General features: G+C 42.6%; 2 protein-coding genes across 4 annotated transcripts in view; one reads left to right on the top strand and one right to left on the bottom strand.

The window, feature by feature from the left end:
• Positions 1-18,085, top strand: part of LOC126356585 (vesicular acetylcholine transporter-like) — an 886,345-nt gene extending 868,260 nt beyond the window's left edge. Inside the window, exons 11-12 of one of the 3 annotated variants that reach the window (XM_050007384.1) lie at positions 10,984-11,184; positions 12,736-18,085. In XM_050007384.1, the coding sequence (XP_049863341.1) occupies positions 10,984-11,184; positions 12,736-12,939 (405 nt within the window). In that variant the 3' untranslated portion in view covers positions 12,940-18,085. The remainder of the gene's footprint in view (positions 1-10,983; positions 11,185-12,735) is intronic. The other 2 variants (XM_050007386.1, XM_050007383.1) reach the window with 2 other exon arrangements.
• A 19,307-nt stretch (positions 18,086-37,392) lies between these two features.
• Positions 37,393-133,448, bottom strand: LOC126361719 (cytochrome P450 4g1-like). Its single transcript, XM_050007817.1, has 7 exons — positions 133,234-133,448; positions 110,919-111,120; positions 99,262-99,489; positions 95,628-95,918; positions 86,785-86,988; positions 37,532-37,800; positions 37,393-37,474 (listed from the first exon to the last, which is right to left on the bottom strand). Exons 1-7 carry the CDS (start codon positions 133,446-133,448, stop codon positions 37,393-37,395), a joined length of 1,491 nt encoding a protein of 496 aa, XP_049863774.1.
• Positions 133,449-144,179: the final 10,731 nt, after the last annotated feature.

Genomic DNA, 144,179 nt, shown 5'->3' with positions numbered 1-144,179 from the left:
TATTCAGTTTTCTCTTCCTCTGCCTTTCTACTTGAGTTGGCTATTCATCCTCAGTGGTCTCAGATGGGAATGCTTCATCTTTTACTCGGACTGACAATCAGTGTATAATATGCCCATGACAGCAATATTACATTATATTTTAACTTGATCTTTATGATGAAAGCAAACACAATATCCATTTACTTCTGTATCATATCCAACCAGAAAACCTTTTTCAGCTTTGGAATCAGATTTATGCTATCCCATTATATATATATATATATATATATATATATATATATATATATATATATATATATATATATATATATATGTGTGTCAGCCTTGGAATCAGATTTCTGATATCCCTTGTGTGTGTGTGTGTGTGTGTGTGTGTGTCAGCCTTGGAATCAGATTTCTGATATCCCTTGTGTGTGTGTGTGTGTGTGTGTGTGTGTGTGAGCCTTGGAATCAGATTTCTGATATCCCTTGTGTGTGTGTGTGTGTGTGTGTGTGTGTGTGTGTGTGTGTGTAAATGATCTCTCCAAATATCATGAGTTTGGCCACATCACAGTTCAATCCAGTCCATAATTTGTTAGGTGATTTTCCATAAATACTACTTGTGCCTGTCAGTACAAAATATAAGTTGTTTGTTTGTGGAACTTTTCTTACAGTCGCTACCTAAGTTCCATTCTCACATTCAGCTGGACCATTCTGTTGGGGTTGGAGGCTACTGATTTTTGATGTATTATCTCTTGAGTCTGCATTATTTTACATACCTCATGTTACATGCATTTCACACTTATGTTTTAAGAACCACAAACCACTAACTGAATTAACTTGCATGTGGACACACAAATCATTGTAAATCAGTTGACCTCTCTTTGTTGACTCTCAATTACTTTTGCAAAGGGGCAACTTATGTATTTTTCCCACAACGCAATCCTCACCTAAGCTTTTATCTTCCTCCTTATATTGAATTTATCTGTCTTTCATGAAATTTTACACATGGTGACAGATTTTGTGTACAAGTCTTTTGCATCAGATTTTAAGACCTACCATAGTAGCCATATTTGCCTGAATAATGTCATTTTCACTCAATTAACTCTTTAACTTCATTCTATAAACTTTCCTTCATACATTTCCTCCTTTGAAGGGTCTAAAAATTGTCTTGTAAGATTTAAATTTTGTTGCCTTGTCAAGAACAACTCCAATTGAAATGAATCCATGGCACACATAAAATATTTGATGAATATTTCTCACTCCATCTTTTTCCTTCACCTTTTTCTTGTGATGGAATGAAGCTATCATTATCAACACAAAATGGGACTTTTCTCTGAATCAGACTGTAATTTGTTAACAACTTAATTGCCAGCACACATGCGTTCAGTAGCATCAGAACTTAAAAACTATGCATTTCAGCCACATGCTTGCTTGCTACGGATGAAAAAATTTCCCTTATAAGGACAACCCCTCTCAATTTATCTTGATTTTTATATTTATCGTTGGACACATAGTTTCTGCCTCCCCTTTATCTACCAGGACGTCTAGGTATTTTTCTTCCATCAACAATCTTGATTTAGTATTTGTTGGTCAGGATGTGTTGATTCCCACACACTCATAAAGTGGCAATACCTCACTGGTAAAGTCATTAACAGTTTTGTAATCATCACAGAGCTAGAAATAAAGATGATTATTATTGAAATTATGTTAGCAAATTTCTGCATAGAAAATAATTGAAGATCAGAATGATGCAGTATACATGTTCTCATTACATTCTGGTTTAACTGTTTGGCCTTTGACAGTATCCCAGATTCCCATAGCACTTAAAGTTTTATGTATATGTACTCTCCATATCGGTCAATTTTTGATGCCTCTGAGAGCTCTGCACTTCTTGTACTGTCACTTTCCATCACTTTTAACATCTTGTTTTGTTGTAGTTTTAAAGTGTGTGAAATTACTGAGACACGGATGAGGATAGCTGGTTGAATTACAAAATACACATCATCACTGTGAAGAAATATATCCCAAATAAACACACTCATACACTATAAAGAATGGCACTATCACCACATTACAGGATCTACAGAGACATGTTTCAGCATGAACTATACAGATGCCCCGAAGAGCACACACAGAAAAGAGAAATATAGGCTAGAAATCACTTCATTTTCTGAGTACACTGGAAATGATGCTGAATGCAAATGATTCCCACTGCATTAACTAGACAGAATTATAATACTTCCCCTTGGGGATTATCACAAGAGAAGAACTTAATAGTTTCACACTATTAAATTCAAGTAGTAAACATAAAAACACAAATTAGATAAAACTTAACTTGCAAGTACTCTAACAGGAAACAATACATATTTTAATCCTAACATGTCTCTGAATTTTTCAGTTTCAATACTAATGAGACCTTTAGTTAAAATGTATGCCACATTTTCATAAGCTCGAGAAAACCTACTAGAATAGTCTGTTTGTCTTTATTATAGTACACCATGAAATATTTGGTTCCTTTGGATTATACACTTTTCTCTCAATGACACCTGTGTTATCAGCATTTACCTGCAGGGACAGTCTGACAAATTAAGGACACTTCATCTTGTGTGGAAAATCTTCTAACCATTCCATGTCTCTTCATATCTCAAACATGGCAATGTATTCAGCTTCTACTGTGGAGGTCACTACAATAGATTGAGTTTTTACTCTTCCAGCTAAGTAAAATTCTGCACCCTATTACAGATTTACTATCAGTTGGGTCATTTACCCAGTCAGCAGTATCAGAATAATTGGCTCTGAAACATAAACTCAAATCTTTAGTTTGATATAAGTAGCAAAATACTTTTTTTACTATGGTCCTGTAAAACACACAATGTTTAGAACTGAATTGACCCAGTCTTCCCACAATGATGGAAATATTAGGCTATGTACGTGTACATGTATATGAAGTAAACAGCCCCCTCCTTTTGGTATAATTTTTTGGACAAATGTCATTTCATTCTCATCTTCAATGAAATTATTGTTATTATATATTGCAGCTATACTGTAGCAGTCATGCATTTTAAATTCTCTTTGTGTCTGCTGAATGTAGTTAGTTTAGTTTAATTTCACCTGCCCTTTAGACTGTTCAATCTCAAGTCTTAGAATAAATGACACATCATCCATTTCTTTAATGTTCATGTGAGACTTCAAAATGCTATTCAACCTTATAATCCTCTCTTCCTCTCTTACTACAACTATGTAATCAACATGAATCCCAGTTGTCAAACTATTAGAGAAGAATACACAAGGACCTTTTTCACACTATTTCAAACCTAGCTTTATCATCACAGATCAGAAAAATTGTAGCAATCCATACCTGTCTGGTGAAGCCTATATGAACTCTTAATTCAATAAATACACCTTATTCCTCAAACCAAACAATTCTGGTTGCTCCTTGAAAAAATGAGGGCACTTATGGGGCTATTCAGGTAAGCAGTTTCTATACCAATGAGTTTGGTTTTCCATTGCATTAGAGCTGCTATTGGTATCAGAATCATCAAGCTACTTTGTCTCCTCATTGAGCTGTGTCTTTTCTGATAATCTACTCCAAATATTTGGCCATAACCCTAAACTCCTAACTTTGCTTTAAATTTAGTGGTATCGTCTTTCTTTCACTTTGTTTTAAATACCCAATTCTTCCAACAACATTATCAGCTTTTAATCTGCCAACAAGTTTCCATGTATTGTAATGTTTCACGCTACTTACCTTCAACTCTGCAGCCTTATACAACTCGTCCCTGTGAACTGATTCTAAAGCCTCTTTCACGTATTATGGATCAGACAGATTTGCTTGACACAAGGTAGCTAAAAAACATGCAAACAGGCATGAAGCACAATGTTTTAGTTTTGACAAACGTGAAGACCTTCGTAACCCTACTACCACTTTCTAACACCATATTGCACTCCTCACACAAACCACTATTTTCACTGTTGATAACTACACCATTTCTGTATTGCAAGTATCTTATTCTCTGACCTTGGATTTCCCCCCATCTCCTCGAACAGCTGTAGGTTCAACTGATTCATCTGCAACTGATTTGGCATTTCTTGGTGGTGAGTTGTCACCATTTGTTGATAGATCTGGGACCCTCAACTGCACTGCACTGACGCCATCTCCTGTCACCTCCTGGCTGTGTGGATCAGCTGTTGTCATCTGTTTCATGTTTACTCCTTCCGGAACACACAGTTCCTTGTTTACTGTAGCCTTCTGTGGGAATTCTCTCTCACCAGGATTGATATCTCTTCTCAAAAGGATTTTTCTATACAAGGCTCCACAGACAATATCCTTTTGATCCTGTTCCCACTCGAAGATAAACACATTCTTCTGTTCATTCACTGAGTTTGACTGGTGTCAATATGCCTGTCCATGATTTGTAGCCAAACACTTTGAGCATTTTCAAATCTTCTTTAAGGATACAGGGTATGCATAAATGGTGGAAATATGGAAACTTTTTATGACTTTATTAAATTCTATAGTCTTTCCTGATTACATTGATATATACATTATAGGGTTTCAAATGAAAAATGTATGCCACCACACCCCCTTTATCTCTGTTACAATTTCGAAAATAGCAGTCAACTTTCTGTTTCCGGCAATTATATGTATGATACATTGTATATGTTGGTAACATTTCAGGTTTATAGTATCTGTGAATGATTATCTTTGCTAGTATTTACTCTTGTTTCACTGAAGCACTTTGTTCACTTGTTACTGATTGATTTTTGCCCAAGTGTTACATATATTTGTGAAAGTACATATCATTTAGTGTTCAAAAATACAAACTATGCCATCCATCAAGAAATTCAATAAAAGAAAATTCTGTGGTAACCATTTCACAAACAAAGCAAGCCATAATGTTGAAAGTAACCTATGTATCAGTTATTCATGGAAGAAAGTCCCACATGGCTCACTTCCTGGTGATTCAAATTTTTGATGATGTGGGCGTCTTATCTTCTTTGATAAAGGAAGTGGCGAAATGTAAACAATGTGATGGTGCAGGCTGTCTGGAAATAACTGAACAACAAAGTAGCAGGAAGGGTTTACCGTCAAAATTAGTTGTTCTGTGTAGATCCTGCAATAAATCTACTTCAAAATTGACTTGAAACATTGTACATAATTCATATGACGTGGATTTGAAGTTAGTGTATGCAATTCATGCAACAGGAAAAGTTTTGGGGGTTGTTGGACCTTTCTCCTCCTCCCAGTATGTTCAGCAAGTACATAAAAATACTTTTAGGTGCCTTGACAGTTGCGTCTAAAGATCTATGAAAAATGCAGTAGAAGAAACTGTAAATATTAGTGGAACCAGGGACAATGCTGCTGCACTTGATGGGACATGGAAACATGGAGGACATTGTTCCTTGAATGGTGTTGTAAGTGCTACTTCTCTGAAGAATGGAAAAGTTGCTGATGTTGAGTGCTTATCTAATTACTGCCACACCTGCCATGGTAACACTGAAGGACATATTGAACATCAATGTTCAAAGAATTATGGTGGTTACTGTGGAGGTATAAAATATTTCAGAAGTCGGTGCCCATTTGTAACTTTAGATATATAAAGTACCTAGGCAATGGAGACTTTATGGCTGTCAATAAAATTAATAAGTTCAATGTTTATTGTGATACCTTGGTAACAAAATTGGAGTGTTGTGGTCATGTTCAAAAGAGGATGGGTGCTAGTTTCAGGAAGCTACAAAGAGAAATGAAAGGAAAGTTGCTATCTGATGAAAAATCTCTGTCTGACTGAGGCAGATTGACAGAAATTGAAATAGACCTTCTTCAGAGTTATTATGGACTGGCTATTACATGAACTGCACCTCTGAATGATGTTGCAGCAATGAGAAAACCTGTATGGGCCACCTACTTTCATAAGTTGAACACAGATGACCACTCTGTTCATGGACTTTGTCCTATAGGAGCAGATTCTTGGTGTGGTTACCAAAACACAAAACAAAGTGATCAAATATGTCATCATAAGCATTCTCTCTCTGAACCTCTTATGAATGAAATAAAACCAATTTTCAGAGGCCTGAGTGACCTTGTTTTGCTTAGTAAATGTTTCTGTCAAACTAAATACATTAAAGTTGTTGTACTACATGTAGTGATATGTTTCAATTATGGAGTGATAAGAAGGTTGGAAATCCTGAGAAATTTAGCATAAAATGTGGCTCTAATATGAAAAATTAGTTACTTGATTGTGACAGACAATGGGTGCATGAAGCTAAAAAATTCATTCTTCAAGTTACCAAAGAAGAGGGAAATGATACAAGTAATGCCAAGAGGAAGCATGAAGATGAAGAAATTTTGCAGAATGAAGACTATGCTTCAGAAATGTTCTGAGGCACAGTTTAATTTGACTCATATCTTCATTTACTATCTCCCACAGGTTGTATTTTTCAAAATTCAGGTACAAATATTTTCTAAAGTTTATAAAGCATTGCTCTATTTTTTTTCTGTAAGTTGCAATAGTCCATACTTATATAGTAGACCTAAGCTTTATTGCAGAATCAACTAAATTATAGAAAAAACAACATTTTTATTAGGAAAAAAATTATACAAATTAAAATGTAAGATATGATTTTTTTATCCTTGTAATATACATAATGGGTGAAATTAAAAAGGTCTAGTACCTCAGCCATCATGTCATGCATATCTGGTAAAAATTTTGTTTCCTTCAAATCTATAACATTGGATTAAATGGTACCTGAACGTGAGGGGAAAAACTGCATCAATTTCTTTGTAATTTTTTTAATAATCCTAAGCAGGTTCAAATATATTCAAAATACTTCTAATTTCTTTATAAAGTGTGCTGCATTACCTGATATCAACAGATAACTTGTAAAACATATTAATTATAAACAGTGCCTGAAAGAAATAGGTGTTGATTTTTACATAACATTGAGCCATAAAAGTACCCTGTATCCTTAAGAAGTTCTTTCTGCTTCCAGGCTTCATATGGGATTTTTCCACCAAGGGATTTTGTTGGGAATCTGTTTCATATGTAGCAGGCCAACATCTGGGCTTCCCCCCAAAAGTTGTTGGCCAAATCACCTTGGAATAGTAAAAACCTCACAATAGATATAAGCGTTTATTTCAGGAACTTCAATTTTCTGTTGGATGGAGTAGAGTAAACTGTGCTTTTCAAATGTAATATGTTCTCTTCCTTGAACAACTCTTCAAATTTTCTGTTGTTGTACTCAGTCCCACTGTAAACTTTGCTGCTCCCTCCCTGTCTCACACTCCACATGTGTTTTAAACTCCATGAAAGACTCAAATACATCACTCCTCTGCTTTAGCACTTTCACTGTTGAATAACTTCTGTGGTCATCCAGATAAGTAGCATAATAATGTGCTCCTCTGAAGGTCAATCCAGTGTAGCCTCCACCACTGTACATCAGTTCTAGAAAATTTTCAGTAGTAGCTTGTCTTGGTTTGAAAGGCTGTCTTTTCATTTTTCCTTGCATATACGTTTTATTTTTCTTTCTATTTCATAGTTCCATATACTGTGGGAAAAGCCTCACTGTGCCACAATACTTCTGTCCATCTGGCTGTTGCTTCATTTTTCAGCTTTTGATGTGTTTTGTCACTGTGGGGCATCATTATATTGCTATTCACTTTGTAATATTTCCAGTGTACTAACTATAAATCACTGCTTGATGATGCTCCTCTCAACACTTCCTTCTCCCAACAGACACAATAAAATTGCTGTTGTTGAACCTATTGCACGTTCCTTTCTTGTCCATTATAACAGAGCAGAAATTACCACCCAGTTCTTTCACCAGAAACACTTCTGTTAATTGCTCTTGCTTGCTTCACTGATCTATAGGCAGTCAGTAATTTTGTTATGGAGTCATCGATAGTCATATTATCCTTCTTTCTTGACATTTACTAGCTGTCTCATTTTGGATATGGTCTTACACAGTCCACTGTTCCATTGTATTTACTTGAGCTTCTCTCATGGCTCCTTTGCTAAACTGAGAGTACCAGTCATCTGTTGGTAGTGGTCTTCAACAAGGATTAGAATGATGGACAAGTCCCTCTCATTTTTCTTGTTTTCTTCATACCCTGTTCATCATAACGTATTACAAAGCTGGGTTCTGAGGCATTCTGTGCCTCACAATGCTGTATCAGAGAATGAACATGGAATGACAACATGAAATAGTCATTGCTGCATAGGTGTTCAATTTTCACAGATGGTTCTATCATTCTGAATTGTTTTCTTCTTCATTGGCTGTTGTAGAATGTCAGATATGTTTTCTGCAGCAGAATTTGCACTGATATGAAACTTCCTGGCAGATTGAAACTGTGTGCTGGACCGAGCTCAGATGAAAGGCAAAGATTACAAGTTCAAGTCTCGGTCTGATACACAGTTTGAATCTGACAAGAAGTTTCATGTCAGATATGTTGTCTTCAAAACTGTAGGTGTTCTGGCCTGAGATGCTGGAGACGGTGGTTGTGTGTGCATGAGGTGTGCTTGCTTGTGTCTGTGAATGGTGTGTGTCTCTCTTTTACTGATGAAGGCTGTGGCTAAAAGCTTTATGCCGGTGTCTTTTAATTGTGCCTGTCTGCAACATGATGTGTCTTCTTTACGGTAAGTAGCAATCTATCTTTTCCTACATTTTTAATACTCCTGCCTGTAGTTTCCATTGTTAGAGTTTAAAGTTTGCTACAGTAAAAAACAGATCAACAGAGAAAGATATTTTCTGTCCAACAAATGAAATTCTTGAGTCAATAAATAACAAAATGTCACTTATTGGAATTTTCTGGCACTTTTCAATGACCTTTGACACTGTAGACAGCATACTCTTGGGGAAAGCCAGTTTTTATGGTTTGAATGGTAACACCAGGAAGTGGATTGAATCTTATCTAAAGAACAGAAAGGTGAAGGTGATATTTGATGGTACTGATGGCTGTCCTGTTTCATCCTGCTGGGCACATTAAAATGTGGAGTGCAACAAGACTCCATTTTGGGACCTTTGCTGTTCTTATCTTCAGCAATAATTTCCCAATCATACAAACATTAAGAGCAAATTTACTGATTTTGCTGATGACACTACTATTCTTCATGAAAGCCAAACAACCAGTGAACTAGAAAATAATTTAATGCTGTATTTGTATATATCTTACACTGGTTTAAGTTGAACATATCAACTCTAAATATTGAAAAAATCCAGTATATGCAATTTTATGCTCTCAACAGAGAATGAAGTATTCCACTTGAACTGTTATTACCAAAATATGTCACTTTCTGAGGATTCTGGGTATCTTTATCGATGGAAAGTTATGTACATTGGTCCAGGCATGTTCTACAACTTCAAAACAGTTTCAGTGCAGCAATTTATTCCTTATGTTTAATTACCTCTGTTGTAGATATCAGTGCTGTCAAAGCTGATTACTTTGACTATTTTCACTCTATTTTGTCATACGCTATAATTTTTTTGGATAATCAACCTATAGCCAAACAAATTCTTATTGCACAAAAGATATCAATTAGATACATGAGTGACATTCACCCAAGATATTCCTAGAGAAACCTGTTCCATAAGCTCCAAATATTAATGATCACTTCTCAATACATCTTTTCTCTGATGATCTTTTTCTGTAATAAACATTCTCCCTTTACACCTAATAGTACATACTTTGACCACTATACAAGGTCTAAAATGATTTACATAGGGATCTAAAACATCTAAGTCTTAGAAAGAATGGTGGTCGCTATTCTGCCACAAAATTTTTCAATTCTCTTCCATCACATTTTAGAGTCCACATTAATGCCCCACTGCATTTAAATCTAAATTAATAAAATATCTTATGGATAAGTCATTTTACTCTGTTGTTGAGTATATGAAGATTAACCAGTGATTACTTTTGTAAACAAGTATTCTCATTTGAAATAATGTTTTGAGACTTTCAATATCTAATGTGCTAACCATTATTTGCATTCCTGGTATATGATGGTCAATGTATAAATATACTTTTCTTTTGTACTTTAACATATCTCAGTGATGTGCATTATGTTACTGTAAACTTATTCTATCTATATCATAATGTAAACCTGCCTCATTCAAAACCCTTGTGACTCATCACAAAATGGACCTAAGGAATCTGAAGTAAACAAACTGTGTTGCTTTTTAATAGTTCAGTATCATTCCTATTGAAAAGAAACATTTCTACTCACACACAATTTCTAGTCACATTCACCAGACTTGAGCACTCACCTGCAACAGGTGCCATTCAATCTGCTTCACTATGTGGAATCATATAGCTTCCACCTCCTAAGTTGTCCACTTCATTAATACCACATGTCACAAGCAGAAAATGACAAAGTAAATTTGACAGAGCCATGGAAATATATCTCTGATTCATAAGCCAATGCTAAATTTTTGTTTTTATTATGAATTCCTCAGTATCACACAGAATATGTTTAAGTGGATTTTTGAAATTATCAACAATGAGATAAGAATACAACAGCTGGTGAAAGGAACTTTAAGGATCTTTTGTTCAAATGTGGTAGCTGTAAAATCAGTGCAAGTTTACTGCATCTGAAATGTTCCAACTAACGAAATGTTAAACACTTAATATCTTTGCAATTGTAGTCACAAATCAATGAAAAGCAAAAATTTAGCAAAGGCTGATTCTAGAGCAATCATATCTGTATAAAGAAACTAAAAGAAATTATTGAATGGGAAATGCTGTGCATACAGTAATGTAATTAAATATGAGTTGACTGCCATTTCATAAGCACAACTACATTTTATAACAATGAGATACTGCCATACTTTGGGTTTAGGAGTGACTAGATCTCAGGTGATTTACATTTACCTGTAATCATATTGCAATAGCAATATTAAAAATTTACAAGTAGACTTTTCATCAATTTTAGTCACAAAATGCATGTATTATAAATCTGTTCTAAACCTACATACATTTTTCATATCAAATGCTTATTTTCATTGCAGGAAAAAAAGAAGCTTGAGCTGTTTGATGCTGCAATCAAAAAGCAAACGGAGATAATGGTTGATAACATTTTAGGTCAGGGTATTGATATCCATTTGCTTGGTCTCAGAGAAATGGCTAAAGAGCTTGGGGAACCATTGCCAGAGATTTTCTCTGATGAGTCCTACAAAATAGCCAATCATTTCTCACTGTCTACTAGTCAGGTGAGTATACACTCAAGAAACTGTATTTTACATAACTTGTATTGATGAATTACTGTATTGGCAATGGATTTTAAAATGAGTGTTGTAGACCCCAACCTCAATTTTTCTCTCAGATGGAATATACCATTCCTTTACAAACTATTTTACTTCTTTGTTCATCCATTTTCTTGCTTTATTTGTGAATGGGACCTTCCAGTTTCACAAATTAGTGCAAATGTGGGTTTTTTTTTATATCTTGACTGATATACAGTACTGTAACAGTCATTTAATTTTGCAACCAAATTCATACCATCAGTCATTCACATTCTATTGACTTTATCATGGAGGACAACTCCAGGGATGAGAGACAAGTTAAAATGTAAACCTCCATAGAAAAATGAGTGTTAGAAATTTTCTGTGAATTATACTAAAAAATAAATATAATGCATTTTGTATAGTCTAGTGATGATTGTAAATCCTATAAATGGACAGAATACAGGTAGCAGGAAAGCTTAAACTTTAAAAAATCTAATTCCAATTGCTGTCATTACTTACAATGCTGAAAGAAATGTCTAATTCATGAAATTTAATGATTACATAATTTATAGAAATACTGGTAAATGCACATGTTTTTAGTTTTCTTTTAAATTTATATGGAGCGCTAATTACTACATGCACCTTGTTGTAGTCTTTTATGCCAGTAGACACAGTTCTACTCTGGTAATGGAAAAGTCTGCATGGAAATTATTATTTTTGTTATTATTATTATTTGTTTTGTATTGTAACTGTAATAAACATAGCTCATCTGAAACTAGTTTTCATTATTGGCTACAAATACCATTATTCCTCAAGCTGGCATGCCTGTGTATTGAGTGTGCCATCCACAAATCTCCTATAATTCCATTGTTGTTTTTCAACTATGACCACATACCTATTCCTTCATTATTGCTTCAGCTAACACAGTGATAAGTTGTGCTGCAATATGTCTGTCCAAGTGAGCAGCAGTAACATAAAATAAACAGTGAGCTAGGTGAGAAAAAATTTATGATCCGTGATTGAAAATGACTCAGATTCCAAGCTAGTGGCACAAATGAAGCAGTTGTGTACAAGATATTTAGCAATCAAATAAATTGTTGGCTGGGATCTGTTGCAACTGCATGATCTAAAGCTTTGAGTGTGTCATTACTGTGGGGGAAATACTTGTACATGGCAAGAGAGTGATATAACAAAACTTTTTTCTATTAGTGTTTAATGAAAGAGAGATTTAGCTCATATAATATAATTAATTTATCAGTGATATAACTCATGTAATATAAGTTTACTTTAATTGTTGTTTAATTAAACTTAGGTTATACTGTGATTTTGTTACAGTAAGGTAATCCCATAGTTTACAAACAGTACAGACTCCAGTGCATTGACCGTTTTTTCACCTAATAATTTTAGAAAATAACCGAGTCTAATGACACATATTTACAACCAAGAAAGCAATACTATTAATTTTAAAGTTACTTTTCAAGAACAACGCATTTTAATTATTGTATTTGATCAACTGTTTCTATTTCCATTATTTAGGTTGCAACAGCAACTGACAGCTTCATGGGTTATGGACCAGTTGTTCCTGATGGGTATGGTGCATCATATAACCCAAGATCAGATACTATCACTTTCTGCCTTTCAGCATTTCACTCATGCCAGACTACAAGTACATGGAAGTTCGCTCACAGTCTTGAAGAGAGTCTTAACAGAATGCAACAACTGGTTGGTAACAGACAATAGAATCAACATTTGTTGTTTACAAAGAATAAATTCTGTTGAAGCTAATATTAAGCTAGTAAGGATGCTATTAGAAACTCACTCAGTATTACTGGAACCAAATACCTCTTCATTTCTCTTACTACTATGATCACACTGCAACACGTTTCCTCATAGTAAATACTGAAATACTCTCTAAAAATTGAAATTATGCAATATTTTCCTGCTAGGAATATGCATCAATAAGAATAAATATGCAGTAGATTCCGAAAACAATATGAAAGTTTCTGTGTATGCCTCCACAAATTACAATAAATGACTTGTTTATTTTATCATTGGCAATCAAAAAAGAAGGTAAATTTACTATTCTTCTTTCAGGAGTTTATCAGATGCATAACAGCAAATTGGTTTTACAATGTTACTGTAATCACTATGCACAACATAATACGTAGCTAAGAGGAGTACCAGCATATACAGCTCCAGCAGATATTTAGAGATCTTCTGTACAATACTAATAGATGGCACTTATTTCATTAATTAGATTTCTTTGCATTTTCTCTCTACACCAGTCTTCAGTTGTTCTGGCCACTGTAGTTATCTGGTTACAGCATATTCAGTTCAGTCATTGATAAATTATAAGTCTAAAACTTAAAGAACATCATTTCCACAGTGCTGTTAGTTTAAAACAGTACAGTACTAAGCAGTAGTAGCTAATTTCAAGCATGTGATCATTATCAAGTGCAAATGTCATCCTCATTTGCATACTCATCAATGGACATGACCTTGGAATAGGTATCTCCCACCTAAACACACACACACACACACACACACACACACACACACACAGTAATTGTTGATTAAATATTCATTGCCACACAGCATAGAATAAACTGCTGGTACTCTTTCATTATTATAGTATTTTCTAATTTATAAGATGTCATTTCTTTCCCAAGTACCAGGTTTCTGGGACAAAGTCCAACAATGTGAACTTCTAGCAATATTGCCTGTGCTTGCTGAAAAATTATTTATCCACAATAGTTTTCTTTGCATGACAGAGGTACATTGTCAGAAGCAGTGCTGCGAATATTTTAAAAAAATTAGTTTCAACAAGTACACAATATTGCTGTTATTAATACACCTCTGCTATTGTATACCAACTGATTGTTGCCAATAATGATTAAATTACAGTGTTCCTCTCTTAAGCAAATTTAATTATTATTTACACACTGCAGTTTTCATCGTAGTATTAAGAAAGATGAGTTACTACTACATTTTACATTCTCGGTGCTACACGTCCAACATTTGCAAAGTTTTCTATGATATGACAACAGTTTGTCTGGAAAAATAAATATGTCTATTTTAACACACCTTTCCCATGATCATTAGTGAACCAGTAGCTGTGAAACAGTTCTCTTAGTTGGAAGCTGTCAGTTTAGACAATGTTAATCTAAAATTTAACACTTTCCAGTGGCAAGAAAATGTTACCAGACTCAAATATAAAATGTAAACACAAAATTGAAAGTAATAAACAGTCATTGTACTTTGTTCATTTAGACTCAATCTGTTATGCCATGAGAAGGCAAATGGTGAATTCCTCACCTTCAGTTTTTGCTGTCATCTCAAACTTTCTAACTAATCTGCTGACTAAAATGATAGCTCATCAATTGGCACTGTCAGTGTTGATATAGGTAGTATTATGTAAAATGGTTGTGCAGTAACTATTTTTGAGAACAATGGTTTTTAGAGTGCCTTTACTTTCTTCAACTATAGATTTCTTCAATTGTGCCATGCTGGTGATCACTACGCACATTAACATATTCTCAAACATATCATTAAATATATTATGCTTAAAACTGATGTTAGAAATTTCATTTTATAGAAAATTTAGAAGGTAAAATTTGTACCCTATTGACTTACCAGATTCATTGGCTGCAAATCAATGTGATGTAGTATGTGACATAGACACCTATGAATGCTGTTATGAGTAGCAACTGTTAATTGTGAATTAATTGATATTTATTTAGTTTATAGTGATCTTTAATACTGTTGTTCTTTAACAAAAATTTATTCTGTTTTAAAAAATTAAAAATTTTATTCATAGTTAGCCATGGATGTGAAATAGCTTTTATTCTACACTGTTAAATATGTGTATGCCATATAAGACCACAATTAATCATTATTAAATGTATAACACATTAGTACAAGTAAGAGATAGTGAGTGAGTAGCAATGTAATGAGGCTACAGCATGTCAAACAGCTGTTGACAACTATCCTACTCTGTTTTTATGCTAAGTCCTACACATAATTTCCTGTTACAGTAGTGTATAGTGGAGAAGTGCCAAATTGCAGCAAAAAGCATTTACTTTTTCTGGACACCAGTTGTTACCCAAATCTAAAACATCAAATAGGAAAATGTTCCTATCCTGCGATTTAGTCATGATGTTTTTGGCTAAGCTCAGTATAACATTTTACAAACATGTCTAAAATACTTGAAACTGCTTTTAATGAAAGTACCAAACACATATACTGATACTTATGAGGAAATAAGAGTTCATAATAGCCATTTTTGAGACTTGCTATGTTTACCAAGCATACCTTTCTCCTTCATATTATAAGGACTCTCCAAGAATACACCTATTTTAGTTTATGTGCCTTGACTAAATAATTCTAACATATAAGCTTCAATATACTAAACACTACATTTTCAAAATTACACAGGACAGACAAATGTCAGACTTGAAATTGCAACAAAGATAAGAGAAGTATTAAAATGTCAACATCAAGCTTCTTTGGCGAAAAAGGGAACAGTTAACAAACTTGAATTATTTTAAGAATTGTAATAAATTTTGGAAGGTGGGTGAGGTGCACATGAGGAATTAAACAATAGTCATTAAAACAGTAACTCAGATTCTCCCAGCAGATCTCAATGGTAATTTGATACTTCCCTGTTACTTTCATATATATGCATAGTTTATGCTTTTAATAAAATGAAATTTTAAAAGTAGTTGACTGCTTTTTGTCATATTTCTATACATTTTTCACTCATCCCTTTTTTTTCTTTTATTCCCAATGAACCCTTATAACAGCAAAGAATTTTTTCATTATCATCTCTTATCTCAGCTATCACCAATTTTCGTGTTGCAAAAAGAGCATAATCTTATAATATTTCTTAAGCATGTTTACATAGTTTGTTTATTTCAAACCTTAGCAGTTCAAGTTTTCACGTGCACCTAACTTCTGAACCCAATGTTTAGCATTGCTATGAACTTTCCTTTATTTCTCACATAAATCTTATAAACTGAAATGCTGCCAATTCTTTTAAAAAAATATTTTCATGCACTACCCTGAGTTGGAATAAAAATAAAGGGATCAATAATAATACTGTACATAAAATAAGTACTGTGACTGATACTAGATAGCTGTACCTATTGTGTTTACTATGTGCAAGAAGTTTCATACAGACACATCTGTGAAACTTTGTTACATTATATGCTTATGAAAGAATTAACAGTACAATACAACATATTACAAACTGCCAGTTATATTTGTTTCACCATAGTCATAGTATTTTGGGAACTACAGCAGAATAACAAGGTGTTTAAAGTAAGCACACTAGTTATGTCAGCAAGTCCGGTGTGAGCAATAAAGTATAACAACAATTGTCAGACAGAATCATAACACATTTTTGGCAACAAATGGTTCCTATTTACTAAAAATGAATGATATCACTACATTTTCTTAATTCTTACTTCTGAAACAATACTTTACAAAGTTATTGTTTTATACTGCAGATGAATATTAACTGCTATTGAGGGTGGACCCCTTTGCATCTTTTACTCATGACTGTGATTACTCAAAGACTTTTCTTAAAGTGAAATGGTTGCTCCTTGTTGTGGCAACTCTGATTTAAATTCAGTTTAGTGCCTCTCAAAACCCCACACTTTTTAGAGACTTAAATCTTACATATGTCTTTCAGATCACTTACTTGTTATAACCTGACAGGGAGGTTAATTCATTTCTTAACCATTAGTGTGCATGAGAAATAGTATGCAGTGCAACAATAAGAAAATTTTACTAGTAGTATTTAGTTCTTGTTCAAATAAACTGTTCAATTTACCTAATGACTTTCACCATTATAAGGATCCAGGATAGCAACAATATTTGCTTTCACATTAAAAATGTAATTAGAAAATATTCATCATGTGACCACTCCTCAATATCTCTCCTTAAATGAATGAAATGAATAATGGTAGTGTCAAACCAACAGTGCAAGAAATGTTTTCTTATTTTCAGATTTTTCTAGTGTTTGTTGTCTAACAAAAGAGAAATCCAAGCTCACTCTAACATTCTGATGTTCATACCACCCCTTTAACTTTACAAGAACTGTAGTGTGAGCTAATGCTATGCACAGTTCATACATCTCTGACAGTTATAACAACTTATTCTCTGTATACAGCAAATACCTTCCATGAAAATCAATTGTAATCTGTAGGGTCATCTCTGTTTGGGCCTACTGCTGTTATGTAAGCTGCACCTTGCACCTTGTCGTGTTTGCTCAAAATTATGTTTAAGAGTTTGCAGAAGAATGGTCTGTCATGTTGTTATTCTTTATTTCTCACACTCATATACCTCTCTTTGTTTGTTCGTTCTTGTTTCTGTTAGTATTAATTGGAATTTAGTTCTTTGAACATTACCATGACTGTGTTTAAAATAATATCATTAACAAGATGTCAGTGTTATATATTGTCTGTTTCCTTTTCATTATTGTTTGAAGCCCAAGCCCTAATTATTTGGTGATATATAGTATAAAATATGAGAGAATCATAGTGATCTTCACAACAGTCAAACTTTTGACTTGAGATTGATACAGAAAGGAACTGTTCACTGTCTTAACTTTTTCTAAAGAGCAGGTCTCTTCCTGTTAATATAGTCATATTGAATGTTATGTGCATTGTTGCTGAAAATATCAAACATCCTGTGTAGTATATCTTCAAATATGTATTTTACAAAATGAAAAAAGCATATATTATATGTTTTTCTTAATGTATATTAATATTGCTGTTATCAATATTATTTAGAAGTTTTATGATTATGTTTCAAATTTGTGTTCCATGTTTGTAACACTCTGTGTTAATAAAAAAGATATACTATTAAAAAATATTTCTGTGAACGTTCTGGTGATGCAATGGGGAGGTAGATCTTCCACTTACAGAGAATATTGTCAGACAAATGAGACCATTTCCAAGAATGATAAAATTTGCAAGAAATGTAAATACTGACCATTCTCAAAGCATATCCTTCAGGTTTTAAAAATACACCTACCTCAGATGGCAGAAGGAACTCATCATTTATGAAGCTATAATTCTACATAAAGTCATTTTCAATTAATCATTCATTTGTTCATTATGTTCCATGGATCCCAGCAAGAAAGGGAACCTTCAGGGATGTGGAATGACCCAATGTCTATATTAACAAAAAGCAAGAAACAACAGAAGTTTATTCCCTATGAACAATGTGTAGCAACAATAAACTATTGGTACATTTCTTAATGGCATTCATACTTACACCATGTAAATTTAATTGAGTAAATTAGGAAGAAATTTGCTAGTATGATAATAGCAGCTGCCATCTTATTTTTACTATAGCGCTGCTGTGTATCTGCTGTTAGTAGCTCAATAGTTACTTAAAATGGTAGTTTCCAAAGACAATATTTTCTTACATATGTAAATACTAAGTTCTACTTGCAGTACATTACTATCTGCTAGTGCACAACAGTTATAATCAAGGTGATAGCTGTAACTTTTAATCTTTCTCCAATTCAGCAACAGCAATATTATATAGTACCTTCAATTTAGAAATGTAAAATGTGATCATTGACAATTCTAGTGTGCAGAAATAAAGAGCATTGTATTTCATTGTATAGGTGAACTGAATGTACTAAATCCATTCCAGGAAGTACCAATCTAGAACAAACACATAAACAGAGTACACAGCCCATTGGAGAAATGTCAGAGAAATGATACTGGTTTGAGTGGGTATACACACATCAGATTATGAAAACAAGAGCAGATAATAGCTGCCTACAATAATATTCCAATAAACAAAAATAACTAATTATGTATGCTTGAAAAACAGACAGTTGCAATAATGCCAATATGAATAATGGGAAATTTACTCAAAAAATATTGAAATATAGAGATGAATATTGATCTTGATAATGTCTCAAATTAAATTACTACATACTGAGAAAAAATTTCATCCTACATCATATGCAAATGACTTGCAGAACCTTTTATTGAGCAAATCAAATGACAAAATGAAAGCTAACATTGTGGAAGAACAGTCCAGTATCACATTCTTTGAAGTAAATGATGTCAACAAATTGTTACAGAATTAAAAATGAAGAAATATTGTTGAAAGTTATGAGATGATATCGGATTCTTCGACTCCAAAATGAGGAACTAAAGGTTATGAACTCCCTACCCTTAATTAAAAGAATCTAAAATGAGGCAAGTTAGTTAGGTTTTTCACATGTGCTATGAAGCAGAAAGGACTAACGTGATACTAGGCAGGAAAAAAGTAATGCAGTTTAAAGCATAAACACCGTATGGAAAAATAAGCACAGCAGCTGAAAATAAAAATGACATGAGCATGTGGCATCGTTGGCTGGGAGGCACCATTCAGAGAAGTTCGGCCTCCTTGTGTAAGTCTCATTTCACTCAATGCCACATTGGGTGACTTGCACACTGGTATTGAGGATGAAATGATGATAAGGACAACACAACACCTAGTCCACAAGTGGAGAAAATCTCCAACCCGAACGGGAATCAAGCCCGGGCCTGCTGCATGGGAGCCAAGAATGTAACCAATCAGCTAAGTAGGAGGACAAAGACAGAAGTAACTTGGAATCTAATAAATACCATGTTTAAAAACTAATAATAATAAAAAAAGTTAATTAAATGTGACATAAGCAACCATGAAAAAAAGTCTGTGACAAAAAAACTACTACACCAATCCATTTATTATTCAAGTTACTGTTCCTCCTCCATATATCAGAATAATGCAGTCTAATAAGTTATAGTTGGTTCTTCACTTACATTTTTTCCCTGTGCAAATATATGCATCACTCAACTGAGCTTGCAATCTCTGAATCAGGAACACTCCCCAGAATACTTTCAAATCATTCACCTGCAGGCTCATTTGCATCATTCCAAACAGTGCAGTGTCATCTGGTGCGGATCCAGTGGTTGGCTTGTGGGAAGTCAAAGGCCCACATGATTAGTGTACCCTCTTGCCCTAACCCGGTAATATCACAATTTACTATAGAAAGAACTAAGTCATATACTGTGCTGTGTGCAGGAACCAAATACATTACTCCTTGTATAACAAAAGTGAGCATTATGATTGCATTAACTCTGTTTTTTAATATCTCTGTTGTGGAATGTAGTGTTACTGTCTGATAAAGATGAAGGGAACATATAATTGTGAATATTACATATTACAACTTGATAGGAAGAATAAAAGTTGTATTCAAGGAAGAAACAAATAAGTGCTCATTTCTGATAAATAATCAGATGAGACTTAAATGTAAATATTACTCTTTCTACTCATTCTAATTACTATAGATAGCTTCAGCTCCACTATATTGATAGGGGTTGGAGAGGTCCTGGGGAGATTAGCGAATGAACCTGCAAACAGAAACGACAACTTTCAACAGACTCAAGACCATGCAACAAGAAATCTACCATAGCTCTTTACCACATGACCAAACATACATAAGGCAAGTTTAGTTTCAACTGACGTTACAATACACCATTTCAAAACCAAGACTACATGCTAATCTTGTCTATAAAGCCATAAAATACAGTAAAAATAACAATATGCCCCACAAATGTTACTTGCAGCCACCGACATTTTTTATTAACATGCCACTGATATGTACAGTTTTAATAACAACAATACAATATTGTATAAATACTTCAATACAATAGCACCAACTTTTTATATCAGCAAATACGTTGCTTTAGTATTACATTGATAATTGATATGCACATTAAAATTTGATTTGATTTTATTTTTATTGATCCTAAAAAGCTTGCTACACACAGGTATATGAGAAAAACATGTGTCAAGCGATCAAATTAAGAACTACAATAAAAACAGATTCTTACAACTTTGATAATGTCATAACATATACAATATGCAACTGAAGTGTACACTTTCCATCATCAAATATCTGACTTAGTACTATGACTGTGAACACAGGTCTGAAAACTACAGCTGTGTGAGAGTGTAAATAAGGGAAATGCTGTTTCTTTCCCCTCAAGTTTCTGTCACTTTTTTCTCTTAGTGAATACTTTTTCCCTTTCTGTCTTACATTATTCAATGTCTCATAGTTTGTCTGTTCTGAGAGTGCATGTCTTCGTTAATGTCTTCACCTATACTCTGAAAAACCACCATAAAGTACATGGCAGAGGGGACATCCCATTGTACCAGTTATTAGTTTTTCTTCCAGTTATATTTACATATGGAGTGTGGGATGGTTTTTTAAATGCCTCTGTGCATGTTCCTAATTGTCTTTTCCTTGTGATCCCTATATGAGATACCTAGAGGGTTGCAGTATATTCCTAGAGTCATCATTTAAAGCTGGTTCTTGAAACTTTGTATGTAGGCTTTCTCAGGACAGTTCATGTCTATCTTTAAGAGTCTGCCAATTCAATTTTTTCAGCATCCCTGTGACACTGTCCCATGGGTCAAAAAAGTCCCACACACTTGAGCAATATTCTAGAATGAGCCACATGAGTGATTTGTAAGCAACCTCCTTTCTCAACTGATTGCCTTTCCCAATATTCCACCAATGAACTAAAGCTACCATCTGCTTTATCCACGACTGAGCCTATGTGGTTGTCCCATCTCATACACCTATAAAGTGCTAAATACACGTTTTTGTACAAGTTTACAGATACCAATTGTGACTCATTGATATTACACTCATAGGACAATACACTCCTGGAAATGGAAAAAAGAACACATTGACCACCATACTTGCTCCGGACACTGCGAGAGGGCTGAAACAAGCAATGATCACACGCACAGCACAGCGGACACACCAGGAACCGCGGTGTTGGCCGTCGAATGGAGCTAGCTGTGCAGCATTTGTGCACCGCCGCCGTCAGTGTCAGCCAGTTTGCCGTGGCATACAGAGCTCCATCGCAGTCTTTAACACTGGTAGCATGCCGCGACAGCGTGGACATGAACCGTATGTGCAGCTGACGGACTTTGAGCGAGTGCGTATAGTGGGCATGCGGGAGGCCGGGTGGACGTACCGCCGAATTGCTCAACACGTGGGGCGTGAGGTCTCCACAGTACATCGATGTTGTCGCCAGTGGTCGGTGGAAGGTGCACGTGCCCGTCGACCTGGGACCGGACTGCAACGACGCACGGATGCAAGCCAAGACCGTAGGATCCTACGCAGTGCCGTAGGTGACCGCACCGCCACTTCCCAGCAAATTAGGGACACTGTTGCTCCTGGGGTATCGTCGAGGACCATTCGCAACCGTCTCCATGAAGCTGGGCTACGGTCCCGCACACCGTTAGGCCGTCTTCCGCTCTCGCCCCAACATCTCGCAGCCCGCCTCCAGTGGTGTCGCGACAGGCGTGAATGGAGGGACGAATGGAGACGTGTCGTCTTCAGCGATGAGAGTCGCTTCTGCCTTGGTGCCAATGATGGTCGTATGCGTGTTTGGCGCCGTGCAGGTGAGCGCCACAATCAGGACTGCATACGACCGAGGCACACAGGGCCAACACCTGGCATCATGGTGTGGGGAGCGATCTCCTACACTGGCCGTACACCTCTGGTGATCGTCGAGGGGACACTGAATAGTACACGGTACATCCAAACCGTCATCGAACCCATCGTTCTATCATTCCTAGACCGGCAAGGGAACTTGCTGTTCCAACAGGACAATGCACGTCCGCATGTATCCAGTGCCACCCAACGTGCTCTAGAAGGTGTAAGTCAACTACCCTGGCCAGCAAGATCTCCGGATCTGTCCCCCTTTGAGCATGTTTGGGACTGGATGAAGCGTTGTCTCACGCGGTCTGCACGTCCAGCACGAACGCTGGTCCAACTGAGGCGCCAGTTGGAAATGGCATGGCATGCCGTTCCACAGAACTACATCCAGCATCTCTACGATCGTCTCCATGGGAGAATAGCAGCTTGCATTGCTGCGAAAGGTAGATATACACTGTACTAGTGCCGACATTGTGCATGCTCTGTTGCCTGTGTCTATGTGCCTGTGGTTCTGTCAGTGTGATCATGTGATGTATTTGACCCCAGGAATGTGTCAATAAAGTTTCCCCTTCCTGGGACAATGAATTCACTGTGTTCTTATTTCAATTTCCAGGAGTGTAGGTCTTTTTTGTGAAGTGAACAGTTTTACAATTCTGAACATTGAAAGCAAACTGCCAATCTGTACACCGCTTCAAATTCTTATCAAGATCTGGCTGAATATTTATGCAGCTTCTTTCAGACAGTACTTCATTATGGATCACTGCACCATGTGCAAAAAGTCTGAAACTACTATTAAAATTGCTGCAAGATCGTTAACATACAACATGAGTAGCAAGGATACCAACACACTTCCCTGGGACACACCTCCAGTTACTTCTACATCTGATAATGAATCTCCATCTGCGTCCTCCCAGCCAAAACATCCTCAATCCAGTCACAAATTTCACCATATATCCCATAAGATCATATTTTTGACTATAAGGATACATGTGGTACTGAGTTAAATGTTTTCCAGAAATCGAGAAACAACGCATCTGCCTGACTGCCTTGATCCAATGCTTTCATTAAGTCATGTGAGGGACAGGATGTTGCACACTATTAAATTCTGTAGCAGACTGACACTCAGGCATGAACCTTAAACATGGCAATGAATTCTTTTTAAATTACAAGCTATGTTTAACATAGCGTTCTTTGCAGTTGGTTGTGTGAGGGGCTGCCCACTTGAACAGGCTTACAACATGACAAGACTTACGAACCATGTCTGTTTGTTGTTCCTAGCAGATATGGTTATCCTGACAATGTTACCTGTCACATTATAACCCTATCCAAATGGGCAGCTCCTCGCACGGCAAACTGTAAGGTATCTCGTGTTAAATGTAGCCTATAATTTATAAAACTTATCGCTATTTCTGAGATTTATGTCCATCATCCTTCTATAGAATTTAATATTATGCTACATCCTGTTTCGTCCATTACACAGTGATCTTCATGTTTCTGTAGTGCTAATAAACACACTGAAAATCACTGTACTGCTACCGATGATTAAAATGTTTTATTTTACAATGATCTCCATTAAGAGTTATGGGAATTCAGTTTTATGTTACAGGTGCCCTTTGCTAATAATAACAGCACATCTCTCTGAAGAATATGTTCTTTAACGTAGGTAAAATGTTAAGAAGCTTTTACTGAAATCAGATACTGTAGTTTGTCGACAGAAGACCTATTCAGTGCATGTTACCGTTCTCATTTAACACAGATAAATTGCTGGCTTCGTCACAAAAATATTTTCTGTTCCTTTTGTTCTACAGAAATTCTTTTACCTTTCCCTAAGTAACTATTGCTGTTGCTGTGGTTGCATGAAGACCCCCAATACCGTTTGCAACTAATACCGTACTTTCGCATGAAAATTAACGATTCCATGTTACGGTACACTCAAATATTGCGTGCCAAAAGCACGTTGATTGGCACTTGATGTCGACAAAGGAATGCACACTCGATTCTCTGAGTCTGTTGAAAAGTCTTGTTGCCTTGCCATGTTGAAATGCGTGTCTCTATTCCGAATCCCGCCAGCTGCGAAGTGAAGGGCGTAATACGGCTTCCTCTTTTAAAGGAAATGGTGCCGTTCCAGATTTTTAACGATTTCAAAGTATTTACGACGGTTGTCTGATGAATGAGTACAACGAGCACCAGTGGTGAAGAATTTAAAGTTAGTAGAACGAATTTTTATGATGAACAAAGGAGTTGGCGTCCTCAAATGTTGACTGATTAGATGATGAAGAAGATCCAAGGACAAACAGGTCAGTGTGCACTTCCCACTCAGAGCACGGATCGACATAACGTCAACAGAGTCTCATCTTCACTGGAAACTGTCGAACAATTGTACACGAATAATTCCTCGATTGTATTGTAGATGGGACAAAACTTGGGTGGTTCATTACATCCATGAAGCGAAAAAACAATGAACGTAGTTGCGCAGTGACATATTCTCATTCTTTGTTTAATTATTGGCGTTGTATTCGTGAAATATTGCAAAGATTGCATATGAACTTTATTATTTTTCCTGCGAGTATTTTCCCAGAGGAGAGACCGAATATATGAAAACGTGTTAGACTGTTTCTTAAGTCCTCTTTTCTTCATCGCTCGTTATTTTCATTCTGAGAGGACGCATCTCCTTCACGTATACTACCATGTGATCCCCAAGTTTGACGCTAAGGTATCTCCTTCACTTATCCTACTATGTGATCCCTAAGTTTGACGCTAAGTTGTTAATCACATTTCTTCTATTCCTCAACAATTTCGCCTTTCCTTGATTTAACGTGGAAGAACAAAGAAAAAGCCTACATTGTGGATAAATAAGTGTGTTCAAAGACGAAAAACATTTTTAACGACGAGTATTTCAGCAGCGAAAAAGTCGTCTCTTTTAAAGAAGAATTATAGTTTTTCATGTCATTTAGTACTTACAAAGAAAGGATAAGGTATATACTGCTTTCTTAATATCATTTGATGTGTTTGTGTGTTCTTTTGTATATTTTCTTGCGAAAATAAATGTTGTTTTCAAATATTTGGATTACACTTTTTGTATTCTTTCAGCTCTCAGAAGTGTGGAGAATTTACCTCATGACCTTTAAGCGAGTATCAGTACATATAGCTAGGTGAATTTTACGCCAGTGGCGCTGAAGTAGATTTTCCAAGCCGCGTCACGACTAGCATTCCCCCACCATTGAACTGCACTATTTGACTGCACCCCGGTGGTTGTTTATCTAAATACCAGCATTATGCCCTAGTTTCCGTGGAATAATTCCTGCTTTGATCTTTTCGATTTCAGTGTGCTTTCTTTTTCTCCGAGCATCAAGTAAAAAGTGATCCGTAGGTATAATTTGGTAGTTTCTGAAGCTATACGAAGAGCGACATGATTTTGCTGTGTGATTACTATATGAGCACATGTGTGTGTGTGTGTGTGTGTGTGATATCCCACAATCTGCAGATATTTTTGAATCAATAGAAACATATAATGAATATGGAAGCAAAAAAAAAAAAAAAAAAAAAACGAGTCGTATAAAGTTCGTGATTTGAGAGACGAAGTGTTGTTCGTATGGAGCCTTTTTGCTGTTATTTATTGTACGTATTTATTGGCCTCTAGCTGGCGAGAGATTTTGCCAATTACCTTGTCATTTTATATTTTTATAAATTGCATAGACATTTTGTATGTTTACAGCGCAGTTTCGCTATGTCTCACTCCATCTTAGTTACACATTATCACTCCAAATACCAAACATATATCAAACATATCAAATAAGAAAGAGGAAATTAATAACAATAATAAGAACTTGTACAACAGTCTTACGCTTAAGATGTTCATAATTCACAATCGAATTTCATTCTCAGTAACTATGAGGGTTCATCGCTGGAGATAAATAAGTAATAGGGTTTTGTAGAAATAACTGTGCACATACAACCAGTTCTTCTTCAGACGTCAGTCGACAGGTATCCATCTGCTGAGTCAAGTAATGTGCTTGCTGTGGCTCTGTATATACGCATCTCGAAATTTAGAGACGAATGTCGGTCTATTGGAAACATCTCACGACGTGGACATAGATTTGTGCCCGTGGGGCAAGGTTCGTGACACTTGATGGTAGGGGATTTCCCACTTCAGTGGCTGCCTTATGTGCACTGATCTGCTGACTGGGATACTGTAGCGGAAATATGCGAGCAAGAAGTGTTTTAGTTCTCCCAGTACTCAAGGACTATGATCACAACGCGGAGAAGCTAAAACTCCGATTCTGCAGAGATGTGCTGGATAATACCGATGTCCATTCCGTACTCTCGTTATTGATGTCACTCCGAATAAAATGTTCTTTCAGGGATGAATGGTGAATCCTTACCAAGTTTTTCCTTCTCACCATCGGATACGTTTCCCAGAATCAGTTCCTTTTATCAAATGCCTCACTCTGTGTAAGGTAGATGTACAAAGAAAATACTCGACTGCGATATTACTCTTTCCTAACTGATCATCTACTTCATTGTCTGTTATCCCAGACTGCCCATTGTCTTTTCTATTGTTCGACACATTGATAGATTCATGCCAGTAGATCGAAGAGAAAATAGTTCGTTTTCGAATTCCAGTGCTGAAGTTAAAGTATTTCAAAGGCGATATGCGAGTCTGTTATTATCAGACTATCATTAATGCTGCGCAATGCGTGTGTTAGTGCATCTCGTGCTGCTGAAAGATGATCGTTTAAGTGTGTAAGTTGGTCCGGTTTCCGTAGAGGCTAGAAGAATACGAATCCTTTTCCATCAATCGATTCAGATCCGCCAGTGCATATAGGTATCGCTGTCACAAACTCTGTCATAATTCGTTGAATGATATTTAGTTTCTGTATAGCAGAATTGCAGAAGGGCCTTGCCTCATACATAAAAGCAGTCGAAAAAAAGAGAGATGGAAAAAGGTAATTAAATTGTTCAGTATTTCAAATGTAATCTCCATAACTATTAACACATTTATCCCGTCGTGAGACAAGAGGAAAAATGTTTGCGGTTCCCTAAGGAACCACGATTTTACCCAGACGTGCACCTCTTCATAGAAAGCATGCCGATGGCCGCGGATGTATTTCTTCAGGGCCCCAAATATGTGGAAATCGCAGCGGGAAAGATCCAGACTGTATGGAAGATGTCCCAGCGAAACTTCTGCAGTGTACTCGAAACAACACTGGAAACTTTTGGGTGGGTCCTATTCGTGGCCGTCGATTTACCTAGGACGAAGAGGCGCTCGCCTGGGTACAATCATGATTCCGTTGGCAAATTCCAAGATTTTTCCATGAAGGCGGTGGTCTTGTCTCACAGTGGAATAACCGTGTTAACAGTTATGGCGACTACTTTTGAAATAACGAACAATTACTTACTTTTATTTCCATTGCACTACACACACCCTTATACTACATATGATTTATAACAGAGGGTTTCATACTCAACTTTGAACAGCGGAGGTATCATATTGTCCAGTATGAGCGGAATGGCGTATTGTTGATGACTATATCTGGCGACTGATACAAGTACTTCTTTGTCCCGCTTTATAGCCCCGGATACTGTGAAACAGCAACTGGCGAAATATAAAATTCTGAGTTAATAGATGTCTACGAATTTTCAACTGCATTTCTTCAACTACATCTACATATATACTCCGCTAGCCACCAAGCGGTTTGTGGCGGAGGGCACAATTCGCGCCAAAGTCATAATCCCCCCCCCCCCCCTCTTCTGTTCCACTCGCGGGTCGCGCGTGGGAAAAACGACTGCCTGAACGCCTCAGTACGAGCTCTTATTTCCCTTATCTTTGAATGATGACCATTGGGCGATTTGAAAGTTGGTGGTAATCATATATGCTCTACATCCTCGGTGAAGATTGGATTTCGGAATTTAGTGAGCAGCCCCTTCTGTTTAGCACCTCGTCTATCTGCAAGTGTTTCCCACTTCGAACTCTCTAAGGGATTTGTAACGCTCTCGCGATGGCTAAATGTACCAGTCACGAATCTTGCCGCTCTTCTTTGGACCTTCCCAATCTCTTGAATCAGACCCAACTGGTAAGGGTCCTATACAGACGAACAATACTGTAAGACTGGACGAACTAACGTATTGTAAGCTAGCACATTCATCAGGGTGGAATTCATAGCACCCAAACAAATTTTCGTAGCTCATCACTGCACGGTGTCAATTTGTTTGAGGATACACTTTGGAGCATTAAAATGCTACCATAATCCTCTGCCGAAGGAATCTAGCCGCAGTACAGAAGAACACCACTACGTCTGCTCCCAACTATGTTCGAGCTGTCTACGCAAACACCTAGTTATTTTGCTGATCTTCTGATACGAGTGAGATATGGTCCTAGAGGAAGTGAGAGTGTTTTATTGTTACACTGACTTCTTACACAGCCCCAGGCTGTGGCTAAGCCATGTCTCCACAATATCCTTTCTTTCAGGAGTGCTAGTTCTGCTAGGTTCGCAGGACAGCTTCTGTAAAGTTTGGAATGTAGGAGACGAGATACTGACAGAAGTAAGGCTGTGAGACCGGGCGTGAGTCGTGCTTCGGTAGCTCAGATGGTAGAGCACTTGCCCGCGAAAGACAAAGGTCCCGAGTTCGAGTCTCGGTCGGGCACACAGTTTTAATCTGCCAGGAAGTTTCAAATATATAGGTGTTCGTTCTTTCCGGGCGCTATACGAAATTAGAATAATAGAGAATTGTGAAGGTCGTTCGATGAACCCTCTGCCAGACACTTAAATGTGATTTGTAGAGTGTATATTTAGATGTAGGTGAAGATATACATAAATGACAAGATGGTGCGGTATATTGTACAGATGGTTGATGCAGTTGGCGAAAGAATGCCGTCAACCTGAGTTCGTTCATCAGCAAACCTACAATATATCGTTAATATTCGCGCTGTGCCATTAAGTGTGGGGTCCTGGATGAAAGTTAGCCCGTGGCTCCACTGCAGGTTATCAAGTTACATCAACTCGCAGAAGTTGCTTCAGAAAGTTACTGGATACAGTTTCTTGTATTTTGCTACAAGTACTTGCGAACTTTCCAGTTGCTGGAACTTATTACAGACTTTAAGTAGTTCTGTGTATTGAATATCGATACGAAGATGCCAGTGTTTAAAAGACAAATGGGCAAACAAAATGTACCACTGGAACAACCAAGGAATGCGAAATTAATTTACAGATCACTCTGTTTGATCGTAAGGGTAAGTAGAATGGCCGGACAGACGTCTTTGAATTTTAGATGATTTTTTGGTGTTGTCATAAACATAAACGTCTTACATTTGAAAGAAAAGTATTAAATAAAATCGAAGGAGTATGAAAACAACCATTCTATCTATGCCAAACACCAGATAAAACATGGACGTGAACATCCAGCATGGAACAAGGCATGAAATTTATTAGAGCGAACAATCACAAAAAAAACCACAGCCATTACGAGAAAACGTTCACATACAAAATGCCCTTGCAATGAAAAAGAAATTACAATAATTAATGATCAAATAAATATAAGCAAAAACTTTTTGATCATGTTAGCCACAAAAATTATAACAAACAGAAAGCTGAAACATAACCAGATCGTACAATCACTGAATCTTCCCCTTCCGCTTTTTTCTCGTTCTCTCTCTCTCTCTCTCTCTCTCTCTCTCTCTCTCTCACACACACACACACACACACACACACACACACGCACACACACACACACACACAAAGAAATATTCACTTACAAAAAAAAGACGAGAGAGAAACACATAGCGACAGCTGGCAATGGCAACACTACATTCTGTAAACACACACATATTAAACACACAATGAAAAGTGCAAGGGATGTGTTATAACAAAGCCGGAAATCAACCAACTGAAGCATGGGGACCGAATGAACACATCTCCAGCACCACACATGTGGACGAACAACACTGGAAATCGTAAGTAACGCCAAACGATAATTTAACATCACCATATTTCAGCTACAATAGTTGTTTTTAATCTGAAAAACAAGAGGAAAACATGAGAAAATGTGACATATTCTAACTACTTCATCATACATTTATTATATGTATAATAAGAAACATGCATTACAGGCCACTGAAGATGCTTTACAAAAAAAGAAGCGAGAAGCGTTTGGAAAAGAAATAACTGCTATTTAATTAGTTGCATGGACGGAACGCGACTCCATGAAAATCGAAGAGTGATTAAAAGGTCACGTTTTTGTCGTATACATTGTCGCATTTTTGCATCTACTTTTCGAAACTAGTATACGAAATTCTTAAAAAGTTTTTAATGTGAGCGTAGTTCCCTCTTTTATTTCATTCAGTTCAATAGTGTTTCTTGAGAAGATAAATATGTACGCTCCTGTATCGATTTCTTCAACGAAACATTTCTATTTTTCTTAATTTTTGTTTATCGTAACGATTTTCTTCAGTGATAATAATGCAACAAAAGTGGTGGCTGCTCTGTTTTTAACCACGACACTGTAAACTTTCGATTGCCTATCTCACGGCGCAGTTCCAGTGTGAAGGCTTCTGCAAACATTTGCTGGAAGTTCCTGTATTAACTTGCCGAAGTGACAAGCAGAAGTAAACTTGCGCAAGTTTTTCTCCTAATGTAAACATCTCGGTAAGTGCTTGCAGAAGTTACTTGTGTAAGTTAGTTGCTAGCGGAAACACGCCTTTAGTTTCGCTTGTGGCACTGCGTCATCACCACGAGTCGTCAGTTGACACAAGAAAGCCGCTTGTGTAGGGCTTGAGGCTTCGCACCCCACCACTGAAGTTCAGTCCAGAGGATGGAAGGTAGGTTTCAGCCAGGAGCCACATTCGTTCGTCTATGGCCAGATTGTCCATATGATCATATGACGACCGATGAAGCTAAGCCACTGCAGACGAGTAACATCCGATACACGAGCGGCAACAGTCAGATGCGTGGCAGTTGAATTGAGAATTTGCCTGATGAGGCCGTTCTCAGTAACCAATGCAAAATCCCTTCAGTAGGTGTCTTTTGAAGGCTCGACGATTAATAGAGAATGCACTTAGAAAAATGAATACTATGTACTGACTTGGCAGAAAATGCTAAGAAATTTTGGTCTTATGTCAAAGCCGTAGATGGATCAAAACAAAATGTCCAGATACTCTGTGACCAAAATGGTACTGAAACAGAAGATAACAAACTAAAGGCCGAAATACTAAATGTCTTTCTCGAAAGCTGTTTCCCAGAGGAAGACTGCACTGTAGTTCTTTCTCTAGATTGTCGCACAGATGACCAAATGGTAGATATCGAAATAGATTACAGAGGGATAGAGAAATAATTAAAATCGCTCAAAAGAGGAAAGGATGGGATACCAGTTCGATTTTGCACAGAGTACGTGAAGGAACTTACCCATTCGCGCAGCGGTGTGCCGTAGGTCTCTAGAAGAGCGTAGCGTTCCAAATGATCGGAAAAGGGCACAGGTCATCCCCGTTTTCAACAAGGGACCTCTAACAGATGTGCAGAACTATAGACCTATATCTCTATCGTCTATCAGTTGTAGAATTTTGGAACACGTATTATTTTCGAGTATAATGACTTTTCTGGAGACTAGAAATCTACTTTGTAGGAATCAGCATGGGTTTCGAAAAAGACGGTCATGTGAAACCCGGCTCGCGCTATTCGTCCACGAGACTCAGAGGGCCATAGACACGGGTTCCCAGGTAGATGCCGTGTTTCTTGACTTCCGCAAGGCGTTCGATACAGTTCCCCACAGTCGTTTAATGAACAAAGTAAGAGCATATGGACTATCAGACCAATTATGTGATTGGATTGAAGAGTTCCTAGATAACAGAACGCAGCATGTCATTCTCAATGGGGAGAAGTCTTCCGAAGTAAGAGTGATTTCAGGTGTGCCGCAGGGGAGTGTCGTAGGACCGTTGCTATTCACATTACACATAAATGACCTTGTGGATGACATCGGAAGTTCACTGAGGCTTTTTGCGGATGATGCTGTGGTATATCGAGAGGTTGTAACAATGTAAAATTGTACTGAAATGCAGGAGGATCTGCAGCGAATTGACGCATGTAGCAAGGAATGGCAATTGAATCTCAATATATACAAGTGTAATGTGCTGCGAATACATAGAAAAAAGATACCTTATCATTTAGCTACAATATAGCAGGTCATAAACTGGAAGCAGTTAATTCCATAAATTATCTGGGAGTACGCTTTAGGAGTGATTTAATATGGAATGATCATATAAAGTTGATCGTCGGTAAAGCAGATGCAAGACTGAGATTCATTGGAAGAATCCTAAGGAAATGCAATCCGAAAACAAAGGAAGTAGGTTACAGTACACTTGTTCGCTCACTGCTTGAATACTGCTCAGCAGTGTGGGATCCGTAACAGATATGGCTGATAGAAGAGATAGAGAAGATCCAACGGAGAGCAGCGCGCTTCGTTACAGGATCATTTAGTAATCGCGAAAGCGTTACGGAGATGACAGATAAACTCCAGTGGAAGACTCTGCAGGAGAGACGCTCAGTAGCTCGGTACGGGCTTTCGTCGAAGTTTCGAGAACATACCTTCACCGAGGAGTCAAGCAGCATATTTCTCCCTCCTACGCATATCTCGCGAAGAGACCATGAGGATAAAATCATAGAGATTAGAGCCCACACAGAGGCATACCGACAGTCCTTTCCACGAACAATACGAGACTGTAATAGAAGGGAGAACCGATAAAGGTACGCAAGGTACTCTCCGCCAGACACCGTCAGGTGGCTTGCGGAGTATGAATGTAGATGTAGATACTAAATGGAGATTGCTGCAAAAAGGTGCTGAATCTGACAAGCCTGATGATTTTGACATTAGACTGAAACGTATGTGCTTGTTAAACAATGTCGTAATTGACAAGGAGGGGAAAGAACCAGCAGCTCCATTCACTTGTCAGCAGACACAATCGACAAAAAGATATTCTTCTGCGGCGAAAGCTGCAGTGCAGCGTGTTCCAGCCGAGAAAAATTTATGGCGTTCTTCCGCTCGCGTGAAGTGCACGAATGTAAGCGCTTTTGAGTACTTTAGAGAATACATAAGGTGAACTTATAGTTTAAGGTGTTCTGAATTGTGATTTTAAATAGAGATTCTACAATTTTTGAAAGTATTTTTGAATCTATCTTTAATGTACAAAAAGAGCAGAGAATTCAATAGAATACTAGAAAAAGTAAAAATATGTGTTTTTTCGAAGACCTGCATTTTTCACTCATCATGCCACACTAAGATGACCTGATACACGTCAAGATAAGACTGTCGAGCGTCTTTAAGTTCTTCTCAATTTTGTTTTTAAATACTTCGCGCGAAAAAATATTTTGGCAATGCATTTTTTTGGTGTTCGACAGAGAATTATCTGCTCAATTACCAGTATGTTTAAATTTTTAGACTGATGCAGTGTGTCCTTTTAAGGTCATTAAAACGGAGTGTCACTTAGACACAGAACAGCATTTCCGACACCTTCTGCTTTTTGCTTTTAATCGAGGTGTCAAAGCTACAAAAGCTGCCCGAGAGATTTGTGGAGCCTTACGACAGCTCATGAATGGTTTAATCAATTGAAAGACGGCAGTTTTGCTTTGAAAAACATGTATGATCTCCCACGAATTGCTTAGTCTGAACAAAAACTTGAATGCGGAAATTCGCGTCCAAAAAATGGAATGACTCGATAACGCCAACCAACAAAAACGACCTGATCTGCGGGCGACGGCTTTTTTTCTGCAACACAACGGCGTCACTTCGCCAAGGAAGCGATTCTAACCCTGGGCTGGGAAGTGCTGCCACATCCTCCGTATTCTCCCGACTTGAAGCCCGCGGAATTCCATCTGCTCCGATTCCTGTCGAATGTATTGCTTGCTGTTTCGCTCGATAATGACGTGGAACTGAAGTATTCACTGGAAGATTTCTTCGAGTGAAAACGAGGTGATTTTTACCGTCGAGGCACTAAACAGATTGTTCGATGTTGGTAATAATAATGAGCGTATGGCATTGGTGGCCTGGAGACCCCTCGCGGGGCAGTTCAGCCGCCGCTCCACAAGTTCTTTAACGCCACTACGGCGACTTGCGAGTGAATGAGGATGAAATGATGATGAAAGACACACAACACCCAGTCATCTCGAGGCAGATCCCACAGGGAATCGAACCCGGGACCCCGAGCGCAGGAAGCGAGAACGCTACCGCAAGACCACCAGCCGCGGACGTTCGATGCTGGTAAGAAGTTGTAAACAACAACGGAGAATACACCATTGATAGATTTGTTGTTATTTTTTCATTTATTTATGCAAATACTTGAACTTCAAAAACAAAAACCACCAGTACTTATGGGCCAAACTAATACACTGTACGACGTGGGACACACGTACAGTAACTCTGACCACACAGTGTCACGTCTTTTGCTACATTATATTGGCGATTTAGCTTAGCTTCCATACTCATGTCCGCAGTTTTCAACCACAGTTTCCTTTGTAAGTCGCGGTAGTAATATCTATTTCTTGCATGTTCCACACTGACCTGTCCTCATCCACAAGGTTAATAAGTTTCCCTACGTCCACAGTTCGTAATTAAGTGCGCCCAGACGCAAGCAACAACAGGCACTCGCTTGCAACGGCTACGTCCGACTAATCGCATTCCATTGGGATCCGTCCGTCAGACGGCCGCATACAGCCGTACACAGCCGTCTCGGTCGTGTGCAATGGACGCTTTTTTTCTTTCTTCTTTATTGTTATTTTAACACTTTATACAAAGGTAGGCCGGCAGCAACAATACTACGCTGCTCTTCGGCCACAGATAATACATTTATTACAAGTGGAGACATCTAAAAACGAAACAACACGGTGGATAGACAACAGTAGACACACAAATTTAAAAATACATGAAGTCGTTCACAAGTGCAACGTCCAAAGAAAAGCGTTCAGCACTCGGGCACTAACAGAGACGACAGAAACAGCACACGTGAACGAAGGAGCACAAATGACGAAACACGAAATCACTAACACGATAGCACACACAAAACAGTGGCGACAATCTCCGGCGCGCGAATGTTCACTTTACGTGTAAGAGTCTGTGGACATGCCAAAAGGTGAAAAGGTGTGGGAGGAGGGAGAGGGGAGTGGGTGTAGATGCCAGTGGCAGAGGAGATGGGAGGGGGAGGAAAGAAGGTAGGGGGTACGGGAAGCCTGGGGAGGAGGGGGGAGGAAGGGAGGGGGGAGAGAAGGAAGAGAGGGTGCCCTAAGGAAAAAAACACGGGGCGCGGAACGGAAGCTTCCAAGTTGGTAGGAGGGGTAGATGGAGGGGATGATGGCATCATCAGGGAGGGGGAGTCGGTGGAAGCCACCTTGGGCGAGGGTATGGAGAGTGGAGAGATGGAGAGCAGGTGGGACGTGGGAATACAGGTGCGGCAGAGGACGGGGGTGGGAAAGGATGGGAGAGACAAGCGAGTGAGGGGGATCAAGTTTACGGCAGGCGTAGAGGATCCGTATCCATTCGAGGAAGAGAAGCAGGTGCGGGAATGGAATAAGGTCATATAGGATCCGCATGTGGGAGGGGAGATGAATGCAATACGCGAGGCGGAGCACATGGCGTTCTAGGATTTGAAGGGATTTGTAAAAGGTTGGAGGGGCGGAGATCCATGAAGGGTGGGTGTAGTAGAGGATAGGGCAGATGAGGGATTTATGGGTGTGGAGGATGGTGGAGGGGTCGAGACCCCACGTGTGGCCAGAATGGAACTCGAGGAGACGGAGGCAGGTGCCTGCCTCGACTTGGATTGACCGCAGATGGGGGTCCAGGAGAGGCGACAGTCAGGGGTGACACCAAGGTACTTGAGGGTGGGGGGTGAGGGTGATAGAACGGGCATAAATTGTGATATAAAAGTCGAGGAGACGGAAGGAAGGGGTGGTTTTGCCTATAATGATCGCCTGGGTCTTGGAAGAATTGGCCTTGAGCAACCACTGGTCAAGATGGGATTGGAGAAGGTGTTGGGAGCGGTGCAGGGTGGGAGCGAGGGCAAGGAAGGCAGTGTCATCGACGTACTGGAGAAGGTGGACGAGAGGTGGAGGCGGTGGCATTTCCGCCGTATACAGAAGGTAGAGAAGAGCGGAGAGGACGGAACCTTGGGGCACACTGGCGGAGGTGTAGAAGGTGTAAGAATCTGTGTTATGGATGGTGACATAGGAAGGACGTTGGGAAAGAAAGGACCCGATCAGACGGAAGTAGTGGATAGGAAGGGCGATGGTTTGGAGCTTGAAGAGGAGACCGGAATGCTATACACGGTCGTAAGCACGCTCAAGGTCGAGGGAGAGGAAGGTGGCGGATTGCCGGGAGTTGAGCTGTTCGGAGAGGAGATGAGTGAGGTGAAGGAGAAGGTCGTCGGCAGAGAAAGACGGTCGAAAGCCACACTGGGTAGCAGGAAGGAGGTGGTGCTGGCGGAGATGCTGATGGATGCGTCGGATAAGGACGGATTTCGGGACCTTGCTGAAGAGCGAGGTAAGGCTGATGGGACAGTAGGAGGAGACAGGGGATGGCGATTTGTCGGGTTGCAACTGACGCGTGCCAGGGCCGCTATATATCTCGGGATTTTGTCGGCTGTGTGCGGTCGTGGTCGCTCAGCCTCACTCTCGGCAGATCCGAGCCTCGAGCACAGGAGGGGGAGTCACTCAGGTCCTGGGCAAGAATCTGAGGCGCACGGCGTACAGCGGGCGCTGCACTACCGAGACGGAGATGCGCTCCAGTTCCAGCCTGGAGGATACCGGCAGCACCTGGAAGCGCCGCAGCAGCGTGGCGAGCAGCGCAGACATCAGCAGCAGCGCGTAGCGGCCCCCGGGGCAGTTGCGGCGGCCCGCGCCGAATGGCACGTAGCTGTAAGGATGGCGCTCGGCGGCGAGGAAGCGGTCCGGGTCGAAGTGGTGCGGCCGCGGAAAGTGGCGGGCGAGCCGGTGCGTCAGGTAGGGCACCACCACCACAGAGCTGCCGCGGGGCGCCAGCAGACGGCCGCCCGACAGCCGCACCTCCTCGTCCAGCGCCCGCGGCAGCGCAAAGATCACCGGGAACAGGCGCATCGTCTCCTGCGAGCACACACACAGACTCTCAGTCTCGCACAGTGACTCTACCTGTGTAGGGGACAGTGAAATATCTAGGGGTAACCTTGGATGAGAAGCTAACTTGGACCCCTCACATTAAGAGTATCTGCTCCAAGGTAAAAAGCATTTTAGTGAGTGTGATTACGTAGGCTTTCCCGGCGTAATAAGTCTTGAAAATCTCTTCGGATTTGCTGCCGGATTCTAAAATCAGCTTGACTCAATATTTCGGTGATTCAATGGTTGCCATCTTCAGGAAAATGCTGCTTCTGCTGATGAGTCCCGCTGAGAACTGACGCCAGGTTGTAAATCGACGTCCTATATAGGCCACCGTTCAGTACACGGCGCACGCGCCGCCTATCACGATTTCTGCCTTCCAAAAAAGGGAGGTGGCGCCGCCCTTAGTGAAACACTGCTGGCAACGATATATCGAAATCAAGGCCGCACCGAAGAAGTTCAGTTTTGATGCGAAATAATACAGAATTCTACGTCTTGCTAAAAGAAACCCATTGTCTCTGTTGATTAAATTATCAAACAACCTAATTTCAATCGCCTCATTATAGACACTGTTCCCAAAACCGGAAATGTTGACAACTACAACAGTTTCATCAAATTTCATACTGTGTCCCTCATTTAGGCAGTGTTCTGAAGAGGAACATAGATCTGTGGCCTTTCTTCCTTATGCTGGAGGCTTATCGTTTAAGATTGGACAAATTTTAAGGGATTTTAACATTACGAGTGTGTTCCGTCCACTTTCTAAGATTAGGGCTCTGCTCGGCTCTGTGAAAGATGATTCGGGGCTTAGGAAACCCGATGTGTACAAAATTCCGTGTCAATGTGGGAAAGCTTACATTGGCTGTTCGATTCGCAAAATGCATGAAAGATGTGTGGAACATCGCCGTCATACGAGGCTACAACAGCCGGAAAAATCGACGGTAGCAGAACTCTGCCTAAATGAGGGACACAGTATGAAATTTGATGAAACTGTGGTAGTTGCCAACATTTCCGGTTTTTGGAACAGCATGTAAAGAAGCAAATCAAATTAGGTTGGTTGATAATTTAATCAACAGAGACAATGGGTTTCCTCTTAGCAAGACGTGGAATCCTGTATTATCTCGCATCAAAACTGAACGTTCTTCGGTGCGGCCTTGATTGCGATACATCGTTGACAGCAGTGTTTCACTAAGGGCGGCTCCACCTCCCTGTCTTGGAAGGCAGAATCCGTGATGGGCGCCTCATGCGCCGTGTACTGAACGGTGGCCTATATAGGATGTCGATTTGCAACCTGGCGTCAGTTCTCAGCGGGACTCATCAGCAGAAGCAGCATTTTCCTGAAGATGGCGACCAGTTAGATCGCCGAAATATCGAGTGAAGTTGATTTTAGGATCCGGCAGCAAACCAGAAGAGACTTTCAAGACTTTAGTGAGTACTAGGAGGGCTTGTGGCAAAAACTGGGGCCTAAGCCCCAGGGGTATGCACTGGATATACACCACAGTGGTTAGACCTGGGATTTCCTATGGGGCCGTAGCGTGGTGGAAGAAGGTAGAACAGCGGGTTGCTGCTAAAGAGCTTGCTAAGGTGCAGAGATTGGCCTGCTTAGCCATAACTGGCGCAATTAGCAACACACCAACCGCTGGAATGGAAGTCATGCAGGATACACCTCCACTTCACCTTTGGATTAAGATGGAGGCAGCATCTGGAGCATACAGACGTAAAACTGGCCAAAACTGGGTCTCATTTGGATATCCGTAATCACACACTAACATAGTAAGTCAGGTAATACAGATATGGTTGTGGAAATGCCCGTTGACTATATAATAACTCCGAACTGCTTCGACAAGCCTTACAACACAATAATTGGATGTAAGGAGCAGTGGGAGAAAACAGTTCGACACCGAACAAGGGACATCGTTTGGTTCACCAATGGGTCGAAAACAGATCAAGGCGTTGGGGCAGGGTTGTACGGGGTTCAGCCAAGACTGGAGAGCAGTATCTCTCTAGGGAAACTGGCCTCTGTATTCCAAGCCGAAATTACTGCAATCAGGGCACGTATGGGGGAGAATAGTAGTAGGTGCTACAATTACCGTAGCATCTACATCTATTCAGACAGCCAGGCAGCACTGAAATCATTGGCAGCTCCTGCAACAAGATCTAAGATTGTTACAGATTGCCACAGGGCTCTGGTGGAACTAGGTGGAAGCAATAGGGTGTACCTAGTGTGGGTCCCTGGTTATTCAGGTATCTGTGGCAATGAACAAGATAGATTGGCTAGCATGGGGGTAACAACTCCATTTATTGGACCGGAACCTGTCTTGACAATCACCAAGGCTATGATCAAATTAGAACTACGGAACTGGCTTAGGAAACAGCACATAGGATATTAGACTAAGGTCCATAAACAAAAACATGGTAAGGCAATGATGCCCAAGCCATGTTTTAAAAGAAGCTCTGTAATCCTGAGATTGAACAGGAAAGAGATCAAACTCATGACTGGACTGATGGCCAGCCATGCGTGCGGTTCTAGGCGCTGCAGTCTGGAGCCGAGCGACCGCTACGGTCGCAGGTTCGAATCTTGCCTCGGGCAAGGATGTGTGTGATGTCCTTAGGTTAGTTGGGTTTAATTAGTTCTAAGTTATAGGCGACGGATGACCTCAGAAGTTAAGTCGCAGAGTGCTCATAGCCATTTGAACCATTTTTGAACCGTCCATGGGAATTTCAATAAACACCTACACACAATGGGTATAACGGAAGAGGACCCTAAATGTAGAATCTGTGATGAGGATGAAGAAACTGCATCACATCTAATCTTTGAATGCATGGCATTGGCGAGTAAAAGATACAAAATCTTCGGGACAACTAGACCTGAAGAAATTGTGTGTAACAATAAACTGATAAAGGGACTTCTTGCACTATTTAAGGGGACTGGTTGGCTTTACTAGATATACAGGGAGCGATACCGCACAATAAACCTAGTTTCGGTGCGGGCAGTGGCGGATTAGACCTAAGGTCTTTTAGCTCCCCTGTTAGAATCAAATCAATCAAAATACACAGTGGCGGTGCGTTCAAAATTTTCCCATTCTGGTTCAATGTGATGGCCTACAGCCGTTTGACTTATAGGTGTAGTAATCTTAACTAAACTGAATTTATTACTTACACAGGGTGAGTCACAAACTATTGCCACCTACAATAACTCCGAAAGTTAGTAGCTGAAACGTTTGTGGGACAAATGTTGCAAGGGACAACGAGGGCCATAATATGACGGTCGTTTTTTGTTGCTACGTGGGGTCGGGTCAGAGATATGAAGGTGAACTTTGTTTTTTAGATGGGATGCTATAGTTTGGTACATATTGTCTGATAGCAGCTATCGAGAAGACTCAAATGGTTCAAATGGCTCTAGGCACTATGGGACTTAACTTCTGAGGTCATCAGTCCCCTAGAACTTAGAACTACTTAAACCGAGCTAATCTAAGGACATCACACACATCCATGCCCGAGGCAGGATTCGAACCTGCGAACGTAGCGGTCGCGCAATTCCGGACTGTAGCGCCTAGAACCGCTCAGTCTGCCCGGCTGGCCGAGAAGAATCCAATGATGTATTACAGTCAGGTCTTTGAAGGTCAACAAAGGTCAAAAAGGTGGCATGAACGTCCATGTACAGAAAGTGTCCGAAGGGATGACAAATTGGTATCAATGCAGCCCTGCAATCTTCTTATCGCGTATTAAGTAGTATTCTTTATCACTGGAGCACTTCTCGAAGCACACGCTCCGACAATTCTCTCTAGTATATCGAGAAAATAGTAAATATTCGCCGAATACAGCGTATCCATCTAACGTGCCACTGACATGTAAACACCATTCGACGGTTTATCGTCGAATCAAGCGAATGTGGAAGATGAATTCTTTCGAAGAACAAGTCGATATGCTTCTCATTTACGGAGAATGCCATCGAAATTCAGTGAGAGCTAGAGAGTTATACCCTGAAAGATATCCTCAACGTACTCACCCTACACGTTGTACATTTAAATATGTGTATGGTAAATTGAGAACAACTGGATCTTTAACGCGCTGGGAACATATCCGGCAAAGGAAAGTTAGTAACGAACAAATGTAAATTGGTACTCTTGCCACCGTGGTTGGAGATCCGTGTGTTAGTTCGTGTCAGATCACAAGGGAATCTGGCATCAGACAGAGTAGTGTTGTTCGTGTTCTGCATCGCCAGAAATATCATTCTTACCGTATCAGTCTTCACCAAGTATTAATTGGTACGGATTGTATGCATTGCACTGAGTTCTCCCGATGGGCTCAACTTCAGATTCAGAGGAATGTCACATTTATTAATTTGATTTTATTAACAGACGCGGCTACATTCACGAACCGTGGAAATGTCAATTTGCATAACGTGCATTACTGGGCAACTGAAAATCCATGTTGGCTGCGGCAAGCTGCACACCAAAAACCGTGGTCGGTCAATGTATGGTGTGGGGTTCTGGGGTCAGAATTATAGGCCCCGATTTCATCGAAGGAAATCATAATGCTAGGAAGTACACGACATTCCTGCAAGAAACATTAGGTATGTTATTGGAAGAAATACCTTTCGGAACAAGGAACGGAATGTGGTGTGAACACGATGGGTGTCAGGCACATTTTTCGCTGATGAATAGAAATGAGCTGCAGAGACGATTCCCAAATCGTTGGATTGGCTGCGGAAGAGCTGCGGCGTGGTCGGCTCGTTCGCCAGACTTGACGCCTCTGGATTTTTTTATTTTTTCATATGAGGATTTGTAAAAGACATTGTTTATAAAGATGTTCCAACTATACCTGAAGGTATGCGAGAGAGAATTGTTAGAGCACGTGCTTCGAAAAGTGCCGATGTGATAACGAACAACACTCAGTCCACGACGAGAAGATTGCAGCACTGCATTGATACCAATGGTCATCACTTAGAACACCTTCTGTAAATGGACGTTCATGCCGCCTTATCTAGAAACAAAACACCAACGTCATAATATGACCCCCGTTGTCCCATGCAACGTTTGTCCCACAGACTTTTCAGCTCCTATCATACTTCCAGAGTTATTCTTGGCGTCAGTAGTTAGTGACTCACCCCGTATAAATGCAATTGCTCAAATATGTTTAAATTTTGTAACTGATCGTTTGCCATTGAGAGGAATACAACAAACTGAAGGGAAAAGACAACGGTAATAGCAGGATTCAAACCTGCGTCATAGAACTGGCAGTCAGTACACTTGACCACTTTCTTGATTTTTTATTGATCTCATTTTGTTCTGTATTGTTCGTTGTATTTGTTCGGGCGGACGTCTCATGACACCCGTTCAAGTTCTTCGTTGGTCCGTTCACTCATTTTATTTTATTACTGAGGGCAGCTAACCCTCTGACCGAACACGCTGGGACCCGGTGCCAACAGACCATTTGGCTGTGGGACTCATTCGTGAACCACTGCTCGAAACTCACCCACACTCACCCACATATCCATAGAGGGCACAAGGGCTACTGATATTTTTTTGCGTCCCTTCCTGCTAACCCTCTGACTGCTGTGGACGAGTGTTTATCATATAACTTACCTGTCTCTTTGTGTGTTATCATTTGCAAAAAGTCTCATTTCTATATATTTAACTGTTTATGGAATGTGAGCGAGTGGTAAGACCACATGATTCCCGATACTCAACGACGGAGACGGGCACATCGCACGTGACCATCCACCAAAGATAAAAACCAATAACTCGAGAACGAAATAGATATCGTTCTGTTCTCAATTTTTAATAAAATTTCGATATCTTATCTACATTTCATAAGCAACAAAGTTCAAAAAATGTTCAAATGTGTGTGAAATCTTATGTGACTTAACTGCTAAGGTCATCAGTCCCTAAGCTTACGCACTACTTAACCTAAATCACCCTAAGGACAAACATACACACTCATGCCCGAGGGAGGACTCGAACGTCCGCCGGGACCAGCCGCACACAGCGCATTTTTACCTCTGTAAACTTTTGACAATTTCGTTCAGTGGTTAACTTCATGGCCGGCCAAGGCGTGCCAAACTCCACTGATGCGTCGCGTGCTGGCCTCATGTAGGCCACGGTTCACACTGTCCTGGTTTCGCTCGACCCTCTTCGGAAGTACCCCGGACAGCGCGAAACTTTATTGACTATTGAGGTGTAACACTTTCCAGTCGGCACAACTCTCCTCATGTTGGCAGAATCGTGGTGTCAGCGCTGTTGTTCGTGATATGAAGAAAGTGGTTCAAATGGTTCAAATGTCTCTGAGCACTATGGGACTTAACTTCTGAGGTCATCAGTCCCCTAGAACTTAGAACTACTTAAACCTAACCAACCTAAGGACATCACACGCACCCATGCCCGAGGCAGGATTCGAACCTGCGACCGTAGCAGTCGCGCGGTTCCAGACTGTAGCGCCTAGAACCGCTCGGCCACTCCGGCCGGCTATGTAGAAAGTGCACACGTCCAGTGGCTGTTTGCACAGAAAGAGGCGATCTAACGCTCTATTGTCACAAGCCTTTAAAAACGAATGGGAGTGACAGAAGAGAGGGATGAGAATTCTCAATATACTCGGTGGCGCACGATAAGTCACCTCATTTGTTTCATGTTGACGAGATCTGTAATTTATTTATGTAGAAGTAAAGAATACAGCTTGGAAGTACATCCTAATGAATCACATGTTGCCGGCCGCAGTGGCCGAGCGGTTCTAGACTCTACAGTCTGGAACCGCGCGACCGCTACGTTCGCAGGTTCGAATCCTGCCTCGGGCATGGATGTTTGTGATGTCCTTAGGTTAGTTAGGTTTAACTAGTTCTAAGTTCTAGGGGACTGATGACCTCAGACGTTAAGTCCCATAGTGCTCAGAGCCATTTGAACCAATCACATGTTCAATATGACTTCCGTTTTGGTTTTACAACTTTTTCAAGTGACACTTGTGCATTTGTGACGATTCTCCGACACAAATCTTCTGGAATGGCGCGGCGTAACTCCACAATGATGGACCTAAGTTGCTCTGCATTTTCGGGTTTTCTGCGGTACACCATCTCTTTAAGGGAGGTAGGACGTCAAAGGGGCCGACTTGGAGCAGGACATTTTAATTTCCAGTGTCTATACTTTTACAAATGTATTCATTAAACTTTGTCAGCATCAGCAGAAAGGTTCAGGATTCACACTCATTGCAGTGGAGGTTCGAAAACATAACAAAATAATTTTTTTACGTGTGAAATTTTTTCACTTACTAATGGCTGCATTTGTTGCTATAGGTACACTTTTCTTCATAAGTTACAGAGATTCTTCGATGAATTTTGCACAGCGTACATACCATACTCACAGGTGTATGAAACTCTAGAATTTAATTAATTTATGAAAATACGAATGAACTGTTATATTTTAAACTTCATGTTCAGAAAAAAACACAAATTTTATACTTAATTACCTCAGTTTTTACCCCAGTTTATAATAGATTTGGAAAACTCTCGAGTTTCATACACCTTTAAGTATGGTTTGTATGCTGTGCAAAATTCATAGAAGAATATCACTTACTTATGAAGGAATGTGTACCTATAGCAACAAATACTGCCATTAATAAGTGAGAAAATGATGAATTTTCACATGTAAAAAAAATCATTTCGTTATGTTTTCGAACTTCCACTGCTTTGAGTGTGAATTCTGAACCCTTCCTGGTTATGGTGACAAAGTTTTATGAATTTATTTGTAAAATTATAGACAGTGGAAATTAAAATGTCCTGTGGTGCCTCTCCTGCTCAGAGTCGGCACGTTTGACGTCCTACCCCCCCTTAAGGAACTCCCAAAGGACGAAGTCACATGGGTTAATGTCTGGGCTGTGGAGCAGCCACATCCCTCTTCCTGCATAAAGGTCTGTAAATCTGTTTGTCAGTACCCTGAGGCCAAGTCGATCGTGTAGGAAATCAAACACAACGTTGGCAGCATGGGGGCTTGCTCCATCCTGCATGAACCATTGTGTCTGCAATGGAGGCCATGAAGTCATGTGTTGACTAAAGAACTGGTATCGCAGCGGTCACAAGTAACTGTAGCGTCAAAGAAGAATGAACCGATGATTCCATGGCTTGACATCGCGACCCACACACACTCTCTCCTCGTAGGTGTCTTTCATGTGGATTATTCGCGGAGGTTTACGTGCCCAGAATTGAACGTTCTGTTTGTTCACAACAACGAACACTTAAATAAACTTCGTCAGAAAACCATGTGTTGTGTAGCGCTGCCTCTTGGTTTTGATCGATTGCCCATCTTGCAAACTGCAGTCTCCACTCCTTATCTCTCGCAATAAGCTAATGTGCCACAGTCATCTCGTATGGATATAATCGAAGGTCAGATTGAAAAATTCTTTGTACAGATCGGCGCGAAATTCCCGTCTCGGCATTGGCTCCTCTTGTTGATTTAGTCGGACTACCGGTCAAAGGCAGTCGAACTGCTTCAATGTCTTGCGGCGAACGTACGGTACGTGCATGTGGCAGCTGACACTCCAAAGCCTTCAATTTTTTGATGGAATCTGCGTATTGTCTGTGCCGAAATGAGCACGAAACCTTCTCTGTGTCAATGTAACGTTGTTCGTCGCCGCGAACAATAACATAATGTTTGTCTTTCGTGCGACGGTCAACCGTCCTTTGCGCGCCATCGCGGCAATCAAAAATGGTAGACTCACAACGGAAGCAATGAATTCGCAACGACATCTGGCGTGATTTCCATGAGCTGCACAAAGTTGAGCGCACAATTTGAACGCTGTTACCCCAATAGTACACTTGTAGGATGAAAATTCATTCGGGTGACTTAACGTGCGCCACCCTGTATATTACACAGCGGCATAAAAGGCAAGTACTGCACATTTATTGTGAAGCGACGTTAAAACACCATGCAGAATGAATTTAAATACGTTGTTGGCAATCAAAGAGCAAAAAATTACAACGATCCTCAGATGGAAATCATAGTCTGTACAAAAAAGAAGCAGTTTGTGCTATATTTGCAGGCATTAAGTACTGAAGACGTTGGTGGTACGGATAGTGAAATTTCTGCAGTCGCTCGCATTATTCCACTGTTAGTTGCAACAGTTTTCGATGGAACTAATCGAAGTGTATGAAGGCTTTATACACTGAAGAGCCAGAGAAACTGCTGCACCTGCCTAGTATCGTGTATTCCCCCTAGAGCGCTCATAAGTGCCGCAACACGTGACACCATGAATCCTGCAGGGCTGTCTCGGGGTGGACTTCTCCTTTGAGCCGCGCGCGGAGTGACCGCGCACTTTGAGGCGCGATGTCACGGATTGCGCGGCCCTTCCTGCCAGAGTTTCAAGTCCTCCCTCGGGCATGGGTGTGTCTGTTGTTCTTAGCATAAGTTATTTTAAGTTAGTGTAAGCAGTGTATAAATCTAGAGACCGATGACCTCAGCAGTTTGGTCCCTTAGGAATTCACACACGGAACACAGGGCCTCCTCTGAACAGCAGGTTGCAATCATCCCAGATATGTTCAATAATGTTCATGTCTGGGGCGTTTGGTGGCCAGAGGAAGTGTTTAAACTCACAAGAGTGTTCCTGAACTCACTCCGTAGCAATTAGGGACATGTGAGGTGCCACATTGTCCTGATGGAATTGCCCAAGTCCGTCGGAATGCACAATGGACATGAATGGATGCAAGTGATCAGACAGGATGCTTAAGTACGTGTGACCTGTCAGATTCATGTCTAAACGTATCAGGCGTCCCACATCACTCCAACTGCACACGCCCCAAACCATTACAGAGCTCCGCCAGCTTTAACAGTATCCTGCTGACATGCAGGGTCCATGAACTCAGGAGGTTATCTCCATAGCCGTACACGTCCATCCGCTCAATACAATCTGACATGAGACTTGTCCGAGCAGGCAACATGTTTCCAGTCATCAACAGTCCAATGTCGGTGTTGACTGGCCCAGGCGAGGCTTAAAGCTTCGTGTCGTGCAGTCATGAAAGGTACACAAGTTGGCTTTCGGCTCCGAGGATGTTTCGTTAAATGGTTCGCACACTGACACTTGTTGATGGCCCAATATTTAAATTTGCAGCAATTTGCGGAAGTGTTCCACTTCGGTAACATTGAACGGTTCTCTTCAGTCGTCGTTGGCCCTGTTTTTGCAGGATAATTTTCCGGCAGCAGCGATCTCGGAGATTTGATGTTTTACCGGATTCCTGATATTCACGGTACATTAGTGAAATCGTCGCAAGGGAATATCCCCACTTCATCGCTATCTCGGAGATGCTGTGTCCCATCGCTCGTGCCCCGACTATAAGACAACGTCCAGACTCACTTAAATCTTGATATTATAGCAGTAGTAACCGATCTAACAACTGTGCCAGACACTTGTTGTCTTACACAGGCGTAGCCAACCGCAGCGCCGTATTCTGGCTGTTTACATATATCTGTATTTGAATACGCATGCCTGTATCAGTTTCCTTGATGCTTCGGTGTATTATGAAACGACGCACAATACGATGCAGAAACAATTTAAAGACGTGGTGGCAATGAATGAGCAAAAAATTGCAAAGATCCTCAGACGGAACTCATTTTCTATACATAAAGAAACAGTTTGTGCTATATTTACAGGCATGAAGTGCTAAAAACATAGGTGGCATAGATAGCGAAATTTCTGCAGTCGCATGCATTATTCCACTGTCAGTTGCAATAGTTTTCGATGGAATGGAACGAAGAGTATGGAGACTTTATATATTACTGCAAGTTACATTGGTTACATCAATGGGCATTCCTGGAACAATTTTTCGATTTAAAACGATCTGTCGCTGAATTTATGAAGGAAAAAGGAATGCAGTAAGGAAAATAAGAACATCCAAAGGGACTGCATTTTAAGTGGACTTGACTGAACACCGTCCAAGGTAAGACACTGCAAACTGGGAAACAACTAATTTCTGATGTGGTATGGATGCATTTAAAAAGAAAATCGCAGTGTAGTCGGCACAAATTCTGACAAACAACACCGTCCGTTTCCCTAAGCTCACTACCATTAAAGAAAATGCGAGGTGCGAAGCACTCATTGTGACTCCCAATGGTATTTTCCTAAACGTTTGGAGGACACTGTCAATCTTACATTTGTTTTCGAACTGTTGTTGAGACCGTTTGCTGTTTCAGCTGAAAGTGCCCCCCTGCATGTGGGGACGTAATAGACTGATTTGCAAGGTAATGTCTCGTTTAAGGCCTAGTCCTTTTACGTTTTAACTGTCCAGGATGTCTACGTTACTTTTCTCATTTAGGATTTCCAAGTCCCCATAATGAAATTGTAAAAGTGCTACAATATTTCGACAAACATGAGTGTGTGAAGGACTTTTCTTTGTTATGAAACTAAATAAGCCAAGATAACGTGGCAACGTGAGTGCGAGCATCTATGAAGTTATCTGCGTCACCTGTAAGTTGACAATTTGCACCAGATAAATATTGTGTGTCTTCTGCACGCTAAAAATAATTAAATAATACTGAAAACTTGTTTTTTTTTAATCTATGTTGTTGAGAAATGCGCATTATTAAGCCAATTATATGCAGTGCACCGGCGCTCCAATTTAAATTCAGAGCATGTGTTCTCCCCCTCTCACCATCGTCTCGCCCATTCAGCGTGGCATGGCGGTGGGGGAAATGAGCCAGTCAAGAAGAGCACTATGGCACTCGAGCCAGGCACGGACCGCGACCCGAATTCTTCAGATGATTCAAATAGCTCTAAGCACTATGGAACTTAACATCTGTGGTCATCAGTCCACTAGTATTAGAACTACTTGAACCTAACTAACATAAGAACATCACACACATCCATGCCCGAGGCAGGATAAGAACCTGCGACCGTAGCAGCCGCGTGGTTCCGGACTGAAGCGCCTAGAACCGCTAGGCCACCGCTGCCGCCCCGAATTCTTGGCCATCCCTGGTTAACTTACTTCTGATGCAGCACAGGAATATGATAAATAACAAAACGAAATTCAGTGTTTTATCAGACCGTAAGACACCCCAAATAAGTCTTTCAAGTAATAGTTTTCTTAAAATCGAATGATGGTATTTGGTAGTGTCCGGCAAGTTTTAGCGAACAGAACTGGGTACACTGTGCACGACTTCCCGATGGCTATAAAAATAAATAGCTCGAGAACGAAATGAGATATCGTTCTTCTCTCAATTTTAAATAAAATTTCGATACCTTGTCTTCATTTCACGCACAACAATGTGCAAGCTACAAGTCAACCATACACAAAGTTTACGCAAAGCGTTTTTAACTCTACAAACTCGAAAATTTCGTGCAATGATTCACTTAACTTTATGCACCATAGTAGCTATGACGAATAACGAAAAGAAATGGAGTCCTTCATCGAGTGAATATATCAGACTGCAGGGTTACAAACTTTTCTTTCACTTGATAGTTTTCTTTAAACTGAATGATAACTATTTCATACCAGCCATCGCTCAGTACAGGTAGCAGCTCAAAGAAACATACTGTCCTGATGCTGTGAACAACGTAACATCCTCAGTACTGGCATGAATGAAATCACGTCACAACATGCGCAGTTGAAAATAGAAAGCTGCATCCGTTCTTCGAGTTGATCGTTATGGTTTTTAGTTATCGCGGAAAGAGCGCTACAAAATATGATTTAGTCCATTTTATTTGCAAACTGGTACACACTCGAAGACAAATGGCGTAATTTTAATGCAATTTCCGGTTTGTATTCAAAGAGAAACGGTATAATTTTAACGCGATATTTACAGTGTACTGTAGCACATTAGCACAAGATCACCAGCCACCACTGCTCTTCAAGCATATTTTCATCTGCAGAATTAGCGACAAACACTCATTCCCTGTTACAGCTGGCTCATTTCGTCCATCAGACAGCTTCTGAACCAAGGGAGCGTTTATATTTTACCTACATGACCGGAAAAAAATGCAACGCCATCAAGAACGAGTCTATTTTATTGACAAGTGATGTGAGATGTAGTTCATTGTTGTAGGAGTATATGATACATTCAGACCAAACACACATGTCTCGGTAATGAGTACCCAAACGGTCTGATCAACAAACACTGTAGGCCTATCTCCTTCTTCCGTCAACACATGCGTGTATTCTCGCATGCAAAGTTTCTTAAAGGAGCCGAATGGCATTGTACGAGAGATTGATCCAAGCACCTTACACCTTCTGTTGCAATTCGTCAAAGAGTCTATGACACTCTGGAGAACGAATAAGTTCCGGCTTCACCATGTCCCGTGCGTGTTCAGTTGGCGAGAGATATGGTGATCGTGGTGGTCGCAGCAGTTGTTTAACTCCATGAAGAGCACATTGTGTTACTGCAACCTTATGTGAATGAACAGTGTTCATCTGAAGAAGCACGTCACCCTCCTATCGAAGAAGTGGCAGTAACACAGGGATAACAACCTGTGAAATGTAGAACACCATGAAGCCTGTTGTGGGGCATTTGTGTCATGGGGGAATCCACTCAGGAATAGGCCATTTACCGGGTCTATGCCATACGAGTGTATATACATAACTCACGGGCAGAGAGAACCTACTCTCATCACTGAAAACAACCGACACTGTCGGCTCTTTCACGACAGCAGAGTATCCGTGCTTGGCAGTGGGTAAGTAGTAGCTTGGCCAGAGGTATGCATGTACGCAAATACTTGTCAGTGGTTCTTGGTAACACATCAGGTGCAGGTTGTACCCAGATTTCTTCCCTGAATTCTGTTCGGTCCGCCACTGCTGGTCTCACAATGGATCGATCTTGATGTACTTCTGTAGTACACTGAAGAACCAAAGAAAGTAGTATACCTGCCTAACATCGTAAAGGGCCACGCGAGCACGGAGAAGTGCCGAGACACGACGGCATGGACTCAACTAGTGTCTGAAGTAGTGCTTGAAGGAACTGACACCACGAATCCTGCAGGATTCTCAATAGTATTCATGTCTGGGGAGTTTGCTAGTCAGCGGGAGTGTTTAAACTCACAATAGTGTTCCTGAACCCACTCTGTAGCAAATCTGGACGTGTGTGGTGTCGCACTGTGCTGCAGGAATGGCACACGTCCGTCGGATTGCACAATGGACACGAATGGATGCAGGTGATCAGACAGGATGCTTACTTACGCGTCACCTGTTAGAGTCGTATCTACAAGTATCAGGGGTCCCATATCACTTAAACTGCACACGCACCAAGCCATTACGGAGCCTCCTCCAGCTTGAACAGTCCCCTGTTGACATGCAGGGTCGATGAATTCATGAGATTGTCTCCATACCCGTACACGTCCATCCGCTCGATACAATCGGAAACGAGACTTGTCCGAGCAGGCAACATCCAATGTCGTTGTTGACGGGCCCAGACGAGACGTAAAGCTTTGTGTAGTGCAGTCATCAAGGTACATGAGTTGGCCTTCGGCTCCGAAAGCCCACATCGATTATGTTCTGTTGAATGGTTCGCACGCTGACACTTGTTGATGGCCCAGCATTGAAATCTGCAGCAATTTGCGGAAAGGTTGCACTTCTATCACGTTGAACGATTCTCTTCAGTCGTCGTTGGTCCCGTTCTGGCAGAAACTTTTTCCGACAGCAGTGATGTCGGAGATTTAATGCCTTACCGGATTCCTGACATTCACGGTACAATCGTGAAATGGTCGTACGGGAATATCCCCACTTCATCGCTACCTCGGAGATGCTGTGTCCCTTCCTTCATGTGACGACTGTAACACCACGTTCAAGCTCACTTAAGTCTTGATAACCTGCCATTGTAGCAGCAGTGACCGATCTAAAAATTTTGCCAGACTCCTGGTGTCTTTTACAGGCGTTGGCGTATTCTGTCTGTTTTCATATCTCCGTCTTTAAAAACGCGTGCCTACACCAGTTTCTTTGGGGCTTCAGTGTACGTAGGCGTGCAGAATCTGGCCTAAAGGTGTAGAACGTTCCCCATATCACGGGTGAAAGCAACGACAAATCACAGATAGATTGTTCCCCACACGTGCAGCAACACGGCGATATGTCCACTGAGCTTGCAGCAAGCCCATAATGTGTCCCTGTTCATATGGATGAAGCCTTTCAATAAGAGTCCGTACTCATCGATTGACATGGTTGTACCCTAGAACTAATGTTGCACCTCTGAGCTCAGCATAATTACTGCCTGCAGAATCGAAACAGAGGGAGCACAGACAGAGCTCCAAAGCGCCATCTGATCGAAGATGACATGTAAATCACTAACGCTACATCCCCTCAAGTATGCACGCTGGTACCGCTGAACACAGTCCTTGAGGGTGTCGCATTTTTTTCTGGCGGTGTGTATCGGTCTTTAAATTTCTCGACTAACTTTCAGGGAATAAAGTAGAATAAAGAGTGAGTCTTGTGAGGGCTTCCCCACGTGAACAGACTGGCGGTCTGACACGCTGCAAAGAGCGTTCCAGCGAAGGTGAAGGTGGACCTTACTTGCTGCCACCAAAAGATTGCACATGATTCGCGAGTCCACAGGTAGAAGTGGCAAGCCACAGGAAATCGAGTGAGGCAGGACATAAATGAAAATACCCTCCACTCAGGGCGTATTCGAGGACATTTTTCCATACAAGCGACATATAAGTCGGCAAGTCTCTGCCTGTTCTCGGGCTCTTGATAAGAACTTTGAAAATAAATCTGAAGGTAGTTACCGTGAAAAGCGGTTTTTTCCTTGTAAAACAAGTACCACGCAGACATTCCTATCTAACAAAAATATAATTTTGAAACTGCTGCTGAATATTAAAAGAAGAAACAATTAATTTCTATTAAAGTGATTCGTGACGCCTTTGAAAGCTTTTTATAAAAGCAGAAAAATCTAGACCTTTTGTATTTTTCTACTTTTTAGCTATTAATCTGAGCGTGACATATGAAAATATAAAACGTGTGTAATTTTTTAGTTAATAAGTCATAAAGTAATTGATGTTCCACCGGGATAAGTGGGAAACGATCACAAAAATATCATACCATTTAACGTAAGGCACTGTATAGCTGTGTATGTTCTATGTTCTATTTGAAGAAAACTCACCATTAAATGTGTGTATGTAAGAGTATGGGTGAAATTAGAGCCAATTTAGGTGGGAACAGAATCGAAAAAATTACATACCAAATACATGTTTAATAACCCGAATTATATTTGATACTGAAGTCTTTGCCAGTTCTTTACCAAACATTTAATGTTCTGAAGCAGCATTGAGCACTGCATTTCTTGTTAAGATAGAGTATGGGTGAAATTCGAGCCCATTTAGGTGGGGACAGAATCGAAAAGTTTACGTACCAAATATGTGTTTAATAACCCGAACTATAATTGATACCGAAGTCTTTGCCAGTTCTTTACCAAACATTCACAATTATCTCGCAAAAGATACGTTTTTATCTGCTTGTTTACTGGAATGTTATCGCTTCTGTTTTCGTATCCTTCACCAGCGCCAGTGATCGCTAGTAATAATGATTCACCCTGCATGCAAATTTTGCACTTGAGCCTCTCTGACCCTCTCTCTCATCTTTGCGCCCCAAGTGGCCGCTTCTGTCACTTGGGCATTGGTCGCGGTGGCCGTGCGGTTCTAGGCGCTTCAGTCCGGAACCGCGCGATTGCTACGGTCGCAGGTTCAAATCCTGCCTTGGGCATGGATGTGTGTGATGTCCTTAGGTTAGTTAGGTTTAAGTAGTTCTAAGTTCTAGGCGACTGATGACCTCAGATGTTAAGTCCTATAGTACTCAGAGCCATTTGAACCATTTTGAACTTGGGCATTTAAGTGACCCTGTCTCCATTTAGAAAAGAAAATAACGGTCACTGACTTACCTGACGTTTGAGAGAAACATTATTTCGCTCATTTACACGCACACATAAGCGTAGACTGCAGGTCTGTCATCACAGTCGTAGTGCTAAGTGAAATAGTGATAGCGGTGAATGCACACTACGATTTTGTTTCATGTAATTTATCATAGTTGTAAGCTATCCAAAACAGACATGCTAAGCATTAATGTTGCCAAGTTACCATCACATTAAAACGTTTTATGTATGCTACTGTTATCGTTAAATAGTAGGCAACTATGGTACATTAAAAGTGTGAGTGACCTCAAATTACGTTTGTTTAAGGATTTTGATAAAGGAGATGAGACCATTTTAATAGATGGAGCAGGAAACAGCTGGCTAAAGAGAGAAACTACAGTATTAGGGGTGACGTGGGTGGAACAGGAGTAGCAACTTCACATAAAAGTGTGAGTCTTGAGGAGGTCCTACAGCGCCACGACCAGCCCTGAATTAACGCTACTGTAAACTGTGTGAAGACAGAGCTGAGCAGCCTACTGCTGACTGAAATGAAATCTCGTATGGCTGCTGTGCCTGTCGCTTCAGTTAAGAGATGGGATTATACTAGACATGGCATAAACCTGAATAAGAGGGGGAAAGATACGTTGGCTGAACTTCTTACAGAAATAGTATGGTGGCCACCGTCACGCAAAGTAAGTCCCTGAGGTTAGTGGTGACAGGGGCGTACCTTCTTATACCTTGGAGTCAGAAGTCAGACACAACGTTGTGAAAAAAGGTAAAACATCAGAAGAGCCCCACAAAATGCTTAGGAACGCGCAGGAAAATCAGGTTAGCTTGTTTCATCGGAATATGAGAGGCTAGAGTAACAAGGTAAAAGACCTTGTTTGTTTGTAAAATTCAGAGAGCTCTGGAAAGACGTACATCCTGTGTCTATCTCAACAGCACAGAGCCACAGAATTAGGGAATGTACATATAAAAGACTGCACTCTAACATCTTATTCATGTAGAACTAACATGGGAAAAGGAGGAATTGTTACATATATTAAGACACAACACAAATTATAAAACACTGAAACAAGCTGATTTTGTAGCCATTAGCACATAGAGATGTGTGATTTTGAATTAGTGCTGAAAAATAGTTCCCTTTTAATTTTAATTGTGTATAGATCGCCAATGGAAATTTTTGAACTGTATATGAGGAGTATGGAGTCCTTACCGTGCTATCTGTCAGACAGCAGCAAGCAACTGATAGTCTGTTGTGATTTCAATGTAGATTTTCGAAAGGATTCTGATAGGAAAAATTATCATAAAATCTTATTTGCATTCTAGAATTATATCTCAATAATTTACTTTCCAAAACTTTTGGATAAAGACAGTAGGACCCTTAATGATAACGTTCTCTTTGATGAAGCTCAAAACAATAAAATAACTGTACACCCCGTAACAAACGTTCCAGTGCTTACAGTGTAGACGCTCCTCAGTAAGAGTAAGAATAATTAGTGATTCTAGCAAATATTTTTAAGAATAGTTAACAAGAGATGAGCTTGGATGAAATTTATAATGAATCAAAAACTAACATAAAATTTAATGTAATCTATGATAAATTCACATATTTATTCGAAAATAGCTTTCCACATAAGGTAATCAGAAAGGGCATTAAATATTCATCTAGAAAAACATGTGTCAATAGAGGGATTAAAGTAGATTGTGAAAGGAAAAGGATGTTGTCTCCACTGGCAAGAAAAAGTAAGGATCCTGTAGTAGTCGCTCTCTACAAAAACTGTTCAAAACTACCGAGAAAAGTTATTAAAAAATCAAGTAACATGCACATAATGAAGGAAATCAGTAATTCCGAAGCAAACTTAAGGCTATACAAATCTAGTAAACCATGAGACAGGACAATAAGTCAGAGAACAGGATAACATCACTGTAATTTAAATATAAGGGCTACAAATGCTCAGACACAGGTATCATATATGTTTAACAATTATTTCGTAAGTGTTGTAGAAAATATAGGGACAAAAAGTTCAAGAGAAAAATCAGGAGTATGTTGGACAAGCAACTTGCTCAAAATTCAGTCACATAAATGTTTCTATCACTTCTCCTTCCGAAATTAAGAAAATTATACAGTCTCTCAAAAATAAGAGGGGTTCTGCATTTGATGGGGTTTCCAAAAGAGTACTAAAGACTTGTTTCCGTATAATAAGCACTGACTTTCTGAAATACGTGATGGGTGATGCGTCTATAACTCAAGAGCCGCGCGGGGTAGCCGCACGGTCTTCGGCATCTTATCACGGTTCGCGCGGCTCCCTCTGTTGGAGGTTCGAGTCCTCACTCGAGCAGCCGGCCGCGGTGGTCTAGCGGTTCTAGGCGCTCAGTCCGGAACCGCGCGACTGCTACGGTCGCAGGTTCGAATCCTGCTTCGGGCATGGATGTGTGTGATGTCCTTAGGTTAGTTAGGTTTAAGTAGTTCTAAGTTCTAGGGGACTTATGACCACAGCAGTTGAGTCCCATAGTGCTCAGAGCCATTTTTGAACCTCACTCGAGCATGGGTGTTTGTGTTGTCCTTGGCGTAAGTTAGTTTAAGTGAGATTAAGTAGAGTGTAAGCTTAGGGACCTATGATCTCTGCAGTTTGGTCCCATAAGACCTTACCACAAATTTTCAATTTCTGACTCAAGACATTTCTCCAGAGAGATTGAAATACGCCTTTGTTAAACTCACCTATAAGGAATGTGACAGAAGAGATGTCAGTATCTACTGACTCGTTTCACTACCGATTTAATTTTCCAAAATTATCGAGAAGGTCATGTGTTATACAATCTCACCCCTCCTGAGCAATAATAACAACCCAGGTAAATGACAGTTAGGATTTCAGAAGGCATGCTCTGAACACCATTTAATTTCAGAAGGCATGCTCAACTCTGAACACCATTTACACATTCACTCAGCAAATGTTTCAAGCATTAATAACAAAATAGCTCCATTTGGTATTTTGTGACCTACATAAGGTGTTTTATCGTGTGAAACACAATATTCCCCTGGATAAACTGAGGTTTTGTGGAATTCATGGTCTAGCAAACCAATGGATAGTAAAAAGACTGTAAGGCCCTAGGGAAGATTCTTCTGACAGGTAAGAAATCACTTATGGACTCCATAAGGCTCAGTCTTAGATCCACTATTGTTTCTCATATACGTAAACTTTCTTCCGTATAACATTGTCGTAACCCGATGTGGGTCGCGGCATATTTACTTTAGAAGCTCACGCTCGGATCAGGGACGAAGCGAGGTGTTTGGTTATCTATTTTACAATACACGAGCATAGTAAAACAGCAGCATGGTCGAGGTGAGATTTTTCAGGTCTCTGTTGTTGGAGACAACACACAATAACTCGGAGAGATAGATAGGAAAAAGATATGGTGATGAAATTGGAAATGATAGTCTGCGTTGGCTTACTGGTCCGTCTTTCATTACTTCTTCACGTGTTAGCAAAAAACGGGCAGAAGAACACAGACACTTGTTCACGTCATCGACAAGTATACAAGGCTTAAAATCAGTCAGCCGAACAAATGGGCACCCAGGTCTATAACTTGATTAACATTCGGATATATGCAGTTATGTATGGCACTACGGACCAAGAACCATCGGAGCGCCAGATTCTATTGTTCTAACCAAACCATTAAGCTCAAGTACTTCTTACGACGTAAGCGACATACCGATTCCTGATATTCACGGTGCACTCGTGAAATAGTCTTAAGGGCAAATCCTGACTTTACCGCTACTTCGGAGATGCAGTGTCCCATATCGCTCGTGCACCGACTATAACACCACGTTCAAACTCACTTAAATCTTGATAACCTGCCATTGTAGCAGCAGTAACCGATCTAACAACTGTGCAAGGCACTTGTTGTCTTATAGAGGAGTAGCCGAGCGCACGCCGTATTCTGCCTGTTTACATATCGCTGTACTTGAATACGCAAGCCTATACCAGTTCCTTTGGCTCTTCAGTCTAATATTTGCTGTAGGCTCGTCTGTCAGAGGCTGTTGTCGCTGGATCTTTCGAATCTCAAATTCTGCCGAACTCTTTAACTTTGCCTACCTTGGCTTTTGAGGGCCTCTACATACGACGTTTGATGCTGTTTGCTTACAGTTGATACGTGACTGTGTCGCTTTTTACCTCCAAGTGAGCGTGAAGTCAGTGTATGACCTCTTAATAGACCGACTTAAGTGGCCTGAACTGTCGGCCTCTACCTAAGTTACAAGACTTACAGCCAATATTCATACTTCCATTATTTTTTCTTTTCTTCTGACAACCTTTCATGATTCGGTAATTATAATACACAATAAGCATAGTTAATTATTTTTAAGGATGATGCAAATGGCGCCCGGTTTGGCCGAGCGGTTCTAGGCGCTACAGTCTGAAACCGCGCTACCGCTACGGTAGCAGGTTCGACTCCTGCCTCGGGCACGGATGTGTGTGATGTTCTTAGGTTAGTTAGGTTTCAGTAGTTCTAAGTTCTAGGGGACTGATGACCTCAGAAGTTAAGTCCCATAGTGCTCAGAGCCATTTTGATGATGCTAATATTGCAGTCCGTCCACACATACATACATCAATATAAGAAATGATAAATAATTAAAAGTATTATTAAATGATTTTTTGCGAATGGTCTCGCTTTCAGTTTAAAAAACATGCCTCATATGAAGTTCTGCACTACATCAATGATATGTGTACCACATGGTCAAGAAACAATAACATGGGTAAAAGTGTCAAAAATTTTAAATGTCTATACCGACGAGAATTAAATTCGAAAAATACATTTTAGAACAGAAACAACAACTTATTGTAGCCACATTTGCGCTTCGAATCATTGCAAATGACACATAGCCAAATTAGTAAATTGACGTACTTTGGGTATTTTCAATCGATAATGTTTATGGAATAATGCTCAGGGATAATACGACGTTGAGGAAGGAAGTGTTCTTTGCTCAAAACACTTGGTGCTCAGCCACGATCATCCTGTAGACATATGACTGACGAGTTAGGCATTTTGACAACTACCTCACAGTATTTTTCCCCTTCACGAAGTTTGCTGTAAATAAACCACTGCACTTCAAAAGGAACATTAATGTACATAATTACAATACCAAAAGAAAAATAACAAATAGTTCAAAGGGCTCTGAGCATTATGGGACTTAACTTCTGAGGTTGTCAGTCTCCTAGAAGTTAGAACTACTGAAACCTAACTAACCTAAGGACATCGCACACATCCATGCCCGAGGCAGGATTCGAACCTGTGACCGTAGCAGTCGCGCTGTTCCAGACTGTAGCGCCTAGAACCGCTCGGCCACTCCAGCCGGCAGAAAAATAACATTCGTTACTCCACATTAAACCACTATTTAGTACAAAAAAGAAGTGTACAATGTTGCTAGCAAAATTTTTGATCATTTACCCAATGACAGAAAATGTCTAACGGAAAGCGAAGTTAAATTTGGAAACGAACTGAAAAAGTTGACAAATCATTCTATTCCACAGAAGAATTTGTATTGTTGTAAAGTGTAAAACGTGGTGGTTAGGAATTATTAACTTACAATGGAACTAAAAAAATACTAGATGATCAGCATGTAGCCATATTTACTTATGAATGTGTACTGTGAAACAAAAATGACTCGTTAGGTCGAAAGTAAGGATCTTTGACCTATCCCAAAATCCTACCCTGGATCCATGAGCGTGACGATACGATTGTCTGTAGGAAGGATGTAACACCATAAGACAATTGATGCAGGTACAGTCAGTTGATCCTGAACATAAATAAACGAAATGTATTCTGGATAAACAGACGAAGAAATCCAGTACTGTTTGTACACTCCTGGAAATGGAAAAAAGAACTCATTGACACCGGTGTGTCAGGCCCACCATACTTGCTCCGGACACTGCGAGAGGGCTGTACAAGCAATGATCACACGCACGGCACAGCGGACACACCAGGAACCGCGGTGTTGGCCGTCGAATGGCGCTAGCTGCGCAGCATTTGTGCACCGCCGCCGTCAGTGTCAGCCAGTTTGCCTTGGGATACGGAGCTCCATCGCAGTCTTTAACACTGGTAGCATGCCGCGACAGCGTGGACGTGAACCGTATGTGCAGTTGACGGACTTTGAGCGAGGGCGTACAGTGGGCATGCGGGAGGCCGGGTGGACGTACCGCCGAATTGCTCAACACGTGGGGCGTGAGGTCACAGTACATCGATGTTGTCGCCAGTGGTCGGCGGAAGGTGCATGTGCCCGTCGACCTGGGACCGGACCGCAGCGACGCACGGATGCACGCCAAGACCGTAGGATCCTACGCAGTGCCGTAGGGGACCGCACCGCCACTTCCCAGCAAATTAGGGACACTGTTGCTCCTGGGGTATCGGCGAGGACCATTCGCAACCGTCTCCATGAAGCTGGGCTACGGTCCCGCACACCGTTAGGCCGTCTTCCTCTCACGCCCCAACATCGTGCAGCCCGCCTCCAGTGGTGTCGCGACAGGCGTGAATGGAGGGACGAATGGAGACGTGTCGTCTTCAGCGATGAGAGTCGCTTCTGCCTTGGTGCCAATGATGGTCGTATGCGTGTTTGGCGCCGTGCAGGTGAGCGCCACAATCAGGACTGCATACGACCGAGGCACACAGGGCCAACACCTGGCATCATGGTGTGGGGAGCGATCTCCTACACTGGCCGTACATCTCTGGTGATCGTCGAGGGGACACTGAATAGTGCACGGTACATCCAAACCGTCATCGAACCCATCGTTCTACCATTCCTAGACCGGCAAGGGAACTTGCTGTTCCAACAGGACAATGCACGTCCGCATGTATCCCGTGCCACCCAACGTGCTCTAGAAGGTGTAAGTCAACTACCCTGGCCAGCAAGATCTCCGGCTCTGTCCCCCATTGAGCATGTTTGGGACTGGATGAAGCGTTGTCTCACGCGGTCTAAACGTCCAGCACGAACGCTGGTCCAACTGAGGCGCCAGGTGGAAATGGCATGGCAAGCCGTTCCACAGGACTGCATCCAGCATCTCTACGATCGTCTCCATGGGAGAATAGCAGCCTGCATTGCTGCGAAAGGTGGATATACACTGTACTAGTGCCGACATTGTGCATGCTCTGTTGCCTGTGTCTATGTGCCTGTGGTTCTGTCAGTGTGATCATGTGATGTATCTGACCCCAGGAATGTGTCAATAAAGTTTCCCCTTCCTGGGACAATGAATTCACGGTGTTCTTATTTCAATTTCCAGGAGTGTATATGTGATTGGCAACAAATCTCTGGAAACAGTAACTCCCTTAAAATACCTACGAGTGACCATTCGGAGGGACTCCGAAGTAGAATTATCACACAAAACTGTTGTAGGAAATAAAATACCAGGATGCCACACATCGGTAAAGTCTTAAGCAAATTTGATTCATTCATGAGAGATGTCACCGTAAAAACTCTTATGCGAACAATTCTTGAGTATGACCCTTAGCAGGTTCGATAAAAGTTTTAGAGAAATTACAACGAAGAGCGGTGCGTATCGTCGTTTAGTCGTTACAGAGATGCTCGACTAACTCCATTGGCAGAACTACAAGAGAGGCATTCTGCATCGCGGGGAGGTTTGCTGTTGAAATTTCGAGAAACTAATTTCCAGGGTGAGTTGGGCAACACGTTACTTCCTCCCACATATGTTTCGAAAAGCGACCACAACGAGAAAATCAAACAAATTAGAACTCACTGTCAATCACTCTTCCCACGTGCCATCCTCGAATGGAACAAGAATTTCAGAGTTAATCGTTAAAACTATTTACTAATGGAATTGATGAGAGAAGCAACATTATAAGGAAAGACGAGAAGCTCTGATAAAGAAAGTGAAATGAATAAAGGTTTTACTTTAAAATCGGCGTAGCTGGTTTTCATGGTCAGTGATTAATAGGGTGATGACACGCTGTGTATCGCTAATAAAAGTTTGAATCGCCAATGCTGATGTGCATAAAAATGCGTACAACAAATTGTTATGGGACTTCGTAAATCATGAAAAGATAATGAAGGCAGTTTTATGACTGATCATGCAAATTTGCAGATAGGCTGCTACAATGGCGGCCGATCAGCTGCATCACCTTATCAAAACTTCCACGTCGCCTCGTCTCAAATTAATGCTGAAACGGATGAATACGGGTTAGGACAAGCTGGATACAATGATTCATTTTAAATAAGAACATTTCAGTGTTTAGCTGCTATATTGACATAAAATACGCAGACATTAAAAATATCGCATCTCCTCTACATCGGAAGCTAAGACAGAAGAAAGTGAGGGATCCAATATCTCTCAGTAAAGAGACTAAAATCATTTGATTCAACGGACGTTAGTTCACATTTGAATCACACATTACGTTTACATAATTTTCTTACTACTTCGCGTCGTTCCAAATGTGCAGCGGTCGGTTATCCAATAGAGTCAGTAAAAAGGGTATCACAAAATCTACAAGAAACTGTGTCGTTAGAGCTACAGACAGTTGGTCAAGGTTCTCTGCAAACAATTGATTGCACAATAGAATTTAAGAAGATAACTTTGAATCTTGTGGGAGAAATTCATTAAAATCCTCTGAAAAAGATAGGACTATCCTATAGGGAGAAACAGTAATATACAATACTAGCGTCTTTTTCACAGCTACGGGGAGACTTTAATTTATCATAGTATAGCTAATTGGCAAGAAAAATTTATAAATTATACACACAAACCTTCCTCATGTGTCACTCTATCTATTAGTGAAAAGGGCACCAAAAGCCCTAAAACTTTTCCTGAGGTTACCGAAACACACAGACAAATCGTAGAGGGTACTGCAGAAGGCAAGAAGAAAAAGAAATGTTTACATTGATGTATAAGAACCAAAACTGTGCAGCAAGAACTGAAGACAGAGAGAAGTTCTCGGATTAAAAAGGACAAGCGACAAGAATGCAATTCTTTCTCCCTACTGTTCAGATCGCATGTTGAGGAAATAGCGCTTCAGAAGTAGAAATAAATTTGAGAGTTTGTTTGTTTTGTTATTTGGTCGCAAAATGAAGCAGAGAGGGCAGTTGACGGTAGGGATGAGGGATTGGAGAGGGGGAACTATGTGGAAAGTCTCTTTAATTCAGTTCATGAGAAGCTAGTATGATTACGTTCCATGTAATTCGCCTTTTCAACCCACAAAATGCGTAACATCGTCTTTCGTTTACAGACATTTCACTACACAGTTATACTGATTTTTCAGCTCTGATACATTTTATTCATCATACTTACTATTCGAAATGAACAATCTTAAATGCGAATGTTCGATATTATTCACTGATCAATAAGAGATTCCTAAATGAGCATCCGCAATTTTTTCGATCTTTTACTTACATCGTTCTGCACACGATCGTCGGAGTTTTTTTTTTTTTTTTTTTTTTTTTTTTTTTTTTTTTTTTTTTTTTTTAGTCTTGCCCGTTGAAAGTTAGTGTCACATCATGGATGGACGAATTCTGTGCAACATATCTTCTAATTACCAGATTGAGTGATATGAAGAAAATGCATTAAAGTGTTTAGAATTCCTTTACCAAACATAGATGGTCTAACTGATTATAATAAATCATCCAGTTTGAAGCAGCTATCATTGACACAAAAGAATCGTGTTTTGTCCAGCTTCTCCAACAAAGTTCTCCTTGTACACGACATTAAATAATTTAGCACGCCTTTGCTCCTCTACAAAACAAAAATAAGAATGCATCTACTTAAACGAAAATTAGACAGAAAAGAATTGATGCAGGCCGGCAGGGTGGTCTCGCGGTAAAGGCGCTCAGTCCGGAACCGCGTGACTGCTACGGTCACAGGCTCGAATCCTGCCTCGGGCATGGATGTGTGTGATGTCCTTATGTTAGTTAGGTTTAAGTAGTTCTAAGTTCTAGGTGACTGATGACCTCAGATGTTAAGTCCCATAGTGCTCAGAGCAATTTGAACCAATTGATGCAGAAAGCATTTGAAATTTGTGTGTTATTGCGTAAGACGTGTTTCAGATGATCAAACGCATCACTAGTTGAAAGGAAGGATAAACGACGCTCATCGAAAAGAACACCGGTAGATGCGAAACAACAAATACCGAACTACAATAAATGTTAATTTATTGGTAAATCTGATAATCTTATACTTAGCAGTTGAGTATACTGCGCAATGTTTTTCAATTAAATCATGGAGTTAGATAAGTGGACCAGTTTATTATTATTAATAATAAAACAATGGCACAGCTCCTATTAGTCGAAAGTCTTCTGCTGTACCATATCCTTACATCCAAACACACACACGTTCTGCTCGACCCAGTAGATTGGTTTGGGCAGTTCCTCTGATAACTTTATTGTTTATCCTCAAAGGGCCCGATGTTAAATGAGCTCTCTCTCTCTCTCTCTCTCTCTCTCTCTCTCTCTCTCTCTCTCTCTGTCACACACACACACGCGCGCGCGCACACACACTCACACGCACGTCCGCGCCTTCCCAACCTTCGCGCGGCTTGCCCCGTCGGAGGTTCGAGTCCTCCCTGGGGCATGGGTGTGTGTGTTGTCTTTAGTGTTAGTTTAAGTTGGATTAAGTAGTAAGTAGTGTGTGAGCCTAGGGACCTATGACCTTAGCAGTTTGGTCCCATAGGAACTTACCACCACCACAGTACCACAACACCTACCAGACCCACCTACCCACCCACCCACCACACACACACACACACACACACACACACACACACACACACACACACACACACACACACACACGAAATTATGGAATTTCAAAAGGAAAAGACAGTCACTCAATGACAATAAACAAGTAAAAAATAATTAGTTAGAAATGAAGGAAAATTATATGCGACAGTGCACAATTTTGTCCTGAAAATAAATTAAAAATACTTCCCTGGTTCCCACCGAGCTTTTCGCGAGGTTTCTCTTGTTTGTAAGCCAAATGTGGCAACTAGAAATTCGCTCCCAGTTATTATTCGAAATTGAAAGCCTATGCGTCACAACGAGTACGCCTTGTATTTGACTGAAAAGTACAAGACGCTACAACGGGCCGCACCTAAACAGTCCGCTCTACCAGCTGGAGTAGAGAATAGCAATCACAAAAAAATAATTTAATAAACTAGTAGTAGGTTCTCTGGCCATTAATAGTTTCGGTACGATCCTTCTCACTATGAGGTCGTATCCTGTTGTACGGACAAACGTTTCGACCACTGGGCACAGGGTTGTGTTATTACGACATAGCCGTGGACGAGAGTCCAAGAGCAAGCCCATTGGAGAAAAGCTTCCGACAGCAACATCAAAAACTACACAGCGTACAGAAACAAATTACTGCATCATTAGACACCAACAGTTCGAGGCCCACGAGAAAGTCAGGCCGCGGCGCGTACGTCACGAAGGTAGGACTACGCTCGCTCAACTCAGTACACAAAACTACGCCTGTTAACTCGTATCTAGGTGTGTACGTACAAAATGGTTCAAACGGCTCTGAGCACTATGGGACTTAACATCTGAGGTCATCAGTCTCTATAACTTATAACTACTTAAACCGAACTAACCTAAGGACTTCACACACATCCATGCCCGAGGCAGGATTCGAACCTGCGACCGTAGCGGTCGTAGACTGAGGCGCCTAGATCCGCTCGGCCACAGCGGTCGGCCTGTGTACGTCCAAGCAAGAATTGCATCTTCTACTATAATCCATTACTATGATGTCTTACAGTTATTAGTCCTACAATGATCGGAATTCCGTAGGCCTAGTTACAATTTGTTACGGCTGTACAGGGTACAATAAAAAAATGGTTCAAATGGCTCTGAGAACTATGGTACTTAACATCTGTGGTCATCGGTCCCCTAGAACTTAGAACTACTTAAACCTAACTAACATAAGGACATCACACACATCCACGCCCGAGGCAGAATTCGAACCTGCGACTGAAGCGCGACTGAAGCGCCTCGAACCGCACGGCCACACCGGCCGGCAGGTACAATAAGCTTAAAATCATGGCAAAATGATTATCAGTTGCATAAGGTACCACTTCTTGTTTGAAATGAGGACTGTTAAGCATAAGAGGCTAAATGCTAAAAACAAGCCGTTATACCATTTACATCGAGTATTGATCTTAAATTAAATTTTGTTGGCAGACTTCATAACGGCAGATTCCAGTAGAAGATGTAATCCTCGTTAGTACGTACACTGCCAACGGCGATTTAACAGGTGTAGAAACGCAATTTGTCTGCTGAGCTGAACGAGCGAGCGAGCTGAGGCCTACCTTCGTGAAGTGGGCCTCGCGGATAACTACTGTGACGCAACACTGCAACTAGTTTCCGCTCGCGTGTACCGCCAGCTTACAGCACTGACGTTTTCTCCCCCTTCGGCAAGATTCATTTCCCTGTCCGAAGTGGACATGTCGTCGAAATTGCGTGCACGGAAAATGAACTAGACGTAACGTTGTCCACGTAACAGCTGCATTTGACGCTACCCGACTCTGCGCCTTTCTCAGTGGTTTAGGTGCAAAGTGTGTGCCTCGTAAAGCGAAGCGTGTGCAATCGAACCCTGTCCCGGAAATAGGTGTGAGTTTTAAACATTCTGTGTTTTTCCTGCAGTGAGAAACAGGGGATGAAAAAAATACGAAAACTCCACAAACACAATACATTACCATGTTTATCACGGTATAGGAAACACGTTGCCATTCAAAACATTCCCCCTGCAAACTAGTGTCAAGTTTCGATACCGATGATGGATGTGGATGGCGATCATGCACCCTTCTCTCCAAAGTAGAACACAATGTGAAACTTTCTGGAAGATTAAAACTGTCAGCCGGACCGAGACTCGAACTCAGGACCTTTGTCTTTCGTAGGCAAGTGCTCTACCAACTGAGATACCCAAGCACGACTCAGGCCCCGTCCTCACGCCCCGTTACACAGTTTTAATCTGCCAGGAAAGTTTCATATCAGCGCACACTCCGCTGCAGAGTGAAAATCTCATTCTGGAAACATCACCCAGGCTATGGCTAAGCCATGTCTCCGCAATATCCTTTCTTTCAAGAGTGCTGGTTCTGCAAGATTCGCAGGAGATATTCTGTAAAGTTTGGAAGGTAGGAGATGAGGTACTGGCAGATGTAAAGCTGTGAGGACAGGGCCTGAGTCGTGCTTGGGTAGCTCTGTTGGTAGAGCACTTACCCGCGAAAGGTAAAGGACCCGAGTTCGAGTCTCGGTCCAGCACACAGTTTTAATCTGCCAGGAAGTTTCATATCAACGCACACTCCGCTGCAGAGTGAAAATCTCGTTCTGGAAACATCCCCCAGGCTGTGGCTAAGCCATGCCTCCGCAATATCCTTTCTTTCAGGAGTGCTGGTTCCTCAAGATTCGCAGGAGAGCTTCTGTAAAGTTTGGAAGGTAGGAGATGAGGTACTGTCAGATGTAAAGCTGTGATGACAGGGCGTGAGTCGTGCTTGGGTAGCTCAGTTGGTAGAGCACTTGCCCGCGAAAGGCAAAGGTCCCGATTTGGAGTCTCCGTCCGGCGCACTGTTTTAATCTGCCAGAAAGTTTCATACCAGCGCACACACCGCTGCAGAGTGAAAATCTCATTCTAGAACACAATGTCCCAATTGTTGAAATCGGTGACTATGGTGGACAGAGGAGATGCAACAGTTTGTCCTCGTGCTCACAAAGCCAGTCCCAAGCAATGCGAACTGTGTGAACAAGCTCCCTTGTCGTTTTGGAGCACAGTGTCACCATTCTGGAAAGAATGTTGTACTTAGCGATGGATCTGATCAGTCAAAATAATCATGTAACTCTTAGCAGTAACACGATCTTGCAGAGTAACGTTAGGGCCCAAGAAATACCACGAAATGGCTGCCCAAATCACAACCTAATCCCCGCCCTATTCCACTCTTTGGACTCGGCCAGAAGTTGGAAACAGTGTGAAACAAGACTCATCCGACCAAATGACTTTCGCATTGCTACAGGGTCCAACTTTTATGGCTTCGGAACTATGTGTACCTGTTACGGGCATTCCCGGCTGTTTTTGAACGGTCTACCCGACGGGAGGCCTTAGTCAAACGACACACGGGCATTTGCTCCACTGATGAGTGATTTTCGAATTGCAGATCGCCCTGCAATTCCCTGTTTATGGAGCTCCCTTCGTGTGGGTTTGGTGCTTACAGGATTCAAGGGTGCGACATACAGTTCTGCAGTGACTTTTGCAACTGTCGTTCGTTTACTTTTCGTCATAATCCTCTTCAATGACCGTCTGTGACGACCACCCTACACACATTTTCGTCCGTGCCGTGAGCGGATTGTGTTTTTCCGCTACCCTGTCTGCGGTATAAACCTTATATATGGTGCCCCTGGGATCACCAAACGCTTTGGCTACCTTCGTTACGAAAGCACCCACCACACGGGCACCGACAATTTATCCACGTTTGAATTCACTTAGCTCCGACAGTACGCACTCAGCTACACTGAACACTGTTCTCACCATCACTGACACTTGCATAATACTGAGTACACTGCACAGATGCTCTTCGTGTCAAAGACAAAAGCGCAACCTACAGGCTTGGCTACCATCTGCATTTATGTTCGAGCGGCTTTTTTCCCGGTGTTTCCATATTTTTGTCCGACCCCTGTACACAATCACCTGGTAACGTGTGAAAGTTGTCGATTAGAAAACGTCTTTCCAGGTCGAGTCTCGGCCCGGCACACAGTTTCTATCTGCTAGGACGTTTCATATCAGCGCACACTCCGCTGCAGTGTGAAAATCTCATTCTGTTTTTCCAGTCGTTCAACTTTACACGAGATATTAGTCGCTGGCGAGGTATAACGAAATACTACGCAAAGGTTTCATCTGTCACAAATGCCACAATCTTTGGCTACACAGCGAACGTACATCTATACGCTATACTTTTTAGGAGCAGCTACCTGACCACTTCTGTGTTAGTGCGACATGAGACATGTTACACGGCCGGACAAAGATTGAGGCTGGCTCACCGGTCATTGACCATCTTCTTCTGTGCGGATGCACAAACAGTGCCCGAACTCGTACGGGAATCGGCAAAAAGCCGCGACTAATGAGTATAATGGGCAGGGACACTATGAATATAGTGCGGGACAATAAGTTGAGAATGTGGGTCTCACGGGAGGCGTGCCATAGATAATTCCCTGCAGTCGCACTATCATCTGTGTCCTCGGTAGCTCAGATGGATAGAGAGTCTGCCGCGTAAGCAGGAGCTCCCGGGTTAGAGTCCCGGTCGGGGCACACATTTTCAACTATCCTCGTTGACTTATATCAACGCCTGTATGCAGCTAGGGATATTCATTACATTGTAAAGCAGTATTCTGTTTCCGGGAACGCTGGGGCTAGATGCATTATGAAGACGCTGTCTGAACTATTTCGATGACGTTGACTGATTTTTCATGTCAATGGCAATTTTCTATGCTGGAACACACACAAGTTTATGATGAGATTTTGGCTGGGACGTGCGCATTGGTGTAATATTTGATTCTCAGAGTTTTAAGCTCTATAGATGTACTATGTTAGCGAGTTTAAATCCATTACTCAAAGCGGAAGGCTTTGTTCCATGTTCAAGAATCAATATCGGTATTTCATTTATTCTTCCGTACATGTAATCAATGGCCCACTTATTCATTGCTACTACAGAAGTTATACAGGGTTCATTTTTGTACTAATACAAATGATTAATGCAATTGCTATCCACGTGTTCCATTAAAGGACAAATGTAACTTTCCTACAGCAACTTCACTTCGTCATTGAATAATAACAAGAAATTATTCTAAACTGTTCCTCAAATATTTTGATCAAACAGTCATTTTTGAAAATTAACATATTTAACTGGGACACTTGCCTGTGTACATGTATTCTTACTTAAACCGGTAGCTGACGCGAGCAGAGTTCATTAGACAGAATCGTTATTCAGGCAAAAAGTAAAAGGTAGATTTGTGTTGGTGAAAACATCGAGAATTTCTGTTGATCCTGAATATGTTCGGAGTGCTTAATCGACTTCTTGTTCGTTGTGAATAGGTGACGGATGTACAAAATGAGGTTTTACATCCTCGTTGCATGTAACCTCTCTGTAAGAAAGAGTCAAATACACTTGCAGATCTTATCAGGAGATTAAAGTGTGTGATTTTAATTTTGAATACATTTCCAAACTCCTTTTAAATTACTCTTTGCGAAATGAATATCTTTCCAACTTCCAAGTACATCAGTTAGATAGCAGTCAGGCAGCGTTACTTTTCTTTCATGCGTCAAAATTTTGTTTAAAAAGGGGACTATTTTACGAGCATTTTCACTGAAGTCGAACCAATTATGTACTCACCTTACTTCAAATCCGCATCTCGTGGTCTAGTGGCTAGTGTTCTTGCCTCTGGATCACGGGGTCCCGGATTCGATACCCGGCCGGATTGAGGATTTTCTCTGCCCGGGGACTGGGTGTTCGTGTTGTCCACATCATTTCATCGTCATAATTCTGACAGTGGCTAGACTGGACTCTGTAAAAATTTGACTACCTAAAACTTGGGGCTTTGTAAGGGCGCTGATGACCGCGCAGTTGAGCGCCCCACAAACCAAACATCATCACCATAGACACTTTAGTTCAAAAATTGAATTGCGAGGCTTTCAAGTGTAGAAAACGTTTTCGCTTCGATGAGCCCACCAGCTGTAGCGTGGATTCTACGCGACAGCAAATGAATTTGGGTACTACCTCAGACACGGCAGCCTAACAGCTGCCAGTAACTCAGATGTTTGTCGGGTCCTGGAACTCAGAGTGGGCCTATCTTGCACAGTGACGTCGCAGATGTCAGACTATGTGATCTGAGAGACACAGTAGAATCCTCACGTCCGTGGACTATTCCTCAGACCACTACGGCATAGTTCGAGAGCGATGGTCTGATGGGCTGACTCCCACATCTGCATATACATGTATGTATGGTCTACAAACCATTGTGAAGTGCATGGCAAGGATAGGTCACAGTGTATCAGATTATATTCACGCATGAAGTGTAGGAAGAATGTTTAAATGCATCTTTGAAAGCTGTCATTAATCAGATCGATAAAATCTGAGATTACTGATTGCAGGGTCATTAATACACAAGGTGACAGCAGTGGTTGCAACACATTTCCCTGGGGTACACCCGAAGTTGCTTCTACGTCTGTAGATGACTCTCCATCCAAGATGACTTGCTACGACCTCGCTAGCAAAAAAATCCTCAATTCAGTGAAAACTTTATATTGATACCTTATACCATTATACTTTTGATAGTAAGGGCAAATGTGGTACTGAGTCAACGGCTTTTCAGAAATAGATGTACTGCATCTACGTGACTGCCTTGATCCAAAATCTTTAGTATGTCACGTGACATAAATGCGAGCTGGGGTTCAGGTGATTGATGGTTTTGGAATCCATGCAGGTTGGCAGGAAGGAGGTCATTCTGCTTGAGATACCTTATTACGTTTGTGCTCAGAATGTGTTCCAAGATTCTGCAACAAACCGATGTCAAGGTACTTGACACTAGACTTGTGGTTCACTTCTGCTAACCTTCTTGTAGATGAGTGTAACCTGTCGTTTCTTCCACCCACTGGACATTGTTTTTTGTTCGAGGGATCTACGATAGACTACGATTAAAAGAGACGCTAACTCAGCCGCAAATTAAGTACTAGTTCTGATAGGGATTTCATCGGGCCCTAGAGCTCAGTTAAATTTTAACGATTTCAGCTTTTTCTCAAAGCCATAGGCACTAGTACCTATTTCATTCTTCTTCTCAGTGGTACGAGGATTGAAATGAGGCAGTTCTCCTTGGTTTTTCTTTGTCAAGGAACGTTTGAAAACGGAGTTAAGCATTTTTGCTTTCGCTTTGCTACCCTCAATTTCTGTTCTTGTCGTATCCGTGAGTGACTTGGCACTAACGTCGGTGCCACTAAAGGCGTTTACATACAGCCAAAATTTCTTTGGGTTTTGTGAAAGATCATACGATAGTATTTGCTACGGTAGTCATTGAACGCTTCGCGGATTGCTCTCTTGACAGCTAAGTAAGTTTCCTTCCTCAGTTGTCTGACTGTAGCCCTATGCTTTGTTTTACACCCAGTAAGCAGTGATATCTGTTTCGTTAGTATTTTCATTATAGTGACTATATACCATGGAGCGTCTCTCTCACCATGAACTGTTCTACTGGTCACATATCTAACAAGTGCATAGTCAACTATACTTTTAAACTAGCGCTACATTTCCTCTACAGACTCCTTTCCTGAGCTAAAACTTTCAGGTTCCTGGTTTAGCTATAACACTGTTTTTCTTTATTCAGTTTACTGAAAACACAAATTTAGTTTTCCTTTGTACTGTGGCAACATTTCTTGCTGTAACTGTCTCACGGTAACTGATACTAGTTTCGACTTGCACGTTCTGAAAGGGATTTTGTTAAAGACTGATCGCGTGCGTGAAGCTGTAGATGGTGAATGCATAAGGAGAAGCAGTAGATTCCTGTATCGTTCGCGGTTGTGAGACAATGACATATATATCAGAGGTCCCATTTCCTAGCATGTAAACATCCAACACAGGAGGAAATCTCAACCACTTGCCTTAACGTAGCCCAGAAGACAAGCGGAATGTTGTTGTTGCTGTGGTCTTCAGTCCTGAAATTGGTTTGATGGAGCTCACCATGCTACTCTATCCTGTGCAAGCTTCTTCATCTCCCAGTACCTACTGCAACCTACATCCTTCTGAATCTGCTTAGTGTAGTCATTTCTTGGTCTCCCTCTACGATTTTTACCCTCCACGCTGCCCTCCAATACTAAATTGGTGATCCCTTGATGCCTCAGAACATGTCCTACCAACCGATCCCTTCTTCTGGTCAAGTTGTGCCACAAACTTCTCTTCTCCCCAATCCTATTCAATACTTCCTCATTAGTTATGTGATCTACCCATCTAATCTTCAGCATTCTTCTGTAGCACCACATTTCGAAAGCTTCTATTCTCTTCTTGTCCAAACTATTTATCGTCCATGATTCACTTCCATACATGGCTACACTCCATTCAAATACTTTCAGAAATGTCATCCTGACACTTAAATCTATACTCGATGTTAACAAACTTCTCTTCTTCAGAAACAGCCGGCCGCGGTGGTCTCGCGGTTCTAGGCGCGCAGTCAGGAACCGTGCGACTGCTACGGTCGCAGGTTCGAATCCTGCCTCGGGCATGGATGTGTGTGATGTCCTTAGGTTAGTTAGGTTTAAGTAGTTCTAAGTTCTAGGGGACTAATGACCACAGCAGTTGAGTCCCATAGTGCTCAGAGCCATTTGAACCATCTTCAGAAACGCTTTCCTTGCCATTGCCAGTCTACATTTTATATCCTCTCTACTTCGACCATCATCAGTTATTTTGCTCCCCAAATAGCAAAATTCCTTTAATACTTTCAGTGTCTCACTTCCTAATATAATTCCCTCAGCATCACCCGACTTAATTAGACTATATTCTATTATCCTCGTTTTGCTTTTGTTGATGTTCATCTTATATACTCCTCTCAAGACACTGTCCATTCCATTCAACTGCTCTTCCAAGTCCTTTGCTGTCTCTGACAGAATTACAATGTCATCGGCGAACCTCAAAGTTTTTATTTCTTCTCCATGAATTTTAATACCTACTCCGAATTTTTCTTTTGTTTCCTTCACTGCTTGCGCAATATACAGATTGAAGAACATCGGGGATAGACTACAACCCTGTCTCACTCCCTTCCCAACCACTGCTTCCCTTTCATGTCCCTCGACTCTTGTAACTGCCATCTGGTTTCTGTACAAATTGTAAATAGCCTTTCGCTCCCTGTATTTTACCCCTGCCACCTTCAGAATTTCAAACAGAGTATTCCAGTCAACATTGTCAAAAGCTTTCTCTAAGTCTACAAATGCTAGAAACGTAGGTTTACCCTTCCTTAATCTAGCTTCTAAGATAAGTCGTAGGGTCAGTATTGCCTCACGTGTTCCAACATTTCTACGGAATCCAAACTGATCTTCCTCGAGGTCGGCTTCTACTAGTTTTTCCATTCGTCTGTAAAGAACTCACGTTAGTATTTTGCAGCTGTGACTTATTAAACTGATAGTTCGGTAATTTTTACATCTGTCAACACCTGCTTTCTTTGGGATTGGAATTATTATATTCTTCTGGAAGTCTGAGGGTATTTCGCTTGTCTCATACATCTTGTTCACCAGATGGTAGAGTTTTGTCAGGACTGGCTCCCCCAAGGCCGTCGGTAGTTCCAATGGAATGTTGCCTACTCCGGGGGCCTTGTTTCGACTCAGGTCTTTCAGTGCTCTGTCAAACTCTTCACGCAGTATCGTATCTCCCATTTCATCTTCATCTACATCCTCTTCCATTTCCATAATATTGTCCTTAAGTACATCGCCCTTGTATAGACCCTCTATATACTCCTTCCACCTTTCTGCCGTTCGCAGTACCAGCACAGCAAGGCTGTTTTGGTTATTGTTACAAGGCCAGATCAGTCAATCATCCAGACTGTTGCCCCTGCAACTACTGAAAAGGCTGGTGCTCCTCTTCAGGAACCACATGTTTGTCTGGCCTCTCAACAGATACCCCTCCGTTGTGGTTGCACCTACGGTACGGCTATCTGTATCGCTGAGGCACGCAAGCCTCCCCACCAACGGCAAGGTCCATGTTTCATGGGGGGGACAAGCGGAATATGTCGCCTTATATACTGTAGTTTCCGGCGGTCTCTTGTACTGGGTGGCTAACGTGTTCCGCGATTCATCATTCCAGTGCAGTTGATCTTTTTCCGTTCTTTCAAGCGTCCAGCAGTGATAATCCCTCGTCTGTCTTATCTCTGTACCTATTCTCTCGCGAGACGGGTACTTTCGTGTCAAATAGCGTGGGGCGTGTGACTGGGTGATGGTGGGGGGCGGTGGGGGGGGGGGGCTAGATGGTATGACTGCTCACCGTTTCTTGTTAATGTGCACTAAAAGCGCGAGCGGTTTGCTGCACTACGCCTCGTCCATCCGCTGTGATAATCCACCATATTCAGTGACGATCACTATCAGTAATATCTTTTGGATATGAGAACGTAGGCTTCTGCGGCCGGTGTCACGGTGATTAAAATTCTTCTGGGTATTATGCGGCGTCATTGCTAACAACTAACAACAACAATAAAAAAATAAAACCGACGTTTCAGCCGAATTGCAATGGCCTTCCTCAGGCCAGTTCAATCTGGTGGCGATAAGGTTTCTGGAATCGAAGTAGTCTCGTTGCTCCTTTTACACAGGGCCAGATGAAAATATAAGTGTGTTGTCTACCTAAGAGAAGGAGTGGCCCATGTATGTGGCGACCGGGATCCAGCCATGACCAAACTCATCGACAATAAAACGTTCCTTTCGTCCGTCCTTGGAGGTTACAGGGCGTCGAGCGAAGTTCCACTTGTGGACCCAGGTAGTCATCTTGAACTCTTCAGCGATGTGGCACGCGCGAGACAGATTATGCGGCGTAGCGCGTCTCGGATTTCATCTGAAAGGTTCTATGATTAATCCTGATTAATGCGCTGCAGTGCTACACTCATACAGTCAGTCTAAATAAAGATCGACAACTTAATATCGACCCGCCAGGCAGGGTTAATATTCTCACTACTCCAAAGTAAATAATTAGAGCCTTAAAACCTCTCAGCAAGATTCGGAGCTCTGATTACTGATCTGGAGTGGAAACCCACCAAGGACTCATAAATTAAGACACAGAGGAATCACAGACGTTGTCTGCAAGTGGACACTGGTTCACATGTCAGCACAATGATATTGAATGTAACGTAAAAATTTACTGTATTTTTCATTTAATTCTGTATATGTATTATATGACAACAATGTAACTATCTCATGTAATGATTAATTGTAAATATTTGTATATTTATGTACTTATTATATCAAGAAATGTATTTTAAGGGAATGTTGATGAACTGCAAAGGACTTGTGCATGTAGCACATGATTCATATAAATGGAACTGAAAATGCAAAGAAGAAACCAACGTGATGGAACACTGGTCAAGAAATATTTACGTAGTGTTAATATGCCTTGAAGTGTATGGTGTAGTGGAAGCCGGCAGGTCTTCAGGTTGGTGTAAAGGACAAGCTCATCACCTGTCGTAGGCAGTGAGGTGTTTCCTGTGCCCTCATTGACCATTTATACCTCAGTAGACGCCACCAAAATTCGACTGCTGGAGATCACAATTTCGTGTTGACACATTGAACAAACTTTGGATTTTCTTCAAGTCACACACAAGAGACCCAGACAGTACACACACACTCAGAAGCCGATACTACGTTTAAAGACATTGGAGCAATATAATAGAAACATTTATTGTTCGAATTAATTCCATTGTAAACACGAATCATGTGAATTCAAACGCTGTACTCAGCAACGATAATACGCCGCAATTCAAAGACATTAATGCTACGACTCCTAAAGAAGATACACACCAAAAAGACTGTATACAAAGACTGATATTCAAAGAGCATTATGCTCAGAAATATGTTTTGTAATATGTAAATTTCTTATTTTCTCATATATATGTGTGTATGTAAATTTTCTATACTGTCACGCTCGCTTGCGGAGCGTGTCAGTAGAGGAGGCATTGTAATGGTACTTTGACTACCGCGTCTCCGCCAATACAAATATATAATTCACGATCGCGCACGTAGAAGAGCGGTGCGCCAGCGACCGATTTTTATAAATAATTTTGTTCCTTTTTTTTACTTTTGCGTAGGTGTTTGTTTTTTAACAACTAATTGATTACTCTCTCTCTCTTGTCTTCATACGAAAGACGTGTATTTTTCGGCGCTGTGTTGAATGTGCTTTTGGGTGGAAATTAAAATTATATTACAAATCGAGATTGTTTCAATAGTGATTCGAGGTGATTATCGCCAAATTTGTAAATTGATCATGACAGTGACAACTTGAATAAGTTTTCAACAGACGGAGAAAAGTGGAAGACGGGTCGTCCTCCAAGAGAATTAGGAGGACAGCCATGAAGACTATATTGTAATTAGTACTGCGTTTCTAACAAGATTATAAGGTAAATTTCCACTAGTTTCTGATGCTATTTCCGTACAGTCGCTTTTTGTAGTGTTGCCGACCCGGTCTGCCATGCACGGTCAAATTACAGCGCTATCTCAATCAGTAATTTGAAGTCCGCCTTATCCGTAACTTATTCCACCAAAATTCAAAACCCAATCAGATTTTCTATTTTATATTTTCACGGCAGAACCGCGAGGTAAGGAAACACTACAGCGCTCAAACGTACTTCGCACGAATGTCTGTCTAGACCCCCTGCAAGGAATCCATAGACATCGAAGTCTATACTCGATAGATTAAAGTCACCTCCAACTAGTATTGCATGATCTGGATATTTACGCTCTGCCGACCATAGATTTTCTTTGAATTGCTCTAGAACTGTTACAGTAGAATCGGGTAGGTAAAAATATACAACAGTTAACTTGGTTTCACCGAAACCTGTTTATGCAACCAGGTAACTTCAATGTCACACTGAACTTCAACCTCTACAGAAAAATAATTTGGTCAACTACAATGAACACTTTCCCTCCTATGGCCTCTAATCTTTCTTTTCGATACACGTTCCATGACACGCTAAACATCTCAGAACTTTCCACTTCGGATGGCGGCCAACTCTCGTTTTCGAGAATAATTTGAGAGAGTGAACTTTTCTGGAGGCCAGTAAATTCGGGAACTTCATTACGAATATTCCTACAATTGACTGACAAAATTTTGACAGTCTAAGTGTCTTTCCTCTCAACGTAGTCTGACTTTCCTTGCAGCGTATCGACTAAAGAGTGTTTATCAGAGTACCTCAAACTACCACCTAGCATAAAAAAACCTCATGTGCACTCCACAAGTGCTCTGCTATCTGAGCAGCTGTTCCCTTCGTGTAGTGCACCCCTGAGCAATCAAGGGAATTATACAAATTCGCAATTAATGACACATATCTAGATATCTGCAGTCAAGACCGTCACACAGTCGACGAATCCTTTGGCTGAGATCCTTCACTGGTCTCCAAACCAAAGGATTCCTATCAACTCTGGGAACAATGCTGAAAATTGCGAGCTTTGCTTCTACCCGCTGCGTGATGCCAGCAGCCTTCAACACTTCCGCTAGCAGCCTGTATGAACTGAGGATGGCCTCAGAACCCATGCGACAAGTGTCGTTGGTACCGACGTGAGCCAGAACTTGCATATGACTGCACCCTGTACGCTCGACAGCTGTGGGCAAGGCCACCTCCACATTTCGGATGAGGCCCCCCAGCAGACATATCGAGTGCACATTGCCTTCCTTTGCAGCCCTATCTAAGGGTCTCCCTAACTGGCCTAACATGGGAGCTACCGATAGCTAGTAAATCCCTCCCACCGTGCGCCAGCTCGGACGCTGCTGAAAGAGCGGCTACCTATGCACTCACAGCGTGAATGGGTGACACCAGACGGCCTGTCTTCGCATTGACTCTCGGCACGGAGCGATGTGAACGCTTTACCACCCGCGATTCAGACTGCTCGGAAGGCGGATCCAGGAGGTGCCTAGACAGCAGAGCCAGCGGCGAGACAAGCAACACCTGAAGTGTTCCATGCGAAGCGGCAGATTCTCCGCCACCGCTACAACCCGAAGCAGCAGCTCGAAGGTGATTGACAGTAGTATTCAGCTGTTCACAAACTGCGGCCAGCCCCTCCTACGGCCGCACACAGCACAGACACGTCCTACACATTCTAGCAAGACTAACTGAAGAAGTAAACCACAAAAGCAGACAGAATCTTAGATAAGCAACTTGCTACCCTTCTGATGTGCCACCAATTGACATTGATGCCTCAGTGAGTTTCGTAGCTGGCGTTCAGGAGAAATGAAAACTGCGCTACCGATTGCCTGAATTTCCACTTACAATATCGAGCTTATACAGAAAAACACGCCCTAAAACTGGTTCAAATGGCGCTGAGCACTATGGGACTTAACATCTGAGGTCGTCAGTCCCCTAGAACTTAGAACTACTTAAACATAACTAACCTAAGGATATCACACACATCCATGCCCGAGTTAGGATTCGAACCTGCAGCCCTAGCTGTCGCGCGGTTCCAGACTGAAGCGCCTAGAGCCTCTCGACCACAGCGGCCGGCAACACGCCCTAAATTTAAGAAATGTACTGTGAGGAAAATACAGAAAACGTATACACTTAACTTGCCGCTCTGGAGGTGTGTATCAGCCGAGAGCTTGAGCCTCACTGACAGGCTTACTAAACGAACGGACGTTTGTCTTCAAAACAAAACAAGTGAGTAACTGTGTGTGTGAAATCTTATGGGACTTAACTGCTAAGCTCATCAGTCCCTAAGCTTACACACTACTTAACCTAAATTATCCTAAGGACGAACACACACACCCATGCCCGAGGGAGGACTCGAACCTCCGCCGGGACCAGCCGCACAGTCCATGACTGCAGGGCCTAAGACCGCTCTGCCAATCCCGTGAGGCAGTGAGTAACTGATGCGTTACAAACTAAATTAATTTAGACCTATAAAGTACGAGATCAACCCTCTTGAACAGAAAAAAACACGTACTATATTTAAGAAATATGCTGCTATGAAAACGCAGGAAATGATAAACACTTAACTAGCTGCTCTGTAGATGCGTATCAACCGAGAGCCGGAGTCTCATTCATTTTACCGAATTAGTAGGTACGGCAGTATGATTATTTGATATGAATGAAATGTAGAGCCTGGAGTTCCTTTTTATAAGGTGCGATCAAGAAGTTCCTGTTTGAGGGCGTCGCTGCAGCGTATACATAATATAACGCGACTTCGAGATTCTGAAATACAGTATAAGCACGACATGTAGCGAAGGGATCACTGTGGCATTCGTGCCTTTCCGACAAGCGTGCGATAACTGCGGAAAAGTGAACTACCGCGATGTTATTTCCAAATGCGTCCAAACGTGCTTTTAATATGGGGCAGCATGCCTGTCAAAAACCACCGTTGTGGAATGGTGCGTGACAAGGGGTGCTGTTGGTGCGTGATAACACACCTGCTCATATCTCAAATGTCGTAACGCAGAAGTTACGCCAACTCACGTGTGGAACATTCGAGTACCCGACCTAGAGCTGTGATCTCTTCCCATGCGATTATCACGGCTTCGGTTTCTTAGAACGAGCCTTGTAGGGTCGGCTATTCCTGCCGGAGGAGGATGTGCACCAGGCAGTTTCGGACTTCTTCGCGCAGCAGAGCACGGTGTTTTATCAAACGGATATCTTCAAACTGGTGCGTCGGGGGGTATGACTGCCTCAATGCTTCCGGCGATTTTGCCTGATCGGCATACCAATTCCGGACTGTACGGCTTTCGAACAGAAACTTTTTGATCGCCCCTTGTATTAGTAGTTGCTGCGTGAAGCTGAGACCATTATTCACGATTAGTTTTGCCGTTTTGTATTCTTTGGAACGTAGCGACGACTGGTGCGGTGGAACATTATTAACAGAACTGATTTGTGAGATCGTATTCTAAGGCCCCAGTAACGATTTCCAGTGGATATTGATTTTAGGTCCTTTATAGCTTCGGTTCAACCCAGGCGAACTATAAAAACTTAAACTTTAGAGCTCGTGTCGCAATACTTATCCAGTTTATTAGCAAAGGTAGCTGCCAAAAGCAGGCTAACTACATCCGTCTATAATTTTCACTAAGACAGAACAGCGTAAGAGTTAAAAATCAGTCCAGTGGTATTTACTGACATCAACTAAACCTCGGCAAGCTCACTTCGTTCGCTGAACACTAGCTCCAACTAGGTATTGGATGCACTTATTGTATTCGATAGAGAACTCTGCCTATGGAGCCTGTGCACGTTCATAGAACTGAAACAGCCGCCCAGATGACCGGAAAACACTCAGTCAGAATTCTAAACCCTAGCACGGTAATGCACCTGCTAATTCTTTCAAGGCCTTCTGCTCTCGAAGGAATACTTGGTACGTCATTCCATTTCACATGTTCCAAACCGTTTCGAAACCGACCCCTTTCGACCAGTCAGACACAGTAGCCCCATGCAGGCACTTTCATTGACTCTTTGCCGATCCCGGTAACGTCACTCCACTGCAAAATGCTGATCCCTACCTGAGCTTCCCCAGCAGTTTATTCCCAACAAGCGTTGAGGAACATCTTCCATCCTGACAGAACGAGTCACACTTGAGCCAGCGCCACAGGGCTCCACCTTCATTTAGGAAGATTAGGGGAAGACTAGTCCATCATCTCCAGACCGGAGGAAGCCTACATCCCCCTGGATACCGTAAACTAATAATATTTGATAAAAATTTCCAATATAATAGTTCTATTGAAGATTTTTAGTGATTACACTGACAAAAAAACTGTTTGCGTCGTCTATGAAAACAGTTATTTTTGAGATAATACGTCAAAACATCTTTCGACATCGTGTTACTAATCTCTCATTTGTTTCCTTTTTATTTTCAGTTTAATTTTATTGCATCCAGAGGTTGCATAATTCGAAAGATTTATTTCACTACCTGTGCTGCCATCTAACAGACAAATCCCAGTGGAAGTCTTTTACACCGTTTCTGAAGAAAGCATACGAACTAGGCTTCTTTTGAAATGTAAGTACTTGTAAATCGTGGGCACCATAGTTCATCTGACATGTATGTACATGCAACTTGCGTGGTTCGATAAGAAAGGAGAAGAAGAACAACCATCTGGCATTAGGAGTTCTATGACGGAGTGAATCAACCATCCACACCACAGACATTATTTCTATTTGGCAAATGTCACCGGATTTTCCTGCAAAACTCGTGCATCTGTAAAGTATTCAGACCTGCCCTCAGTTTCTAAACGAATTCCATACTATCTCGTCGCTTGTCCAACACCAGTATCACTTGCAGTATATACAGATGATAAAGAAACGCAAGAAGAAAGTTCTCTTTCATCTTCCAGTAACGTATCAGACCCTGACTTCCAATGTGCACAAGGTATTCATTTAATGAACGATGTTGATCTTTGTGACCACATATGGGACCTGTCACTACCAAAACATCAAGCTGAACTGCTCGGTTCAAGCCTTAAGAAACTTAATTTGCTTGCATCGGGTACAGTAACATATTTTCACCACAGACACAATGTACTTGTGATACTCTTCGAAATGAATGATTTGCTACCATACGGACGTTCAAGGTCTCATGTCAAGAATCGAGGTGGAACTCAACATTGAAGCATGGCGATTGCTCATTGACTCATCTAAAACAAGTCTAAAAGCAGTATTATTGCACGGTGGGAAAAAATACGCAACGGTATCGTTTGCACATTCTACCCGCCTGAAAAAGATGTATTAAATTATGTTGCCACTTCTTGAAAAAATACGCTATCATGAGTATATACGGGTTTCTATTCTGATTTAGAAGTTATCACCATTCTCATGGGAATGTCGACAGGGTACGGCAAGTACTGCTTATAACAGCAGTGAATGGGGCAGTGGAGATAGAAAGCACGACTACACAAAGAAAACAGTGGACAGTCAGAAACACAAAGCAGACAGGAAATAAAAATGTCCTTCGTGTGCCGTGCCAAAGTTATCATGTCACCCCTTCACCTCAAGCTGGAATTCATGCAGAATTTCATAAAGACTCTAGAAAACGACTCAGATGCTTTTCGGTATATGCGCAACAAGTTCCCAGAGTTGAGTTACGCGAAAGTGAAACAAAGTGTGTTCATAGGTCCACAAATAAGGAAGGTAATTGCTGACGCCCACTTCCAAGACATACTAAATGAGAATGAAAGAAATGCATCGATGGCATTCAGACCAGTTTTAGCCTATTTGCTTGGAAATTATAAATCTGCTGATCATGTAAATGTTGTAAAGAACTACAGCAGTGAGCAGAAAAAGATGGGTGGCGACATGTCCCTCAAAATTCCAAAATTCATCTCCTCAACTTCACCGAAAATCTAGGTTCAGTCAGAGAGGACCATGGTGAACGTGTTCACCAGGACATCTCGGCGATGGAGAGACAGTATCAGGGCCGGTGGAGTGCATCAGTGTTGGCTGACTACTGCCGGACACTTCAGCGTGACACGCCGAATGCTCAGCACAAAAGCAAGTCTACGACCAGGAAATTCAAAACAAACACAGATTAAGGAGTATTCCCCACTGTGTAAGGGTTTTATGTGTATAATATATCTTGAACTAGATATTACTATACAGAGTATGTGTCACGTAACTCGCCATTTTCTAAGATATAGCGATGTTCATTAGTACGCCATGTAACAACAATTGTTATGGGGAAATATAAATGGTTGAAGGAGTTCATCGAAAAACGATGGGCGATAGATACAAATGGTTTGCATTTTTTGAATCAGCGTGTAACAAGATATTCACCAATTTTTATCATTTTTTAAGTGATATAGAAAGGTAAGGCGATTGTCTGACATCGGTAAATCCATAGCACACGAGGCAGACAAGATTTATTGTGAGGGTGGGGGTCCAGTAGGAGGAGAGGGGGAGGGGGGAGGAGCCAGTATATGGAACGACCTCTCAACCCAGTTTTTGCCAACCTAGTTCCATCACATTAACAGAACGCAGTTGCTCACTAACATGCCGCAGTAGTATTTGATGCAACTCTCTCGACGAGCACACAGGTGTTCCAGGAAATGACACGTTCCAGCATGGCGCGCCTCACCCAACACTCGTCTGTCCCACAGACAGCCGTTTAATCACGTGATACGCCAAACTGTTAAATTTTTCGTATCGGCAGCAGCAGTCTCTCCCCATCACAGCAACTATCTCTGATACAACTACTCGTAAGTGTAGAATGAGAGGCGAAAAATGCAAAAATAAAAGTTAATTTGTAAGTATAAGCATGATGGGAGTATCCAAAGAGAACTATGTTTGAAATCCGACGTGGTTACCGTTGTGCACTAGGCCACTGTTGAGTGTGTTAATGGTTTGAACCATGAACGCACATTCGTTTCTTTTTTTTAATTGACTGTCTTCTTTATAATCCTTCATTAAATATATCTAAACATCTTTAGATAAACTCATTAAACTTATAGTTGCTTATTCATTTTGACTTTCACGTTTTTCATTTCTTAAATCTGTTTTCCACCTGACATATCACTTCTTGAGTACAGATACATGATTGTTGTCTTGATGTTTAGCAGTTCCGATGGGGCTATATTAATAACATTGCCATATAGAAATGACAAGACCTGATAATTAATATATGGACTTTTATAAGGTTGTGGTGGTGGTTTACAACTGAAATCGGTACCGTAGTGATAATAAAGGACATATAGACAGCTGCACGTCATGCAATTCATAAAATGGTGAGGCACAGATTCTCTAAGACCTCTGCAGCTCCAATCACTGCAAAATAGACTGCGGTGAAAATTTCGTTTTGGAGGAATACAGCTATTATCCATGCGCCAAAAAACCTTATTACAGCTACAGAATAATGTAGTGCATGTATTCTGCATGTGTATAAAAAAAAGCCTTATTTCACTTTCAGAATATGCAAATACCAGAGTTTACACAAAATGAACAGTCAAGAACAGAATTAATTGAATATGTGAAGTATAATACCATGTATGAGTCATCTTTTGACTCCATTATATCACCATATAACCCTAAGTGTAACAACCAGTAAAAAAATCGCGACTAAAAACAGAAGTTGTCCACATCAACATTCTCTTTATTGTAGATTACTTGCGTTGACCCCTGAGGACAGCAGCGTACTTCCTAAACTAATCTTGTTAATCTCACTTGATAATTAATAAAGACTGATACAAACAGTGTAGTCATGATTTAGTGAAACTTTTACGTACAACTGTCCAGAGACAATAACATCCTTTTCTTTTACAGAAAAAAATTAAAATGCTATTTTGTCATCATGTTTACCGTCTTACGACCGCACAGTACTGTCCACGGATATAGTAATTTTGAAAAAAATGTGCCAGTGCAGTTGTCATATGCATGATATTCGTACTTCAACTTCATATCGCTAACAGTTAAATATATTCGATCGCTTTAGCCAAATAATATCAGACAGTTCTTTGTACCAGGACTTAGACGAGACGTGGGCAAAAATCAAGCTCAATCAGATCAGTAGGTTCACGAACTAAACAGATTTACTCGACCTGATATGCCTCAAAAACAATTTGGGATAGGAACGAGTAAATTTACCAAACGGTCGCTCAAAAACTGAGGATGTGTAAGAAAAAGAAACTCTTAACGAATGGAATAAAAATCAAAGGGACACAAAATACATACTGATACGCTGCTGCAGTTAACCATAGACGAAATGAATGACTTTTAATGCATTTCTGATCTTCTTACTTATTTTATATGAAACTCTTCAAAACAACACGTTTTAACATCGACATTATGCTCCTTCAGGAACGTGTGTAGTCTGATGGCGAATTTTAAAAGACCTTGAATTAAGGCTCAAATCAAATGGTTCAAATGGCTCTCAGCACTATGGGACTTAACATCTGAGGTCATCATTCCCCTACAACTTAGAACTATTTAAACCTAACTAACCTAAGGACATCACAGACATCCGAGCCCGAGGCAGGATTCGAACCTGCGACTGTAGCGGCCACGAGGTTCCAGACTGGAAAGCCTAGAACCGCTCGGTCATACCGGTCGGCCCTTGAATTAAGTTCTCAATCGGAGTGAAAGGATGTTGCGGGTCCAGATGAACTGCTCTTTTCGCATCTGCGTCAAGGTTTACATCTGGCATGATTTTCTTAAGCTGCTCCAAGCAAATGCCAGGATGGTTCCCTTGAAAAGGACGCGGCTAATTTCCTTCCCATCCACGAAACAACAAGAGCTTGTGCTCCGCCTCTAAACATCTCGACATCGAAGGGATGGTAAACCCTAAGACATGTGGCGGAAAGAAAAATAAAAGTATGTTTTTAGATTTTAGCTTTAATTCTCTCACAACATCCAGTTAGATACAATCTAGATTTCCCCATTCTTAAAAATTCACGCATGCGACTGAAAAATATCAACTGAAAGGACGAAAGAAGTTCCTGATGACGCACTGCGTGCGCTATGTTTTCTGTTGTGATCTTGTGTCTTCCTCGCTATTTGTCGTACAGCGCCGTGACCTACCTTGAGGATCCTGTCCAGAACACTGAGCCGGGCGATGTCTTGGACGGTGACCTCCCGGTGGTAGTCTGGACTGCCCCTGCCGAACACGTGGTCCAGTTCCTGGTGGGCGGCGCGCTGCCACTGCTGGTTGAGGCTGAGCAGCGCCAGCGCCGACACCGCCGTGTTGGCCGTCGTATCCGTCCCAGACACCACCAAGGTCCTCATCTGAGCAGCCCACGAGCAAATGCGACGCCATTAACTTTCAAACGTATCGAGTAGGGTAATTCACGCACGGAGGAGGCAGCTCTCAAAACAAGCGTTGCTCATTTACCACTGATACTACATGAAGAAATTGAAGAAATGTATGATGAAATAAAAGAAACTATTCAGATAGTGAAGGGAGACGAAAATTTAATAGTCATGGGTGACAGGAATTCGGTAGTAGGAAAAGGGAGAAGGAAACGTAGTAGGTGAATATGGATTGGGGCTAAGAAATGAAAGAGGAAGCCGGCTGGTAGAATTTTGCACAGAGAACAACTTAATCATAGCTAACACTTCGTTAAGCCTGGAGATACGGACAGGTTTCAGACACATTATATAGTGGTAAGACAGAGATTTAGGAACCAGGTTTTAAATTGTAAGACATACCCAGGGGCAGATATGGACTCTGACCACAATCTATTGGTTATGAACTGTAGATTAAAACTGAAGAAACTGCAAAAAGGTGGGAATTTAAGGAGGTGGGACCTGGATAAACTGAAAGAATCAGAGGTTGTACAGTTTCAGGGAGAGCATAAGGGAACAATTGACTGGAATGGGGGAAAGAAATACAGTAGAAGAAGAACGGGTAGCTATGAGAGATGAAGTAGTGAAGGCAGCAGAGGATCAAGTAGGTAGAAAGACGAGGGCTAGTAGAAACCCCTGGGTAACAGAAGAAATATTGAATTTAATGGATGAAGGGAGAAAATATAAAAATGCAGTAAATGAAGCAGGCAAAAAGGAATACAGACATCTCAAAAATGAGATCGACAGGAAGTGCAAAATGGCTAAGCAGGGATGGCTAGAGGACAAATGTAAGGATGCAGAGGCTTATCTCTTTAAGGGCAAGATAGATAATGCCTACAGGAAAGTTAAAGAGACCTTTGGAGAAAAGACAGCCACTTGTATGTATATCAATGGCTCAGATGGAAACCCAGTTCTAAGCAAAGAAGGGAAGACAGAAAGGTGGAAGGAGTATATAGAAGGTTTATACAAGGGCGATGTACGTAAGGACAATATTATGGAAATGGAAGAGGAGGTAGAAGAAGATGAAATGAGAGATATGATACTGCGTGAAGAGTTTGACAGAGCACTGAAAGACCTGAGTCGAAACAAGGCCCCCGGAGTAAGCAACATTCCATTGGAACTACTGACGGCCTTGGGAGAGCCAGTCCTAACAAAACTCTACCAGCTGGTGAGCAAGATGTATGAGACAAGCGAAATTCCCTCAGACTTCAAGAAGAATATAATATTACCAATCCCAAAGAAAGCAGGTGTTGACAGATGTGAAAATTACCGAAGTATCAATTTAATTAGTCACAGCTGCAAAATACTAAAGCGAATTCTTTACAGACGAATGGAAGAACTGGTAGAACACGACCTCGAGGAAGGTCAGTTTGGATTCTGTAGAAATATTGGAACACCTAAGGCAATACTGACCCTACGACTTATCTTAGAAGCTAGATTAAGGAAGGGTAAACCTACGTTTCTAGCATTTGTAGACTTAGAGAAAGCTTTTGACAATGTTGACTGGAATACTCTGTTTGAAATTCTGAAGGTGGCAGGGGTAAAATACAGGGAGCGAAAGGCTATTTACAATTTGTACAGAAATCAGATGGCAGTCATAGGAGTCGAGGGGCATGAAAGGGAAGCAGTGGTTGGGAAAGGAGTGAGATAGGCTTGTAGTCTATCCCTGATGTTATTCAATCTGTATATTGAGCAAGCAGTAAAGGAAACAAAAGAAAAATTCGGAGTAGGTATCAAAATCCATGGAGAAGAAATAAAAACCTTGAGGTTCACCGATGTCATTGTAATTCTGTCAGTGACAGCAAAGGTCTGGAAAGAGCAGCTGAACGGAATGGACAGAGTCTTGAAAGGAGGATATAAGATGAACATCAACAAAAGTAAAACAAGGATAATGGAATGTAGTCGATTTAACTCGGGTGATGCTGAGAGAATTAGATTAGGAAATGAGACACTTGAAGAAGTAAAGGAATTTTTGCTATTTGGGGAGCAAAATAACTGATGATGGTCGAAATAGACAGGATATAAAATGTAGACTGGCAACGGCAAGGAAAGCGATTATGAAGAAGCGAAATTTGTTAACATCGAGTACAGTGGAGTGTAGCCATGTATGGAAGTGAAACATGGACGATAACTAGTTTGGACAAGAAGAGAATAAAAGCTTCTTTCGAAATGTGGTGCTACAGAAGAATGCGGAAGATTGGATGTGTAGATCATATAACTAATGAGGAGGTATTGAATAGGATTGGGGAGAAGAGAAATTTGTGGCACAACTTGACTAGAAGAAGCGATCGGTTGGTAGGACATGTTCTGAGGCATCAAGGGGTCACCAATTTAGTATTGCAGGGCAGCGTGGAGGGTAAAAATAGTTGAGGGAGACCAAGAGATGAATACACTAAGCAGATACAGAAGGATGTAGGTTGCAGAAGGTACTGGGAGATGAAGAAGCTTGCATAGGATAGATTAGCATGGAGAGCTGCATCAAACCAGTCTTAGGACTGAAGACCACAACAACAACAACTACATACGATTAATAAAGGCAATAAAGAAGACAGTTAGAGAATTGAAGAAGAAAATCCAGAAAGGCATAAAAATAAATGAATCAAACACTACACGAATCCAGGGGTCTACAACACTCATTGCATACACGCACACGGACAACACCACCACTAGACAACAACGGCGAATCTCAACAGACAATCTGCCTCACACGGAAACAAACTGACACATACAACTGGTGATATCAAGAAACAGGAAAAAAACTAGCTTATCAAAACAGTAACTCAATACAGAAGCGTTTAAAGAAGGAAGATAACAGTGACATATTTTAAAAAAATGTGGTACGTGCTAACTCCATGGTAACGGTTGTGATTCTCTATACTTAGGACAGAACAGCAAAACATTTGGAACAAAGTACAAAGAACAGAAAAGAGCATGCAAATATGACACCAGCCTCACAAAATCTGCAGAATACCTCCTATAAAAACATTACCAAACTACCACAATAAAAATAAAAATGAAAACAGCCAGATTCAGTAACAAGAAACCACTCCTAAACCTACAAGAAATATTCTAAATCCAGAAACCATCACAGAAAAGAAACACATATTAAATAACAAAACAAACATTAGCTAATGAAACATGCAGTACATAAATAACATCTCCTCTAGATACCACATAAATAGTATCACACAAAGAGGACACACACACACGCGCACACACACACATACACACACACACACAGAGCGATAGAAGTCGCTCTCACGACCACCAAACAAAACGAAAGATGATCGCATCCCGTAATACAAAAAAAAGCAAATGATACGGCAGAGAGTGCACCTAATAAAAAATGTACATTTATACTGCAGAGCCAAAGAAACTGGTTCACCTGCCTAATATCGCGTAGGTCCCTCGCGAGCACGCAGAAGTGCCGCAACACGACGAAGAGACACTGACTCCTGCAGGGCAGTCCATAACTCCGTAAGAGTACGAGGGGGGTCTAGATCTCTTCTGAACAACACGTTGCAGGGCATCCCACATATGCTCAAGAATGTATGAGCATTACTGGTGACCAAAGGAAGTGTTTAAACTCAGAAGTGTGTTCCTGGAGACACTCTGTAGCAATTCTGGACGTGTGGGGTGTCGCATTGTCCTGCTGGAGTTGCCCATGTCCGGCGAAATGCACAATAGACACGAATGATGCACGTGATCACACAGGACGCTTACGTGTCACCTGTTAGAATATTATCTAGACGTATCAGAAGCCTCATATCACTCCAAATGCCCACGCCCCACATTTTTACAGAGCTTCCACTAGCTTGGACAGTCCCCTGCTGACATGCAGGATCCTTGGATTCATAAGGTTTTCTCTATACCCGTACACGTCCATCCGCTCGATACAATTTGAAACGAGAGTCGTCCTACCAGGCAACATGTTTCTAGTCCAGTGTCGGTGTTAACGATCCGAGGCGAGGCGTAAAGCTTTGTGTCGTGCTGTTATCAAGGGTACACGAACGGGCCTTCGGCTCCGAAAGCCTATATCGATGACGTTTCGTTGAATGCTTCGCATGCTAAAATTTCTTGATAGCCCAGCACTGAAATCTGCAGCAATCTGCGCAAGTGTTGCACTTCTGTCACGTTGAACGATTCTATTCAGTCGTCGTTGGTCCCGTTCTTGTAGGATCTTTTTTCCGGCAGCAACGATGTTGGAGATTTGATGTTTTACCGGATTCCTGATATTCACGGTACATTCGTGAAATGGTCCTAAGGGAATATCCCCACTTCATCGCTATCTCGGAGATGCAGTGTCCCATCGCTCGTCCGCCGACTGTAAGACAATGTTCTAACTCACTTAAATCTTGACATTGTAGCAGCGCTAACCGATCTAATAACTGCGCCATACATTTGTTGTCTTACATAGGCGTTTCCGACCGCAGCGCCCTATTCTGGCCGTTTACATATCTCTGTATTTGAATATGCATGCCCATACCAGTTTTATTGACGTTTCAGTGTATTTCACCTTCGTGGAAGAGCTGTGTAGAAAAATCTAGCACATATGCGAAGAAGAACCTCAGGAATGAACTAAGAAACAAAAATGGGAGTAATGATAATAATTTAATAATTATTATTGTAATACGTTAAAGCATGAGAAATTTTAATGATCCTACAAAAGAGAATTGTAAGAAAAACCATATTGTCACAGTGAACATTGCAGATACTGTAAAATAAAGCGAAGAGGGTATTCTCTAAATAAGACTTTTGTTACAGTCGCTAAAGTCGGTAGTAACCTATGCAACGTCAGATAAAGAAGATATAAATAAGAGTAGTACGTTTCAGCAAGGGTTCGTTCAACATGACTGGGAGAATCACATAAATTCTCGTCCATCTCCAGATACAGACGCTAGAAAGATGCATTATGCATGGCGCAGAGAGTACTCTCCGAACTGAGTCAAGTAATATAACCGATGCTTCCTATCCCATATAATTTGCAAAATGGACGTGACTATAGTGTCTCCGAAATTCGAACTCGCCCTTGGGGTGGGAAACTGCCCCTAAAAGCGGAAGAATCGGCAATGACCCATGGCATGAGGATGCAGAAGGCAATGGAAACCACACGACGTGACGCCTGTGATTGACAAAAGCGCCATGATGATCTCTCCATTGGCAAAAGATTCCGGAATAGTTCAAAATGTTCAAATGTGTGTGAAATCTTATGGGACTTAACTGCTAAGGTCATCAGTCCCTAAGCTTACACAATGCTTAACCTAACTTATCCTAAGGACAAACACACACATCCATGCCCGAGGGAGGACTCGAACCTCCGCCGGGATCAACCGCACAGCCCATGACTGCAGCGCCTTAGAACGCTCGGGTAATCCCGCGCAGCCAGGAATAGTTCTCCATTCGTATCTCTGGGAGGGAACTGCCAAGGAGAAGGTGAGGATGAGAAAAGGGTTGAATAACCAACGAAAAGATAACGTTCTACGAGTCGGAGTGTGGAATGTCAGAAGCTTAAACGTGGTAGGGAAGCTAGAAAATCTAAAAAGGGAAATGCAAAGCCTCAGTCTAGATATAGAATGTGTCTGTGAAGGTAAACGGAAAGAAGAAATGGATTTCTGGTCATATGAGTATTTGGTAATATCAACAGCAGCAAAAATGGTATAAATGGGGTAGGATTCGTTATGAATAGGAAGGTAGGGTGGAGAATGTGCTACTGTGAACGGGTCAGTGATAGGGTTGTTCTTATCAGTATTGTCAGCAAATCAAAACTGACAACCATAGTTCATTTATACATCCGACGTCGCAAGCCGAAAATGAAGCGATAGATCAAGTATATTAGGGTATTGAAAGGATAATACAGTAGGTAAAGAGAGATGAAATATGTAATAGTCATAGGGGACTGGAATGCAGTTGTAGAGGAAGGGGTAGAGGAAAAGATAACAGGTAAATATGGGCTCTCGATAAGAAATGAGAGAGGAGAAAGATTAATCGAGTTCTGTGATAAATATCAGCTAGTAATAGCAAATACTCTGTTCAATAATCACAAGAGGAGGAGGTATATTTGTAAAAGACCGGGTGATACGGGAATATTTCAGTTAGATTACATCATGATAAGACAGAGATTCCGAAATCAGATACTGGATTGTAAGGCGTACCCAGGAGCAGATATAGACTCAGATCACAATATAGTAGTGATGAAGAGTAGGCTGAAGTTCAAGATATTAGGAAGAATCAACACGCAAAGAAGTGGGATCCGAAATACTAAGGAATGACAAGATCCGCTTAAAGTTTTCTAAAGCTATAGATACAGCAGTAATGAATAGGTCAGTAGGCAATACTGTTGAAGAGGAATGGACATCTCTAAAAAGGGCAATCACAAAAGTTGGAAAGAAAAACATAGGTACGAAAAAGTTAACTGCGAAGAAAATGCTCGTGTATCCAAATGAATGATTGGCGCAAAGAGGCTGACCAGTCTAGGAGACACTGCTCCAGAGAAGTACAAACCTTGCGGTTGAACCTTCAGTTTGAGTACTTTATTTTTATTTGTGGTAAGTACCTATGGGACCAAACTGCTGAAGTAATCGGTCCCTAGGCTTACACACTGCTTAATCTAACTTAAAGTAACTTACGCTAAGGACAACACACATCCATGCCCGAGGGAGGACTCTAACCTCCGACAGATGGAGCCGTGCGAACCATGCAAGACCCCCTAGACCAAGCGCCTACCCCACCCGGCCTGTGTTTTTTAACATGTGTTATGTACACCAAGAGTGGGATATTTTTGCCTCATTCCCCTTTTTTCCTACGTTGGCAACAACGTTGACTCATCCCCTCGAAGGAGAGATTTCGTTATTTATTAAGTGGACAGTTGAGAGCTCTGAACTAAGATACTGGGTGGTTCGTGCCCCAGGTGCTGATGTTTTGGGGGAAAACAAGTGTCACAACCGCAATAGCAAAATCCATGTTGTGAGCGGCTCGCTATTTGCTTCCCCACCCAACGTCTGTTGCTTAGTTGATTATGATTTGTGATCTCGTTCCTCTTGTATGATTATAGATTTGCTTATCGAACAGAGAGATGGCTTAAATTTCCCCTTGGTCTATAATTTGGTTCTGCGTAGTTTCATGATACTGCAGCTAACATACACTACTGCCCATTAAAATTGGTACACCAAGAAGAAATGCAGATGATAAACGGATATTCATTCGACATATATATTATACTAGAACTGACATGTGATTACATTTTCACGCAATTTGGGTGCATAGATCCTGAGAAATCAGTACCCAGAACAACCACCTCTGGCCGCAGTAACGGCCTTGATACTTTGGGCATTGAGTCAGACAGAGCTTGGATGGTGTGTACAGATACAGCTGCCCATGGAGCTTCAACACGATACCACAGTTCATCAAGAGTAGTGACTGGCGTATTGTGACGATCCAGTTGCTCGGTCACCAATGACCAGACGTTTTCAATTGGTGAGAGATCTGGAGAATGTGCTAGCCAGGGCAGCAGTCGAACATTTTCTGTATCCAGAAAGGCCCGTACAGGACCTGCAACACGCGGTCGTGAATTATCCTGTTGAAATGTAGGGTTTCGCAGCGATAGAATGAAGGCTAGAGCCACGGGTCGTAACACATCTTAAATGTAACGTCCACTGTTCAAAGTGCCGTCAATTCGAACAAGAGGTGACCGAGACGTGTAAGTAACGGCACCGCATAGCATCACGCTTCCAATGTGCGTTCAACGCGATGTCGACAAACACGGATGCGACCATCATGATGCTGCAAACAGAACCTAGATTCATCCGAAAAAACGACGTTTTGCCGTTCGTGCACCCAGGTTCGTCGTTGAGTACACCACCGCAGGCGCTCCTGTCTGTGATGCAGCGTCAAGGGTAACCGCAGCCATGGTCTCCGAGCTGATAGTCCATGCGCTGCGAACTTCGTCGAACTGTTTGTGCAGATGGTTGTTGTCTTGCAAGCGTCCCCATCTGTTGACTCAGGGATCGAGACGTCGCTGCACGATCCGTTACAGCCATGCGCATAAGATGCCTGTCATGTCGACTGCTAGTGATACGAGGCCGTTGGGATCCAGCACGGCGTTTCGTATTACCCTCCTGAACCAACCGATTCCGTATTCTGCTAACAGTCATTGGATATCGACCAACCAGCAATGTCGCGATACGAGAAACCGCAATCGCGATAGGCAACAATCCGACCTTTATCAAAGTCGGAAACGTGATAGTACACATTTCTCCTCCTTACACGAGGCATCACAAGAACGTTTCACCAGGCGACGCCGTTCAACTGCTGTTTGTGTATGAGAAATCGGTTGGAAACTTCCCTCATGTCAGCACGTTTTAGGTGTCGCCACCGGCGCCAACACTGTGTGAATGCTCTGAAAAGCTAATCATTTGCATATCACAGCATATTCTTCCTGTCTGTTAAATTTCGCGTCTGTAGCAGGTAATCTTCGTGGTGTAGCAGTTTTAATGGCCAGTAGTGTACATTAAGAAAGAGACCACAAGTTTCAACTTCATGACTACGCCTCGTCTAGTTCGGTACACAAAGGCGTCGCCAACCTCGTCGAAGACCTCCTGGTGAGACAGCGTGTGCGAACGCAGCGACCGCGTGAGTGCCGCCACGAGGGGCGTCTGCCCTGCTGCCAGCGGGGCTTCCTCGAGCGATCCGTCCTCCTGCTGCGGGCTGGCCTTCGGTGGCTCGTGGTCTGCAGCCGAGTCCGCGGCGAAGAGCGGCGTCGTTAACGTGGACATGACGCTGGAGATGAGGCGCACCACCTGGCCCTGGTCGCGGCCCGCCTTGGTCAGCGCCAGCACCCAGCCCAGCTGCAGCCACGGCTGGAAGATGCGCTCCTGTCAACAACAGGCGCCGGCGTCACCCAAAGAACAGAAAGGTAAGAGGAAGGACAGGGCTCCACATCTCTCTGTGTAGTGCGATAGAAATTACAATCACACTACTCTCTTTACCCTCTGAGAGACGTTAGCTAATTATTTCTATACGCATGACATAATTAATGTTTTTTTTACCCGTTGTTATTCGGAAAATAATTACAAAATTTTTATTTTTTATGTTTCATGTCGGATTAGATGGGTAGATCATGTAACTAATGAGGAGGTACTGCATAGAATTGGAGAGAAGAGGAATTTGAGGCACAACTTGACTAGAACACGGTATCGCTGTGTAGGACACGTACTGAGGCATCAAGGAATCACCAATTTAGTTAGCACTGGAGGGAAGCGTCGATGGTTAAAATTGTAGAGGGAGACCAAGAGATACATACGCTAAGCAGATCCAGAAGGATGTAGGTTGCAGTAGGTACTCGGAGATGAAGAGGTTCAAATGGCTCTGAGCACTATGGAACTCAAATTCTAAGGTCAAAGTCCCCCAGAACTTAGGACTACCTAAACCTAACTAACCTAAGGACATCACACACACCCATGCCCGAGGCAGGATTCGAACCTGCGACCGTAGCGGTCGCGCCGTTCCAGACTGTGGCGCCTAGAACCGCTCGGCCACACCGGCCGGCAGATGAAGAGGCTTGCACAGGATAGAGTAGCATGGAGAACTGCCTCAAACCAGTCTTAGGACTGAAGACCATAACAAGAAAATGTTTCTTGCTCAACGACTGAGGATCTGAGCAGCATTGCTTAGTTGGAATTGGAAAATCACCGTACTGTTCATAGCGGTTCATGTAGCTGACTGCGAGCGACTGCAAGATGACATTGCCCCATTTGCTCTCCTTCTGGCAACCATTATTATTGCAATAGCAACTGAAAAACAAAGAAAAACGACATGAAGAACTGTACGAATTTAACGTTTGTATTAAGCAGTTCCATATTGTATCTCGCAGGATTATCTGACATATGATTCAACCTTAATCAAGATAGTTACATTCAGCAACTGTAATTTGCAACAATGGGCAAATACTAATGAGTGATTTATCAGTGTAGAGAAATAAATTTATAATTTCGCCATTTGGATAAAATAATTTGGCAAAGTGTTCTAACTTGGACGATGTTTAAAATGATAATAAGTGATATTAAAGTATTATTCAAACTACGAAACACTGTATTGGCAAAGATTATCTTATAAAGTAGTTGTCTTAATAATGTGGAAATTTTATCAGCGAAAATGATAACCAGTTTCCGAGAATTATGAAGTTTATTGCTAACTAGAGAAAAAAGGATATCCAAATATAGTGCACATCCTTTACTGCAATAAGGTATAATGTAAGTAATGAACATGGCAATGCTTTGTGTTTCTTAAATATCTGTGGAAATTGATACAGGTATGCATCCTAATCACTCTTCCTCATCTCTCTCTGTCTATAACCTCCTCCACCCTCTATTTGTCCATCTCCTCCTTTCCTTCCTTCCTCCCCCCTCTCTCTTTCTCTCCATCACCTCCTCCCCCTCTCTCTGTTCATATCATCCTCCTCTTCTCTCTGTGAATCTTCTATTCCCTCACTCTATCTCTGTCTTTCCTCTCTCTATGTCCATTTCCTCCCAACTCTTCTGTCTGTCCATATCATTCCTCCACTTTCTCAGTCCTTCAGTCTCATTTATTGGTACTACAAGGAAAAACATGATAGTGAATTGAAGTCACTTAAAATTAGTAAGTAAATTGGTTGGGATCATTGGTATATGTGGTGTGATAGGGAACCCTCGAGTTGATGGATCTATGACTAAAGTACCTTCAGTGACCGTCTTTTCAAAACTTTTAATCTGTAAATGTGAAGGATTAAAAAGTTTCAGATGATTCATATTGTATAATAGTATTCTAATTATAAGCCAACAAGCCATAAACAGAACTGTCCAGTTTTCTGTTAAAACCACCTGCAGGAAGAAAAAACGCTGCTATCATGGTTAAAACCGACTGCATGAAAGAAACCGAAACTTCACATTTTCAAAGCATGTCAATTTTTTTCTATTTGTATATATATATATATATATATATATAGTCTATGACTGTCCAAATGTTTTTTAGAGTTTTGTGTAAAAATTTTATCTAATTAACTTAAAAACTTTTCGAGTTTTTTACTAACAATTATTCCCCATTAAATATTATTTATATATTAATGTACCATATATATTAATAATAATGATAATGAACCTTTTTAGAGTACTGTGCAAAAATTTGAAGTAAATAGGGCAAGAACTTTTTGAGAGTTTTGCTAAAAATGTCTCCCTATTAAAAAGATTATAGCCTATGTCCATCTGAATGTTAATTAGAATATTGTATAAAACTATGTTTTTCCTAGCAACATTGGTCCTTTTTATGTTATTTTTATATTTATATACCATACATATTAAAAACAATATGTAGTGTATGTCGATCTGAACATCTATTAAAGTATTGCGTAAAACTCTGAAGAAAATTAGGCAACAGATTATTAAGATTTCTGCTAATGATGTTTCCCTTTTCTTTATTATATTAATATTCCTATATAAAATGCATATTAAAAATGTGTAGCCTACATCCATATAAATGTTTATTAGAGCGAAGTGTAAAAATTTTAAGAAAAAGCTAAAACGCAATTTTTTAAGATTTTTGGTAATAATGTTACCCCTTTACATATAATACATATTTATATACTACATATATTAAATCAGTATGTAAGCTATGTCCATCTGAATGATTTTTGGTGTGTCATATAAAAATTTTAAGTAAATCAGGCATGAATTTTCAAGATTTTTAAAAAATATTTCATATATATATATATGAATCCTACATCCATCTCAATGTATATTAGAGAAACGTATGTGGGACTAGCTCGGATGTCAACTCTACTCAGCGCCACTATCCAGGATATCAACGACCAGACAGTCAGCTTGGCTCAGGAGAGGATACAACGGCTTTACGATACCCTTCCCAAATGAATCAGTGCATATATCCTGGCCAGAGGGGGTGCAGTGCCATACCGATTAGTGGGCTCTTGCTGCCAAGAGATGAATTAGACTCGATTTTGTAATGACTGAAATAATATCACATACCCTGTCAACCCGCGAAGTTTCGTTTTCTCCTCCTCCCCTTCTGGGTGTTTCACATTTCTGTCAGGCAGTGTATGATGCACGGGTGAGGCAAATTATTAGTTGAAATTATTATGCTTCAACCGAACTGAAAGTTCGCACAAGACAGGAAAACAGACGATGCAGTGGTACTAGTGGGAGACCGATGAGCGGTTTCGGGGCTTACCTGCATGATCTCCATGGCGCGGGTCATGGCGCTGACGAAGGCGGCCCTGCGCGTCGGACACGGCTCCACGGCGTCGAGCGTGGTGCCGGCGAAGTTGTACAGCCCCAGGTCCAGCGACCCCAGGAACAGCTCCGGGAAGGGCTCCGTCTCGGCGCCCGCCGTCGCGGCCAGCCGCTCGCAGACTCGCACCGCGTTGTGGTTGAACGACGCCATGAAGCTCTTCAGCGCCTGCGCAAACACTGCTGTCACCGTCCGTCTTAGTCAAAGGCACACACTAACGGCCCAAGATATTATGACCTCTGCCCACCACGACACTCAATGCCGCCTGATCGTGTTGTGGGCAGGAAAGTAAGTGAGCAAGAAAAAGAAGCGAGGGGGGGGGGGGGGGGGGGGGGAGGGAGATCATTCATTGCAGCGACGATACGGGTCGCAAAATGGGGAAATTCACTGACATAAGCGACTTCGACTAATGACAGATTGTCATGGCCTGGGGCCTCGAACCAGCCCATCAGAAATGGTGAAGCTGGTGGACTGTTTGCATGTTGCTGTCATTGTCATCTACAGGAGTTGGACAAAAATATGGCACACCGCGAGAAATGCATGCCTGAAAATAAATGCAGATGCTGGCCAAGCTTGCAGGTAGTGCTGTTGTACAAAGGGCGTTCAGAAAGTTTTGGACGGTCGTCTCTATTTTTTTTATTTTTTGCAGGAGGAGAATGAATTTTTTTTGTGAACAAACTTGGAACAAGTATCTATAAGTTGGTATATAAAAGTATTTTCTTTTATTTATAGGTGAGCCATAATGGATCGTGAAATAGATGTCGTGACAACGGTCGGCGATGGAGTTGCTCTTCAAGACCTCCGTTTACTCTGCCACATCGATTCACAGGAAGTTTCTCCCTGTTTATGGGGAGGACACAGTGGATCACAGCGGTGGTTGCAGAGGTTCAAAGAAGGTGATTTTTCTCTATTGGACAATCCACGATGCTGTAAACCAACGACGGCAGTGAGTGATGTGAATAAAGTGACCGTTGATCTAATCATCCAAAATGACAGATGTGTGACAAAACGACAGCTTGCTGAAATGATTCGTTTGTCATTGGGTAGTGTGCTATCACTGTTACAATCACTAGGGTACAGAAAAATCTGTGCACGTTGGATGCCTAGATTATTGACAAGAGAAATGAAAACTATGAGGAAGAATGTGTGCGAGGGTCTCATGAAGACCTTTAATGAAGTGTGGAAACAGTGTTTTGACGGCGTCATTAACCAGGATGAAACATCGTTGTTTTTGTCCGAACCTGAGAGCAAAACGCAATTCATGCAGTGGCGTCATGTGGGTCCCCCAAGAAAGAAGATACCGAGACTTTCACCAGGCCGAAAGGTGATGGCCACCTTCTTCTATGATCAGTGTGGTGTCATTTTCATTGACTTTTGGAACCTGGCTCCACAATTAACAGGGACCGTTACTGTTTGCCATCGGACAAGCTGCGACATGCCATCAAAATCTACAGACCACAGCTTCAAAGTCAGCTCATCAGACTGCATCATGACAATGCCACACCCCATACAGCCCTTATGAAGCAGTAGAAAATCACGAAAATGGGTTGGAAAATTGTTTCTCGTCCTCCCTACAGTCCAGACATAGCTCCGTCTGATTTTTACCTCTTTGGTGGTCTGAAGGTCCACCTGCGCGGTAAAACATTTGACAGCGAGAAAGACCTTATTTCTTGTGTCAAGCGATGATGTAAAAGTCAATCCCCAGAATTTTACAAAGTGCGTTTACATCATGGAAAGAACGTTGGGCCAGATGTGTCACAGCTGAAGGAGGCTACATTGAGGAGGCTCAATGTATATAGCTAAATGTTCCAAGTATGTAAAAAAAGATTTCATTTTCCTCCTGCAAAAAATAAAAAAAATAGTGACGACTGTGCAAAACCCCCTTTGTATTTGACCATGAACGGCAACAGTGGATTGTCCTAAATATGTCTCAAGTGTCAGTTGTTGTGATGCAGTATGCAGGAGCTAAGAGAAATCGAATGTCGTAAATTGTCAAAGCTCGTATGGTGGGTGCTTCCTCAACCAAGGCAGCCGAAGTGTTTGAAGAGGCTCCGTATCGAAAATTAATAGCGCATACAGGAAAAGTGGAGTAACGTTATCCGTTAAGCCACAATGCTGAAGAAAGTGTGGATTGAGTGTTCGTGACAGACGCTCATTAGAGAGGATTGTGACTAAAAATAAGACAGTGACAGTTGCAAAAGTCACTGCAGAAGAGAATCTTACACTCGCGAAGCCCGTCAGCACGAAAATAACGTGAAGGAACCTCCACAAGCTGGGAATTTCAGGGTGAGCCGGAATTCCAAAACTACTCATCAGTGATGCAAATGGCCGTAACAGGGAAACGTGGTGTTGGAGCCATAGAACCTGGATTATCGGGTAATGAAAGAAAGTCATTCGGTCGTTCCAAACTTTTTCCAGCTTCTGGACGAGTTTACGTCCCAAGTGTGAAACTTGACGGAGGTTCAGTGATGATTTGGGCAGATACATCGTGGCATTTCATGGGCCACGTGCGCACTCCTCAAGATCGCATTATTGCCAAGGGTTGTGTGTCATTTTTGACTGATCAGATCCGTCCTGTGCCTTGTGCACGCGACGTCCTTAGCGCTAGGTTTACGGTAGTATCTGCCTTGAATATATCTCTGATCCGTTGCCGGGAAGTTGGGGCGCATGAGCAGCGGCGATCGCGGGATCCCGATCGCGCGCGGCAAGCAGAGAAAAGTGACTTGCTGGCAGCAGTGTGGGGAGTTGGAGGTTCTTTTTTTTTTTACCTAGGACGTGTAAGCGCTCTGCTGTGCTGAACTTATTTGGAAAGTCCAGCCTCTTAAATGCTGTTGGCGCCATCACGGTTGTCGGAGTTGAAATGTCAGCTACTCGATCACTGAAAGAAGTGACCCTTTGTGACCCACTGCATCCTAGTTTCTTTAGGATACAGCTGCTATTTGTGGTCATTCCTCCGGTATTCTGTTGCGAGCGAGGACGCTCCGTTGTATTTATCTACCACGCTGTGTTTAGCCGATTTTCTGGACAGATATTCGCGACTTGTGGCAAACGTGGATTGTAATTTGGATTTTGATTCCTGCTTACCATGTTAGTGGGTAGCATAGTTAGTTATTGTGTTCGCAATCCCACGCTTACTGTTAAACATTTTCTATAAGCTACTAGTCTGATATATTACCTATTCACTGGTTGCCAGCCTTCTTTTATTTAGTAATGTTTTGTATTTTATTAGAGTAGTGTTTAATTTTGCTTATGGATGTGTGTTACAGGACAGATAAGACATAATTTAATGCCTTGTTTATTGAATACAAGAGCTAAACCAGAAAGGGAGCCTCACTGCAGGTCTTAGTTGGTCTTCTGGCTTTCACTGGATTATTTTTGGTAATTTAAATTTCTCGTTCATCTGTGGAAAAGATATCTATCTTGTAAGATAGCTGTCCAGCTGATCCTAGTACACCCACGTTACTTGTTATTGGCTGTTTGCCGAATTAGCCACCTCTGCAGCAATTATATTGTGGTGTGTTTGTTTGCTTTTTCTACCCGGCGAGCTTAGCTAATAATTTCTGTTTATTTGATCGGCTACTGCCATAGGATGCTTCCCTGTAACCTTCTGAGATTAAGTTTTGCCTTATTTTGGCGTCCTTTGTTTCAGATGCATATGACACCGGCCAAGGTTGCTTTACACTTATAATTACTCCAAGTTTTCATATGGTTTACTATGGCTGATTTCTTCTAAATCCTGCGTATGTAAATCTAAGCAATACCGCCTAGAGGCGGCTTTTAGCATAAGTTTGCTTTGGCCTTTTGTAGTACTATGTATGTTTTAGGCAGCTTGTCATGAAGATGCCACGAAGTTCACAACTTATACCTGGGGTTTTTGATCGGTCATAGCATCGTACCGCTCACTGTGTTTTTCCGTCGGAGGTTCGAGTCCTCCCTCGAGCATGGGTGTGTGTTCTCCTTAGTTAAAGTTAGACTAAGCAGTCTGTAAACTTAGAGACCGATGACCTCAGCAGTTTGGTCCCATAAGACCTTATCACAAATTTCCAAAATTTTTTACTTTTTATAAGACTGACGGCCTGCCTACCCGAAAGGTGCACTTAGACGTATGTTTTAAAGACGCTTAGAATATTTACTAAGATGCATCTTGAGTTCTTAACCTTGTCCTATCCCTGCCGTAAATGTTATTAAAGTTTTTTGAATAGTGAAATTTTCATCACATAAGATTGGTCAGTGTTGCCTTAAGCTGGTCTTACGGGTGAGTTACCTTGTTCCTTAATGAAATTTGTATGTAAAATTTAATTTCTTAAAAGGGCTTTACCGTGCCAGACATTAGTCGTTGGGCCTTAAGTTGTTCGTGCGGTTGCCAAGTATAGTTATTCTTAACAAACGACGCCTTATGACAATTAACAATTCTTGTCCCAACAGCCAACAGCCTAGTACTTTACATTATTCTGATAAGAAAAGGAAGAAGATTTTATTGTGGGCCCGCCAATGTGCGGCGATCTTTGTATATTTTAAAATATCACTTTGCACCCAAGCATTTTTATAATTGAATTTACCGATTTGGTGAGCCTTGGGTTTAATTGCTTTATTTAGTAAGCATCGGTACTCCCACTAATAAATTGGGTACTTTATTCATTTAAAATGTTCAGTTGATTTTAATGATAAATTACTTTTGAATTATACGTAGTTTTGTTAACTTAGTAGCTTACCAGTCCCCAACCTACTCCGTTCCGCCTTTCATCCCATGGTACGATGTCTATTACCCAATGGGCAGGGCCGCTGTTCACACAGTTCGCATCGTCCAGTGCTGCTCTTGTGAGCACGAGGATGGCTTGGCACATCGGTGGCTACCACAGTTCGGAGATGTCAATAATATTGAGTCTCTGCGGTACACTTTGCAGAGAACGGCGCGTGCTTGCAGTCCACCGCCATCATCGTTGCCTAAACTTTCCACTATTTTACATAACGAATGATATAAGATTCGCTTAGTAACCATGGGCAACCAGTATTTATCCCGAGACGACTAGGAGCTATTTCGGATGCCAACGGTTTATCTACGCCATAGTAGACATTGTAACGTATAGTGTTTTTCGTGTTTCCATATTTTTTCCCACACGCTATGTGAACAGTGGTTCAAATGGCTCTGAGCACTATGGGACTCAACTGCTGTGGTCATCAGTCCCCTAGAACTTAGAACTACTTAAACCTAACTAACCTAAGAACATCACACGCATCCAAGCCCGAGGCAGGATTCGAACCTGCGACCGTAGCACTCGCACGGTTCCGGACTGCGCGCCTAGAACCGCGAGACCACCGCGGCCGGCTATGTGAACAGTGGTTGAAGGGCTGTGAAACAACGAGTAGGCGGCAAGTTGTTGGACGCTCCTACCTCATCGCAGAACGTGGAGGCTGAAGTCGTGTCCGTTCTGTAAAGCAGAAAAGGCGGCGATCTGTAGCAGACCTGGCGACACGGCAAAAATATGGCGCAGGCACGAGTGTTTCAGAGCACGCCGTTCAACATCGGCCTCTGCAGAAGACGACCACTACTTGTTCCCATGTTGATCCAACAACGTCGCCAATGATGATTATAGTGAGCACAGGAGATTTGGCGCTGTACCAATGGAAACGCGTCACCTGGTCGGATAAAGCACGTTTATTGTTACGCTAGATAGATGGTGGCGCAGTGGTTAGCACACTGGACTCATTTTAGGAGGACGACGGTTCAAACCTGCGTCCGCCCATCCTGATTTAGGTTTTTCGTGATTTCCCTAAATCGCTTCAAGCAAATTCCTTCCTCACTCTTTCGTAATCTAATGGGACGGATGACCTCGCTGCCTGGTTCCCTCCCCTAAATCAACCAACCAGATAGATGGTCATATTCGGATACACCGTCATCCAGAAGAACAACTGCTCGTAACATGCGCCGCCCCACGGATGCAGGCTGCGGCGGATATTCACCTGGATCCCCGCGACATCTTGGTAGTAATCGAAGACATCATGATAGCTTTGGACTACGCGTTCATTACTGGGAACCACGTGCATCTCTTCTAGTGTATCTCCCCTGTCGGCGACAGCTTGTTCCAGCAGGGTAACTGTGTGTCAAAAGGCCAGAATCGTTTTACAGCGGTTTGAAGAGCATGTCAGGGAACTCGGTATCGCTATAAATATTTAATCATACAACCACAAGTATTAGGCACGTAATCCACAACAACTCGTTTTGTAATCAAGCTCATTCATCTAGCTAAATTAATCCTTCAAAAGTGTACATCCAAAGTACTCAGGGTCAAAATATATAAACAAATAACATTATTTGGGTATGAAGTCCTCGTCTTACTTTAAAAATGGCAACATCAGACTCTGTGCCGTTAATTCATACTGCCGCACATCCTCCAAAGCGTTATCTCCGTAAGGCGGTAAACATCGGTCGCATCAGCTTACTCTCAGTGCACCACTAGTTCGTAAATATGTGTATGGCTTTGACAGACTGCTCAGCACTGAGCTATCAGCAGTTCCGCTACATTCCGCTACATTCCAGAGACTAATGGTTATCTGTGCCAAATCAAACACAATTGTCGTACTGACACCAATCTTAACAAATATCTAAAAAACTATAGGAGAAGGCATTACCACGGTCCATGACCGAAACCGGTAGAGACACAGATTTTTAAAACACACAGCTGATGATATTTCTACAGGTGCATTTCTTTTAATTTTCAGGGCAAAACTGAGGCAATTAAGCGATGTGTAAAGTAATTTCAAATGACAATGTATGCACCTAATCGAAATATCGGCTGTTGTCGATGACGTCACCTTACTGCTTTGTCCCCAGACATAGTACAACATCTATGCTCTTGACGCAGAACGCAGAATGATATGATAATTAACAAAATGCTGTAAATAGTGTTCACGGGTTTGCCGCCGGATAGTGATGTGCAGATCTCACAATATTTCCTCGGAGTAAGTGTACGATATCTTCTGGTGGTTGAACTTTGCTGGTGGCTACGTACAACTGACAGCATCCGCGTGTCGACAGCCCGTATATAGAACAAAAGCGCAAAGAATGCGCAGGTGCCGATATCACGCAAGCGCAATGATTTGCAGATAGATGGTGCCACATTCAAACGCCCTTTACCGAAAATCGCAGAGCAATCATTTCACATGCTTGATTTCCGCGCCTGCGCATTCTTCGCGCGGATGTTCTACACTGAAGAGTCAAGGACTGGTACATTTGCCTAACATCGTGTAGGGCCCACGCGAGCACGCAGAAGTGCCATAACACGACATGGAATGGACTCGACTAATGTCTGAAATAGTGCTGGAGGGGAACTAACACTATAAATGCTACAGGGCTCTCCATAAATCCGTAAGAGTGCGAGGGGCGGAGATCTCTTCTGAGCAGCACGTTGCAAGGCATCTCAGATACGCTCAGTAATATTCATGTCTAGGAAGTTTGGTGACCAACGGAAGTGTTTAAACTCGGAAAAGTGTGCTGGAGCCACTCTCTGGCAATTCTAGTCGTGTGGGGTGTCGCATTGTCCTGCTGGAATTGCCCATGCCTGGCGGAATGCACAATACACACGAATGAATCCAGGTGATCACACAGGATGCTTACGTACGTGTCACCTGTCAGAATCGTATCTAGACGTATCAGGGGCCCTATATCAATCCAACTGCACACGCTCCACACCATTACAGAGCCTCCACCAGCTTCAACAGTCCCCTGCTGACATGCAGGGTCCATGGATTCATGAGATTGTCTCCATACCCGTACACGTCCATCCGCTCGATACAGGCAATATGTTTCCAGTCATCAATAGTCCAATGTCGGTGTTGACAGGCCCAAGCGAGGCGTAAAGCTTTGTGTCATGCAGTCATCAAGGCTACACAAGAGGGCCTTCCGCTCCGAAAGCCCATATGGATAATGTTTCCGTGAATGTTTCGCAAGCTGACACATGTTGATATCCCAGCATCGAAATCTGCAGCAATTTGCGAAAGGGTTGCACTTCTGTCACGTTGAACGATTCCCTTCAGTAGTCGTCGGTCCCGTTCTTGCAGGATCTTTTTCCGGCCGCAACGATGTCGGGGATTTGATGTTTTACTGGATTCCTCATATTCACGGTACACTCGTGAAATGGTCGTACGGGAAAATCCTCACTTCATCGCTACCTCGGAGATGCTGTGTCGCATACCTCGTGCGCCGATAACACCATGTTCAAATTCACTTAAATCTTAATAACCGTCCATTGTAGCAGCAGTAACCGGTCTAACAACTGCGCCAGACACCTGCTGTCTTATATAGGCGTTGCGAACCGCAGCGCCCTATTCTGCCTGTTTACATATTGTAAGTAGGCTGTTTAGGTTTTTATGTTGGTAATGCTACGTAGCGCTTTGTATGAAAATCAATGACTGAGCTGTGTGCAATCTGTAGCTTGTTGCCATTGTTGGAATCTTTGCTATTGTAGTGTTGGGCAGTTGGACATGAACAGCAGGTAACGTTGTGCAGTTGGAGGTGAGCCGCCAGCCGTGGTGGATGTGGGAAGAGAGATGGCATAGTTTTGAGAGGCGACGATCTGGACGTGTTTCCGTCAGAGAAACGAAATTTGTAAGACTGGATGTCATGAACTTTTGAACACTATTAAGGTAAATACATTGTTTTTTCTCTACTAAAATCTTTCATTTGCTAGACCTATCATTTCAAAAATGGTTCAAATGGCTCTGAACACTATGGCACTTAACTACTCTGGTCATCAGTCCCCTAGAACTTAGAACTACTTAAACCTAACTAACCTAAGGACATCACACACAGCCATGCCCGAGGCAGGATTCGAACCTGCGACCGTAGCAGTCGCGCGGTTCCTGACTGCGCGCCTAGAACCGCTAGACCACCGCGGCCGACAGGCCTATCAGTAGTTAGTACCTTCAGTAGTTAAAATCTTTTATTTAGCTGGCAGTATTGGTGCTCGCTGTATTGCAGCAGTTGTAGTGACGAAGATTTTTGTGAGGTAAATGATTTATGAAAGGTATAGGTTATTGTTAGTCAGGGCCATTCATTTGTAGAGATTATTGAAAGTCAGATTGCGTTGCGCTAAAAAATATTGTGCGTCAGTTTAATGCTGATCAGAATAAGTAAAGAGAGAAATGTCTGAGTACCTTCAGTTCTGCTCACCTGTTTGAAAATCAAATAACGTAAGAGGTTTATCAGCACAGTAGTTCATTAATTTTTCCAAGGGGAGGTTTCAATATGTCTGTAATTGAATACGCATGCCTACATCAGTTTCTTTTGCGCTTCAGTGTATATAAGGGGCGTCGATGTACAGATACCGTCAGTCTTATCTAGCCACCAGCAAAGTTCGACCACCTGAAGAAGTCGGACAGTTACTCCGAGGAACTATAGAGAAATCTGCACAACGTCATCCGGCGGCAAACCTGAAGACTATTTACAACAAAGCCCCTGAGAAAGCTTACAGAGTAATAAAATACTGTTTCACCGGTCGACATAGATATGGAAGTAAGACTGCTGCCTCCTGCGAAAGGTCTGAGTGTAAGGACGAAATGCAAGCAAACTGCTGCAATTGTATAGGAGAGACATATCTATGGGTATCATCAACCAGTACGCCCTAACGCCGCGCATAAAACAGTTGTCTGGTGATGAGAAAGGAAATATTACGGCCTACAAGAACTTGGTCCTTCTTGCTCTGAAATGTTCCCTTCGTCTGCCCACTGAGCTACCGTGGCGTCATGGGTAGCGGCAATGGCGGTCGGTGGCAGAATCAGTACACTCTTGCTCTGAATACCGGAAGATACTCTGAATTTTTCTGACGTTAATGAACAGCAGTCAGCATGGGTGCATGAATCACGCATCTGCTGCAGATTGCCACGCGCAGCAACGTTCGTGGAATGGTGGTTGAGGAGACGCCGTTGGTAGTCCCTTAGTTCACCTGGGCCGTCAGTTGCTCAACAGTTGCACGTCTATTCGTTCGTACACATCTCTGCAGCCGCCGTTCCCCCCATGTCGTCTATCGGCCCAGGTAAGTCACGGTTGCCTAGGCGCCGGTTTTGGATAGTGTCATTTTGCCGCGGGCTGTATACTTCAACCACGGCGGCACAGGGACAGATTACAAACTTACCCGTTTCGATAATTCATCAATGATTATGGCATTTCAGATGTCATATAAATCGCTCCATTTCCGCATCACGACAACGACAGCATTGTGAGCTCCATATGTGTGAGACTTCTTTATTGATACTCGTGAGGTGGCGGATAGGTTTGAGTATAGCTGTATACAATGTTGATAGTATCCAGTATATTAGCTGTATTACTCCATTGGCGTTGGTTTTCCCTATCAACGAACAATTCGTGTACTACTCATTTTAATGCAAATAACACTAGTCAACAGCCACTTTTCATGTGGGATGTGATACATCAACTAGTATGTATTTTTGTGTGTAGAATCCGAATATACCTTTCAAAATGTTCTAGCACGTACCATTTTGGAGTTTTTAAAGGGTTTTTATTTTTCTTATTCTATATTTCGCTTTTTGCTGTTCTTCTGTTTTGATGTTTGTTTGTTTTTGATTTGCAAAAAATGGCTCTAAGCACCATGGGACTTAACATCTGGGGTCATCAATCCCCTACACTTAGAACTACTTAAACCTAACTAACCTAATGGCATCATACACATGTATGCCCGAGGCAGGATTCGAACCTGCGACCGTAGCAGCAACGCGGTTCCGAACTGAAGCGCCTAGAACCGCTCGGCCACAGCGGCCGGCAGAAGAAAGTATGTGTGCTTTTTCTCGTCCAGTTTTGTTGATGTTTCCGAAGCTTCCCAACAGACGACTTTACTTTTGTACACAGTTACTTGCTTGCTCTTAGCTTTTTTCTCGGCTTGCTGTTATGGCATTGTCTGTATGTTGTTGAGAGTTCTTGATTTTCACGTTCTAGATCACTCTGTTTGTCCTTTCGGATATATTCATAGTTTTCCCACTGACTAGTCGGTCCTTTCGGCTACTCACTGTTTCCTCGGAAACGAACTTGTGGCCCTCCCACATCTGGGTAGTGCGATATGAAACAGTTATTTACACCCAGGTGTTGTCCTCAGTTACAGGGTAGCAATCAGAAAAACTCCTCTCCATCGATTTTTGAGACAGTTCTGTTATTGTAATACTGATTTTTTTAGTGTCTAATCTAACTTTCTTAAAACCATTCTCGCTATAATATGTTGACACGTTTTGAGTTAAACAAATATTTTGTCTGTGATGCCTGATGTTAATTGTGTTTCATAAATGTTGTGAAACATGGTGCACGTAACCATACCTGTGCTAAAATTCCCCTACCACTCCGCAAAAGTAGAAAAGTCAAACTGTTCATCTCTTGTAAGCTGACCCATTCCAGATCATTACAACGTGTCGTGTACTTGACGCATCCAAGGGAGTACCCCCTCCCCCCCCCTCCTCCCTCCCGCCGGAAGTTCAAGTGCTCCCTCGGGGGCATGGGTGTGTGTGTTGTTCTTAGCATTAGTTAGCTCAAATAGTGGGTAAGTCTAGGTGCTGATGACCTCAGCTGTTTGGTCCCACACACACAAGTTGAGTACCTCAGTCCGGAAGGCGGGCATGACGACTCGACGGTGCTGCCGCCACTGGCGGCCGCCGGTAGTGAGCAGGCCGTCGCCCACGAAGGCAGTCACCGCGTTCACGAAGAAGTTGTCGCGGTGCGTCAGCGCCTTCGCCATCAGCACGCGCTGCACGTCCTCTGGTTCCGTCGCGAAGATCAGCAGCTTCGGACCCACGTACACCCTGTGGTGAGGATCACGAGACTTAAGCAACGGTACAGTCACAACCAAAATATGAGACCAACTATTTCTATATCGTTGGTGCAACTGCGTTCACGTACTAGTCGTACATCGACACTAATGAAAGGAAACTGCTCTTATTGCTGAGAAACTGTTTGTCGTTGCATATTAGCGATTGTTTTCCGAGCTTGAACTGTGCCCTTGTTTTGTGATAAGCTTCATGAATATTGATCAACAAAGTTTCAATGGACTCGCAGTTTACGACAAACGTGTCGATGTTAAAAATCACGTTACGAATAAGACCTACATTTGATCCCATGCTCAAAATGTAAACTCTAAGGAAGTTAAACGGTGACTTGTGGTATCTCACACCTCATTTCGGTTACTACAGTCTGCAAATAACTCGACATCGCATTGCTTATTTACTCAGACTTCTCCTACATTGTTTCACAAAGCTTTGACGACCTTAATGTTAAGTCCATGCCTCGAAAGACTGGAAAGGCCACTGTGACTCAAGCCTGTGTAATACCAAAATTTGCCGCCCGGAGTAGCAGCGCGGTTCTAGGCGCTACAGTCTGGAACCGAGCGACCGCTACGGTCGCAGGTTCAAATCCTGCCTCGGGCATGGATGTGTGTCATGTCCTTAGGTTAGTTAGGTTTAATTAGTTCTAAGTTCTAGGCCACTGATGACCTCAGAAGTTAAGTCGCATAGTGCTCAGAGCCATTTGAACCATTTGAAGCCAATACCATAATTTATTAGTTTGTGCAGACACGTCTAGCTATTGCAGGACTTCGGGTGGCTAGCACCACTCAGTTCTCTAGTAGGATACCCTTAGCATCTACATCTACACCTACATTTATACTCCGCAAGCCACCCAACGTTGTGTGGCGGAGGGCACTTTACATGCCACTTCTTTACCTCTCCTGTTCCAGTCGCGTATGGTTCGCGGGAAGAACAACTGCCGGAAAGCCTCCGTGCGTGCTCGAATCTCTCTAATTTTACATTCGTGATCTCCTCGGAAGGTATAAGTAGGGGGAAGCAATATATTCGATACCTCATCCAGAAACGCACCCTCTCGAAACCTGGACACCAAGCTACACCGCGATGCAGAGCGCCTCTCTTTTGCAAAGTCTGTCACTTGAGTTTGCTAATCATCTCCGTAACGCTATCACGCTTACCAAATAACCCTGTGACGAAACGCGCCGCTCTTCTTTGGATCTTCTCTATCTCCTCTGTCATCCCGACCTGGTACAGATCCCACACAGATAAGCAATGCTCAAGCATAGGTCGAACGAGTGTTTTGTAAGCCACCTCCTTTGTTGATGCTCACTTCTACTATGTTCAGACGCAACGAACGACATTTTATGTAGTATACTCGTTAGCTGTTTCTTTCATTTGTTACTATAAATTTGACAGGAGTTTTTAGTCATTCTTTCTTTTTTCACAGCGCTATTAAAACGACTAAAGTGTCGAAACCGGTTCAGCCAATAAACAATATTTCTGTGAGCACTGACTTATATCCTCTATCGTAAAACTTAGCGACCTCCCTGACCCCCGATGCCAACAACATGGCAAATATTACTGTGTAATATCAACTGAATTCTGGAATCCCTAAATACACATTTACGTGATTCTGCAGTTCAGATCGAATATTCCTTTAAGCTACCTTAACATGCTGCCAGCAGCAAACAGTAAGCCAATGAGACTTTGAGCCTGCTTCACCGTCACGTCTAAATCAGAATCCTGCAATCGCTGCGTCTGGTGTGTCAAAACACGCAAAACTGAAATAAAATTGGTCAGAATATGCTACGAATGCAGCTCCTCCCAAATATTATATCTAGTGTGTCATCTACACTGACGGAAAAAAATCGCAACACCAAAACATAACTGGGAATACATTTGCCTAGATAATACATTTAAATGATTAACATTCCAAGGTCACAGGTTAATATAAGCGCCAGATAGGCCATAGAAAATGTGAAATGCTGGTACATTAAGAACCAGTGTTACCACCAGAATGTTGAACAAGCATGTAAACGTGCAAGCACTGTGTTGTACACGTGCCGGATGTCAGTTTGCGGGATGGTTCCAAACCTGTTGCACTTGGTCGGCCAGTGCAGGGACGGTTTGTGGACAAGCTGGTGTTGTCTGATGATATTCCATACGTACTCGATTGGAAACAGATCTGGCGATTAAGCAGGCCAAGGGATATGTCGACACTCTGTAGAGCATGTTGGGTTACAACAGCGGTATGTGGGCGAGCGATACCCTGTTGGAAAACACCCCCTAGAATGCTGTTCATGAATGGCAGCACAACAGGCAGAATCACCAGATTTAGTACACCGGACCGTTACTCCAGGTGTAGGTCCGGTGTGTCTAGAACGCAGACAGTTTGGTTACAGGCCCTCAACTGGCCTCTCTCTACCAACACGCGACCATCACCGGCACTGAGGCAGAACCAGCTTTAATCAGAAAACACAACAGACCTCCACTTTGCTCTCCAATGAGCTCTTCTTGCAACAGTACATTCTCGTGACCACCGCTGTCAGCAGTCATGTACAGAGACTATATTACTGCCAAGTCTTTCGGCAGTATCGCAGAAGGAACATACAGCTACTCGTACCCCATTACACGACCTCGCTCAAACTCAGTGAAGTTTGATAATTGCGATTTTGTTGCCCTGAAAGGCATTCTTGACTAACATCAACTCACCACATCCAATCTCGAAGGTAACTCAGGTTCACGACCGTTACACGACCCTCATGTCAGCACGTTGTAGGTGTCGCCATCGGCGCCAACCTTGTGTGAATGCTCTGAAAAGCTAATCATTTGCATATCACAGCATCTTCTTACTGTCGGTTAAATTTCGCGTCTGTACACTCCGTCTTCGTGGTGTAGCAATGTTAATGGGCAATAGTGTAGCTGTACTGTGAAAGAGCTGGTTCAAATTCACTATTGATTGCTTTCGGATTTCCGTTGTTTCCAAAATCTCTACGATGGAACACTGTAACGGTTCTAGATGCCATATTTCTCCTCTTGCTATTTCCGACAAAACTACACTCCTGGAAATGGAAAAAAGAACACATTGACACCGGTGTGTCAGACCCACCATACTTGCTCCGGACACTGCGAGAGGGCTGTTCAAGCAATGATCACACGCACGGCACAGCGGACACACCAGGAACCGCGGTGTTGGCCGTCGAATGGCGCTAGCTGCGCAGCATTTGTGCACCGCCGCCGTCAGTGTCAGCCAGTTTGCCGTGGCATACGGAGCTCCATCGCAGTCTTTAACACTGGTAGCATGCCGCGACAACGTGGACGTGAACCGTATGTGCAGCTGACGGACTTTGAGCGAGGGCGTATAGTGGGCATGCGGGAGGCCGGTGGACGTACCGCCGAATTGCTCAACACGTGGGGCGTGAGGTCTCCACAGTACATCGATGTTGTCGCCAGTGGTCGGCGAAAGGTGCACGTGCCTGTCGACCTGGGACCGGACCGCAGCGACGCACGGATGCACGCCAAGACCGTAGGATCCTACGCAGTGCCGTAGGGGACCGCACCGCCACTTCCCAGCAAATTAGGGACACTGTTGCTCCTGGGGTATCGGCGAGGACCATTCGCAACCGTCTCCATGAAGTTGGGCTACGGTCCCGCACACCGTTACGCCGTCTTCCGCTCACGCCCCAACATCGTGCAGCCCGCCTCCAGTGGTGTCGCGACAGGCGTGAATGGAGGGACGAATGGAGACGTGTCGTCTTCAGCGATGAGAGTCGCTTCTGCCTTGCTGCCAATGATGGGCGTATGCGTGTTTGGCGCCGTGCAGGTGAGCGCAACAATCAGGACTGCATACGACCGAGGCACACAGGGCCAACACCCGGCATCATGGTGTGGGGAGCGATCTCCTACACTGGCCGTACACCTCTGGTGATCGTCGAGGGGACACTGAATAGTGCACGATACATCCAAACCGCCATCGAACCCATCGTTCTACCATTCCTAGACCGGCAAGGGAACTTGCTGTTCCAACAGGACAATGCACGTCCGCATGTATCCCGTGCCACCCAACGTGCTCTAGAAGGTGTAAGTCAACTACCCTGGACAGCAAGATCTCCGGATCTGTCCCCCATTGAGCATGTTTGGGACTGGATGAAGCGTCGTCTCACGCGGTCTGCACGTCCAGCACGAACGCTGGTCCAACTGAGGCGCCAGGTGAAAATGGCATGGCAAGCCGTTCCACAGGACTACATCCAGCATCTCTACGATCGTCTCCATGGGAGAATAGCAGCCTGCATTGCTGCGAAATGTGGATATACACTGTACTAGTGCCGACATTGTGCATGCTCTGTTGCCTGTGTCTATGTGCCTGTGGTTCTGTCAGTGTGATCATGTGATGTATCTGACCCCACGAATGTGTCAATAAAGTTTCCCCTTCCTGGGACTCTTATTTCAATTTCCAGGAGTGTATTACTCTTTCCCTAATGGCAACATTCTTAATATGATACTACATTTGGTATTCTAATTGCAAGCCACGTGATCCTGTTGTAACAGGATGGGCTGTAGTAGAGCTTGGAGCCTGGAACAGCACATCAGGAAACGGACACCGACTGCCGGCGGTCGCCTACCTGCATGCTCACCACCCTATTACAAGCAGCCCACCCCGTATCGTCAGGATCCCGCATATCAACGACCTGGGAGTGATAAAGCTCTGAGAAAGCTTTTACAAGTTGACCGACTACTGCATGGCAATAACAGCCTCGTTCATTGCCCCTGTTCCAGAAAGTTTCTGTGTGACCAACAAACGTGGACCTTTTTTGGAAAAGTGAGTCGCGAGCAGCTGCATTTAAACCTCTCCCTAACCAGCTGTCAACTTCGCCCAGCTGGACGGCAATGTGATGTCCTGCTTGTGTTATTCTAAGCCATATCTATGACGCAGTCTCTCTACTCTCGCCGGGCTTCCAACTTCTGGCCACCGACTGAGCATCTGGCTGAACGGGCAGCTCAGCACTAAACCATCTTCACAGAACTACGATGCGGTGGATCCAGCCATCCCCGCTCCTGCCGAGGTATCAACAAAGGATTTCCATGCCCTGCACCACTGAGCGTGGCACAGCCTGACATATTCACAGCGGACAGCAGAGCGTCTGAATTGGGCTGGTACATCACAAGCTGGGAAATGTAAGCCTCGTGTTGACGCAGCATTGACAGTGAAGGCCATACTCAGCACTACCCCTACTCATACCGGGACGGAGATCTCATGACGTGTGTCAGCTCTGCTCACCATCGTCTCTAGCAGCCTCAAAGTCCAATGACGCACAGCTTCTCACAGCGCTATTATGCGAGTTGTGCGACATAAACGAAAGTTGGTAGGTATGTTTCTAAATTCGAAAGGTGATGTCTTTTCAAACTTCACGCCACTCGCATAAGATTGGCACCAGTAGCGCCACTGTGAGAATGCAAATCAGGTTTGCCTACTTAAACCTAACTAACCTAAGGACATCACACACATCCATGCCCGAGGTAGGATTCGAACCTGCGACCGTAGCGGTCACCCGGTTCCAGACGTAGCGCCTAGAACCTCTTGGCCACACTGGCCGGCCGATGACCTCATATGTTAAGTCCCATAGTGATCAGAAGTCACAAACACAGTCGAAAACGTAAATCACGTAAACTCTAGCACAACTTCACAACTTGAACTTCAAAACAAAAATGACAACTGTTTCATGAAATTACGAGCGCACTGGCGGATGTCTGTAACTTGATGCCACGGTATTTAGGTTCAGTCTTCTGGCCACTTTCAGGTGAATATTGGAAAAATAGGCTGAGCTCCTCTATTTAAGACCCCGTTACCACATGTGTGCTGTGCTCTGTGCCGCGCGTCATCTGTTGTGAAAATCAGTATTCACCTGAAGATGGCCGGAAGGCGCTTCCCCGAAATATTGCGGCATCCGGCGCTTCGCTCGAAATTTCACGGATCAGTCTCCAAGCGTGTAGAGTTTTAAATTTCACAAAAATGACAAGTGTCCAGTGAACCCATAGCAACTGTGGTGCCAACACGCGAAACGAAAATTTGACTCTGTAACCAGCTGTATGTCAGTGACCAATAAAATCTGGTCACCTGTTATATATGGAATGTTTTATTCGAATCAGATCGTACCGCCATCTTCTAAAACGTTTGCTGTTCCTCGTGAAACATCCTGCTCATTTGTGAACTGTTTGCAGCTAATACAGTTTCTCGCTTCTCATCATCCCTCTGGGAGATTCCTTTGGTCTGTAATTTCCATTACGTTTTCACCCATTTTCTAGGCGGTCGATCTCATTTCCTTCTTCACCCAGGATCCGCCACATACCCTCCTTGCCCGCCATTATCATCCATTTTTTTCTATGTGTCTATAACATGGTAACACCTTCCTCTCAACACCTTCCAAATTGTTCCCACAAACTGCCATTCTTTTTAGTTCTTAATTTCTTGTGTAGTTTTATCTTGAAACTTCAGATCGTGGTCACCAGTAACCCATTTTCGTGGAGAGAAATTGATCTTTACCTATTCTTTTATTTCCCCAACTTCTGATCGATGTACACAAATGCTTTTTGCTATTGTTTTCCGTATAATCTTCTGACTCCAAACGATTGGTTTGCTTGTCGTAACATATTTCCCTTGTTCAATGTTATCCTTTATTTCCTTTGCACTCGATCGATTCTCAGGTATAGATATCTGAAAGAAGAACAAAATTTAATTCTAAAATTTCCCGTGCCTATAATCCGTTCATCTTAAGAATAAACCTAATGTAAACAAACACAAACGCGATGATTGGTCAAAAGCCGTAGCACGCGTACACTGGTGGTGTTATGCTGCTGGAAGTAGGTCCTGTTTATGTATTAAATATCTTATTACTAAGTTACATATAATGAAACTTTAAGACATTCGAATGTATTAACAGCCACCTTCGTTTTTCATAATAACGCTTTAGCTGTGTAGCTTTTATTTCAAAAATCGTGGACAGTCACAACCTCTGCAGCGTTCTGCTCTGATTGCCGCGCTTTTAATGCGCAGTATAAAAATGGCCCGGGTTGCTTTCTGTTCCGTAGTGAAACACGCGAGTGGAACACAGTTAAAAAGTGCCTAGAAATAGGCTGTACTTAATGTTTTTCATAATTTTACAGATAGTCGGCTTTGAAGTTTTCCCCCGTTCTATATGAATGGCTTATTTCAATAATGGTACAAGTCCATTTTTCTTCATTCTGAGATACAGAGTCCTGAAGTTAAATGAGCGCTCAAAAATCTGCAGTTGAGATACCAGAAATATTCAAGTATATATACTTGAATATTCAAGTATATACACTTGAATATTTCTGGTATCTCAACTGCAGATTTTTCAGCGCTCATTTAACTTTAGGTCTTAAAAAATGGACTCGTACCACTATTGAAATAAGCCCTTCATATACACTGCAGTTATAAAACTGTCTTTCGCTGGACGCATAACGCAGGCGGTAGCGTAATTTATTGTAAATCTAATGTGTTTATTTGTGCCTTCGTTTAAATCTCCCCAGTATAATTTTTTTCTCATTTAATTTGAAATACCTACATCTAGTAATTATAAAACTCATCATCATTTTTCATAAATAATGCACATCTTCTTATTTCTAATTACATATTGGACGCGAAATTCCCGTTTCCATTTCAAATACAAATTCTTAACTATCGATGAATTACGAAAGACTGTTCATAAAAATTGCTTAAATTAAGAAAACATAATTTAATTTTTAAGGCAAAAATGAAAAACCAGTCCTCTATGTATGGACTACGTCCATCGTTTGTACCACAGAAGTAGATAAGTATCGTAGAAACATGAAAAACAATCATTTTCACAGCATCGAGCACATCATATAAATGTTGCATTTTTACATTTGTCACTGTGCCATTACAATATAAAACCAACAGAACTGACCTGGAGCCAATCTGCGGGATTTGGACCGAGAAGTAACAAGACTGTTAAGCTGCCAGACGTACTGGGACTAACGCATACAGCTTTTTCACACGTCACTGCCGAACGCTGGTCATAAAAGAAGAAGAGAAAATGCTGCGGCTGGTTGGCCTCGTGGATTCCATTGTTGATAGACTCGTTATCAACGCAGCAGGTGACACTTCCAGGACTGAAGTTTATTTCTCGGATTCGGATAGGAAGGGGCTAAGGGATTTCCAGCTGACCTTCAGTGGCTTCAATGTTTAACTATACAGTATTAGGGGGACAAGGGCGGCGCCAATGCATTTTGTTAGTGTGGATTGCCTACATCAGGAACAAGTGTGCAATCAAGGGTAAACCTGTTGTCCTCCTCTGATTGATGGGTACTTAACCTATGGTTCTCCTTTGACTGACAGGTACTTAACCTATTATTCTGTTAAGTGGTTTTATGTCACCCCCATTTCCTTTCGATTGACAGGCACTTATCCTATTGTGCCCACCGCCCCTTCCCTCAACCCCCCCCCCCCCCCCCCCCCCCCGCCTCGCTACAGGTACACTTTTAGGTCTGAGTTACTGGAATAATTCCTCTCATTCTTATCAATTTGATTGACTACTTAATTAAATTGATCACTTAATTAATCTCTCACCCACTGGTAAATCCCCTCCCCTCACCCCCTTCCTCCCCCAGAAAATGGCGGAGAATTCAAGCTCCATCAAGGCAGTAGTAGTATGTTTAGCCAAAATAGCTCAGTCCAAGTGCACTGATTGGGACGTGTATTATAGCACTGCACTCAATTGTATCCAGTCACCTCCACATTTGGAGAGTGTTGGCTCGGTTTTCTGTATGTCTGTGTATATCCATTGTCGTAGATGGCTCCCAGGACTTCAGTAGACCCTACTTAGCGTTCGAGTGTGGATCTGCCTCTCATTGAAGGTGGATCCGCCACATACAATGGCATTGGATTGTTCGGAGCTGGATATTGTGGACCACAATACCCAACTTGTTGATTTTTTGTGGTGAAGAGATCATTGTACAATTACATCTAAGGAGGGGTGGGCTTACAGTATAAAACAAGAGCATACAATCCACAACATGTCACTTCGCTACCAAACAGCGATGTGATAACATGTGTGAACTATGAGTTTCTTAAATCAGTTGGCTTGAAACAGTGAAATGACGTCCTCACTCAGTATAACCAATCCAGCAGAGTATGATGAGAGAATTATACACTCCTGAAAATGAAAAAAAGAACACATTGACACCGGTGTGTCAGACCCACCATACTTGCTCCGGACACTGCGAGAGGGCTGTACAAGCAATGATCACACGCACGGCACAGCGGACACACCAGGAACCGCGGTGTTGGCCGTCGAATTGCGCTAGCTGCGCAGCATTTGTGCACCGCCGCCGTCAGTGTCAGCCAGTTTGCCGTGGCATACGGAGCTCCATCGCAGTCTTTAACACTGGTAGCATGCGCCGACAGCGTGGACGTGAACCGTATGTGCAGTTGACGGACTTTGAGCGAGGGCGTATAGTGGGCATGCGGGAGGCCGGGTGGACGTACCGCCGAATAGCTCAACACGTGGGGCGTGAGGTCTCCACAGTACATCGATGTTGTCGCCAGTGGTCGGCGGAAGGTGCACGTGCCCGTCGACCTGGGACCGGACTGCAGCGACGCACGGATGCACGCCAAGACCCTAGGATCCTACGCAGTGCCGTAGGGGACCGCACCGCCACTTCCCAGCAAATTAGGGACAATGTTGCTCCTGGGGTATCGGCGAGGACCATTCGCAACCGACTCCATGAAGCTGGGCTACGGTCCCGCACACCTTTAGGCCGTCTTCCGCTCACGCCCCAACATCGTGCAGCCCGCCTCCAGTGGTGTCGCGACAGGCGTGAATGGAGGGACGAATGGAGACGTGTCGTCTTCAGCGATGAGAGTCGCTTCTGCCTTGGTGCCAATGATGGTCGTGTGCATGTTTGGCGCCGTGCAGGTGAGCGCCACAATCAGGACTGCATACGACCGAGGCACACAGGGCCAACACCCGGCATCATGGTGTGGGGAGAGATCTCCTACACTGGCTGTACACCTCTGGTGATCGTCGAGGGGACACTGAATATTGCACGGTACATCCAAACCGTCATCGAACCCATCGTTCTACCATTCCTAGACCGGCAAGGGAACTTGCTGTTCCAACAGGACAATGCACGTCCGCATGTATCCCGTGCCACCCAACGTGCTCTAGAAGGTGTAAGTCAACTACCCTGGCCAGCAAGATCTCCGGATCTGTCCCCCATTGAGCATGTTTGGGACTGGATGAAGCGTCGTCTCACGCGGTCTGCACGTCCAGCACGAACGCTGGTCCAACTGTGGCGTCAGGTGGAAATGGCATGGCAAGCCGTTCCACAGGACTACATCCAGCATCTCTACGATCGTCTCCATGGGAGAATAGCACCCTGGATTGCTGCGAAAGGTGGATATACACTGTACTAGTGCCGACATTGTGCATGCTCTGTTGCCTGTGTCTATGTGCCTGTGGTTCTGTCAGTGTGATCATGTGATGTATCTGACCCCAGTAATGTGTCAATAAAGTTTCCCCTTCCTGGGACAATGAATTCACGGTGTTCTTATTTCAATTTGCAGGAGTGTATGTCAGGAATACTTCTCTCATAAACCGTAAGCTTGAACCACATTTAACAAGAACAATGAAATTAGGATTGTCATCCAGCACCAAGATGTACCCATGCTCCCATGCAAGAGTTTCATATATCTAAAGGGGTCATTCAAGAAAACTGACTGCAGCAATACAGTGGGGTCCAAGCTTAGACGTAACAATTCAGCATTCCTGTTCCAAGAGATACGCTATGAACTCAATGGGTCTGAGATTGATCGTACACACGATGTCAGCATAACATCGACCCTTAAAACATATGTCTCTGCAACACCCGCAGATTTGCATAGTTTAGATAAAGCAAGATGGTTCGTAGTCAATCCAGTGGATAGTACAGCTGCAGAGTACAAGCAATTTACTGCATGCATACCTCTAAAAATGATTATGGGGTACTTTGAGGACATAAGACAGATTAATATGAATGCTAAAAAGGAGCTCATTCTGGTGCAAAGTGCAACAGACAATAACTCACAAATTCAAAGAGCTCAAGAGGAGAATATGGGCACAATCAGCAAGATAATATGGAAAATACCTCACATCAGTGTATCCGACGAGGAGCATTTGAAGCTCTTAAAAGTCCACAATTATGTTACATTTCTGTCACTGACTTTTCGCTCGAGGGTGGTTTTCGAGTACCCAGTGTTACTGACTGCGAGCAGACAAACATGGGCTATTAAAACCTCTTCACAGCTGGAGACACCTAGATTACTCATACTTGTGTTTCAGACTGATAGAAGATGTAATATAACAAATGATTCTCCTGTGTTCAACAACTGCAAGTTAACTAATGCCAAAGTCTACCTCACTTCAAAATTCTACAGCAGCAGTGGAATCAAAATGTATACAGTCTAGCTTATGACATATATGCAAGGTTTCACACTTCTTACTATGAAATTGCTGAAGAAGAGGGAGGAGGGTATCTAATCAGTCCATGTAAGTTCAAAGAGCTTTCACTGATCATCGTAATAGACTGCTCGAAAGAGAACGAGATAATTAAGTCTGGATCTATAGATGTGCGAATTGAATTTGAATCTTCAACAAATTTCCAAGAACACACTGTCGCATATGCTCTAGTTCTACATTACCATGTGATCAACTACTGCCCGCTCACTGGTGTTGTGCAACAAGCTGTGTAAATGAACAGGTGCTGCACCATACCTAGAGCATTTCACAATGGCGTCTCAAGGTGTGGACATCATTGCAGACACTCAGGGTTTCTATATGGTGTCCATAGACAGTACATATTTAAAGATGGTGCGTTTGTAGCATACACACAAGATGCTGCAATAATAGAGACATTCTCAGCAAACATAGCATCACTAAGGTTTTCCAAATATGTGAAGTGTTCTAAGACATGGAAGAGTGCAATGTGGTTAACACATTTCTACCATGAAATTCACTGGTAGGATGCTGGCATACCTTATAAAGATATGGTGATGGCACTTGAATTATTCGATCACACGGATACCATCGTCTATGTGAAGGGGAAGGAGAAGATCTCATGGATGCATCGAATCTTTAAGTTTGTTGCTATTCAAGACCTGGAATTCTATGGGTGTCCTTCTCTCCACTGACTGAAGAACATGTATGAAAAAAGTGTTGTTGTTTCTGCTTATGAAAATGTAAAATTACTTTTAAGTTGGATCAGAAGTAAATGAATTTTACCTCACAACGTCTGTGTTCTTATTTCTCAACTCTGCTCCTGCTGTGACAGTTTACAGTTTTTTAACCACATGCTATGTCTGTGGTTTTAATTCAAGTACAGGAGAAATAATTTTAGACACGTCTGCTATATATCTTTGGAAGTGGACATAGTCACATACCTCCTGCTCCCATAACCCAATTTGTGCTGCATTATAGGTATAATTCCATGCAAACATTATATACACTCCTGGAAATGGAAAAAAGAACACATTGACACCGGTGTGTCAGACCCACCATACTTGCTCCAGAAACTGCGAGAGAGGTGTACAAACAATGATCACACGCACGGCACAGCGGACACACCAGGAACCGCGGTGTTGACCGTCGAATGGCGCTAGCTGCGCAGCATTTGTGCACCGCCGCCGTCAGTGTCAGCCAGTTTGCCGTGCCATACGGAGCTCCATCGCAGTCTTTAACACTGGTAGCATGCCGCGACAGCATGGACGTGAACCGTATGTGCAGTTGACGGACTTTGAGCGAGGGCGTGTAGTGGGCATGCGGGAGGCCGTGTGGACGTACCGCCGAATTGCTCAACACGTGGGGCGTGAGGTCTCCACAGTACATCGATGTTGTCGCCAGTGGTCGGCGGAAGGTGCATGTGCCCGTCGACCTTGGACCGGACCGCAGCGACGTACGGATGCACGCCAAGACCGTAGCATCCTACGCAGTGCCGTAGGGGACCGCACCGCCACTTCCCAGCAAATTAGGGACACTGTTGCTCCTGGGGTATCGGCGAGGACCATTCGCAACCGTCTCCATGAAGTTGGGCTACGGTCCCGCACACCGTTAGGCCGTCTTCCGCTCACGCCCCAACATCGTGCAGCCCGCCTCCAGTGGTGTCGCGACAGGCGTGAATGGAGGGACGAATGGAGACGTGTCGTCTTCAGCGATGAGAGTCGCTTCTGCCTTGGTGCCAATGATGGTCGTATGCGTGTTTGGCGTCGTGCAAGTGAGCGCCACAATCAGGACTGCATACGACCGAGGCACACAGGGCCAACACCCGGCATCATGGTGTGGGGAGCGATCTCCTACACTGGCCGTACACCTCTGGTGATCGTCGAGGGGACACTGAATATTGCACGGTACATACAAACCGTCATCGAACCCATCGTTCTACCATTCCTAGACCGGCAAGGGAACTTGCTGTTCCAACAGGACAATGCACGTCCGCATGTATCCCATGCCACCCAACGTGCTCTAGAAGGTGTAAGTCAACTACCCTGGCCAGCAAGATCTCCGGATCTGTCACCCATTGTGCATGTTTGGGACTGGATGAAGCGTCGTCTCACGCGGTCTGCACGTCCAGCACGAACACTGGTCCAACTGAGGCGCCAGGTGGAAATGGCATGGCAAACCGTTCCACAGGACTACGTCCAGCATCTCTACGATCGTCTCCATGGGAGAATAGCAGCCTGCATTGCTGCGAAAGGTGGATATACACTGTACTAGTGCCGACATTGTGCATGCTCTGTTGCCTGTGTCTATGTGCCTGTGGTTCTGTCAGTGTGATCATGTGATGTATCTGACCCCAGGAATGTGTCAATAAAGTTTCCCCTTCCTGGGACAATGAATTCACGGTGTTCTTATTTCAATTTCCAGGAGTGTATGTTTGGTTGACAGAGGAGGTAGAGAAGATCAAAAGAAGAGCGGCGCGTTTTGTCACAGGGTTATTTAGTAAGTGTGATGGCATTACAGAGATGTTTAGCAAACTCAAGTGGCAGACTCTGCAAGAGAGGCACTCTGCATCGCGATGTAGCTTGGTGTCCAGGTTTCGAGAGGGTGCGTTTCTGGACGAGGTATCGAATATATTGCTTCCCGCTACTTACACCTCTCGACGAGATCACGAATGTAAAATTAGAGGGATTCGAGCGCGCATGGAGGCTTTCCGACAGTCGTTCTTCCCTCGAACCATACGCGACTGGAACAGGAAAGGGAGGTAATGACAGTGGTATGTAAAGTACCCTCCGCCACACACCGTTTGATGGCTTGCGGAGTATAAATGTAGAAGAAATGTAGATGTAGAACTTCACCTACTTAATAGCACTCATCTTCAGAAAAAATCTAGTGCCATTTGAGATGATGCTCCCACACTGGCAGCAGCAGCAGCAGTTTGATGATCGTTAGGAAGAATGCACCCTGTGCTATTCTGGGAAGCATTGGGGCATCTATCCCAGCGCTAGACCCACTCTGCAGCTATGCATCATCGCTCCAACAATGGTTCCTAGGTGAACATTTGTTTCGGCAGGAATTTCTTGGGCGTCGTGTATAAAAGAGATGTCACTGCCTCATCATTGCAGGACCCGAACTGACACCTACGTGTGTTTTGGCAACTGACGGCGGCGGTGGTAGGGATGTGTTTTTCATTAGTGATCTTTTGTTTAAACTGTATTCCATCGATTTCACCAACCAACAAGATGCTGAAAATTAAAAAAAAAACTACCCCATACATGTGAAAAATATCGATTTAATTGATTTGCATAATTTTTTTATACTAATGAGGTATCAGATGTATAGTAGTTGGGGGGGGGGGGGCATGAGTGGGCGACATGGAGCAGAACAGCAGGTTAAGTGTATAACTCTAGGTTCATTTGCATAAATGTTGTGTAAAATGTAGTACAATAGTTTAAGGGGGTGTGTGAAAAGAAGAATGTGCCGGAAATGACATTCAAAAGCATATGAAATTCGAGAAGCAATATAAAATGGTGCGAGAATATAACTAATTACTTAATTTGGCATCAAAGGCGGTACAATAGTTTAAGGAAATGGGAGTGACATGGAAAATCACTTAACAGAACAATAGGCTAAGTAAGACTATTGTCTGTTCTATCCAGAAGAGGCTGAGTCCTTTCCCAGCCAATTCCTAGGAAGAGGTGGCGGTCGGATGACTTAGGTTAGTGGAGGTAGCCCAAGTGCCCTTTTCTCCCGCCATTTTCTTAGGTTAGTGTAGGTAGCTGTGGTATGTTGCATTTTCCTGATGGAGTATGAACTTCCCGCCATTTTATGAGGGAGGAGGGGGGAAGGGAGGGGATTTACTGGTGGGTGAGAGGTTAATTAATTGATCAATTTAATTATTAGTCAATCAAATTGATACGAGTTAGAGAAGCTATTCCAATAACTCAGACCTGAAAGTGTACTTGTAGCAGCGAGAGGGCGGAGGAGAGGGAGGGGGCAGGGGTACAGTAGGATAAGTGCCTGTCAATCAGAAGGAAGTGGGGGTGACATGGAAAGCCACTTAACAGAACAATAGGTTAAGTACCTGTCAATCAAAGGAGAACAATAGGTTTTGCCCCTGAGTGCATACATGCCCCTGTTGTAGGCAACCTGCACTAAAAAAATTCAACGGCGCCGCCCTTGTACCCCTACTTATGAAATTCTTCAATATTCTCTTACGTTACACACAGCTTATGCAGAAAATCACCCTGTGGTTAAGTCAGGAATTTTCATAATTCTTGTTTTTAATTACAATAGTATGTTAGCAAAAAAGATAACGTGTTGCGGTTTTCGTCTAGTCGTCTAAGGAGCATATTGTAGGAGATTTTCAGTGCATTATTTCATTCTGCTTAAAAAATAAAATGACATTCGAAGCTGTATTGCTCCTCTGCTCGTCTCTTTTCACATGTGAATTGCAGCTGGCCACGTCACTGTAGGCTAGCTGTATCAGCTGACCGGCCAGTGCTGTCGAAGTTAAATGCGCCGGTAAAGCTGTTGTCCCATATTCTTGCTAAGTCGATGTGCGTGTAACGCACAGCACGAAACGTACCCTTGTTATCGTATTTGACAGTACTCGAGTCAGCTTGTGTGCAGTCCCACGTGAAACAGAAGTCCAATCAAGATCCAGAAAACGTGGAAGAATACACAGCGCAATGTTTACATCAGGTTTATTCTTATGATGAACGGATTATAAATCATGTCGTTCGTCAGCACCCTCTTTCATATACTCTCTTTTCTTTGGTCTAAGCTGTTATAAAGAACATTAAGATAATCGATTATTATCTTAAGTTCGAAACCGGTTGTGCATATACAGTTTATCAGCAGCTCGTAGCGGCTGAAATGTGTTGCTGCTTGAAATATGAGTTGTAAATTGTGTGACATCAACTACACAAAATTAATTCTTAAATCCCATATGTCATAATCTTCAGACAGCGGGATTGACCGTCGTCCTCCCGAATGCGAGTCCAGTGTCTAAGCACTGCACCACCTCGCTCAGTACTGAATAGGAGAGAGTACAGGTTATCAACTGAGCTACCCAAGCACGACTCACGCCCCAGCCTCATAGCTCTACTTCCGCCAGTACCTCTTCTCCTACCTTCCAAACTTTACAGAAGCTCTCCTGCGAACCTTGCAGGACTAGCACTCCTGAAAGAAAGGATATTGCAGGGACATTGCTTAGCCACAGCCCGGGTGATGTTTCCAGAATAAGATTTTCACTCTGCAGCGCAGTGTGCGCTGATATGGAACTTACTGGCAGATTAAAACTGTGTGGCGGACCGAGACTCGAACTTGGGACCTAGGCTGAAGGGCCTGCATATCAATAACTGGTTCAGCATGCACAACGCATTTCAGACGTCCCCAGAGGTAAAAATTCAGGGGGGTTAAGTCCGCTAATCTAGCAGGCCATGCTATAGGGCCTTCGCGTCCTACCCAATGTCCGGGGAAAATGCTGTTGATCTTCAACGGACTGTAATACGGAAGTGGGGTGATGCTCCATCATGCAGAAACCACATAACTTATCGTATTGCCAAAGGCACACTCGTAAGCAGCCCACGCAGAGTATTCCACTGGAAATCCCAGAACGGTCCTCCACCGAGGCGCTCTAGAATAATAACCGATCCAAGAATGCAGTCACCAAGAATCCCTGCCCACACTTTAATGCTGAACCGATGTTTATGATACGCCTCAACCATTTCCCGAGGATTGTCTGTAGCCCACAGACGACGATTATGCTGACTGATGATGCCAGGTCTAGTAAATGTTGCTTTCAAGCTAAAGAGGCCTGATGACAGAAACCCCATAATTGTGATGGCCTGTTGCTAAAACCATAGACATAATCCTTCCCATAGAGGGAAATCTACTGCTGATAATCCTTGCTCTCGTTGCAGGTGATACAAACGGTAGCAGTTGTCATGCACGATACACAGAATCGTACTTTGGCTTACACCATGAAAGCTTTGTGTCCCAGCAGTAACAGCCGTAATCGATATTTTACTTCTGTTGGAGAAGGTTCCAAATGGAAATGACCTGTTCCTCTGATCTCTGAGAAAATTTTTTCCAGTTCATCCTGGTTCAGTCTTTCAGTTAAAATATGTCATTTGTAGTGGCTGAACAGTCCAAATAATGACCGAACAGTTGTCATTATGCCTTTCTGGAATGGGAGCAAGTGATTTCTATTGCCTACGCGCATTTTTTTCGGCACGCGTATACAGTTTTCTTAATATTCAGTCTTGAACACCCTTATGTATCCCATAACCACATGATAACGAATTCTTGTTGCACCTCCGAGCATTCATAATGTCAAATGCCTCGTTTGCTAACTGGAAAAAAATTGCTGCTTCATCATCTTCAGGCATTAGGTACCATATGGCTGTACCTGTGGTACTCGAAAACAGTTACATTGCCATACAAACCCTATGACGCTCTCTCCCCTTAACACTGAGGTGAAGCTGTGACAGTTTAGGACACAACTTCATTTCACTCCTATCCAATGCGAGAAGTCTTTCTATAATAGATTTATTAACAATTTTCCCACTTGGAAGCTTTAATCCGTCACCCAGAAAGTGGTTCCTCATTAATTTAAACAAATGTGGAACATCTGAAAACACCCAGATTCGTTTCTTTTCATACTGCGGATTGGAAAAGCAGGAATTAGTTTCTGTCACATTAAAATCTTTCCACACAGATCCATTTTTTGTTCCAAGGTCGCACACTACCGCAACAACATCGTAACCAGCATCTTGTAGAGAGCAGATAATACTGTTTAACCGATAAGCTATTATTTGTGTTTCAAAATCATATAAATGGGTTACTTCCATCCAGAAAACAAACCACGTACCATAACAAATAGCACGTTAGTGTGTGGCACTACAACACGATCTTCAACAGAATCGTAAGTAATATTGCTATCTACATTCATGTAGTCGAATGATAGCACACACACGCGTTCGGTTCTTGTCAATACAGATGAGTGGGCATCCATTAGTCGCAAAACATCTGTCAGTACACCAGGAAAGCATCTGAAAGAGCGTGACGTCCATCTCTTAATTGTTGACAGTCCTGGAAGTGGGAAACCGACCTGATTTCTTAAAAACAAATAATGCTTCCTAGACACAGCACGAAGTGTAACCGCTTTCCAAATACCTTCCCTTTGCCACTTTGCTCGTTTCTTTGCACTCAACAAGCAGTTTATCTGTTTTTTGAAAATAATTTGTCTAATATTTGAGTCACTTTCTCCTGCACTTGCTTCATTTGACACTTTTGTTGATATTTTATTTTCTCATCAAAAGCTTTGAGTTTCAAGCACTTCTCACTATACCTGAGGTTTGCACACATAGCTTTCAGTCTCCTGTATTCTAATTCTTCTATACGTTTACAGAGTTGGCTGATCTGTTTACTATCACTGTCATAGTCATCTGTCGCTGTTGATTGGTCTATTTTATTTTTTTCGGAGACACACTAGGCAGATGATCAATTGCATTTTTCATTGTCTTTCTTGCCTGCAACCTGTCTGCCCTATTTGGAGAAACGATATCATCAGCGCCTGAATTTCCACTAACACTGGTGCACTTCCTGGTATATTTGCACTCGGCACTAGGTCTGGTTTACATGTTTTCTTCAGCGGCAGATTAAGAATTTCTGCTCGCAAGTCACAGAGTCAATCATCTGATGTGAAATGTAACGAACAAACAGTTGACGTCGCAACAATGAAGCGATCTTTTCGATGGCACTTCATTATCCAGACCTTCTGCACTATAACGTCTTTTGGGAGCGAATGATAAATTATATCCGTGCCTTTTGTCTTTCTGCTGTACGACAGACACCCTGTTACAGCAAACCCAGGCATTTTAAAGCGGACCTCTTACAAAACACCGCAATAACACCACAACACAAACTAAAGCAAAATAACACTAGAAAAAAAAGCTCTTTTGGCGCCTCGATACTACGTGCTCCTATGCTGACGTCATGCGCAAAACGACAAAATATTCGCAATCTGTGCAGGCCATTTGCCCCCCCCCCCCCCCCCGGGGGAAATTTTGTGGTTCGACAAAAGAAGCACGACCGTCCTCCGTCTCTTCGATAGTGCTGTTCCAGTGTGCATTGTCCACGCGTCCCTGCCCCTCCACCGCCAGGCGACCACGTTAACCTAAGGACATCACACACATCCATGCCTGAGGCAGGATTCGAACCTGCGACCGTAGCGGTCGCGCGGTTCTAGACTGTATCGCCTAGAACCGACTTTCCCATCACCACTGCTCCCTGGTAGTAGTGTTTCGGAACACAACCACTCTGTCGCAGTTATCGTTGTGTAAATTTTGCTGTACGCCATCCGATTTCAGTGCTTTTCTTTTAATTTTATATGCGAAAAAAATGAAAACAATGGTCAGCAGGTACTCTTTCACAGCTGCTGAAACTACAAAAAGTGCAACCTATGTTTGAGTTTCTACAGCAGTGTGTTTGTGAGTGCAATATTTGCAAACTAATGACATATCCCACTGTTTTCGAAATTTCTTGAATGTGCAAAGAAACTTAATGTAGTTCACCAAAAACGCGACTCATATAACGTTATTAATTTGTAAGACCAAGCATTAAGTAAATTGTGACTTATACGTAGGAAATAGTTCCACAGTGTGATGTGGCAGCTGTTAAACTAGAAATTAGTTGTCCGAAATGCTCGATATCAACGAGTATAATAGGAGTCTAAAATCTTAGAAGATAGCGTGTCTGCCGATGATATTTTCGGGCCACCTGTTAGATAATTTGCCACTGTACACAGCATTTTTGTCTCAGTGTTATTTCTTTTATAAATGTGTCTGTTTCTCCTGATTTACTCCTATGCGAAATCTACACTCCTGGAAATTGAAATAAGAACACCGTGAATTCATTGTCCCAGGAAGGGGAAACTTTATTGACACATTCCTGGGGTCAGATACATCACATGATCACACTGACAGAACCACAGGCACATAGACACAGGCAACAGAGCATGCACAATGTCGGCACTAGCACAGTGTATATCCACCTTTCGCAGCAATGCAGGCTGCTATTCTCCCATGGAGACGATCGTAGAGATGCTGGATGTAGTCCTGTGGAACGGCTTGCCATGCCATTTCCACCTGACGCCTCAGTTGGACCAGCGTTCGTGCTGGACGTGCAGACCGCGTGAGACGACGCTTCATCCAGTCCCAAACATGCTCAATGGGGTACAGATCCGGAGATCTTGCTGGCCAGGGTAGTTGACTTACACCTTCTAGAGCACGTTGGGTGGCACGGGATACATGCGGACGTGCATTGTCCTGTTGGAACAGCAAGTTCCCTTGCCGGTCTAGGAATGGTAGAACGATGGGTTCGGTGACGGTTTGGATGTACTGTGCACTATTCAGTGTCCCCTTGACGATCACCAGAGGTGTACGGCCAGTGTAGGAGATCGCTCCCCACACAATGATGCCGGGTGTTGGCCCTGTGTGCCTCGGTCGTATGCAGTCCTGATTGTGGCGCTCACCTGAACGGCGCCAAACACGCATACGACCATCATTGGCACAAAGGCAGAAGCGACTCTCATCGCTGAAGACGACACGTCTCCATTCGTCCCTCCATTCACGCCTGTCGCGACACCACTGGAGGCGGGCTGCACGATGTTGGGGAGTGAGCGGATGACGGCCTAACGGTGTGCGGGACCGTAGCCCAGCTTCATGGAGACGGTTGCGAATGGTCCTCGCCGATACCCCAGGAGCAACAGTGTCCCTAATTTGCTGGGAAGTGGCGGTGCGGTCCCCTACGGCACTGCGTAGGATCCTACGGTCTCGGCGTGCATCCGTGCGTCGCTGCGGTCCGGTCCCAGGTCGACGGGCACGTGCACCTTCCGCCGACCACTGGCGACAACATCGATGTACCGTGGAGACCTCACGTGTTGAGCATTTCGGTGGTACGTCCACCCGGCCTCCTGCATGCCCACTATACGCCCTCGCTCAAAGTCCGTCAACTGCACATACGGTTCACGTCCACGCTGTCGCAGCATGCTACCAGTGTTAAAGACTGCGATGGAGCTCCGTATGCCACGGCAAACTGGCTGACACTGACGGCGGCGGTGCACAAATGCTGCGCAGCTAGCGCCATTCGACGGCCAACACCGCGGTTCGTGGTGTGTCCGCTGTGCCGTGCGTGTGATCATTGCTTGTACAGCCCTCTCGCAGTGTCCGGAGCAAGAATGGTGGGTCTGACACACCGGTGTCAATGTGTTCTTTTTTCCATTTCCAGGAGTGTATTTTCGGATCAAACATTTGGGTTTCGTCTTGCTTGTACTGAACTCTTGTGACAGTTCTAATGTCATAACCTGCACTATAACAATGATACCCGCCCATATGATTTCAGTTGAGGCCATACTGAAAGCTGTACAACTACGTAGAATTTGTGGCGTCCTGTGGGAACGGTAACTCACGATGCCACTACACCAAGGCACAAGCTGTGTCGCCATGTTAGACATGTGTGTGAACCCGGCTTTAATGCAGGGGTATTCATAGCGCTACGTCACAATTTTTTTTTACAGGGGCTAAAAGCTGCAACGGACCTGAAAGTGTTACCGTAGCGAGCGCGCAGCTGAGAGAAAGTTTCCATTAGCACGGGCAGCCGCCAGAAGAGGTGAGCGTTGCCGATGAGGGGCAGCGTGGGCGGACCCGGGACGTCCGTGCGCGGCCGGCGGGCCCACAGCAGGCAGAGAGCGCCCGCCATGGCGACAGGCGCCAGAGATACCAGCAGCAGCAGCACCAGAGGCAGCGTCCACATGGCAGCCGGTAGTCAGTGCCGCACCGCGCCGCCGCCGCCGCCCTATATGTAGCGTGCTGGATGCGCCGCACCGTGAATCGCCCCCAGCGGGCCGCTGTGTTTTGCTTCTTTTCTGTTCCCCACGTACCACGGCTCGCGTGCAGCCCTCAGCTCTGGCTAGGTACTCTCCACCACTCCAGTGTACACACATACGGCGAGAAACGTCCGCAAGACGAAATTATATCACGCGAAGCAAGTAGCGGATAGCGTGCCCAGATAGGAACTCTACGAGACGTGGCCGTATCAATGCGGAACTGACGATGTCTCGGAAATACTTACCTGTTACAACAACTGGGTTACGTTGCTGTTGCTGTTGTGGTCTTCAGTCGGTAGACTCATTTGATGTAACGGAGTAGTCATAAACCTTCATTTATCACCTCGAAAAATTCAAAAAAAAAAATGGTTCAAATGGCTCTGAGCACCATGGGACCTAACATCTGTGGTCATCAGTCCCCTAGAACTTAGAACTACTTAAACCTAACTAACCTAAGGACATCACACACATCCATGCCCGAGACAGGATTCGAACCTGCGACCGAAGCGGTCACGTGGCTCCAAACTGAAGTGCCTAGAACCGCAAGGCCACACCGGCCGGCTCGAAAAATTCAAGCTGTGACAATGAAACATGGTCATCTACATCTCCACCTATACACCGCACGTCAACTTATAATGTGTGGCGTGGTGTACTTTTGATACCACATTCTTTTCTCTTCTTTGCTGTTCCATTTTCGAACGACACGTGAGGAAACTGATTCTAGATAAAGCGCCGTAAGACATTAAATGTCTCTAATTTTCTCGTCGTGACCATTTCGCAAGACGTGTGTGGGAGGAAGTAATATACTGATCGACTCTTCTTGGAATGTAAGCTCTCAAAATTTCACAAGCAAAGCTCTCCGTGAGGTAAAATGTCTCATTGTAGCGGCTGCCACTGGAGCTTCTTGAGCATCCTTGTAACCCTCTCCTACAAAGTAAACGATCCCGTCACGAAATGCTCTGCTCTGCGTTGGATCTTCTCTCTTGGTTCAAATGGCTCTGAGCACTATGGGACTTAACTTCTGAGGTCATCAGTCTCCTAGAACTTAGAACTACTTAAACCGAAGTAACCTAAGGACATCACACACATCCATGTCCGAGGCAGGATTCGAACCTGCGACCGTAGCAGTCTCGCGGTTCCAGAGTGTAGCGCCTAGAACCGCTCGGCCACTCCGGCCGGCTGATCTTCTCTCTCTTTTCTACTAAACCTACGTGGTAAAGGTCGGAAATATTGTGAACAATACTCATTAACTGTTCAAACAAATGCTTTATATAAGCTACTCTTTTTGGTGGATGAATTATATTTTCGTAATATTCTCCTTACGAATCTCAATCTGACACATGTTATTCCTACACTGTTTTATGTGTAACCCTTTATGATCTGACGGGTCTTCAGAGTATGTAACATTCATTGTCATTTGAGACCTGATGGGAATACAGCGCCACATTAACGCTTACTTTGGTACATTATTAACACACCACAGAATTTTCTGTGGCGGCAGAGTAATTTGAACTTATGCGCGAGCCGTCCTCGCGCTTTTTGATTGCGTGCACGTGCAAGTTGCTCATTCTGTTCTTGTTTCCGTACGTTTCCTTTGATAATCCAGTCTTCATTCATTTTTATCTTTCGTGATAAGTCTATTTATGCTAATAAAACCAGAAAGTATTTTAGATTCATAGAACATTTTCGTATAGAAGTTTCTTTACTTGCAAGTCCCATCAGACCTATAGCTGTATACTTTTGCATGACAGGCTATAGCAAGAAAGTAGAAAGATGAAGAAATATTGAAGTTTCTCAAGGAAGATTTTCCATCTGACATTGATACGTCACACGGGGAAAGTACTGATTCTGAACCAGAACACTTTACAGAAGAATGCGTACTCAACAATTTTACAGGCACAACAAACAGTAAACTATGCCTCACCATACACCAGTTGACTACAGAATATTTCCACTTGTTTCCGAGAACTTGAAGAATACAATTTGAAGACAGCAGTGATTTTGAAACTGATTTGATAGCTGAACAACCAGAAAACAATAATGGACACATGGAACAAGAGAAAAATATCAGAAAACAAGGAGAAAGACGGTAGTAAATTTGATGTTCACTGCCCCCAACACTGGTTAGAGATTATATTTGGATATAGCTGAAGACGATAAAGCCGAAACGCTTTGGTCTGTTTATGACATGGATTGTAAAGAAAAGAAATGATGGCATCAGCTGTTTGTCACTGCCATCGGCATAGCACAACGTAATATATTCAGATTTCAATGGACAAAAATGTATGGCATCTCAGTTACTTGTAATAAAAGATAAAATAGTCTTGAGGGAAAAATGTGACCAAAGCAAGAAGAGTGTCTCAGCTCATTTCAGAACGAAAGAAGAAAGCAGGAATTCACTTTCTAATTAAATTCGAAACCAGAATCTTGGAGCTCATTGGCCAGATTGTGATGCTAGTCGCGGAAGATGTTAAAGTAGTACTACTCATAGCATAGAACAGTGGTTGCCGGACTACTTTCCAGAAGATCCAATACTGACATTGTGGAGCGGCAAGTCGGGCTGCATATATACCGATCCTATTATTAATTGGTAAGCTACATAAATTAGTTGTTATGAGTACCCAATAGACTAGATATACTAAGGGCGCGGTAAGTTGACTTGGCATCAAATACGGATCAGAAGAGTCGGTACGATTCGGAACAATTCGTGCTGACTATTCTCTGTTTCAAATTGATGCCATCCTCAGCGATTCCAAAGCTGTGACACTATAATTGCCTGATGACATGTTGTGTTGTCCATGTGAGCGGATGATTAATTGATTAACAACAGTAATATCACTTATACTTTAAATGCATTATGCAATATGAGTCACCGTTACAGATGTGTGTTTCTGCTTATAGCACAACGAATTCGATGGTGGACGCGAATTCTGTTCGTTACATTACGTCTCTTTACTATGATCTGCTGAGCTAGCGGTTCCAACTAGCTTTTCTGTAACAAACATTACAAAATTATAAATCATGTAACCCTTATTAATTTTGGAGATTAGTTTGATTTTAAAATGAAAAATGAATATAACCCAATTTAAGCATATTTAATTATAATTTAGAAGCTTCTACAAGCACAAACAGAGATTTACATACATTACGTCTGTTCTGAACGAGGGCAAGAAACAAAGTAGACCATTTCACTGAGAGGAGCCCCGCTCTACATCTCTGCAAACTTCGGTGAGGTGCATGGCAGAGGGTACGTCCCATCGTGTACGTTATTAGGGTTTCTTCCTATTCCATTCACGTATGGAGCGTGGGAAGAATGATTGTTTGAATGCTCCTGCGCGTGCAGTAATTATTATAATCTTATCCTCATGATCCCTATTTGTGCAATACGTAGAGGATTGTAGTATATTCCTAGAGCAATCATTTACAGCCGTTTCTTGAAACTTTGGTAATAGACTTTCTCGGGATGGTTAACGTCTGCTTCAAGAATCTTCCAGTTCAGTTTCTTCAGTATCTCTGTGGCACTCTCCCACAGATTAAACGAACCTGTAACCGTTCGTACTGCCCTCCTCTGTATACTTTCAGTATCCCCTGTTAGTCCTATCTGGTATTGGTTCCACACACTTGATCAATATTCTGATATTGGCCGCACGAGTAATTTGTAAGCAGTCTCCTTTGTAGATTGATTGCACTTCCCCAGCATTCAACCAATAAACCAAAGTGTGCCACCTGCTTTACCCGTGACTGATCTTACGTGCTCATTCCATTTCATATCCCTACTAAACGTTACACCCAGACATTTTGTAACGTCCTTTAAAAAATTTATGTTTGTTTGCCAATGAATATGAAATGCGTAATGTTTGTGTTACGCAAATTTACAGTGTGATGTGTTGTTGAGCAAATGACTTAATCTGCAAAACCAATATGCAATGCCCATAATGAAATCAATCCCTCTGAAATTTACCCGGTTTCGTGAGCACCGAGTTCCATGGCCCTGTAAAATAACTGACAAAATTCCCTCTGCAAATACACAGTGAAATAAATCTTTCTTTGCTCTAAAGTCGCAACGTACCTGATCTTGGTATTCGGTCCTCTCTACAGTAGGCATAGAAAATATTCTATCTTGGCACAGTGAAATGCAATGCCGCGCGTAAAATAGCTTCATAAAAACAATATCAGTAGACTGGCTGATAAATGAATAAAATTTCATGTGTTCAGTGAAAATACTGGATATTAAGTCAGCGCTGTGCAATGCTGCCCGTACTGAAACTGCTACAAACATTTTTACTTACCTGATTCTGGCACATTAATGTTTTTTCTGATTCTGATTGAAAAATGACTTATTTTAGAAAATATTCCTTGGATTTAAACAAGCTCACATGGAAGAGGGCGAGGCACTGATAAGGGGATATGCTAAGACCGAATGCTTCAGTTTGAAAATTGTATTGAAAATAAGGTTTCACCTTCACATCTGGCATGGAAATTTTACATTATCTTCAAAATGAGTTAACTTCTAAACTGCTCTCCAATTCTTACTTACTGTCTTAATTAAAAGCACTTGGATTTTTAAATGAGAAAAGATCTCACATCGTTTAACAAAACAGATTCCAAAATTTAACTTCTCTATGTCACGGTTACAAAACACACAAAATATTACATATCGGGTATACCTTATCAACCTGACATTAAATCTGATGTAAAATATTTGGTTCCTACGTTCAGGGGACATTATCGCAAAATTTAGAGAAATCCACAAATTGTGTTGATGTATAATTATAACTAAATATACAGAATTTCATTACCTTACAAATTTGTTCCAGTTGCTCTCTCTTTGAGCCTTTTTTTTCTTTTTTTTAACATCAATTCACTGCTCTTCTCTAATTGCCACGGACAAAGGTCAATATCTGTTGACAATCAGTATCACTTCAATTCTTGATAACCTTATAGCCTTACAAATTAATAATACACACTTTACACTTTGATAGAAATAACCACGACCTCACATTTACTGGATCTGTGTAAGCACAGACAGTATCATTTATCACTTCATTTTATAAAAACTGTATTACGCTGCGTCCATAGACCGACAACTAAATTCGCACAGCTAGTCGTCTGTCGCGATTAAACAGCGGGCCGCGATACTTTCAAGGTCATAGTAAAATGGCTTGAGGATTACGATGCGGTAATGGGTGTGGCTATGACCAAAGGTCTGCCATACTATACCCACTCGTCTGAACCGCTCAAGCTGCTGAAGGTAGTCTTCCGCGAGCTACATTTTCAAATACACCCAGCCAACCTCAAAGAGGAGCTGGTTTCGGCGTCCGAGTGGTCTCCCACACGAAAATGCCGTACACTGCGGCAGCTTACAGTGGACACTCTCCGGGCTGTAGACGCTGCCACACCCAGGGGTACACAAAAGTCTCCTAAAATATCACGCCCCCCCCCCCCCCCCTGAGATATTGCAGGCCATCTCGGACCTAAACGGCTCTTCCGCGAATGGCACATTATGCACCATCCTGCCACGAAACGCCATCTAAACCACCTTTGCCGTGAGATGAAGGTGGCCGTGGGGAACCACAGGAACCAAAACTGGGCAACCAAAATACCCATGCTTTGGGTTGAAGATGGCTCTGCCTAGCACGTAACCAAGCAGTTTTTAGGAAAAGGACACCGCCTTTCTCCTCTACAAGTTGGCAGAGGGGTTGTCTGCGAGCCTGACGCCAAGGCCAAAGTCTTGGCTGACAGCTTTGCGGATAACTTCACGCCGATAGAGGACATAATCAATGAAGGCACACAAACTGTGCAACAACGCCTGCCCATTTTCCTCGCAGAAGATGCAGGCGACGCAATAAATCTCATTACTGAGGAAGAATTAGACGCCCAACTTCGCTCCTTAAATACCAGGAATGCTTGCCGCCTTTCGCGGGCACGTGCTCTACCAGCTCTCTGATGGTAGAGCACTTGCTCGCGGAACGGCAGAGGTCCCGAGTTCGACTCTCGGTCCGCCACAGAGTTTTAATCTGCCAGTAAGTTCCATATCAGCGCACACTCCGCTGCAGACTGAAAATCTCATTCTGGGAACATCCCCTAGGATGTGGCTAAGCCATGTATCCGCAATATCCTTTCTTCCAGGAGTGCTAGTTCTGCATGGCTCGCAGAAGAGCTTCTGTGAAGTTTGGAGGGTAGGAGACGAGGTACTGGCAGAATTGAAGCTGTGAGAACGCGTCGTGAGTCGTGCTTGGGTACCTCTGTTGGTAGAGCATTTGCCCGTGAAAGACAAAGGTCCCGAGTTCGAGTCTCGGTCCGGAACACAGTTTTAATCCGTCAGAAAGTTTCAACCCCAACCCTGTCGGCCATGCCCCAGCGTCTCCACCTCATGCAACCACTCTTCTGGCACTTTCGACCACACCACATTACACACAGGTTAGTATGGCTCCTTCTGTCTTGGTTACCGGTGCATTCCCCATGCCAGTGCATTGCTCCACATTACAAGTGAACACTCATCAATGCGATGCACCTCATTCTCAAAACCCCTGGCCCACAGTATGGCAAAAAGCATGCCACCAGGTCCTGGTTTTTCTACGCACTGCAAAAGCGGCAGTCGACAAACTGCTACAATCGAGTATACTTCGTCCCTCAGACAGCTCCTGGGCCTCACCCATAAAATAGTGTCAATAAAAGACGGTTCTGCTAGAGGTTGTGGTAATTACAGAGCTCTCAATGCTCCAACAATACATTTGACCCATCCCCGACATTCAAGAATTCAAACATACCCTCATGGGTGCAACTGTGTGTAGTGTCATTGACTGCAGAGAGGTCTACCTTCAAATACCTATGCATGTGAACGAAGCATTTAAGACTGCTATCATTACAGCTTTCGGCCGGGGTCTTCAAGTTTGTTTGCATGCCCTGTGGATTGAAAAACGCAGTCCAAAGCTGGCAACGATTTATTGACGGCGTTTTCCTCAGATTTGACTGTTGCTATGCGTACCTTACGATAATCTATTCTTTTTTTGCCAACCAACAGGATCATGAGGGCATTTTGACTAGTTCTCAATGCCCATAGATATGTGGGCTTTGTCGTAAATGAAGATAAATCTCAGTTGGGGAAACTGAAGTGACCTTTCTTGGACACGACCTTAATGCCGATGGCATCAAACCAACACCCAAATGAACAGATTTCATCCATCAGATATCACATCCACAAACTTATCGTGATCAACGACATTTTCCAGGCACCCTCGTTATTTCCTAATGTCACCTGCTGCACGAAGTAGCGATTCATTCTCCCCTCACTGGTGCCCTCACGAGGCCAAATATACAAGGGAATGGGAAACTTGTGTGGACTCCTGACATGCAAGCTGCATTCAACGGTACCAAAAGCTGCCTAACGAAAGCAGCTCCTCTGGCATGTCCAACAGCAGACACTCAAATCATCGTCACAAAGGATGCTAGCGATTCGACCATCAGTGCGGTCCTATAACATTTTGTGACAGATGAAACACAACCACTTTGCTTCTCTTCTGAAAAAGTTACGGCTTCACAATCAAAGTGGTCTGCGTTCAGTTGTAAGTTACTTGCTGTGTACGAATCAGTTAGATATTTCAGGGAGGATTTTGGTTGCAGACATGTCGTGATCTATATAGACCACAAAGCACCCGCTGATGCAATACATCACCCATTGAAGGATGTGAGCCCTCGACGCTGTTTTCACCTTGACCTCACTGTGCAATACATGCAATACACAACAGCTTCCATCATTTACATGCAAATAGAAACTCTGTTGGCGACTACTACTCGCGCATCAGTACTATTTCACTCCTCCTCGAATATGCCAAGGTGGTGCATAAACAAGACCACTATCCGTCCATCACTGACTTATTCGACAGCGAAACCTTTAATCTCTTAGCATCGAATGGAGAATGATTCCTGGCACTGACACCCACATCCTCTGTGATGTCTCACAGAAGAGAACCAGTCTCTTATCCCCATGTCCATGTGCCACCAAATCTTCAACCAAATTCACAACCTGGCTCACCCACAAAGTCAACCAAAAGTACAGCTCATAACCAAACAGCTTATTTGGCTGAATGTCAAATGTGGCTAGCCCACTTGGTCACAGGCTTGCTTGGCATGCCAACAAAGCAAGGTTGACCGCCACATGCATCCTCCTCTCGCTCACTTAGGTATTTGAAGTGCATGATTTCAGCACATACATCTGACATCATCAGCCTCCTCCCACAATCAGAAAGCTACAGATACGTATTGTCGGTAATTGATTGAGTCTCATGCTGGGTCGAAGACATGACTCTGAAAGATTCAAAGCAGAATCCACCGCTTCAGCTTTCATAGACATGTGGATATCTCACTTCGGTTGTCCGAAAACAATTACCACAGATCAAACTTGACAATCTGAATTCTCTCTGATTGACACACTCTGCCATATGTGCAGCAGTACCTGCAACTATACAACTGCATACCACCCACAGAGTAACGGGCTCATAGAGCTATGGTATCGCACGCTGAAGATCGTACTCATGTGTCATGGGAGACTGATGGTAGAGGCCTTAACATGGGTGCTGCTCGGTATTCTTAAAGTTTTTGTTGAGGGCCTATGGGCTTCCCTTGCGGAGGTTCTGTATAGCGACTCCCTTACACTCCAATGTAGTGCCTTCTCCTGACACTAAGACCCAACCCGGCAGACCTCCCAGCGTTAGGGAAGCAGCTAAAATACCACATCCATAATTCGCTGGTGCCACCACATATTCCGCACACCACCCCAAAAACCTCTGAACACAAGGTGCGGTCAGAATGCGACTATTTAATGGTATACAGCGCTCGCAGGATACGGAGACCGACGTGCAGTGTTAAGTTTTCGTCCCGAAGTGCTGGGCGAGTTCGTTTGTTCGGAAGGGGAGCCGATAAGTGTTTTCCACCTTTTGGCCGATCTCTGATGACAGAATCGATCGCGCATCCTGCAGTCTTTCTCAAACGATTTTACAGAAACTATTCTGTAAAAAAAAGTCATTTCGGCTTTACTTATAGCTTTACATGTTAGGTTCGTTATGATTTCGTCATCAATTCGTTAATGGTCACAGTTATTGTGATATTTACGTGAAAGTAAGACACTGCGCGAAATTCGGAAAAGTGTCCAATGAAAATAGGCGTCGCTGTGGTTTTGTGTTTGGTGCATATTACAAACAATGTTGCTGCGTATAAAATTTAGCTAACATACTGAACTTCTCTATATTTGGATAGAGGTATTTATCTGTCAACAACCTCGAGAAAATTGATCTGATGTAGCACACTCATTTGCGATCGCTCCGGGCAAGCGATAAGGCCATAGTGAAATATCCTCAATATTCCTTATATTTCACGAACGGTTTCAGATAACGAAATGAGTTGTTGGAAAATTAGAGCACACAAAGAGGAGCGTATGTTACTGCATCGTTATTATGTAAAACGTCATTATGTGCCATGTTATTCCAATAACTACAGACTTTTTCAATGAAAGAATGTAATTTTAAGGGCCATCGATAGCTTGTAAAACGAGAAATGCAATGAGTTTTGGAACAACATAAGTTAGGACATTACACGTTTATTTTCTATCGAGGATGTGCGTTTTCATAAGTTACTGACCTTACTTTTTATAATTTCTAAACTTAATAAACCAACGTTTCAGAATTTTCTCGCAGTTGTGTTTGCACAACATGTTAGTGAGGTGAGAAAGTGTAAACTCCGCTGTGTTTCGGCAAAAGAAGCATTTTTTGTCATGGCATCCAGAGAAATGTGTAGATTTTACTCAAAATTCGCCACTCATGACGCTTCTCTGAAAGTTACAAATGGTTAACAAGCCAGGCGAAAATAAATCGCTGCATTTTCGGCGAATTCTTTTTAGATACTAACGAAAGCAGAGATGACAGTAGATCTTTTTGAATGGTCACCATTCAAGTGTAGGTGTGGAGCGGCCCCACTTAATATTTCCAAAAAAATTTGAGTGTAGGCTTCAGTTTAGAACGGCACTTTCCCCACCAGCGCTAGGCAATTCCCCTATAGCGCTCTGAGCGACTCCACACCACTGCTGCTCTCCCCACACTTCCCCATCCGATAGTGCATCTAGCGGCCCTGGCATTTTGCGTGCGCTATGCATGATGACATTATATACTGCAATCTGTCCAGAGTTAAACCACCCAGTTCTGGTCCATTTCCCATTGTCAAGCTGGGCCCCCATACCATTGACGTCTTGTTCAAGAAGAAAACAACATTGGTTCCTCGCACAGGCTCAAACAGGTATGGGTCCTTTGTAACCCCACTGCTCTATGCCCCACGAATTCTGATGCTACATATGACGACCAGGGAGACCAGTCACCCTCTGAAATGCCACCAGCCAGTTAAATGGGCTGGCTACGAATTAATCACCACCATGACTTCCACTCTGAATACATCACTGTCAAACTCATCAATAATAATCTCACAGCAGATGCATCCCACTTACTGCACCAATCACCTACTGCCTCACCCATGTCTATCGATTACTGTTACATACCGATTATGTTTGTGTGTGTGTGTTGTGTATTGAAACGTGGACCTAGAAACAATGAAGAGGCTTTGTCCTGCTGTAGCCCTCAGTGGTTCACAACCCGACAACAGGCCACAGCGGT

This window comes from Schistocerca gregaria, chromosome 1, assembly GCF_023897955.1.
Source record: "Schistocerca gregaria isolate iqSchGreg1 chromosome 1, iqSchGreg1.2, whole genome shotgun sequence".
Classification (NCBI taxonomy): domain Eukaryota; kingdom Metazoa; phylum Arthropoda; class Insecta; order Orthoptera; family Acrididae; genus Schistocerca; species Schistocerca gregaria.
This window is presented reverse-complemented; position numbering and strand designations above follow the sequence as displayed.

Excerpts from the sequence above, each read along its gene's own strand:
- LOC126361719 (XM_050007817.1), bottom strand. The coding sequence starts at position 133,448 with ATGTGGACGCTGCCTCTGGTGCTGCTGCTGCTGGTATCTCTGGCGCCT. Across the intron at positions 111,121-133,233 it reads CGCTACGGTAACACTTTCAG|GGTGTACGTGGGTCCGAAGC; the intron begins GTCCGTTGCAGC and ends TCCTCACCACAG. Across the intron at positions 86,989-95,627 it reads ACCAGGAGGTCTTCGACGAG|ATGAGGACCTTGGTGGTGTC; the intron begins GTTGGCGACGCC and ends TGGGCTGCTCAG.